At 45.4% G+C, this 144,179-nt stretch overlaps 8 protein-coding genes across 8 annotated transcripts in view; 5 read left to right on the forward strand and 3 right to left on the reverse strand.

The window, feature by feature from the left end:
- Positions 1 to 22,343: 22,343 nt before the first annotated feature.
- On the reverse strand, positions 22,344 to 96,575 carry LOC131280984 (E3 ubiquitin-protein ligase TRIM9). Its single transcript, XM_058310236.1, has 10 exons — positions 95,709 to 96,575; positions 43,077 to 43,172; positions 42,581 to 42,712; positions 42,174 to 42,275; positions 36,590 to 36,749; positions 35,698 to 35,730; positions 32,206 to 32,345; positions 27,747 to 27,885; positions 22,727 to 22,960; positions 22,344 to 22,633 (listed from the first exon to the last, which is right to left on the reverse strand). The coding sequence occupies exons 1-10, from the start codon at positions 96,573 to 96,575 to the stop codon at positions 22,344 to 22,346; spliced, it is 2,193 nt and encodes a 730-aa protein (XP_058166219.1).
- Positions 96,576 to 100,525: 3,950 nt separating this feature from the next.
- LOC131285151 (neurogenic locus notch homolog protein 1-like) lies at positions 100,526 to 104,716 on the forward strand. The gene has a single exon (XM_058314042.1). It carries the CDS (start codon positions 100,526 to 100,528, stop codon positions 104,714 to 104,716), a length of 4,191 nt encoding a protein of 1,396 aa, XP_058170025.1.
- A 709-nt stretch (positions 104,717 to 105,425) lies between these two features.
- Positions 105,426 to 106,150, forward strand: LOC131291494 (barrier-to-autointegration factor). The gene is made up of 2 exons (XM_058320715.1): positions 105,426 to 105,563; positions 105,639 to 106,150. Exon 2 carries the CDS (start codon positions 105,662 to 105,664, stop codon positions 105,932 to 105,934), a length of 273 nt encoding a protein of 90 aa, XP_058176698.1. The 5' UTR covers positions 105,426 to 105,563; positions 105,639 to 105,661; the 3' UTR covers positions 105,935 to 106,150.
- Positions 106,151 to 106,855: 705 nt separating this feature from the next.
- Positions 106,856 to 128,448, forward strand: LOC131282361 (striatin-4). Its single transcript, XM_058311799.1, has 7 exons — positions 106,856 to 106,984; positions 109,010 to 110,145; positions 124,944 to 125,145; positions 125,234 to 125,461; positions 125,555 to 125,773; positions 125,931 to 125,984; positions 126,864 to 128,448. The coding sequence occupies exons 2-7, from the start codon at positions 109,810 to 109,812 to the stop codon at positions 128,009 to 128,011; spliced, it is 2,187 nt and encodes a 728-aa protein (XP_058167782.1). The 5' UTR covers positions 106,856 to 106,984; positions 109,010 to 109,809; the 3' UTR covers positions 128,012 to 128,448.
- Positions 128,449 to 134,082: 5,634 nt separating this feature from the next.
- LOC131282537 (syntaxin-5) lies at positions 134,083 to 136,161 on the reverse strand. Its single transcript, XM_058312037.1, has 3 exons — positions 135,397 to 136,161; positions 135,053 to 135,333; positions 134,083 to 134,984 (listed from the first exon to the last, which is right to left on the reverse strand). The coding sequence occupies exons 1-3, from the start codon at positions 135,986 to 135,988 to the stop codon at positions 134,508 to 134,510; spliced, it is 1,350 nt and encodes a 449-aa protein (XP_058168020.1). The 5' UTR covers positions 135,989 to 136,161; the 3' UTR covers positions 134,083 to 134,507.
- Positions 136,162 to 136,582: 421 nt separating this feature from the next.
- Positions 136,583 to 137,666, forward strand: LOC131280970 (BOS complex subunit TMEM147). Its single transcript, XM_058310220.1, has 3 exons — positions 136,583 to 136,721; positions 136,815 to 136,956; positions 137,019 to 137,666. Exons 1-3 carry the CDS (start codon positions 136,645 to 136,647, stop codon positions 137,487 to 137,489), a joined length of 690 nt encoding a protein of 229 aa, XP_058166203.1. The 5' UTR covers positions 136,583 to 136,644; the 3' UTR covers positions 137,490 to 137,666.
- Positions 137,667 to 140,648: 2,982 nt separating this feature from the next.
- Positions 140,649 to 142,836, forward strand: LOC131285571 (glutamate receptor-like). Its single transcript, XM_058314466.1, has 5 exons — positions 140,649 to 141,302; positions 141,353 to 141,479; positions 141,575 to 141,683; positions 141,747 to 142,548; positions 142,612 to 142,836. The coding sequence occupies exons 1-5, from the start codon at positions 140,658 to 140,660 to the stop codon at positions 142,834 to 142,836; spliced, it is 1,908 nt and encodes a 635-aa protein (XP_058170449.1). The 5' UTR covers positions 140,649 to 140,657.
- A 158-nt stretch (positions 142,837 to 142,994) lies between these two features.
- Positions 142,995 to 144,179, reverse strand: part of LOC131284104 (pre-mRNA-splicing factor CWC25 homolog) — a 2,041-nt gene continuing 856 nt past the window's right edge. The window contains exon 2 of the mRNA XM_058312963.1: positions 142,995 to 144,179. This exon is cut by the window's right edge and continues 701 nt beyond it. Within this exon, the coding sequence (XP_058168946.1) occupies positions 143,054 to 144,179 (1,126 nt within the window). The 3' untranslated portion in view covers positions 142,995 to 143,053.

Consider the following 144,179-nt stretch of genomic DNA (forward strand, 5'->3'; position numbering starts at 1 on the left):
CGGTGCTGGTGCTGGAATGTGTTTTACATTGTTTATCAAACTTTCCCTGTCATCATTATGCTGTTCCTGTTCGGGTGCCGATGTACGCAGACTATTTGGAGCAGATGTCGCAGCTGGTGAAATATGGCGCATTCTGTTCCGATCGGCAAACCCCACCGACGGTAGTTTCCGGGGGGTGGGAACCATTTTGGAAGAATTAAATGGTAAATTCAACATAGAGTACGTAAGAAACGTACACAAACTATACTCTGGTTTCATTAAACAAATGTAAACAAATGAAACAAAAGTGGTATAGGCGTGCATCAGAAACAACACAAAAGAACGGAAACAATATATGAAAGATTTTTTTTTAATTTTAAATATTTCTTTGCAAAATGTGTTTCCTAACCGAAAAGAGGCTCGAATGAATCGTGAACGGTACAACTTCCCCGAAGAAATGCGTCGAAACATTCCTTCACCCTTCGCCAGGCCGCGTTGAAGAATGCACCACACTTTAGTTAAATGCAACGACGCAGAAAGGATCGACAGTGTTTGCAAAAGGCTCCGGAATACGCCCGTTGCATTTCAGTCTCACCACTCCCTCCCTCCTTTCCCACAACTCATCTGCTCATCCTCTTCAACGCCGGAACAACGCATACGGTTTGCCGAATGTTCGACATCGGCCTGGAAAAGTCTGTGAACATGATCTGTTCTGGGGGGGAGAGAAAAAACATATAGAAATGATTCTTCCCTCAGGCATGGGTAGACTCTCTTCCGTGGATGCACATTACCGATTCGGCTCCATGTGGGAGATGTTTCTTGCTCCCGTTTCCAACCTTCCGAAAGTTGAATCTTCTGTAGGTGGCAGACTCGAAGCAACCCAACGACCCACCAAGCCGAGACAAGGTGGCTTTTATCTCCCCGCGCGCCTTTGAACCGGCATTACACGTCGGATTTTTTGGGTACATTTTTCGCATTTGTTTCCTCTTTTTACTGAAAATCGCTTAGGGATGCATTCAAAATTCAACAGGAGTCTGTCGTGGGGAAGCATAAGAGTTGGGTGATCCTACTTTCTTCGAGGAACAAACTGTAAGTGTTGCCACATGCGGCGTGATGCATTTGGAAAAAGTAACATTCAATTCCTTCAAAAACATTTAATGAACCGTGAAAAGTTTGAGAACTGAACAGATTGTTTTGCGAAAGTTTTTTCCAAACAACTCTTCGTGAAGATAGCCAATTGAAAGAACAAAAAGTGATTGGATCCGTTGCATAGCAACAGCCGCAACGTTCTCTAGAAGCCATCGGGAAATTCTTCAAGCCTCTCTAAGGATGCATTGCACCATTTTCCCTTTTTCACCCCCTTAGGCAGGACGGGATGATACAACATGAAATATGTTCCGGTGCATTCTGTGTGCCCTGGAATAATTTATTGCGTCTCGGCGACGTCTGGGAAAAGGGAACTCGTCATCGACGCGGTGGGTGGTGGGAAGGTGTGTGGTTGCTTTCGAAAGAAACCTCCTTCCTCTTTCCCCTCCCCGGGGGTGTCGGCCGACTCAAAGGGAAAATCAATGATACCACTTTTTTGCTCGGCATTCCGGGAGTACAACACAGCCCGGTGCAGCAGTTTGAAAGGTGTGTATGAAGATATATTGAAGTGCCAGGCTGAAGAAGGAATAGTTGCATAACGCATGACTAAGCAAACCGTCACGTACGGTTTCTTTTGAAGCATACCAGTGCAAATATGGAACGCTTCAGCAGGCGCTCAAATTGGGTACGCTTGAACGGAATAATGGTGAATCTATCAACCCATTCGTTGTTTAAAGGAAAAATACTATGAACAACTGCTTGATTTAACATATAGAAATTGTCTTTAAATAACCAGGCGCCTCCATCGCTCGAATATGTGCAAAACTGATCTGCTCCGATTTTTTTTATATTTGTTGTATTCAGTAAAATTGTTAAGAAATAAAATAAATGGTTTAGAAACTATATTGCGTGACTCTAATTAAGGTGTAAAGAATTTCCAAAGAGATACCCTGATGTCCAATCACAATCTTATACAGATTGAAATAATTTGTCAACAACCAGTTGATCATGGCTGTAAATATAAAACTGTATGTTTTTATGTTTAGTGGGTTGTGATTTATTTTCCATTTACTTACATTCAAAACCCCATTGCAGTAAATTTACAAATTAAACGGCTATATTACACCTCAGGCTCGACCTCGTACAACGCTCCCCGTGTGTGGGTGTGTGTGTGTGTGTGTCGAAAGCAACATGTAGCTAAAATAGCAAAACTGCTGAATGCTAACGAGTGTGCAACCGATGGCGCTCGGTGGCGAATGAAAATGAAACCATCCTCCCGGGGTCGTTCGGTTTTATGGAAATCCTGGCACTTGTTGTGCCGCTGGCACAATCAAATCGAGCGAATTCAATTGCAAAAGTTAACCGAATGCCAGCGGAAAACGCGACGTAGCTCCCGTTGGCAAAAGCGGTTGGCCAGGCCAGGTCGAGGTTTTGTGCGCCATTTTACGGTGAAAGTTAGCACGCAGCGTTGCACAACCGATGGCCCTTGGGTGGGTAAATGTAAAACGCACTCATCTAGCAATTTCAGTTAGCCATTTTTTCCCTCCCGAGATCCGGAGGGAAAACCCATCAGGATTTAGCGTTCGTTGAATGAGAATGAATTTACAGCACTTGTCACAAAGTAATAGGAAAATCAATGCGAATACCGGCTGGTTCGCACATTTTCCAAAAGTACCGGGAGTGACATCGGATGCTGGGAAAACTATTACTCCCATTTCCACCCGATCGGCGCCACAAGCGAGGGTAGAAAATTGGCCAAACGGTTCGAAAGTCAAACATAAAACTTAAATCTGACTCCAATGCTAGCGGAGGTAAGCGAGATGGAAATGGAAAAATTCGGCACTTTTTGGGACGAATGTTGAAAAAAAAACGTTCTCCTATCCTCATCCACAAAACACCGCGTCATTGCAGCGTGTCCCCAGCTGAAATAGAAGACCCCGCGGTGGGTGCGAAATTCCGTTTTCTCGATTGACACTGGAGCACATGGCATTTGAAACTTTCACCATCCCGAAAACGCTATCAGTGTCCCAGAAGATCTGTCCCCCAAAAGCGCCGCGAGGGGCGAGGGAAAGGGGCAAGCGCGCGGGGCAATTGCCATTGACATTTTTGGGATTCCTTCTCGTGGTGTTCTGTATCATTCAGTTCACACCGGATTTCGTTGGGCATTGGCGTTGGGCACTTGAAATTGGGAAAAGTTTTGCAGTCGCTTCGAAGCAAAACCGACATTTTCCCGGCCGAGGGAATGAATTTTTTCGTCCAATGAATCGCTAGTTTACGCTGAGTCGGCATTTTGCTTCATTTCCCAGAACCTGTTTTCCAGTTTGGAAATAGTTGACCGGGCGTCTTTTGGGCAGCAACCACTTGTAACAGAGAAATAATGAGGTTAGTTGGACATTTTGCTTCTGAAAATTGGGTTTCAAATAAAATCCAGCGCCAATCTCATGGTTTTTTTCATTCTTATGGAAAATTTAAAATCGTCTGCAAACTAATTTCACTCCCTCAATCAAGCAAATCATACCAAATGCAATCACGCGGAATATGGGAGGACTTCAAGTTAATAGAATATTTTACCACCAACGGAAAGTCCGAGTGACGAACCCGGTTTAATCCCGGAACCAACGCGTTTCCCTTTGATGTTGGCCGTCTAACTTTAATTTAACTTTTCACTGACGTCAAACCGCTCCGTACGGTGAGCTTTTCGTCGGGCTTTCCATAGAACCACCCCGTTGACCACGAAGCGATGGGCGAATGGAAGAATATTAAAATTTCTCCGGCAGCCCGAGTTCCGCCTTTCCACTCTTTCCCCGCCGGGGTGGTACCGCGAATTCATGATGGGCAATTGGCATAAATTCAATATTCCTTCACCGAATGATTCCGCTTTCCGGTCGGTGGAAAATTTATTCACTCCGCCAGCGCCATGAATCGTAATCCGGACCCGAGCAGACCGAAATGGCGGAAATCACAATCAACCCTCAAACATATTGCGCGCGATTGTGGGAGAATGGACCGTTCTATCATTTGCTGGCCAGCCCAGACCACACAGGACGTAGGGCAGGTTCATCGATCAGGAAAGGTATTTTATTGGACCACTTCCCAACATTTGTAAGTACTTTTGCCAACCGTTTTATTAGACTTCTGGTTCGCCGCTTTGCTGGTATCCGGTGGGATGGAGTTGATGTTCCTTCTCCTTATGCTGATTTCCTGGACGTGAAAGTATTTAATTTATTTCATAAAGTTGATCCAAGTTTCGGTAATGATGAGAAATTGGAGCCTTTCTGAGGAATGATAAACAAAATCAGTTTTATGTCGCGTGGTGCAAACTCCGCATCGTCACACAATCAAGTTTAGGTCTGAAAAACAACGCACAAAATCGGCGGCCCAATCATTCTAACTTCATTTCGACAAAACCCTAGAATCCAATCGGTTTGTATCCATTTATATTTGAAAACATCACTCGCAGATTGCGTGCGCGTTGCGGGTTCGCTTTTCACGCAGTCATTTCATCTGTTGTTTGTTGTTTGTGCGGGTTGAAGGTAAAAAAAATCGCTTCTCCCCGGGTAGGCAGCTTCCACGAAAACATTTGCCTGCGGCACGTACCAGAAAGCCACACACGCAGCCAGGTGACGGGAGTTTGCAGCAGCAGCCCCCAAAAAGTTACGCCATCGTCAAAGCCACAAAAACCGATTGGAAAACATCGTCGGTGGAACGTCGAATGGCGCCCGGGAGCGGCCCGATTCGCTCTTGATTCGATCGGGAATAGGAAGAAAAGTCATTTACGGTATCGTTCCGGCCAGCCTGCGGGAAATTCCGTTGCTCGTCAAGCGTATCGTTTCGGTTGCGAAAAGACAAAAATAAAATGAGGAACTCACTGGCCCACAGCTTCCGTCGTTCTAAATTGTGTGTAGTATTGCAATTCCGTCCACACATGGGGACGGGAGGCATGTCCATTTGCAGGTAGTCTAGTTTAGCAGCAGTGGACAACACTTGCCGCACTGATTGATGACAAACGCACGTATCGGGAAGAGAACTAAAGTGAATTTGGTTTGCAAAATAAATAAATTGGAAAACACGAAATCCATCTCGACAACATATCCATAAAAGGGTAAATTGTATTGAAAAACTTGTTGAGAAGCAATTTTGTTGAATGCATATTTTTCAAATCATTTTAAAATATCATTTACGTCAAAAACAACTAATTTTCATATCGATTGTAATTATTGAAAAATATTGGTTTTTAGATGCATGTAAAACAGCGGAGAAATTTTGCATAAAACATTTACACGCACAAAAGCACACAATTATGTTCAACGTCATCGCTTTTCCAGCTTCCCAGCTTCCCAAACTTTTGAACATCCTGCCCAGACTGACGTCGTGGTTCAATTGTTTTATTTTGTTGTTCTACCAGGGAGCTTGCATAGGTTCAACAGATCGTACAAGAAGGAAGAGGAGCTGATTTTCCACTCCATACAACATCGAACACTTTCAACAGCAACAACCGTTGGGTAAAATTTCCATAGCCCCGCTTTTCACAGTGGGGTGGGTTTTAACTTTTTGTTTTCACCCATTTGTGCCACCGTTTGAACCTCCAAACTTTCACATTCGATCAGCTCGGATCGCCTTTCAAAATGGCTAACCAATACCGATTGGCCCCCCGAGGTCCAGCAAGAGCGGGGGGGCTCGCAAGGCTCGCGTGGAAGCAGGTATAACTAATTCATTTCCTTCCCGTTAATCAACCGGAAAAGTTTTCCGGTATGCCCCGTAGTGCGCTTTTCCTCCAGCGGATGCAAAACGCAAGGAGCGAAGGGAATGTTGTTGTAATTGATTTTATTAAAAAGTTTCCCCTCGGAACGGAACGGTGGCCAAAAGTGCGCCGGATCTAAGTGGAAAAAGAATAATAAAGTGCGCGTCGAACAATGGCCGGGCAGAGTGTGCTTAACATAAAATCAATTACATTATTCGTTCTCGGGAGCAGCTCAGCTTTTCAACAAAACCACTAACCGGTTAGGGTTTAGGGTAATGGTACATGCTTCCGGTAGATGGTAAAATGATGAGCTTCCAGTAGCAAGAAGTAGTTAAACGTAATAATGGCGTCCGAAATAGTTTAAAATGTTCACCCGGGATTACAAAAAACAACATCGACTCGTGGAAAATCCACCCTATTCGGAAGGATCATCCTGCGCAGCCCGAAGTTGGCTAGTTGGGAAACTCTCTGCCACTGCCTACTTCACCAAAGCGCCTGCTTCGATCCTCGCGAAGGACCATCACCAACACACGCATCAGCGGAGTCCGAAACACGATAAATGGTTGGCGAAATTTTAATGGAATATGCAAATTGATTATGGAGTAAACTAGATTCAACTATCGCTTGTTGTTGTTTTACTCGGCTCTGCACACTTTCCGTGAAAACCGCATTTAGCATTTTCCCACACACACACAAACACACACATAGAGATGAATCTCTCGCGCCACCGAAAAGGGTTTTCCATTGTTTCTTGCACTTTAATGAACCGGCTGCGTCCGATCCGACGCAAGAGATGACGACCATGGTGATGATGATGATGATGATGATGTTGCCGTTGGTGATGGAGATTGAGTGGAGGTTGCTGTGTGTGTGTGTGAATGTGCACTCAGTGTTTTGGCGCTGTGTTTCGCAAATTGTAAAGGTTAACCGCACAAAAGCAAGCTTTCGCACGCCCGAGTGCTTTTTGGACTATTTAGCTTGCACTCTTTTTTTTCTCCTTCTCGCTACTGCTCGCTAGCGCACAACTTTTCCAGGGTTTTCCGCACCTACCTAAATACGAGTGGTTATCAAAATGCAAATTTGATACTGCCAACAATGGGTGCACTAATTGGAAAGCCGGGCCTGAGCCAAAAATGTTGACGGGCACGACTTCAATGGGCGGGTTTTAATCAAACTTTACTCCCGCTCATACCCTCCCTCGCGGGGGGTGGTAGTGTGAGGAGTTTTCCGGAGCATGGCTTTAAAGGACTTTATTTTTCAATTCGTTTAAACAACCCCGGGAGGAGAATTCGTTTTTAAGTAAGTGTTGCTTGCCAACCGTGAAATGCGTTCTCTCGAAGGACACGAAATAAAACCAACCGTTTCTAGCCTTTGTTTGTGACGGAGTCTGTCTGGGAACAGCAAAAAAAAAATCCTCGAATCGTAAACTTACAGCCAGATTCTCAACAAGTCAGCATTAAATCGGCCCCTGGCTGGAGGGCAGCGTTTGCAGTTTCCTTTACGGTAAGACGAAGAAACGGCTTCGGAGTGTTAGCAATTTCTATAATGCATCGTGCGATCTGTTCGACGATAAATTATTCAATTTGTTGCAGTTCTGGTGGGAAAACACTTCCCCTCTCGTTCCTGCTGCCTTGGGACTGCACGAAAGACTGAAGACTGAAAAAGTGGGCACATTGTCTCGAGTCTAGACGCAAAAACAATCCTTCCATTCGGTTTGAAGTGATTTAATGTGCTGTAAGTTGAAGCTGACAGCATCATTTTCCACAAAGGATATAAACTTCGAAACAACAATTTAATATGATGATTTTATTTTAAAACAAATCTATAACTTCTTGATTTTGTAATTTTTAATGCATAACAAATTGATAATAAAAAGGCTTATCCAAAACATCATCATGAGAATGTATTTAATAACACAAAATACGAAAACAGGACTATGTTTCAATTTACCATATGAATGCAGTTCCAAATTAATCCCATCTCAAACCGGATAATACACAAAGCCCTGGATTGTTTCAATTTCCTATAACCGTAAACCGAACGCCTTTCCCCCGGAACTGTACAAACACTCTCGAGATTGATATTTGATGCAACAGCACATGGTTTAGTGCAATCAAATTAGTTCGTAATCCCGATCCCTGTGAGTGCTTCACTTTGATTACTAATACCTTTGCCACGTAGCAAAATGTAGTTGGCATGAGGCTTGATTGGGTGCAAATTAATGCACCGATCGTAACCATTGAATATCCTCACCGTAAGCAAACGAGTGTTGGTATATTGAACGGTTGTGAGACTGATAATTTCATCCACAAAACACTCAAATGCGAAGGTCGGTTAGGTTCAGTTCGAAGGAAAGACTGTGATTTTATTTTTCCCCCCAAATAAATCATTATTGGTATGGTATATCAAAGTCAATGAGGACCGATTTCCAGGACATCGAAATGAAAAATCGGGAAAATACCGGACAATTTAATCTGCTAGCAATTTCGGAATGGCGTCGGAAAAGCGAAACGTATACTGACACCTGATGCAGGTGTTGTTGCATCCTGGTGCGCAGAAAATGGGGACCCCATTTGGAGAACCCCTCGTTGAGCCAAATTGATAACGGTCCTTCTTCTGCAGCTGGCAGACTGGCTAGGATGTGTTCCCATTCCCCGTTTTCCGCAGTCACAGCAAGCCATGATTCGAACGATTCGCGTACTCGGACGAACCTACCAGAAGAAGTTGGCGTCTGTCAGGATTAATAGTTGCACAATTAAATCTCCATTTGTCATTTCGACGGAAACCCCAAACCCCCACCCCCTGGTGCTCCCCGTCCGTCCGTGGCGACTGTCGGGCAATTAGGGACAGCAGTATCAACCTGCCCCAAAGGCCGCCGGTTACGGGCGAGAGGCTGGATTAAAATATCTGCCATTTCGCCTGCGAGCGACATCGTTATTTATTTGGATTAAAGTGATTTTCCTTTGGACCCAGCCCAGTGGTGGAAAAATTGCGTCGAAAGGGAATTTATCAAAGCGCCATCCCGCATCCCGACGGTCCCGGCATGTCTGGCCGTCAAACTTCTCGGAATTGTGTGTGTCGTCTGCTGGCATTGAAACGTATGCTAAACACCCAAAACAACTGTCACATGCAGCTCACCTTAGCTGAAAGCAAACAAAATGTTCCTTGTATTAGTCTCGTCCTTTTGGGAGCATCATTGCGATGATTAATGGAACTCCCGAAGGTGTCAAGCGTTGGAAGAACCGCCCAGTTCCACATGCAACAGTTTCATCTTATCGCAGCCTGAGTTCTGAGCGTCTTCTTCAGCAACGTCTTCCTCGAATGGAAAGTTATTAAATTATGTACTGCCTTTAATCGCATCCGTGCGTCCTTGATTCGGGATTTTTCCACCATTTGAAAATCCTCTCCGGAACGATTTAAAAAGTAAGTCCCAGTGCCCGGGATTTTGAATCAATATTTGATTCATCGCCATTTGCTCGCACAACTAATCCACCTTATTTTCTCCTTCTGCATCGCTTGCAATCGGATTGCGAGCCGCAGACGCGAATCGGAAAGATAAGCCCTCGCCGTTGCGATATTCGTGCTTTATCGCCATTCGTTGTTGTTTGCTCGTTCTTTGGCATGTCCACCGTGTGATGTTGCCCCGTGTCAGCACAATCTCCACCACTTCCCTCCGCCGGAACTGGCGAAGGATAAATCGATGTCGTGATAGCGCGAAGTAATTAATTTCTGGATAATTTATGATCTAGACTACATCCCCCCACCCCGTTGGTGGGTTCTGCCGACTGACTGGTTTTTAAATGATGAAACCGAAAAATTGATAAATCCCTCTTCAGTGCCGGCCCAACCACCAACCGGTGTCGGAAGGGAACCACGGATCTCTACACCGACTCTTAATCTCCGAATGTACATAAATTTTAATCCAATCCATCATTCGTCGGCGCGTCCAGTAGGATGCACGCAAGGCCTCCCATTGAACCAACCCCAGTGAAATGGTTGTGGTATGCGAAGGGTGGTTGCTCAGGGTTTTTCCCCCTACCGTTCGGCCGGGAGGATTTATTCCCTTCTTGTTTTTCCGGGCCAGTACCCAACGGCTAAAAACCGTTCCATCGCGCCGGATTGTTCGGAATCGAATTTTCACGAAGGGATTCAAATGGGAAACATCTGAAAAATGGTGTTCATGAAATTCATATTCATAAGCTAATCATAATAAATAAAATCTAAACAAACGAGGGACGCCCGAGGATGAGATATTCGAAGGCTATTTTCAGCTCAGTTTTCACTCCCTAGAAACATCCTTTATGGTAAGTCAGACAGGATACCATATAACTTGAAGTCAGCGTTTCCATAGATACGTTTTCCAACATAAAAGCAGGTGTTTGCATTAAAATTGTAATATTTTCCATTTGAACTGTAGAAGGCTTTGAGAAAGCAGGCAAAAGTGCTACAAAATGCGTTCCTCCCTGCGGAACTAAAGACTTACCACTGGTCGTTATCGGTTTATTTGTCGTGTTTTGGACAGACCACACTTCAGGAAAACCGCCGCAACCGAGCGTCGCGTGGCTCGGACGCCAAAGTGGCTCATTAGCCCATCACTCATCGGCATCGGCAGCAGATTAATGGCATAAACTTGGCGCGCAAGTGGGTGGAAAAGTTCACCTTTTCCACCGGCGAAACAACCACTCGGCGATCGATAGCGTTTGAGGCTTAGCTGAGGGTTCTTTTGCAGCACTTTGTCCTGCATTTAAAGGTGGTCGGTTTCTTTAATCTTTCGACGAGGAGTAACTTTTCCAAAGGTCTTTTTTAAGGCGCGCTCGCGTAACTTTAATTGAAAATTCAAAACTCATTACGCGTTGATAATGGTGGTCACGTGTCGCCCGTACTGTCGGCTTTAAAAACGGAAACTCGTCGGCAAAAAGGGGGCGCGTTTTCGTCCCGGCCGAAGGGGGAGGGAATTCCAGCGAATGAAAAGCCAGCGAGGAAAGAATGCTGCAACGAGCTGGTTCAAATCAGGGTGGTCTTTTAGCCGACATCAATCAAAATGAAGTTATTTTCTTTGATGCTTAGATTTCACTAATGTTCGACACGAATTGTAGGGTTTTGTGTTTTACGCAGCGCAACGATTAAACAGTGTTATCGCTTGCATGTTTTACATAATCATTTAATTTAAAACTGATGTTGGAGTGGAAACCTAAATTGTATCTATTTTGGTACAAGTAAATATTTAAATTTTCTTTTCAAATAATACAACCTTGGGGGCTAGAAAGGACTCTATCATTCTGTCACAGAACGTTCGAAAACATGTACATACGGTAAACCATCAGGCGGGTTCTCGTGCCAGCGCGAGCTAAAAAGCATCATCAAATGACACGATGAAAGATTAATGCCACCCTGGTGACCAATTTACGACAAGTGTTGCATTTTCTCCGTGTTTGGGGCACCGCGAAAACGCTGGTGTAACGGTGCAAGCAACAGTGTGTGGTTTTCCCAAACAAGTATTTATTATTCAGTACACTCCCTTGTTCGTTCGAAGCGCCACGTTTACGTCTACGAAGATTTATGATGGCATTTCCGGGGAGTGCGGAGAAAATCGATGGAAACGTACTCCGGATGAAGGTGCTATTTTGCTGCAAATGTTCATATTTAGTAGAAGGAAATGAAAATCACGTGTCCGAGAAGGTAAACACACTTTCCTTCTTCCTAATTCTATTTACATCATAAAGATCCCTTCTTATGCTTTAGATTTCACCCAAAAGCTACCAACCACAATGACGTGATAAGCTTCGAAATAAGCCAAAATAGAAAACCAAAAACACCAATCCGAATTATTCCTTCTTAAGACATAAAGTGCCATTTTTTTCGGTATGTCCTGCTGGAAAATGCTTCTCCAACGCAGGCGGATTAGCAAGGCCAACCAACCGGCAAGTCCACCAAAGTGTATGATTTATTTGCACCATTAAACTTATCTTCGCCGGTGATTGCTGGCGATGGAAATCTCGCCCGACTGGGGATACCTTATCGCTTTTCTTTCCTAACGGCCACAAAAAAAAGGAAGAAGCGGCTTCATTTTGAATGTGTTTTTTAATTTGCCAAATATATATATAAATATAACCATTCCGGGTGTACTGTTTGGGTGAGGAAATTGAAATTTAAAGCACCTGCGATGGCAAGCAACAATGGCGTCCCGGGGTTGAACTGGAGAAGACACAATAAATTTGAACTAATTACGAATGCAAACAAGAATGGCTCGAACTCCTTTCCGTCTTCCATACACACACAACACAGACCTACACATACCTCCTGTTTGCTTGGCAGAAAAAGTGCGAAGAAAGTTTTTATTTTCCCCAACCAGGGGAAAAAAAAGTTCTAAAGAATGGAAACACTCAAGACCTTCCGAAAAAAGGAAAAAAAAGGCTGAAAGACAGCAAGAACGGGGAAAAGACTCCCCCGGGTGGGATGCAGAGAGAAGGTGCCGCTGATGAAAGATATGGTCCCAAAACAAGGGAGAGTTGGGAAATGATGAAAAATTGCCTTCATAAAAACCCTGGGCAAAAGTTTTGCAACGGGGGAAAACGTGAAGGCAAAGGACAGGGCTAGCACACACACACACACACCAACATACATACCCTTAGCGGAGATAACGAGAGAAGTAAAGAATCGTCATTGGCCAGGTGGAAAAGTCTGTGTTGGGAAATCAAAAAAGCACTAAACTAAAAGCGCAGAGATATCTTTCGGAAGCTCAAAGAGAAAAGAAAACAATCATCTTTTCCGTTTGATCGTTTGGCACTTTGGGGGTGGGGGTGGAAGAAAAAGTGAAGAAATCTAATTTCAGGAACAATTTATCAGTCAAGAACTCTTTAAAGATAAAAAGAAACCGGTGCATCGTTCCGGGTGATGGTGTGCGTCAAAGGGATGCCGTTTAGGATGCTTATTGAATCGGTGTCATATTGTGAATGATTTGTTGATTGCACGAACTTCAGTAATTTTCTTCGATTCGTTTGTGCACCTATTTCGTTTTTCACCACCTGCCGGCCCTATAATTACAATCTTCGCATTGACCTCTTTTTCCCGTGCCGGTCAAATGGCTTCCTTTTTTTTCGCTTATCCCCCAGAACGCACAAACCACACAAGCCCGCACCAGCGTTGGCCTCACACCGGTTAGCCACTTAATTAATACTTCACTAAATTATATCTCGCTGTGACAAATTAATGGAAACGATAAATTTCCCGACGACTTTCGCGCAGGTCTCTTGCACCTTGCACGCGCTTGGGTGACTGCGGGGAGGGATAACGGGGGGGTTGAAGATTTATGCTAACCCTGCCACCCATTTACGGGTGGAATCCGGGGGAAATCGTTTCACCCGAGGAAAACCCGTCGACCTCGGTGGCGTGGCGCAACCGGGAGTGAATAGAAAAGCAGACGTTGTTTGTTCAATTTACTACTTGCTTGTTCCTTCGCATGCACTTTCCCAACCCAATGGGGGGAGAATTGGTGTCGAGCTCGGTGTCGAGACATTACGCTGCAAGTCACTCGGTGCAGCGATCTGCAGGACAGGAAGTGGGGGAAGAGGAGAGACGAAGGTACCACGGGGAAACGGTAGTGTGCCATAAGGTTCCGATAAGGCTTATGATTTAGTAAGTGTAAATGGCAATTCATCCTAGCATATTTGCATCTGCCTGGCCAGAGGGAAATGGGTTTTTTCCCGTTGCATTTGCATACATGTTTACCATTGTTTTGCGAAATTCGTATGTTGAGTTCGTAATGAAGAACTGGCTCGTCCCCTTGTGTTGGAAGTCAACTTTGTTGTGGTGGTGGTAAAGGCCGGTTGATTTAATGGCTTTCTGTCGGCCACTCATAAAAGAGTTATTATTTCGTTGATTAAACGAACAAAGCATTGGACGCGGTAAATTTTAGGATTTAGTTCAAAAACTAGTTAATGTTTTCAAATGTTTGAAAATGTAGCTTAGTGTTGTAAAACATAACTTTCATAAAAATTAACACTTTGACAACTTTAAAAACCTAATTATTTCTAGACGTAACTCTAAACTATTTTTGATGATATTCAACTTTTCTTGAAACATTTTCAACTAGGTTACAATCACACCTTCAGTTAAGGATTTTGAAAAATATATCCGGGAAACCTGATCCCCTCAGCGAGACACCTCAGGATGGCTTGAGCTAACTTTTCCTACACCAATGTCAGCGGCTATTATCAGGTAACCATTTATCCGAAGACCACAACCAGCCCTCCCTGGACCTGGAGAAAATTCTACCTGTGGTTTCGCACGGAGAAGAAAATTATACGTAAAAAGAAGAAAATGGCAGAAACTGCCACTTCTATACGGTGTGCGAGTTACACGAACCCCCATCGTACCTGTCGGCCATGTTTGCTCGCCGGTAGTTTCCTTTCCTTTGCACCGTTGCTAGAGTGCATTCGCCGGAACCCGGAAGTGGAAGTTTTCCCCTTCGTTGCAACGTCGGCGAGGAGGTTTTCCCGTCAGGAGCTCGAACAGTTTGACCGAAAGTTGACTGCAGTTGACTGTTTTTTCCGCAGGGCGTAAACTTTTGACAGAAAACCCACCTCCGACCGGGGGGGTTTTCCCGGGTAAAGGCTACAACATCGATACACCAACCGACGAACCAGGACGGGTATTTAATTTTCACTTCCAGTCAAAAACTTTTCCCACCGCCCAGCTCGTTTGCAAGCGAGTGTGGTGTTTTCTTTTGCCGAACAAAAAAAAAAGGAAACCATGGCTAGGTTTACAGCACACACAGCACACTGTGATTCCATGGAAAATGTGCAGCAACGCATCGTTTATTTTTCCTGAAAAAGCATGGCCTTCGTGGTTCTAGCTTTTTGCAGACTTACAGAAAGCAAAATTAATGCTTGACAAAATTTACCGCACGAATATTATCTCGACAAAATAATAGTCTCTAGAGGAAAACCACCCGGAGTGTTTCAAATTGAGATAAAGAACAGATATTCACGCACATCCACCATCTGCGAGAAACATGGAAAAGCTTTCCCACCTTTCATGGTGGAGAAGTATTTTCCCTTGCAAGAAAGTTCTGCATTCCTTCTGCAAAAAAAAGTTGGCAGTAAACTAGGCAATGATATGGCTGAACGGTGAAAGCGATGAACAACGAAAGATAATCGCAACGGCAAGAAAATGCAAGCTCTCAAGTGGAAAATTCACTCCCCCAAAAGCTCCCCTTATGTTTCCCGAGTCGAACCAGCCACCTTTTAAAGTGTTCCGGTTTTCGATAGGCACGTTTTTCCCGAAACGCTCAAGAAAGGAAGCGACGACGCGGAACGGGAGTTGAAATTAGTGACAAGTGCTGATTTGGAACCGCTTTTCCAGCCATTAGCGACACAGGTGGGTTCGCCCCCTTTCGTTTTCCCCGCACCCACCCGCCACAGTAAGCACCGTTGGCGCGTTATCGAAACCGAAACCTGGGTAGCTGGAGCTTTTCCTGACATTTTTACACCGCTTGATTGCAGTCCCACTCCCGTTCTCCTGGTTTGGCGGTTTTATGCCTTCTATTTTTCGTGGCACTTTTTCCCCAAATCTTTTGCCACTTCAGTGGCGCCGGGTTGGCAAAGGATGCGGGTTAGGAAAAGCAACATTTCCCCGACGTTGGAGTCGTTAGAAAATCGTGTAACATTTAATTGAAACATGGTGTGTCTTGTTGGGATCCTTGTGTTACATAACACGTACACACGCACACACACTTCTGCTGTTACACCACACGTGCCAGGTGTTACCTCAAGCACGTGGGGTTGTGCTTTTCGGGATGTGGAGAAAATTACTTAAAATTTGGAAATTTAAACACCCCACATTTTCCCGACGACACGACGAACGTTAAGGTGAAGTTTTCGGAAAGCGCCATTGGGGCTCAATTTCAATCCTACATCTTCGCGATGGATGCGGGAAAAAAAATTTAATCACTTTCCCGCACACAAGTGATACCATAAAATGGGAAAATAAAACAGAATGCTCCCGCCCGATACGGAAGATTATGTTTCCCTTCATCATTGGGGGTGGATTATTTGTTTTATGCTTTGCGGTAGGCAAGGGTTTTCCCTGAGTCGATTATCATATCGACACCACGCTGTTGCCATACACTCTTGTGGGTTTCTTTTTTTTCCCGGGAACGTCATGATGAGGAACAGTGTTTATTATCGCGTACGTACACGGTTGGAAAACTTTCCTTTTATGGCAGTTGCTTTCCGATGGTTGAGGAAAACATTTGCTGCCTAATTGCAACCGCGCTTTTCCACGCAAGAATGAGGGGGGTTTCTTTAAAGTGTAATTTTGTGTAATATTAAAACTCATGATCAATTTAAAGATGTTGCTACTGGTTCCAACTTGCCTCAGTTTGGATGGTTTTAAACAAGTTGTTTATTGCGGAGTTGATCAAATAATGGTGACGTTTAATCTAATGGAAATATTTGAAACCTATCGCTTTTACCGTTTGCTAATCGCATCGAACAATCGTCCGTTCTTATCCCTTTTCTAATGTTTTAAAAATGAAAAACCTTGGCTGCCATCAAACCAGCAATTGGCGATAATTATTCCCCTCCGAACGGTCATAAATGCCAAAACTGCATTCATACATCATCTGCGGGTGACGTGTGACAATTCGTAAATGTAATTATCCCCTCCCCCCTTCTCAAACTCACCCTTCGGATGCCCCCCCGGAACAATGCGCTTTTCCGGCAAACCGGTAAGCCGGCTTTATCGCTGAGGTTTCGAGTGGGAGATTTACCAAAAATTACGACTCGTAACCCCGGCAAAGGGACACCGCAGCGGTTGTAAAGGATGGTATCTCTCTGATAAACCACCAGCACCGACAACCCATCGAACGAAACGCATCTGCGCACCGGATCTGCCTCCACACCCCGCCGTTCGGAAAACCGCTCCCGGGCCGATGCTTTTGATTTATAATTTAATCATAATTACATCTCACGGTGGGGGAGAAAAAATCCAATCCTCTTCCATTAGTCGAAAATCTACTCGACGCATCCTTGGCCATGAGTTTCCGCAACCCCCCCAGCATTTGGGAGAGAAATACATTCCAGGGCTGGGGACGGTTTGCGGATGGACAAATTGTCCAATAAATTTCCCCACCCTCTCTCTCGGCTTGGCCAGTCCGTTTCGAACCCTTGCCGTCCGCACGCTTCCGCATCGATATAGTTTTAATGTTGATGGCCCGGGCAGTTTGACGGGTTTGGGTCGGGGTTTATCTTCCCAATTTCGGACATTAATGTGTTGTGTCCTTGCGTTTTGTGGTTGCAAAGGACCTTTCGTTGGGTGAAGCAAAAGGGAAAACAATGGAACAGGAAAGGCGTTGTTTAAAGCAGTTAAAAGTGTTTCCGAATGGAAGATAAAACCTGTGAATTAGTACAATTAAATAAATAGCATGATTTTTTTTCGGTCGTATAAAATGTTCCATCGTTCCACGAACCTTTGAAATGGACGTACTTTTTCTTTTTGACTTCTCAAATATCTGTTCTACCGCAAAACCGGCCAACACATGTTTTTCCGCAAATTTACCACCATTACGTGCGCCTTATTCAACTTTATTCAACCGGAACGGAATTTTTCCAGCGTCCTACACACTCGACTCGCTTGTTTATCTCCGTGGCGAAGAAAAGCTCCGAAGAAAGTACACCGAAACACATTCCAAAGAAGGTTTACCATCGGGTAAGATTGTTCCCGGAAAAAAAGGGAAAAGTCAATCTCCCGCCGCTGGCAAACCTTTCCCCGTTTGCGGGGTGGATTATTAAACGGCATCACTTCAGCTGAAAAGGACACCGACGAAGAGGCTTGCTTGGCCAGCCAATGGGTGACCAATGGAAACCGAAGGCAGTGGGCTAAATAACAAGATTGGAGCCGGCACACATGTAGAAATTAAGGGTTTTCCGAAGGCCTGTGGAACGGTTTTTGGGGACGGGAAAATGAAAGGTTAATGGAAAAATGTCGCCTAACCATATTTAATCCCGTGTTCTCATAATTGGATTACAAACGGGATTTTTCCCTCTCCTGTCCTTGAAGAAGTTGGATGTGAGTTTCATCGTGTGTTTCCCGTCTTATTTTCCCTTGTCTTGAAGAAACCGAGGTCAAAGTCTGGGACCAGCGAATGGCGTTTTTCAATTCCAACGAAAACATGCCCACGAAAATCGACCAAGGATTCCACGGAGGTGGGGCATGTTCCGGCTTTAATGTGACTTTTGGAAATCTTTTGAGGTCGGAAAAGAAGGATAAAATAAAAAAAAAACGCCAAGCTCCAAGGAAGGTCTGCATGAGCTTCGTCAGAGAAAGGCACCGAGGTGGGGGTTGGTGAGTGGGAGGCAATGTGCCATCGTACATAACCAGAAGGCTCCAGAGGACGCCAAAAGCCAAATGGCCAAAAGAGTCCTTCCATAATGATGGGCGAACGCGATAAGGCTGGTGGAAGTGACAGGAAACGGGCCGAATTCGTCCGTGGGTCCTTTTTACTGAGTTTTCCCGGCCGGCCTAAAGGTCAATGTTATTACAAAATTTCAACCTTCTTCTCCCTTAGACGAACGAAATTGCGGGTTTTTGGTGGGCACATTTGTTCATTTGCGCCCGGAGTGCGGCGAGCGGCATTTGGCGAGAGCCATCCAATTCCATCCGATGTCCTTTCGGATATGTTGCGCCAATCCGGCGAAGGATTAGTGTAGATTTGGACACACGAAAAACTGACCACCGGAAAGAGAGAAAAAAATGCCAACGAAAGCAAAAAAGGATAGGTCTTTGAAGGGCATGTGTACATGCGATAAACTGGCTGGGTTTGAAGGGAAAGAGCAAAAGCACAAAACAAAAATGAAAATGGCTTGGAAAATAAGGTGAACAGCCCCGTATAATCACCAGACCCCGGCCGGGTGAGGGAAAAAAAAGTAATTTCGTGCCAGCAGATGAAATGAAATGTTTCCGCCCAACTGCCCTTCAACATTATCTCATCTGTTGCTGCCGGAGGATGCGGTCCACGGTATTACGTTAGGCTTAACATTGGCCTCTGAAGGACCCATTTACAGGAAATGAGTTCAGGTTGCGAACCGATTATACTTAACAGCAAATGCTACAACCAGAAAATATGTTACCCATAGCAAAAACAAAAAACCACTGCGTTATCGAAACCAAAAACCACGTGCCATTATTTTTCACATGTTTTATTTCCGTTTTTAATAATGTTACCAAATGGTTACTGAATGCTGTCATTACGCTGCTAGGATGATAGTGTGGTTGTCTTGTGTTTTTTCTTATTTTCACCTTTACCCCCGACCCTTGTGCCGGGTAAATGCTATCAGTAATATTGTTGACGAATTGGGAACGTTTTACCACTTTTTTGTTGCCACTATCGGATTCTACATCTTCCAGGTGTTGTCGAATGTTTGGCTCATTCAATGTTTTGTTTTGTTTCGCAATGCGCTAGCTCCTTCGTTGGATACTACTTTCTATTTCTATTTGGTTTTCTGACAAATTCTCTTCCCATTTTGTTTATGTTTTACATGTTGTGATTCTACGGATTTTACAAATACTTTCAGTTTTTTTAAATGTGTCTTCTCTATTCGTAAAATCTGTTTCGTTTAGTGTTTGCTTAGCTTTACTTTTTTCTTGTTATCAGAAGCTCATACATTTTCCTCACGGAAGTGATACACATTTCGGGGTCTTTCGGGGGTTATGATTCAATAAAAATGTTACTACACATCATCTTGTACGTGAGTGAAGATGATCGATTTTTCGGTTTTGTTGGGATGTTTTTGTTTATATTGGGAATAGTACACTTATATCTTTCAGCATCATTGTTTGCATGGTTTGCACATCAAACTTTTCGATTCAAATGTGCGATTTTTCGCTTTTTGTCTAGCGCTCGGATAAATTCTAGCTTGTGCTTTAGCGATAAAATTACTTATAGTAATGATTTACGAATAGTCTAATATACATTTTGTACAAAACGATGGCAATACGGTGCTCATGCTGGAGAAATCGCTTTCCCATACAAGCTACTCAAGCATTTCGATACGATAACTGGAGATTCAGGTTTAAACTATTTCACTAGCGGCCCGAAATTCAGAGCAAATATGTGTTTCGTTTTAGTTGCGTATGAGTATTTGGATCGTTTGTTTCTAATCGTATCAATTGATTTAAAGCGAATTTAGATAGCTCGATTTACTGTTCGTCTTTCTCGATTCTAGTTCGATTTTTGTTACGGATAATCAGCTTTGTTTTTTTTTGTGCTCGTGATCGGTCTTTGTATGAATGATGATTGAAGATACTATTTACAAGGAGTCGTTTTCCGTACGATTTTATTAATACTCTATCAAATTTCGAAATTTAAATTATTTTCTCTACAATTGTTCGTTTGATGTTTCACAAAATGGAATAATAATTTAGTACTTTGTCGTTCTATACACATTACCGCATGAAGTATAAATTAAATTAAAATCTCTTTTTACAATTTTCTTCGCAGTCATAATAGGATGTTTTGCTTTAAAATATGTTACATTTAGTCTCCCATTCTATAAACTTTTCATTCGAATCGAATCGAGGTACCTAGAAAAAATTACACATCGGTCACAATTATCTCTCGGTCACCGATTTTTCTGGTAAGGAGTGCGCTAATTAGCCACACAATAATCGAGAACCGTATCAACCCTAAGGTTATACGAAATTAATGAGTGCGTCGTCGTCGGTGACTGTCGCAAATTGTCCACAGTTGCACCACGGAAGCGGAGCACAACCGTTGATGGTATCAACAATTGGATATAGTTCGATTTCTTTCTTTTTTTATAACAAAGAGATTCTACCAAAAAGGACTCCTTTAGGATATGCTGCATATTTGCGATCAATTCTCGCTTGCACCGATGATGCATGTCGATAGTTTAAAATATGTTTCTCATTCGTTGATTTCTGCACCGATTTTTACTATTTGTTTGCGCCATTTTGTGTGCCGCTTTTCCAGCTGTTTTTCTACGGTACCGTTATTTTTCCCCCCTCGCCATAAGGAACCTCATTAATCGGTTTCGAATCGATATCGGGCCGTTTGTTGCCAGCAGCTTGATGCGTTTGTTTTTCCTCCACGTTTGCTGAGCGCGATTAATAATGACTTTGATCGAGCAGGGGGAAAAAACAAACAAATGCCTGCAGCAAAAAAACTTCAACCACTCTGCATTTCCTCTCTCTCTACTGTTTCTGTTCACTAGTACATCAAAGTGCTGCATTTATCATGAGCGACCAATAAATCCGTGGCGGTGGCAAAAAAAAAGAATCCACACGTTTGACCCGGATTGATTGTGCCAGTCCATATTTTCCGGCGGATGTGAAAAATCGTACAAAGTCATTAAAATTAATCATGAATTGGAATTGATTTTAAATTATTTATTCTGGCTGGATGGAACACGGGTATTGCACACATGTAACGGGTTCAATTTACAATGTATCAATAAAGCACTATTTTGTAAAGTGGGTAGGGAAATAAAAACTGAACACGAATTTAATAATTTACCCGTCTGGAAAAAAAGCTTCGTCACATAGAAAAATACATTAAACAGGAATGTAGTAAGCGTAACATTTCCATACGATGTATGCACTCCGTTCGCATGCAAATGAAACAAATTAGGTGAACTTTCACTTTGATCATGGCGAAAGATTCCATCGATTTGTTTTACGTTCCCTTCGGTTGTGTTCGGCCCTACTGAACTATTGACCTCGTAAAATGGCAAGGTAAAGGAAAATACCGACAGGGACGATACTATATTGCCCTTTGCCAGCTAAATGATCCACCAGCGCGAGAGTGCAAAAATGCAAAACACATCGCGAAGTCTCGGTTGGAAGCGAGTGTATCGGATGTAAAGGATCTTTCCGGGTAATGGGAAAGCACAAACCCCCGGGACGCTGCGAGCTACATTTCTATTAGCATTTTTCTCGCCGAACAGCATCGAGTCGCGTTCGAAAAGCACCGGATCCGAACGGGAATTGAAAAGTCGTGGGCAACGATTGCAACCCGGCGATAAGGGTAGTGCAGCAGTACGCTCGATGCTCGGAACGTGGGACTTTGTGGTTCAGTCGGGGCCACACGACACCAAGCAAAAACCGACAATTTAATATGTGACATTCTGTTGTTCACCGTGCGTTTGCAACTGATGTGTTCGATAAGCAATAGCGTGTGCCATTTGTCAAAAGCAATGTCTGGACGCAGAAGAAGGAGTGTTTTGTACGCCACACCGTAAATAAAATAGACCAATACTAGAGCACTCTGGTTTCCATGAAACAACTTCTGAAATGCAACTCTGAACATAAAGGAAAACTAATTCCCTACTTGAGGTGGATTTCTCCAAACTCGCCGAGTTTTTGATAACTATGCAGTAGTAAGACTACTTTGATGTACACAGCATCTTTATGCTTAATGAATAGACGCGATAAGGGCTGCACACTTTACTTGACTACTTGGGTCGCCGAAGGGGCAAGCGGGCTGATCCACCCGACAGCCTTACCCCTTGGCGTGCCCCTAGTGATAGTCCATCCGGGGGGCATCGAGCCCGGTGTGCAGCGTCAAGGTAACACCCCGATTGACACTGACGGCCGGATAAAAGACGCCGTACAGATCGCGGAACGCCACCGAACCCTGCGGCATCTCGTTGACGATGAAGTGCAGCGTGTGGCGCTCCAGGTCCAGCAGCACGCCGACGGTGCTGCCCGTCGAAATACCACCCTCGACGCGCCGCTCGTGGACACTGTTGTGCTGGAACCAGGACCGCTGCCGATCGATGTACATCGCGAACCCTTTGTCGTCTTTGCCTGGAGCGAAGGGAGCGAGAAGTTGAAATTGCAGGCTCAAGGAAAGGTTGGAAAGAAAAGAAAGCAAAGGCCTGGGGGGAAAACGAGACTTACCGAGCATCTTATCGCGGGCCACATCTAGACGCGCGACCCCGAACGCCGGGTCCGTGTCGGCGGTGTACTTATCGATGGTGAACTCCCAGTAGTGGACGCCACGCGAAAACCCGACCGAACCGAGCGCCACCCGATGCTCCCAGCCGTCCGCCGATACGGTCTGGTTATCGTTGGAGAAGTTCAGCCCGGAGCACGGTCCGCCGCTGAGGACCGAGTCAAACATGAACCACGCCACTGGAAGGAAACGAAAGTGGAAGAGCATTAGCAATGTAGTTAGTTTATATAATTTGTTTCACGCAGAAGTTTATAGATCCGTGTTGGAAGATACTTGCAAAAATGTATTCCACTGCGATTTAAATAAAATCTAATATTTTGCTTTCAACCAAGGATCCTTAAAACCTCCCACTAAATTACGAAAAGTTCCACACGCTTCCTGGATTCAACGCGAACAGTAAGCAAATTTCATCCTGCTGCCATTAACGAAATGAAATTTTCCCAGCCGCAGGGCTTTTCCCGACCCCCTGATTTACTGCGACGCGAATCCGCCTCTTCGCAGGTGTATTTGGCTCGACCACATTTCGCCAAACTTCAGGCGCAGCCAAACGTTTCGCAATTTAATTTAAATCCACTCGAATCCTTAAGCCAACGAATGCCCTTCTGAAGGGGGGGCTGCTATCTGCTATCGACAGCACAAGCAAAGACTTCGCGTCGCGGTTGGCGTACGCGACTCACCATGGAAAGGGTTACCCGTTTGAAAATAGCGCCATCATAGCCACACGGTCAGCGAGACGGAAAGAAGTTACATTAACCGAAACGGTGAGACACGTATGTTCCGACGGTTCAACACCTAGCGCGCAACGTCCGAATAAAAGTTCGTTCCTGTGTCCGTCCCTTCGCCGGAAGCGCGTTTGCGGTGGTGGAAACGTTTTGCGCCAGCGAGCAGCCGTACCGGTGCGAGCAATTTTCCGGTTCGTTTTACGCATCGTCACATTCGGTAAATACATCATCGATTGCGGTGAGGAACGGGAATGGAGAGTGGAGTGCGCTCGGATGTGGACGTACCGCGAGCTTCTGATCTAAGCAACGAACTCATGAAGGACGGGGTTCTAGAACATCCGATCTTTATGTCCGGATGATTTTATGTAGGTTGTTACAATCTACCAAAGTCATACAATTCTTACGAACAGATACAGGATGTGAATGTTTTATTCGAGCACAATCCAATCAACCATAATTTCGCCAAACATTTTTTTTTTAAATCAACATCTAGTCTAAAAATAGTAAAACGTTAAACGACTATTTCAAACGGTATCTTCAATGACTATCGACTTGGTTTCTTCACATTATCCATCCATCTAATTGACCGGTGTCTGAAAGAAGTGCAACAAAGTAGAAACCGAACGTGACAATGTTTTCCCAACGGATGCAATCGATGTCGACCCACCGCCCTCCCTTTTTACCTTTGCCCAGCCGAACTTGGCGCCATCTGCCGATTATCATCGGGACATACCGAGCGGGTTCTGTGCAACGACACAGGAGGTTGCTTTAGATGGCCGATGTCATAGGAAAGGCGATTGTCATCTTCTTCGTCGAGATCGGCAATGATGCCGGCATGCTGGACCAGCTGCTGGCGGTGGTTGGAGCGATCCATCAGCTCCATGTTCATCATGACCCGAGCATCGGTAATGACCTGCCAGCACTTGGTCATGCTGTTGGCGAGCACGGTCACGTTACGGCCGAGGATAGCGTTCCGTCTCGTGATGGCGCCGCATATCTCCTGCAGCAACACGTACAACTCCGCCACGAGCAGTCCCTCGAGGCCCTCTTCTGCAATCTTGAGCGCTATCCGCTGGATGCACTCGCAGTCCCGAGAGGGACCCCGCATCCCTGGCGAGCATTTGCCACCCACAAGCGAGCTTCTCCTGGCCGAATTTTGCTCGAAGCTCGCTGCCTGCTTCATGTCGTATGCCAAGCCTTCCAGCTTCTCCATGGATTCGCTCATCCTGGCCTGTGGATTCGAATCGTTTTTCTCCGACTCGTCGTCCACCGGATCGTGCTTGATTTCGGCCGTTTCCTTTTCTTCCTCATTGTCCCCAAGCTGCTCTTTCGGTGACAGTGGTTCCAAGTGATCCGAACTGACGATGGTGGACCTAACCGACACTTCTCGAGAGCGCCTACCATCGCCGCCGGATTCAAACGCCTCCAAACGAGCACGCAGCTCGACGAGTTCCTCGCGACACGCACGTTCGTCTGGAGCTGATGTTGCGACAACGTCCTCCAACGCATCGAGCTTCTGGAGGAGCTGTTCAATCGTTTTGTCCTTCTTCGTCAACACCTCCCTCAGCGAGCTCAATTGGTCGTCTGGGACAGTTTTGCTGGCTTCTAGCTCCCGTTGCAGGGAAGCAATCGTCTGCTGCAACGATGCATTTTCCTCCCTTAATCCAACTAGCCCACCGAGGATAGACGATTTCCGGTCGGCTGCCGGGACATCCTGCAGCTCGGAAATAACCAGTTCCAGCTCGGTAATTTTGTTTTCCTTTTGTACACAACAATCTGCCGGTTCGACCGGAACCGATGTTGCTACATTTTGTAAGCTTTCCTCGAGCTGTTTGATTCGATTCTGTGCATTTGCTAATTCGGTTTGGAGATTTTCCTTTTCGCTCTGTAACGCTTGTACTTTTTCGTTTGATTCTATCAACTCCACTTGATCAACTGCTCCGACCACTTGGGCACCGTTAGTCATTTGCTCGAGTTGTAGCTTCAGTCGACCGAGCTCCTGACAATCTGCCAAAGAAGTTTCCCGAAGAGCGGTGTACTTTTCTGTTGCTTCCTCCAGTTGCCGTCTGCAATCGACAAGATCTCTTCGAAGGTCCTCAATTTGTTGATGAAGAACGGTTTCGTTCGAACCACTCCGATCCAAAGTAGCTTCCCTTGCCTCATAGTTGGTTAATTCCTGCTGCAAGAAATCTACCTGCTCCTTCAGTTCTTCCATGTGCCGGAGGTTATCCGAACAGTTTTGACAAGTTGTCGGTTCCATCGAGTCGCGGGCATGTTCATTAGCCTCTGTTTGCGAACTACTCTCACTGAGTGTAATTTTGGATTCATTACTAGCATCCGTGGACTCAAAACGACGTCCTTCAGGTCCTCGAGTGTAAACCCTCAGTTGATTCTTCAAGTGATGTAATTCTGCCGCTTGCTGGTCGTACATAGTCTAAAACCGGACTCCAAGAAAGATGTTACCTTCGTGTTCGACTATCCAATCGAATGACAAACCTACCACCAACATCTCGATCTGCTCCTCCAACAACTCCCGACGGCGTTCCTCCTCCTGAAGGCCCTTTTCCAACTCAACCGCGCGGGCCCGATATGGATGGGTTCGCTTTATCTCCAGCGCCAACTCACGCTTTTGTTGCGTGAGACTCTCGCACTCGGCCTTGAAAAGAATTAACTCATTCTCCAACCGATCGTAGTCTTGTGCTTTAAATTTGAGAAAGCTATTTTCCGCCTCCAAGTCCAACCGGCCGACATGATCTACTCCGGTTGAGAATTCGGTTGCCTCCGCTTCTAGCGCCTCGTTCCGCGCTCGTAGGTCGATTATCATCTGACTTATTTCGGCCAGCTCTTGTTCATCGAACTGGATAGCTTCCCTTTGACGTTCCTGTTGTTTGATGATGCCGTCGATTTCTTCCTCAAGCTGCCGGTTTGTTTCGTCTAGTGAGCGTAGGTTTTCGTTAAGCAGCTTCGTTTCATCCGCGAGTTTCTTCTTTTCCTCTTGTAGCTCATCGATGGTGACATTCTTTTGCCTTACCTCCTCCCGCAAACTGAGCGTATAGTCGGCCAAATTGCCCGCATCAAGGCGTACGAGCATATCTTTCGTTAGTTCAGCTCCGGAAAAAGACTTTAAAACCAGTAAGTGTCTATTGAATTAATGAAAAACTAACTTCATACATGAAGGGGAACTTTTCTCGCTTCAGTCCAGCGCCGAATCGCCACATCGCCGAGAAACTGTGATTGCTTCACCGCATCCAACGACCAGGCTCGCGTGTCGGTACATGATTCGTATGACTTAAGAACCGCGTCGCTGCGTTTTTTATCAGGAAGTTTTCTTGTCTCGTTTGCAAATGCAATGTTCAGGAACTGACGCTGAGTAGCGAACGCCATTGCTTACGTTTGAAGGACGTTGAGCACTACTTTTGATGCAGATGTTTTTTGCAAGGAGCAAACGTTGTGCGCTCGAGTAGCTCCGTTTCACAGACTACTGTGTTGTCCATAGCAAACTTTAAGAACCAAACTCAAGAATTGATCGAAAGAAAAATGTTTTCACCGCCTACTACTGTTAGATGCTTCGTGCCTACTTTACTCATTGAGGAATGGCCACTAGCTACAAAAAGTATGCATCTGTATTACACACTGTTTCTCGTGCAACCTCAGAAGAGCCAAACAGACAGCAAGATGACGAAAAGTGACGCTAATGCAGAACAACATCATTATGTCCTTGTGACAAAATCCTTCTTGTGCGGTTTGTACGTATTCCGTCATTATATCGTCCTCCTTCACCATTCACTTATTCATTGCACGGGGAAAAATAAAACCACCACTCCAACCTCCCATCCTTCGTCCGAGAGCCCAACATTGCTGACAAAACACACAGTGACACGTGTTGTTGAGGGTTTGCATGCTCCAATCCAGAAGAAGTGCTTAATCCTTGTTTGCAAAACACGCTCACCGATACACGACTGTTTGCGGGATATTGTGTTTTTTTACTACCCGTCGTCCCACTACCGGTAAAAGTACCCAAAGTATGTACTTCGCTAGTGGCATCCATTTTCTTCACCAAGTCCTGGGCGAAGGAGACAAAACAAAAAAAACGGGAAAGGAAAGGAACATCCCCGTACATCCTTTCTCGCGCAGTGGATTTTATCCTTCTAGTTCTCGGTCCCCCTTTCTGCGATTCACTTTATTTCAATCAACCACCGTCACGGGATGAAAACCAAATACATTTTGCCGGAGCCAGACTTACCTTCTGCCGTCTGTAATCCAATAAGCTCGGAGTATTCGCCCTCGCCGGTATTGTTGAAGGCTTTAACACGTGCGTTGTACATCGAGTTGAAGTGCAGTCCATCGACGGTGCAGATTGTCTCCTTGCCGCAGTACACCTCCTGAGGGAGCGAATAAAAACCAGAAGGAAATGAATAAGATGTACTAAGATTGTTTTATGTCCATCAACCGTTAAATAAAATGCAAACATACAACTCTGTTATATTTATGTACTTTGTAATGTCAATACATATAAATAAAGTTAAAGAATCAATTCATTAATAACAATCGAATTTATCCAACAAATCTCATGTTCAAAGCAGATAAAATTGTTAACTGAAATAAACCGCAGGCGGGTCGGTCAACACGTTTTCCATGGAATGAATATTTATGTACTTGTCGGTAACACTGAAGGACTTCAGCTCTGCGATACCAGAAGGTCCTGAATCGACCGGTAGCAGACGAAGATGCAGTCCCGGTAGGGCAAACACAACGCGCTGTGAATTTTTAATTTTCACCACTCTTTCACAGTCCGTAGTGAACCCGTCGGTAGTCACCTTTTTGGTCGACATTCTCTGATGTGTTCCTTGCAATTGACTTTCCGCGCGTTGGGACATATTTATTTATCCAACAGTATAAAAAAGGAAGCCGCTTTCATAAGGATACCTACAGACACATCTACAGGCTTTAGAAAGCGTGGGGCGTATAAAAATAACAACCCCAGACACAACGCCCATCCAATGCAATGACTCATGTAAATTTTATCGAATCGAAAAACTGCACGTCCTCCCGACGGGGGAATTACGAACGGTTTTTTGAGTGTACACCTTAAGCCCTCGCTGGAGGCAACGTCAGCGACAAGGATACTTTTGCTTTTTTGAGTTTTAATGATATGACATTCAATGGTGCATTCAATGGAATGTGGAATGAGTTTGAAGGAAAGTTTCGGTAGCTCTGAAGTACACAAGGGATACGAGAAAGTTAAACAACCCAGTACCATCCTCGAGATGTTGCAATAACGTTCATATTTCTCTGTGCGACAAGGGTTCTTATTTAGTAAAACCTTCATATGTGAAGCCTTCTTCAGTACTCGTGAACCAACATTTATGTAACATTTTTAATTGTATGGTATTGAGAAATTGTTTTAGATGGAAACCAATAACTTTTCTCTTCTTTGACTAGGTGAGATTAAATTCCAGAAATTCCCTGTATCTACATGAGTACAGTTTGCAAATTTATATGCGCATATAAGTTTAAGATTACATTAACAATGCTAGAACAATATCAACTCCGAATACAGCGAATAAGACTTCAGGCGAAAGGCATTCAGACCAGTACGGACATGCGTTGCAAAATTTCAATGAAGTGCTGGCGTCAAAAAACCCGTACATGAAACATGTATCAAACATGCACCAGAGCACCTGCAACCAGGGAAAAAGGATAAGTTCCTGAAAAAATACCCCGTCACATGATGTGATACGGTGCACAGCCCGAAGCAGTTCATGGGAAAGTTCTAGTTCCTATCGCACAAAATATTACACCGTGAGTCTAATGCTTCCATCACCGAGGATAAAAGGGGGTGAAGAGAAGGAACGGGGTGGGATACAATCATAGGGAAAGTGGCATGGCATTCCAGAAGATATGAATATCGCTTCTTTGCGGTCTGCCATGACGAGTTTTGTGTAGGAGGGGAAAGGCCGAACGGCTGCCGACTGAAGCCGAGGGTGTGACGTGTGATATGACACGATATCAGACAATGCTGCCGTTTTCTTTTTGCCTCTCCAACAGCTTCCACTGTGCCGGAGTGTATTAGAAGCACCCAACACGCCAGCGGTTATGTGCAACACTTTTTTGTCGACGTTCCTCTTCTGCTGGCCACAATTGTGAAGACGGAAGAGCAGACTAGCGCCAGAACAAAGCGAAAGCTGGCACCACCATCGGACCGGACACCATGAAAAAGCTACAGGATATTCCCACCCCCGAGACCAGGGCAAAGTCTCTTCATACGCCACGGAAGAATGTGATATTATTCACGCAAAATAAAGTCACTCTAGTTGGTGACAAAACGAGGACAGGAAGCGCCTTTTCCGGTGGAGGCACAATGGATGGTACACATGGAAAAAAACCTAGTTTATACTCCAATATCTACGGTGATAAGTTCATCGTTTGACCGGTGATATATAAACCTTAAGTTTTAAAGCTGCGTTTCAATCTTTTGCTCGAGGATATATTTAAATTAAGCTTTAAAAATATTCCACATTGTGTCCTGATATTTTTTTAGGGAAAAATAAAACTACCCAACGTACATATAACGTTAGACATCCTTCACAAAACTACAGCGCAAAACAAGAACATACTTTTCGTGGTGATATTACGTGGCCCTCTAGTATGATGGCGACAATTGACCGTAGAGTAGTAAATCCCTTTCCCTTACGGTGGCTAGAACACTCCCAAGGGAGCTCGACCATATCTAACACTATTGCAGCGCAGCACACACATTACCACCCAGCATAATAATCCACCGGAAGTGGCTACGGCTACTTACGAAATAGGGGGCTTTTTGTGACGTTGATGGAGCTGTAGCATGAGGAGCGTAGGAAAGGGGTGAGAGTAATTCAAATAGTGACCAACGCGGAGTAGAAAAACGAAAACAAGGAGTGCTGCTAATTTGCCACCGTACAAACCCGGGGGCATGCCATGGAAAGCCATTACCGAAAGCACAACTATGTAACGAAGAAGGGACCACATTTGCCTCGCTGTGCTCTGTAATCCCTTTGCACAGGAGTTGGGCCCTCGCAACACGGAAGCAGCTATCTTCCTAGACTATTTTACCTCCCACGGAATTGTTCGGTCCCAAAAAAAATAAAACACCACCCCGGGTGACATGCGACTAGACGATGATGGTGCACCATTAGTTTCCACCACCAAAGGCTTGTGGCTCGGTGGAATAAGGGGCGTTTTCCCGAGAGACCACTCCCGCAGCACTCACAGTTTCGACCCATTGCTGTGGGTTCCGGAGAAGTAAGCGGGACAATTTATGTACATTTTCCTCCGCTTAATGATACGCACACCACGGCGGAGCTGCGTCGACGGCCGGCAAAAGGTCAATCCTCCGACCGACGGTTGTGTCCTCCTTCGTGGGTGGACAGAGGAGCGCTCCCGGGAGAACGTCGATGATGTAGTTAACGGCGGGATGCCTTACATGCAGGAAGGCTTCGGCATGTTCCCTGGGCTGCAACGAAAACACGCCGGGAATGTCCACCGAGCGCCTCAACCGGATCCACCTGACGTCACTTTCAAGCTGGAACGGAGCGAAAGGATTCCAACGTATGCCCCCTCAGGCGCCCATCTATCGTCCTTGTCGTCGAGACAATCTCGGGAAGCCCACAACCCCCATTGGCTCCCGGATGACCGAATGGTTTCAAAGGGCATTTCAAACTTTACGACGCGCACCATAATGGAATTCATTCCGGGGGTCTTGGAAAATGTTGTGCGGGGGGGAATATTTCGCCCACCCAGTGTCAACGGTTTTATGGGTCACAGGGAGGGGGGAAGGAGAGAACGTCGCAACCGGACGGCGGAAGAACTTAAAGGTTTTAGGGCACACATTTTATTACGCAACGGGCAGCCATTGAGGCTTTCCAGTGATTTAAGGAATCCTCTATGCTGATGCTCCACATAATTGAGCGATTGCGGATGTTTGGATTTCTTGGACAAGAGAGAGAGAGAGAGAGAAGAAAGGCTCATCTCTCTCTGTTTCGTACGAGTTTTGATGGTTGCCCTTAAGGCAGTCCTAGGAAGCCCAAAGATTAGAGTGCATTATTTGAGATCTATCGTAATCTTATAATTTGCCGCTTGACTACAACGCAATAAATGTTGCCTAGAGCTTTGCTTTGGTATTTATTCCGATACGCTGCGGACTTTAACGAGTCATTTGGATTGTTCTAGTTTCTAGAATTCCATTTCAAGTCAATTTGAGGTTGTTCTCTTTTGAATGATACAACGAAAACGATTGAATTGAGCTTGCCATTGATTTGCTTTACAATTCTCAAATTTATGTTGAGCGAAATACTATTTAATTCCGTCGATCCTTCTTTTACTATAAATAGACATATTTTCGTTTTCTAAAGGATTCAAATTCAAAGAATTGTAATTTCATCCAAATTCCGCACAGGATTAGAAACTTCTTTGAAGTATTTTCTGTATAGGAGAATTCATGATTCTCGGTATTCAATAAAGTGTTTCGTGCTAGCAAGCAGCATTTCCCGGAAACGGAATAAAACATGCTAAATCCGGAAGACACCACACGTGTCTACCACATACTCAGATCCTGCTGCTTCCTCGACAGCCCAACCAAAAGCTCCCGCTGCTACATTGTGATGTGGTTTTGGCACTTTGTTTCACGCGCCCCCCACTGCTGTGGGAATGGTGGGAAAACTTACCCGAAACTCGCCACCGCTGCCGTCGTCCAGCTCGAGCACGTATCCCTGCACGAACGAATGGCTCGGCGCCTGCCACGCAACAGTTACGGAATTGTTCTCCGCCGAGCAGTCCTCCGGAATGATGACGGGCGCCAGGGGCACTGAAAGGAGGCCGGGGCCGGGGCCAGGGATGAGCAAAGAGGAAACAATGGAAGAACATTAGCATCACATGAGCGAGTGAGAAAATCGGGGTGCGTAGGAAAAGGAAAGAGAGAAAGAACGAAATGAATTATTTAAATTATTAATGGTATTGAGCATATTTCCACCGCTGCCGTCGGTGCAGCTGAGGAAGAGGAGATAATGGGAAATGGGTGCGCCTGGAACGAAAATGAAAATGCACTGTGGTATGTGCAAGCTCGGAAAATCCGATGGGAAAACGTCGGGGAACAACAAAACGAAAACGAGACAAGGCATGAAGGAAGTAAATGAGACAATTAAAATTTAACGTAATCATAAATACTTTGAAACTACGTCCAGGGTCAGAAAATACGACGACGGACTGCTTTCATCTCGGGAGCGAATCACGACGAAGATGATGCAGTTTCTATTTGCTGTTTTAGAAAAAGAAATGGGAAACTGAAGCAAAACACAAAAATCAAGTGAAATAATACCACGAACTAAACACAAGTTTATTTTTTTCTTTTAAAAAGACAAATTATTTGATCGTGATTTTAATGAACCATTTATAAGAAATATAAAATGGAACTATAGGCATGAACTTAAGGGTACTTTATTTAACTTCGTTTAGCAGAAAACATATTCTTATGCAAATCCTTTCAACATACGACCGGTATTACCGCATCAAAGTCCTACGTTGTGACTACATTTTAAACCTCCGCATTGCAACATAGTTCTCCATATTCAAACCCGACTCTAATTTTCCACCAACCTCCTCGGACCTTGGAGGAAAAACAAAAAATCAAATTCATTTTTCCTGTCCCAACAAACAAAAGAAAAAGGTCATAAACGAGCGTACGATACGATTCAATAATGACCGAGTCCCATAAATCACTGCAACTAGGCACCGAAACGTGCGAAACGGATAACACCCCACATACGGGAGGAAAAAAGATTGAAAGGAAGAAGTGAAAATACCGTCGTAATGTAGCACTGGCAAAAAAGTAACACTTTTACATGAAATACAGTTTCCGTCGATGGCGCTTGCTGTACAACATCATCCACTGCAGCCGAGTGCAGTTGATGGCTCATAATACGCACCCGTGTTACCGGACCAGTGTGTGTGTGTCGAGTGTGGAACGGAACGCAACAATGTCGTGTAGTTTCACACTTTATCACACCGGTGGTCAACAGCCCGCGTGGCAACGGGATAGGGGCTATCTAGGGGCTGAGGTCGAAGCATAAAGCATTGCTTCACCTTTCGGGCCATTTTGCGAACGGGACGATGTGCACGCTGTTATCGGTCGATGGGCGCTGCACCAACCACCCCGTTTAAGCCCGAACTTTAGCCCGAAGCTGCGCAGGATGCAATTTAGTTACGAAACGCCGCTGGGCAGCACTCGGTTTTGGTCGGTCACAAAAAAAAAAGGCGTGAGATTCGGTCACGGTACCCGGCTCGTATCCGGGTGTGGGCTCGTTAAAGCGATACAGATTAGAACCTACGACCACTGTGCGGCACACGCGTGAGTAGCGAGGAGACTGATCCTGCTTTTCCGATTTTCCGAAACACGCAACAAACTAACAACAAATCGCCCAAAAAGAGGCCACCCCGATGTTTCCACCCTTGATGGAAAAAAAGGCTATATGTTGAAGGATTTATGTGGTGGGACTCTTTTTTGTTACTAAGTTCCCAAAACTGCACCGGCCAGATAGGACGACCGGTTAATCGAACACCTCACGTTGTTCAGCTAACGAATCTTTCATTGCGTTGTGGGTTGGAAAAAGTTGCAAAAAAAAGCTGGCAGAATTTTCCGGCTTCCCAGAAATGGGTCTGGCCACAATCTCGGTGGTCGCTCAGGGTTACTTTGTGGGCTTTGTTTGGGGGGTAGTTTTGCTTGTTAGTTATACGACGGGGATCTGCCGATAGGCGCTACCGGAGAAAAACTGGTTGTTCAGTAACTAACGGAATACAAAACATTACACTGTGTGTGTGTTTTTTTTTTCAAAAGCACACTAGGAATGGATTCTGAGAATAAAACTGCTGTGCATCAAAGCTAATTGGAATATTGGAAACGAAAAACATTCTCCGTTCTTTTTCTCGATTAGACAAGCCCGTAAATGACGAACCCTGAAAAAGAAATACAATGCGCTTAAAATACCTCCGCGTACGAACCGGATTTTTGCAAACAAAATCCAATTTAAATCGATCTAATTTTCTTTTCCGGTCCACCCAACCGGGCAGCATCAACCGGGAGGCCCCCGAACCTCGTTGTGTTTGCACACTGGGTTGTGCTAATGTTGACACTGATCGAACGTTGACGAGACAAGTGGCACTGGATTGGATGGGCGGGCCACTCTCGACGCCGACGAGGTCCCCGGGTGTCAAGTGGGTGTTTATGTACACACGGTGACATTCTCGACAAGCCTGCGCCTCATCAGCGGCGTCTGCTGCGCTCGAGTGGTCCACCGTCCACCATCCAAGGGGGAGGGGAGGGTAGTCACGTACAAGTGGACGGGAGCTACGCGGGCGTTGTGTAAAAGAACACGTTTTCCAACCACCCAATCATATACACTGGCGCGGCACAAAAACAACGAGGCTGGGAAAACCGACTATGCACACAATGTACCGAAAAAACACTCACATGAAGGATGTTTTTGCGTACACCACTTCTTAAGTGGAGCGCCTATGGATGAGGATACCCCGGGGACTCACATCGGCGTCGTTGATTTAGTGCATCCGATAATACCGCTCTCCAAGGGGCCAGAAAGGGTTTTAGATGTTTTTGTCCCCACGAATAACTAATTTTAACGAAGTTTCAATGATGTTCGCTATGTGTTGCGGAACACATTCACGAAAGGAAACCTTAATTAAATGAACATAAACTTGAGAGCCTCTAGCGTACTTGTTTCGATTTAGTTCATCTATTAGATTCGTTCCCAATCACGTTCCATTGGAAAATGCGAAAGAAAGTATCAAAAATATACTCGTTATTATAAGAAATGTTTTCAAAAATGTATAAAAATTAACATGAATTAGAAAATGTCATCCCAAATAAAGTAACATCCAACACACATAACACCCAAACGTGTAACCATTCGTAGAAAATTAAAAAAAAAACGAACAGTATCATTAAAAACAAAATGAAAAGAATTATAATCAAGGCTAACTTTTTAAACTAACAAAGAACAAGTAACAATTTCAGTCTGCACTGAAAACAAATCCATCAAAAATGAAATAAAACACTGGTTCTTAAGAACACAACACCGGGAAAAAACCGGAGGGTAAAACCGAAAAGACGATTGCAAATGATGATGAGTTTCGTATTTGTTTCTCACCTGCCGGTAGCCGTTCCTCGCCCTCCTTGGCGGCTGCATTTGCGCGTGTGTGTGTGTGTTTGGAAAAGGGATGAGAAAAACGTTAACTTTCTTATTACCATATACACTTGGACGAAAGGGCGGCGTTTAGTGTTAGAGGCGCGAAAAAGCATTAAAACATCGTTTGGCTAGCGCCCGGAAGGCTCTTCACCCAAGGCTTTCGCTTCCAATCGGCATAAGCGGCACACGACGGTGTGCAATTAACGCATTGGGGTTTGGTTGTTGTTGTTTCAAGCCTTTTTTTCCCGCACCCTTTTCACCACAATGCGTGGGGCTTGTGGCAAAAGAGGGAGAGAGAATCGACAACATGTCGTCCGCTGTAGAAGTCGCGTTTCGCGGGTCACGAATGTTTCACGAGTTAATTAAAATTCAACTGCCGTTGGCATTACCACAAATTACCGGCTAGTGGCCACGTACCGGGGCCGGTCGACGAGTGCGAAACAAGTTACTTCGCTTTTGGATCCCGGGCGGTACACAGGCGGACAGTACATTATTAATAGTACATTTCACGAACGGGTCGGGAATAATTAATGCCACACATTTCTCACCTTCTCGCTACCGGGGTTTTCGTTGACGAAGGTTCCAATTGTTACAATTTACCAACGAGCCCTTTCGGTGAATTGCTAGTTCTTGGGGCCCGGGCCCTTTTGCATTCTCCAAACCAACCGCCGTGAGAACCTGCGCCATCTTTAATTGAGCACGAAGCAACCGCGCGCCGTCGTGCATCGATTCTGGCGCCGGTAGAGACTTGCATAAATTAATGCCACCCTTCGACGGTGAAAGTCATCCCCGGCGCATTAACATACACCCTCCGCAGCCACCCACAACCCCAGCACACCCCGGCGACACTTACGTTTCATCTGGATGAAGTTGAGATTATCGATGGCGCGAATCACTGACGAGTCGTCGAGCGTGAGATCGATAATTGGCGATACGCGAGGTGCCGCATTCGTGACCTCCTGGTGCCAGGTCATGTCCGTGTTGGCGACGCGGTTAATTAACATCGAACCAACCTGTGAAAGATAGGATAAAGAGAGAGAGAGAGAGAGAGTGAGTAAGTGGAAAGATAAACAGATGAAAATCATTAACATTTCGCACGAACTGCATCGGTAAAATGCATCGTAGACGCTCGACGCCCGAGATGCAGGTTGATTGGCGCGAGTCGGTTTTATTTTCTACGCGAGTCGGGTTTTTAATGAGCTCATAGAGGCCTCCAAACGAACCCAACTCCGGCCAGCATGTCTAACATCACGATTACGGGCGCGTGTTACGCAAACGAAGGCTTGACCTGTCGGGTCTGTCTCCCAGATACTGGAGGATTGAGGTTTGTTGCTGAAATGTACGAAAGTCAAAAGGTGCCGTTCTGTTTCACTTGAACATTTGACACGAATTTTAACGCTACAACACCGGGGCTTAAAGGGCTTTTGCTGGTTTGGTTCGGTTGTTTTCTATTTTGTTCCGTCTTTGTTTGATTTATTTCTTGACCTTTTCAACCAATAACCTTCCCCGCACTTAAGACGTTTGGATGACCGAATACCGTGGTTTTGCCCCCCGTCACCCTCGGTCTTGGATATGGATCTAGGTAATCTACTAACGGTCCGGCGAGGGAATGGCAGGGTAAATGAAGTGGACCATCGTGAAGTCGTCGTTGCGGCAAGTCCATATTTGGATGAGGCGTTGAAAAATACCTGTCAAACTTTGGACTGGGGCTTGGAAGGGGTGGCGTTGGAACGGTACACGTTTGTTCAGATATCACGAAGAAGGTTTTTCGTCGTCTTCTAACGAAACGCCACCTAACCGCACGTGCTTTGTGGGTCAGACCAACCTCAAAAATGTTACCCCCTTGGTACTCCCAAATGCCGCGCGGGAGAGACAACGACAATAGAATATTTAAACACGTTTAAAATATGCGAACGTTGCTTTGGGAGGTCAAAATAAATAATAATGAACTCTTGTTGAATGCACGAATTTAGGAGAAAAACATTCCACTTTATCGCTTTTTACATTCATGTTGACCTAAAACTATGACTTTCACATACAATGGCTCTGTGAAGGAAATTTATTTATAAATTTTCCCATTTTGTCTTTCTTTTCATGTTTGTTTTCCCAGAACCATGCTTTCCAACAGCACATTTTTAAATTAATTTTCCATCAATAGCCATTCAATTTCAGCGATGGTAAACACATAAATACGTGGGGGGACCCAAAAGTAACGGGAATCGGGTTATAGGGAGAAGAGGGGAAAAAGGGGATCGGGTACAATATTTTTTTTAAAAAGCTTAACATGTTCTTGATCAGTATGCAAAGTTTAGTTTCTGTAAGTGCATCCGCTAGTCTTTGAGAATTTTTTCAGTTTAATGGTTTTAGTGTTTTCGGCGATTTTGTGAGATGGGCAAGTGAAACTGAGGTCAACCTCGTTCTGGGCTCCCCACAGCTTCAAAAGCGGACGAAAATGTTTCAAAAATGAACAACCTTGTTCAGAATGTGTTCTTCCAGGATGGAAAAATCGGTATCATGCCATTTTCGGTCAAAAACTGCCTCACGGACAGCGCTTTGTGGGCAGGTGCGTTGTCGTGGGCTCAGTTCCGTGGAAGAACCAGTCTCGCCACGGATCCGTCGTTTTCTTCCAGCTGTTTCCCCTAAACATCTTCAAATCTGCCTGGTGGATTTTTTAGTTTATCCTCCATCCTGGATAAACAATTGCTAAACAGGATTGTTGATTTTTGAAACATTTTCGTCCGTTTTTTAAGCTGTGGGGAGCCCAGAACGAGGTTGACCTCAGTTTCACTTGCCCATCTCACAAAATCGCCGAAAACACTAAAACCGTTACACTGAAAAAATTCTCAAAGACTAGCGGATGCACTTACAGAAACTAAAGTTTGCATACTGATCAAGAACATGTTAAGCTTTTTAAAAAAAATATTGTATCCGATCCCCTTTTTCCCCTCTTCTCCCTACAACCCGATTCCCGTTACTTTTGGGTCCCCCCACGTAGCTTTCCACAGTTCGAGGAATTGGCGGCGTAATGAAAGCTTTGTTCAAAGTTGGCCTAACCTGGTTAGCGTTTGTGGGCGCTTTTCTAGGTTCCCCGGAAGGCATTGAACTCTACTTGTGGCTTGGCAAATAGAGCGCGTCCATGCGACTCTCGGGATCTCGATGTGCGAGTCAATTGTTGCTGATTGCATCATGCTTTCCCACAAATCAATGGCTTCGACGGGGACTGATCACGGGGGGGATTGAAGGGTCAACACCGCAATGCAAAGGATATTGAAAGCGGCATAATCAGTTGAACTAAATTCGCTGAATTGATCAATCGATCTGCCGGGAAGGGGATTGAAAGTGAATAAATTAATTTGATTTGCAATATCATGGCCGATGTTTGTTTGCTGATGTTTGTTATCGCTTATCAAAACATAGATAGTCAACATGGATGGCATTCATGTTAGAGTTCCTTTTTTAATTTTCATTTTGTTACACGCATGTGCAACGTAAGCCAATGTCTAAAATTCTTATGAAAACAAACCGCTCGGATAAAAGAAAATAAGTTCCATTTGACCAACACATGTATTGGAATCCTTTCACACCCGCAGACGCAACCAACATCAAATGCCCATAGGCAGGCGATTCATTTTTGTACAATGTTTGGTTCAGATGTTTATGGGCACGTTTATGGCCACCTGACCCCACTGCATCCCCCCCTCATCCACCGAAAACGACAGGTTTTTGGCCAATGCTCCAAGCGGAAAGCGAGGCCGCAGATGGAATGGAGGAAAGCTGCTTTGCGGTCGACCACGAAAATCGATTGGCAGTTCAAAGGGCGGCACTCCAAACACCCGATGCCCATTAGCCATTCGGGTGACTGATTAGGCGACCGTGACTTGCGGTGGCCGATGCCAAACGGGGCCAAACATAAACGCCTCCGGCACGAAAATGGTCACTTTGAGCGGGGTGGCAAAAAGGGGGGAGGAGGGTTTACTCCCGTGAATTAACTCTAATGGGAAAACTGCCCCGTTTTGTTGCCAGCTCCTGTGACAGCCCTTCGGAGCACCTTCATATGAAACGAACCAGCAATTTCCCTGACCATCCCAAAGGGAACATAAAATGGCATGTGCATTATTGGAGTCCCGTTTCGTACGAACGACTGTCTTCTCTTTCACTTTCATTTCCTGCCATCGTATTGATTCGTACGTTTTATTGAAACAGCTATAATAATTTAACATTTATGGACATTTATATGTTTCCTCTAATAAATCTAACATGCCTTGCATGTAAATATTTTAACTTGCACCAAAAATACGTTCACTATCATTGACAAAACAAAAACCACCAACACCCATTGTTTAGAAACCCACGGTTGTGGTTTTCACACCTCATAAATCTTCCTATCACATCATTATTGCACTCGTTTACGCTTCTTTTCACCCTTTCAGCCTTAGTGCAACGTGCATCGGGTTGTGCGTTCGTGTGAAATGATCCGTTCACAAATCGAAAGTGAACAGCAAAAACGGGTCCCCTACCGTATCCTCAATCTGTTTCCAGCTGAACGCATCGAGCGGTACGATAAGGGATTAAAAAACGCATTTTAATTAGTCGCGTTGAGCTCCGTACTTTACCGATCAATATTTTGGCTGGGGGTAGAGTGTGAAAAGAACGAGTAATGATGTGTGGTTGAGAACGTACATTCGAGACCGGGGGATCAAAATACAGCTGATGATGTAATTCATTACCAAATCCACCACAAACGCGGATTTATCATACCGTTAATTTGTAAACCGTAACTGGGTTGGGTTGCGGCAGTTTATGCTGATTGTTGTAATAAACTTTCTCCTCAATCGATTTCAATTGGTTAATGATCGATGGAAAAAATGTATTTGATACAAAGAAAAAATTGCCAATAGACAATGCACAACCAATACTGTAAATAAACTTACGCAATGTTTTGTAACAACCTCAGTGGTTCGTTACGAATCCGTTCAATTCAGGAAGCAATTATTAAACCCCGTTCCTCAGTTCAGTTATTGAAAGCATTCCTTTTTTTATCTACAAAGCCCACGCGTAATGGACACAACAGTCATAGTCCCCGGGGGCAGAGTGTTTTCCGAAACGAAAAGTACATCCCCTCGGTCGATTTTTCACCACCAATAAATGGCCATAGCGGATCGGAATGGAAACCGGGGCAGGTTAAAAACGAACATCGAGAGCTTGAAATGTGTTTCACTTGAATATCGTTCAATATCCACACGACGGTTTGTATGGAGATTTAGCAGTTCAAACTGACCATAACACTGGTTTACCATCTTCCTTCTCGTCCCCCAAAAGCCAACTTAATGGTCGCCAGCCACAGTGCTTCCACGGGAAGTATAACCGTATTTAACCGGATAAATTTCCCGAGCGAATTCACATTTCCGCCGAATGTTTTATCTGCTTGGACCGTTTTTCCACCATCCGAGGTATCGCGAGCCGGTGGAAATGGCCGCTAGTCGACGGGTTCGCTTTGATGTTTGCTAGATGGCATCGAATTCAGATTCAGTAGCGAACACAAAGAAACCCATGTGGGATCATATCCTTTTTTCCCGGGGTGCAACGGAACCGAAGCGAAACCGTGGCGTAGTTCTGCCTTCTGTGGTCAAGCGAAGGTCTTGTTTTTATTTCACGTAACCATATGGACCGGGGGCCAGTTTGGTTTGGCAAATGTTCCGCTACATATATACCGAATGAAACACTTGCGCAACGGGCGGATCTCGGTAGCATTCCGGGATGGGTTTCCGGGTGTTTTTCACGTTTCTTTTTCTGCTCCCGCCGTCACGGGAAACCTTTTTGTCCCGCATTCACACCACAGCATACGCGCTACGCAAAACTTTGGCTTTTTTTCCATCCCACTCCGGGAAACCCATCAGTTGTTTTAACTTATTTTCGCGCGGGTGGAAAAACAAAACTAAACTGCCCACGAGCGTATAGTACCTACGGAAAGTACCACTGGAAAGAGCGGTCCAACAATCCGATCGGAAACTTTTATTTTTTGGAACTGCTTTGCGGATACAAACGGACAAAAAAGGGAAAACAAACCATTCAATTGGGAGCAGCAAAAAATACATTTCCCCCAAACTTTACAAACTTTTCTTAATGCTTAGTTTCCTTTGAGTTCAGCCTAACACAAATTTTATAACGAAAAGACCTACCAGTGAAACAATAGTTACTCTTTTCGTAACATTATCAAACAAACATACAATTCTCTTTGATCTTTAACATACTTAATGTAAAAAATATAACAGAAGAAACAAATTAAAACCCAAGGATATACAAGATAATTACATACTTTTAACATTAAATAAAATGCGTTGATAATTGACAGCAAGTTGAGTATTTATCGTTTTAATTTGATCCTTTTTTCGTTTCTTAAAGTCTATAAACATACGCTGCTCTCTACCGAAACTCACCTGCAGGAAAGCTGCGCTGTCCGTCTCTTTGAGTGCTTCAATGCAGAACTGGATCAGGCCTGTGGTTTGCTGGAGTTTCCCCGTACAGCTGGCCTGCTGGTCCTGTCGGGAAGCAAAAGTCGTGTAGTAGTAGCAAGGAAATTCGCTCGAGAGATCGTTAGACGATAATTTTACGGCGGTATAATTTTATACCACTCCCGATAAGCTCGAAAACTTTGAGTACACATACGATATGGCACGGAGGCAACCTAACCTCAATGTTAATCGAACCGTGCTTGTCCCCGGATGGGTGACGCGAGAAGCACCCAAATCGAGCAATCGGGATCGCGATAGCACGCAGCCACAAATCAAGTACTTGCGGCTCCAACTCGTACCGGGCCCCGATCGATAACCAAATCAATCCTTACCTTTAGCGTGCGTATTTTGGCTTCCTTATCGCTTCGTATTACATCGAGCAGGACGTCCCTTCGGGCGTTAATGGCCGCTATCAGCGCTTCGCACTGAGCCGTAACGAGGCGCTCGAACTCGATACATGAATCCTGCGGGAGACGGGACGAGATAATGGCGTTGAGATTAGACGGGAGTACAAGCTAAACTCTGGGTCCATTGGAATAGCGAATCATTTTAAGTAAAAATCCATTAACGCATCAAAGAACAAAGGCCCGGATGGGTCGGACGGTGGGCCCTGGTATCAGCGTGTGCAATCGGATATCCTTTTGGAAGCTGCAGCAAATAAACGACCACCGAATAGTGTGCCCTTTTTCCCGTCGGACACAATAAAGCTAAATTACAATCGACGCCACAAGTTCGCTCGTTTTCCGACGGGAAGTCCTTGCCGCAAATCCAGTCTTTTTCGATGGCTGACTTCTGGCATTCGTATAAACAAACATATATAATGCTTACCGTCACTTTGTCGCTCATTCCCTTCAGTCTTTGGATGAATTCCGTTGTGGAACGCGCCTTTTCCGAGAGCTGCTGCAGGTTGTGGGAGAGTTCAGTCTGTGGAAAGGAAGCCAGAACAGAAAAGGTAAACACGAATTAGTGAACTGTTTGGAGAAATTATTCAAAATTTCATGGGTTGATTAGCATTTGGGATGTTTAAATTTAAGGTTAGAAAATCGAAGTCAAGCCGAATTGTCGGTTATTCGAGGAGAAACCCTTGCCGAGGCTCGTGTCATGCTCGCATATGCTTGTCATATGCACACTTTGGGGAGACAGATTTCCCGCTCCAGAAAACATTTCCCTTTTTGAGACGCTGTTGATGGAACGACAAGAGAGTCGAGTAATTAAGGTGCCAGACAGCATCAATAAAATAAAGCCGGGCACAACAACGACCCCACAGAACTCCCCACGGGCTTTGATGGGAGGGAAAAGTGAGCTCCTTGCGCTCCACATTTCCCCCAGCGAACGGAACTCAACCGGGCCGCCGTTACAGTCTGCATACATTTGCAGACATTAATTTGAAATTACACATGCAACACCGGTCCCTGTTGAGGGGCAGTTTTCCGGGACCCAAGAGAAACTTCAATACACGACTACAGCGGTGCCATCAACATCAGAACAAGCTGTTGCAAGTGGGAGACACACCGCTCGAGTCAAACTGTTGGCAACAAACAGTTCCCGCTCTTGTTCAAACCGATGCTACGACAATGCGTTCATGTTGGTTTTCACTGATTTTGGAAAATTTGCATCCCTTAACGATTCACGGCGAAACACATACGGATTCACCTTCGACCGCAGACGTCTGATGGAAAACACTGGCACATTCCTCGAACGGCTCGGCGGTTCGTAAACAACACATCCCAAAGCAGACGATTGTGGACTAAACAGAGTGAAAAAAAAATGCTCAAGGAAAAACCAACACAGGATCCATCGAACCATGATGAAGTAGACGGATATAGTACGCAGTACGCAGAAATAAGTACGCGCCACCGGTTTAAAAAAAAAAGTCAAATGACATTTTAACGGTCTAGATTTGTTCCACTGGTTACGCCACTCACCTCTCGCCCTCGTCAACCCTGCATCGACGTAGTACACAGCTTCCAAAACGGCTGTCTATATATGCGGAGATTTATTTTTCGCTCTCCTTGACACTGTTCTTTGCCTCAAACGCCCGCCGTAAACATATCGCGGGCGAAGGAAGGAAAAAACATTTGGTCACGGTCGCTGGCTGGCGCTGGCGGAAAAGTCACAAACAAAAATGTCGCTTTAGGACCATGTGGACCTATAGTATATACGTATTATTTGGGATCATCTATTAGAAGTTAGATGGTTACTATGGTTACTAACCAGCATACTACAAGCAGCAAACATCATTATGCCAATACAACCGTTCACTACCTTTATCAAAATGCAACGCTTATGACCAACTGTCAACAGGTCTTTGTTTTAAACGAGCCCGAATATTTCCACGCAAAATCAAGGGGGTAGCCATTTTTGAGGTACCGTTGTTCACCAAACGTTGGGAATTGGAGCAAAATTTGAAACGAATAGGCTCCCTTATCTCGTGGGAAACCATAAACACACCAACGGCTTAAGCTAGTAAATGTTCCAGATGGAATCTAGTTTTAAACGGGCCATTAAATAATGTTGTGTTAAGAAGGAAGAGAAATTAGCAACTTTAAAAATGTAGCACAAAGAAAACTAGCGCATTAATTATCCCATCGTAGACGAACTAGGTGAAATAGTCAACTGCACTGGAATTGATAAAGCAAGCATGAAACAATGGTACCATAAATACGTGTCAGTGTTTAGCTTCATTAGCAATGTTTGCAAGGTTGACCCAAACTGTTAACATCGTTTCGCGTTTTGCATGGTAATTTTGGATGCTGCGAAAGTGGAACATTATGTAGATTTACGAGTCTTCAAAGATGTTTTTCATCCCATGTATCAGCAAGCAAGTATGTCCGGGAACATCTGTGTCGATGCTGTAGTTTACCCAACTGGTGCCATTTTTGTACATTTGATCACATGTCTGAAACTTTTAGCATAGCACGGGGAGGCAGGAAAACAACCCGAAAACACCGGTTGAGAGTGTCATCGAGAGATTGTTAACCAATTTTACTCGTTTGACTAATACAATAGTGGAGAATGATGAATTCTACATGACGAGTTTTGAATCCCGACCAATTCGTTAACATTGTGGAATTCAGAGTAGTAAATGTGTGTTATGCAAAACAAAAACAAGAACAAATTCCCACCAATCTCGGCACCAACCATTTTGGTGTACACCGCACCGTCGACGCCACCACGCACGCGAGCCATATTTTAGCTAAGTTCTGTTTGCGCAGATGTTAAGCCGTCTGATAGCTACCCTGAGACTTATAAAATTCTACCCCACGCGTTTGTGGGGCACGAAGCGTATTCGCTCAGTTACGTTTCAGCCTTCATCATGGCAAGGATATCGCTGTCCCTACTTCTACTTGGCTGCACGCTGCTGCAGGTAAGTCAACGTGGCACTCACTAGTAGCTGATCCGAGATGTAGAAGTTAACGACGGCCTGCCTATTGTTTTAGTATACACTGGCCGAGTTCGGTTCGACCGGCACCGTCCAATCAAGCCAAACGATTAGAGATGCGGCCATCTCTGCCACGGGCAAGTTCGATTTACTGGACGCTAAGAACGGGTACGTGGTAGTTACCATGTACACCCTGTTCACCACGGTGCTACCGAAAATGGAGTCACTCGGTACGCACTTCAAGACTAGGGGCAAGGCGCTTACCGAGAGCATCAGCAACGCGGTGCCAAACACTAGCCGCGACTACAACGCCGTCTTCGACCCAATTCTGAACGCAGCGACGGCGTTGATTGCGTTGATCGACGGTGAGCAAGCCACGACACGGAGCGAGCTTACCACCCTCCTAGGCACGGACGACATCGACCACCTTTTTGGGGATGTGTTTGGCAACATGCGTCTCGCCACCGAACGCGTCCATACTGCCTTCACGCAGCTTAAGAACGGTGTTAGAACGGCCCCTGTTGTAGGTGGCCGGTCGCGCGTATCATTCAGTGTCGTCACGTCAGCTGTGCTCTCGGTAAATCTGCTGATGGCGACGATTCCTGCGGTGGAGTATACCATTCAGGTTACGATTGAGCATATCGAATATGGCGACCAGTTCCTGAACAGCTTGGAACTGATGAACACAGATATGATCAATAATCTGCAGACTTATTTGAGTGACTTCCGAGAAGCTCTGCTAGAGGTAGGTGGGGCAATAGCGGACGCAAAAGACTTTGACGAAAGCGATTGGTCGGCGATAGTAGCTGGAGTTGATCCGGTCACCTCCAACCTAGCAACGCTTCCCGGGTATGCCACATTCAGCGGTGCTCTGACATCGTTAAGCACGAGCTACGATTCGCTGCTCGGCATCGATGACAACGTGGTGTCAGTGTTTACCACGTACCTCAGCGCTGCAAGCGAATATCTGGACCAGTTCCAGGAGATTCTAGTTCCGCGCGACTACCTTGCTATTACCTACTTACTGGAAGTGGTTGTTGCCGGCGGAGCACATGGCGAATTTTGCTTCTTCAAGTTTGGTCCCCGTCTAGTCAACTATTACCTGAGGTTGACAAGCGATGTTGAGAACTGCTTTGGTAGCGAAATACAAAAACTAACTAATCTGTACGACATAGCTTTAGCAATTCTCGACATGATAATGTTCGATCTAGAGGACCTCCTTGATAATCTGGAAGTCTGCGACTCAAGTGCAACTCCCGGAGCCTGCATTGATGCGGTAAAGTGCCACAACTTAGTAGCATTAAATTATTTCTCAACTAACATTTCTCTCTCCGTTCCACAGATTGGACCGCTCTATGTGGCGCTGTTTGCCGAAACGGACTTCAAGGTTAACTATTTCCTGGATTTGACCACCGCTGAGGCGTCGGCTAGCATCAGCCGATTGGGCGCCTGCATGTACGCAAAGAAGATTGCCAACATGCAGAAACTGTTATCCGCCAAAACTGACATTGAACATTGCCGTGCCGATGGTCCTGATGCTCCGGATCTGGGAGAGTAAAAAAATACCATACGCTCGCCTTGCTGCAGAAGTGAAGTGATGTTCAGTATGGCTAACGGATAAGAAACCACGACTAAACTTTGGTGGAAAAAACAACGTTTGTTTCATACGTTACAAAAGCAAAAGACAAAGATGTTTTGTTGCAAATAAAAAGCAAATCAACCATGTCCATTCGTCAGTATGAATGCATAAGAAAAGTGAACCCACAGGATGTACTATGACTTCGTTCATGTTTTAAATATATTTCTGAGGCTTCACTCTTTTTTTTTAATTGGATGAAGCGAAAATGATCCAAAATAGGTATTCGCCCTTGAAATTGCTCTAAATCTGACAAACCCGTCAAGACCAGCTGTGTCATTATTTGGCAATTGTTGTACTCTGTCGTATACTGGAGCGTTTAACATGACACATCCCTACATAATCTAAGATAGTCTTTGTTTCTACTCTAGTTGTATCATGCAAAAGAAGGGAACATATTCAAACAGTTACTTCATCTATACATTCAAATACAGAAGAATAAAATGAACAATTGTGATGTTCTCGTAGGCAGTTCCATCAGTAACTAGGTCACATCCTCGACGGGCAGAAGCGTTTCGAGCATGCGCTTTGCAAAACACCCAAGGCCCAGAAAGGACGGATACTTTCCCATCGACCCCTTGCAGGACTAATAAATACTTGCGAATGGAGTGGGAAATATATGGCCGTAATGGGATAAATGGCTCATTCTCGTTACGAAAATGTGTGCCCTAGGAGTATCATTAGCGTAAGAGCATATGGTTTATGGAACCGATATTCATCGAACCCAAAGTGATCATTGGTATCGAATTCTAAGCATAATCTTTACTCTCTTTGTAGGTCACCCCGAAGACAACCCGACACTGATTATTTTGGAACTTTGTCCTTAGGCATATCGAAGGTTTCTTATTCACGCTGTAAAGTTACCAAAGATTCATGTCACATGATATTTATTATTAGACCAGTGGAGGTTACCTACATGTGCTAAATCAAGGTTCAAGGCATCGTTCAACTTCGTAAATGACAGTCTTTAAATTACAACAAAAAAAGGATGAGCACAATATTCCGGATCACGGTTAGCTTCAACTACGCGAAAGCATAAGTATTTACGTAAGAAAAGGTTTTCGTTCGCGTCGCTCATTCATCGCATGAATGAATCCCGTCATGCTTCGCCTAACCTTGCTTTATGATGCGCTTACGGAATGTATGCGTTGACGTATTATGAGGCGTATAATTCACGGGTTGTCTGTCGAGAAAAGATGAGTGAGCAAAGATCATTGACCTTTACTAGGTTTTTAAACATGGTTCTATGGTTTTGTGCTGAGAAAATAATATTCACCATGTATACAGAGTTATCATAACTAGAGGTTGAATATTGGTAAAGAAAAGTTTGCACACATAAAACAGTGCTAAAAAGTATCATAAAGCATCATTATATATTCTGAAGACCCTTTTTCCACGATCGATGTCAGCTGTCCGAACACGGGAGCGGCTCATGTTAACTGCTCGAACTTTACCCATTTGGCAAATTTGACCCGCAAAAGCGTTACGCTAAATCTCGACATCGAATATAAAGGTTAAACATTACGGTCAACCCGCCGGAAGGGCAGCGAGAAAAGAGAGTTTGACCATTAAAAACTTTGCCTACCACGACGTCAACGGGTGGGATGGATGTTGTTCCGATGGTCCATTTGGGGGAAAGTTTGGAGTGATCGTTAGGATATGTTTTACACGAAAAAGGGTGAAAATGCTGAACGACGACAACAGGTTGTTGGAATCAGAAATAAGGGAAATTAATTGTGAATGCGTTGCGCTTCACACAAATACAAAGTACACTTACGAATTGTGCTATAAAATTTATCGTAACTATTTTTCCCAAGTTATCAGCAGTGAAAATCGCACAAATGGTAACATATGTCTGTGAAGGTAGAATTTGTTTGAACGACCGTCTCGACATTTCCTTTCTGGCACAGGTTCTGCATTTTGGTCAGCATTATAGGCGAAATGAATTGAAATAGCCGTTTCCGTTTCCCCCCCAGAGCAAATGGCCATAAAAAACAGGACCAGTGGACCAATAAAACGTCCTCCAAAACATACAAAACATTCTCCAGTGGCCACCCAGCGGTACGGACTCATATTTTTGACATCTCTTTCACTCTTTCTCTAACTCCTTCTCCAACGCCTCAAAGGTAAACATTCAAAGGTCATAAAATCGACGCGTCACTTTACGGCTGACTAGCAGCTTTTTTTTTCCTCCGTTTATGTGTCTTGAGTGTTTAGGTTTGCGTATTATTTCTTTGTTTTTATCCAATCCCACCAGCCAAAAAAGGGAAGAGGGAAAAATAAACTTACCCACCATAAAGAATAATTCTGCACACATTTTTTTTTCTTTTATGTGAAACACCTTCCGATCACCACCCTCGCGGGGAGTGGGGCTTGTCGGGAGCTGAGCGCGGGAGGATTCCCATGTTTTATGCTCACTTCGCCGAACCGAACCGAACCGAATCTCTTGTGGATCGTCTCTTTGTTTCACCTCAACCAGGCAAAGGAAGGGACAAGGGCGTGTTATGCAGTTCGTATTGGAATCGTAAATTAAATTTTCATATTTTATTTCTCAATTTCCCCCGAGGAAAAGTACCACACACCCTCGAGAGCCGGCTCGAAAGCTTAGAGGCTCGAACATGCGACGCCTTTCTCAAACGCTGTCGTTTCGGAAGTTTCTGAAAGCACACACCCACAAAATACAAATCGCAAGATCTTGTGGAACGCATTCCGATTTTATCATAAAAGGCCGAAGCCACAAACGGGCACCAAAAAACAGGTAAGAACGCCGAAGGCCAACGGAGCTTTTCCTGGCGCTGCGAGCAAGTTTTCCCTCCAGCGAAGCTACAAAACCAAAAACCACAAACAACACACACAGTTGATGCGATAAGCTAGAATGTTGGAAAATTTCCATTTCCATGCTCCATGATATTTACAAAGCCATGGTGCTGCGACTGCTTTTCAGAATCGCAAATATTACGAACATCGTTGCGCGCGAGGGAAAAACTTTCCACCGGGAACGCACTTTCCGGACGTGACGCGGGGCTCAAGTGCGACCAACAAAAACGTTATGTCGTTCACATTTTGCCTGTTTTTGTTTCTTTAGGGAGTTTTTTTTATGTCCATGATAAAATTATGCTACCGATGACGGCGCTGTAACGTGCTGCCGCGCGCTTCGTGACAGCCAGTCATAAACGTTAAAAGGTGTATAATTTTTCTTTCGGAACATTATTTCTGTTCAACTCCCCCCCAGCAGCAGAACTTATCAAATGGACTTGCGTAGATGACTGATAATTTTTTGTCTTGTGCTTCCATTCAGTTAATGTATCCCAGGGTTTTGTTTTTCGTTGCACTTTTTGGATTAAAAGATGTATTTAAACTAATGGAAGGCAATTTCTTCGTAAAGGAAAAAAACAACAGCCTTCTCCTGGTCATCATCATTTACAATCGACAAACATCAACGGCGACGATTCAAATCAACGAGACACAACGATCGAGACCCAATTGAAATCGTGAGCATCAATCAGCATAATTAAAATTACATAAATCGAGCAGCAATAATAAAACCGGGACCAATCGGAATCGGAAGGGACTCGCTGCATCGAACCCCGCGCTCCAAAAGAAGGCAACCACCCGAAGCAATCATAATTCATATCACGGTTTTTGCCCATGCCTTGGGAACGAGAAGGGAGGGCGTAGAGGAAATACAAGGGCGGCTCGAATGAAAACGAATTGACGCTGCATGTAGATTACACACGGACGGGCCCTTCGATCGAGCCTTCCGTTGACCGGTGGTGGTGGTGGTGGTGGTGAAAAACCCTGCCAGAAGCTCGGGAGAGAAGGAAAAAACCAATCGATTCCGTTCCCGGAGGGAGCCGGGAAGACCGTTTGTCTTGGGAGTGGCATGGTTTCTCGATTGTGGTCGTATTCATTTTATTACCTTACCCTCCGCCCCCCTTCCAGTCAGCCTACCAAGAACGTTGATCGGACAGCTTTTTTCCCTTTTTTTGTTTTCTCAGTCGTTCACCCGAAAAGTAAATCACGCGACAAACGCCAATCGGAACGGTATGGAGAATAATATCGCCTCCTTTTTTTCCTTCGCTTCTTTATCGTAAGAAACAAGCGAAGGGCCTCCTCCATCCTCGCGCTCGTTTCGTGACGGGAAGCACGAACTGTGCGGCGGGGCTTTACGGCCGAAACCACGATCGAACGCGATTACTCGCCCCGTCCCGAAAAAAGAGCAGAAGAAAAGGCACAAGGCGCCATCAGCGTTCCAAGCGACGAAAACAAATTCCACGGCAAGGAATGGGCCTTCGTTTTTCCCTGTGAGGACTCAGCGTGCAGGACCACGTGCGACCAGGGACCCCGAATGTAATAATGTAAATCAAATAAAGCATAATCGATCCCGTGTGATATTGTTACGGAAAAGTAGCGTGGCGCTTATCGGCGCTCGTTTCCGTCTTCCTCCTTCTCCGTTCTGCTGTTCGTTCTGCCCTTTGGCGGGATTCCGAAAACGTCACCATCGGCATTGGGGAACCCCCCTCCCCCCCTCCCACCCTTTCCACTTCCAGGCCGAAACATATATAGCTCGCCCGTGTTTCGTGGGACGATGGAATAAATTGGAATCGTGAGCAAATTTATGCCCTTAACCGTCACCCGCGCCGAATGCATTCCGCTTGGCGTCCATCACGCCGCTTTCCCGCTTCTTATCCATTCCCTCGCGCTTCTACCCTTAATAAAAACTCGACATATTTTCTTCCACCGCTCCCAGCATAATATATCTTCTAGTTCGCCGGACCTCGCGCGATAGCGTGCGCTGGTGTGATTTGAAGGCATTTTTCGATAAGTTCTGTTTTTCCATTCGTTTCTATACGTGTTTTATTGTGGTTAGGCCTTTTGCCTCGCCATTCGATGGAATTGTTAGAATTAAAGAAAACTTTCCTTCGGTGTGCTAATCTTTTTACCACTTTGTCGAATAGGTTTCGGTATCAAAACGCGTTCGCCCTCGTGTGTTCGTTTGTTGTAGGGAGAAATGTTACAGTTCAGAAGGTTTTTTTTTTCTGATAGTACAAGTGACTAAAAGATTCTATTAAGGAAATAATGTTGATAACTGATGATGGTTAGAGAATTGTTGTATAAATGATTGTTGGTAACTAAATTGTTTTCCTTTTGTGTTCTCATGAACGCTTCATAGCTAAATTTAGTATTTTTATAAGCCAAGATTAACGTTCTATTCGTACAATTTACAGACTTGTCACCTTCAATTTCGTCAAAATAAATCGCTACATTTTCTTATCATCTCCACCTTGTTCTTCGTCATGCAAGTGCCAACGTTTTATGTGCGATGAATATTCAATCCATTTTTGTTAGTTATTTTTATGAAGGATTGGCTCCACACCATTCCGGTGTTATGACACTCTGGGGCGACAAATCAAACGTACCCGGGCATACAGCACCGAATTTAAATAAATTTAACTCCCGACAAACTCAAATTGCTCGAATACCGCGCCAAACGGAACGAAACACTGTAGGCTACAATAATAAAAAGGTCCACCGATCATAAAAGAAGTTTATGGCGTTCGGTCGTAAAAACCTTCGGGCTCAGTAGCAGCAGCACCTTCGGCTCACTTTGCAATTTGCCCGTGGACGAAAGTGACCGAGAACGGGACAAGTAATGCTGGTTTTGGTGATACCTTCCAAACCTGGGAGGACATTAGACACAGTTCGTTTCAAGCCGTCCTTCGCGCTGAATCGGCTCAAAATGATGTGTAAATACGTCGTGATGCTTTTATGAGCGATGGAAATTATGCCTCGCGGGGAATTGCCATAAAAAAACCCTATAACCATATTTACGTCATTAACTTCCTTTCGGTTAGGCATTGTACACACAGCGTCGAACTTGTCGCTTATTGAATCAAATATTAAATTGACCTGCCCATTTCTAGGCTCGGACGGGCCCGTGGGAAAACCGATGGATTATTTCCAACGGATAAAAGGGCTCCACTCAACACTCACTACAATTGCACTAACGTCCGATTAGGCGCGGTTCGTTTGCGGTTCTGAAGCGTTGGCCTCGCCGGATCGGTCATCGTTCGTTAGGGATCGTTACGATCGAACAAAAATCATCCTCGACTCACCAAAAGAAGTCCATGTGTTTCGTTTGAGTAGAGAAAACGTTAAACTCCCCCTTCAGAATCCGGATTCCATCACTTCCCGGCTTGTCGCTTAAGATTTAGAATATTATTCATTTAAACCCAGCCGCTCGTAAACCTTCAACCTGTGACAGTTATGAAAAACTCCAGCGACTCTTGAGGATTTTTTCGGCTTGGGGTTGTATGGAAGGAGAAGAGCGCAACCGAAATTCTCTCCCAGCGTTATTAATCCCTTCGTCGCGTCGTGGTTTTTCAAAGTGGAACGCAACGTTAATGACTCGACCGAAAGTAAAACACAAACCAGACCAACCAGAGCCGGTGGCGAAGGAGGCGCACACGGTTGGAGAAAATGATGGCCTACCGTTCCCTCACCCCCATTCCCCACTTCACCCTACCACCGCGACATGCCCGACGAGTCGCGTGCCGTTCCTTCGGGCGCACGAGCGTTATTATTATTCATGGTTCGCCTGACATCTTCATCGACTTCAGCCAACTGACAGACCGACTGCGTGCCGGAGATCTCTACTCCTTTCGGAACCAACCGTGTTTTTTCTTCTTTTTGTTTGCGACCCGCGACGGCCGTGGAACAAATGTACGACAACGCTCCTGATAAATCTTCCCGCGCGGTATTAACACGCCACGACCTGTCGGTTTGGGAAATGCGCGCTGGGAAAAACAGCTCCGTTAAGCTGTTAAAAGCCCTCCCCCGTGGCATGGTCGCGGAGGTCGCGTAGGTTACCTTTTTTTTGTCGGTATCGTTCAGTTCCGGTCGTTTAGATATGTATTTTCTGCTCTTTAAATATTTTCCACCGAGAAGAGCCGTGAGTAGTCCTTACCACAAGAAGAAAAAAAAACCCTCCGACACTAATCTTTACGTCTGTTTTCCTTTGCCCTAAAACCACCATGTGATAGCAATTAGGCACCGAATGTACTTTACGGCCCTACCAGAAAACACACACCCCATCGAAGCGCCATCGATCGCGCCGTGAAAATGTGGTTCGTTCTTGGGTTGGAAATTGGGTTTACGGAGAATTACTTTAACCCGGATGGAGTCGCAGATCATTTACTTGGGAGAGTTGTGATGGAAAAACATTCCCCCCGGACTTTGGGGTCCGAATTTCAATCGTTATCAAGCAAATTGGCGTGCTGATGCGACGACCTGCTTGATATATCCAGCTTAATCACGCGAAGGTAATAAAAAAGGTGGAAAGGGAAAACCACGCAAAAGGTCATTCACACGTGTTTTATGAAACTATTTTATCCGCCTTGGTTATTTTTGTGACTGTTTTAACGCATTTAAAATCATTTAGTGCAGATATACTTTTAACAAAAGTTCGTCAAAGACAACAACACACACACACACACACACAAATACAAACTCGAAAGTATTTCGTTTCGTTTGAAGCTCATTAAATCGGGGGAAACAAATCTCTCGGTATCGCGTCGACTTTATTAAGAAATTACGCCTGGCTCAATGGCTCTATTTTCCACTCGTGTTTTACGAGCACCGAAACGACACACGGAGCCTGAAGTATCACATTTCCCATCTGAATGCCCCGACCCCGTTCCGCTCTCTGCCCCATACCAATACCGACCGGCTTTTCATTTCATAACCTGTCCGGTTGGTGCTTCGGTGAAAGAGTTACACAACAAGGTCCCACGGGGAAATCGATCCCCTTCGGTTTTGCTCGCCACCGCCGAACGGCGGCGGGATGGACGGGCAGCTTAAAAAGAGCTAAAATCCGGCAACGGCCAGCCTGAAGAGATGCCGCACAAGCGGTGGAAAGGGGGGAACGGGCCAAAACATAAGGGGTGCAGTGGACGCGTCGCAAGAAACAAACGACCGAGGGTTTTAGCCGTGCCGTCATCGCGCTCCAGAAAGTGGGAACGCGTTCGGTGCATGGTGGTGGCCATAAATATGAAAAATATGTAATAAGATGTAAACAGTCGGCGCGGACACAAGAGGCCGATGGGTGGATGGAGGCGTTCTCCGGCGACCATGTTCTTTCTCCTCCCGACACCATCTTCTTTCCAGCCGTAACCTCTGATACCGACCGGTGCTGGAGTGAAAGGCGTTCGGATAGCTTCCACGTGCGACCACGGCACGTGCTGTCGAAGATGCTCTGAGGCGGCCAGCATCGAGTAGCATAATAATTGGCGGCGGTGGCGATGGTGGCGACGCAAGCGGTTTCCTCAGGCGACGTCGGGTCACCCCGAGCCAAGCGGGAAGGTATTTCTAGATGAAACTTCACATTGCTTTCCTTTTTTCTTCACATCTTTCTCTTGTTTCGCTCGTGGATATGATTTTTCATATCCCTCCCATCAGGCTACGCCGTGGAGTGGGTGGAAGTATCCCACACACGTCATAAGGCACTTGATCGCGACGCTTCTGCTTGATTGAAGCAAACTCCACGCGAGATAGGCTGGGACGTTTGTGCCGGCCAGTATTTACATTGAGGGTGAAATGATGCTTACTTGTTTCAATCCACGATTCCGGCCTATAAATAGGAGAATTCATAACGTGCGTTGACAGCAATATGTAAATAGAATGGGAAAAAAACTCCCTAGACACTTTGCACAGTTCTAGAAACAAGCGGTGACTGGCAGACAAAGACTGTTTGCAAAAGTGCCACTCAACGACATTGCAAATATTAAACGAAACATGTAAGTCTCATGTTTAAACAATTTGTAAAAATAGCGACAACGTGCATTAATCGATCGAATCGCCATTACTGCAGATAAACAAACAACAGCAAAAAGGGAAAAGCAAACCACCGCAAACCAAAGCCGCACTTAATTTGTGTTGACGGTTGAGTGACCTTATCGGAACGAACTATCAGACAAGCGTTTGTCATTAAAGCTATAAAATCATTTGCACCGCGTTGGAACAGGTTTGAGGCAAAATCAACACTTGGCAAATCGTCACTTTGGACAACACTGCGGGAGGCCGGTCCATCGACACACGGCCTTGAGATCCCGTGTTTAAGCGTTGTTTACCGTAAGATGATGGCTTCCGATCAGATCGACACCGATAACGTCAGTCGCAACATTTAAGTGCTTCAGTTGACAGTTCGAGTTGCCATTAATGGTTGATTAAGTTGATATCGTTCACCACTTTTCGTTGATTCATGCAGAGATTACGATTCAAATGGATGTGGTCTGTTCGTTTATGAAAAGTCCTAGTTTGTACTAATAAATCAATTAGATGAGAATTACTTGAACAACCATGAAAGGGTTTTGTGTGATGTTTGGATACATTAACTACTGCTGCCTTCGGTACCGTACCTGAGGAAAAAAAGAGAACAACAAATATCTGATTAGTAATTCTGTTTAATTTGCGTACTTGCTACATCGTCTACAAGCACACTGGAAATACAATTATCCAAATGGTTACAAGCGAGTTCCATCTTAGATCCCCGAGACTGTGGCGCACCAAGAAAATCCCTCCACAGCAGCGAAATGTGTATCAATAAATGTAATTAACAAACAGGATTGGCGTAACTCGTGCAACAGCTACGCTACACGTCGCTGAAGTGCATAATTGACTGCTTGACTCCTGGGAAAAAGTAAACCAATCGGGTCGTCCTTTGATGCAGAATTGGGTGGCAAGAAAAAGGAAGCAACGTTCACACGAATAAGAAATCTTGAGAAAAGCAGAAACTCTCCATCGGGCGGCAACAAAAGAAAAGTCCATTAGGGTAATTAAATTCCATGCAAATATTACAACCATTGGCAATGTTTTTCCCAACCCTCAGCCCCCTCGCTGTATCCACCCCCCATGAGTGCTCTCCGATGTTGATTGCCATGTTTGGGAGTAGGACTTCGGAGAAGGGTTTTTCCATTCGCTTATGCTTGAGTGTTGTAAGTGCTGCCGCCATTCCGATAGTTCATGCTGATGATGATGATGATGATGATGATGATGTTGGTGATCATTGCTGCTGCTGCTGCTGCGGCACAATCAGGCCATAACTCACTTTATTCGCCCGGACTTAGTGCTGCTCACTACGCCGAAGCGGGCAGACAGAAGCACTCTTCTTGGGACTCTCCGGCACTGGCCATTCAAATATGAACCCTTCTGCTTCCACACCACTTTTGCTGCGGGCTGACTGAGTTTTCGGTCGCCAAGTGCGCTTAGCGAGCCATTTGCTAACTAGCTACCAAGCATCGGGCGGCCACAGCGGACGATCGGCCATCCTCTCTAGTAGGTCGATAGTTAGCCAGCAAGCTCGGTTTGATTTATGGAGCTCTCTCAGGAGGCCAGGCGGCCATGAACTGAATTTCAACACACACTTTCAATACACATCGCGCAGAGATCGTGCCATCGCGCGGTGGGTCCCTCTGTTATTGTCATTAAGCTTGCCCCCTTTGCCGACTTATGCCGTGAACCTTTGCGGTAAGAAGTCATGAAAAATATGTTTCTTAGAGCGCAACATTGCTTTGCGGCTTCTATATGCCTAGCATAGGGTTCTTGGGAGGCACTCGGTCGACACAAGAGTGTCTTAACTTTCCACCGAAACCAAACAAAACGATTCCCCGCCAGCTAATTGCTTCCTCAAAAATGAGTTTCTTTAGATTGCGAAACATTTTCGCAAAAGAAAAACCAACCCCAAGGGAACCATAATATGCACCCTCCCCCCACCTCCCACCTCCCAGAGAAATGCACGCCTAGAAAACCAACAGAGCAGATCTAATCATACAGTATGAAAAATAAAACTTTGCCAAGAAGCAGCATCTTTCAGGCGAAACTTTGCCACTTTTGATTTTTCGACGGTTGGCCATAAAACCTTCGCCCTCGGCGGAACTTGCGGTGCCGAAAAATGTTGGTTGCCCTTTTATGGAACACCGTGTATGTGTGTATTCTTGTCTATATGCTTTGCAATTCACAGCACGAAAAGCACTTTCCACACTTCTATTAGAAGAATGAATCATTAAAGCTAATGTCGTTTTGTCCGGGGGGGGAGGGTCAAAAGTAGACACTAAATGTTATGAACCGGGCCCCGGGACGATGATGATACTAAAGTAAAGTGCAGAACGTGGTAACGATTCATTTGCATCACGACTAAGACGCCGAGGCGCGCGATTGCATTACTGACCGTTTGGCGAACAAACACTTATCGTTTGGAGAAGCTTAGGTTTGCCCATTTCATAGCGAGAAATTTGCGTAAAAGTGGCATAAAAAGGGTAATGGAAAAGCAGGCAACAATTTTCTAATTACTTAACAATCGTATGTCGACAGCTAAGCATATTGTTCCGGCTCGAGTAATAACTTTATTAATGCAATGCTGTTTTGATTTCTGCTCAAAAACAAATAGCAAAACGCTCAGTGTCAGTGAACACAGATCGCCAGATAGTGCGTCGAATCGGCCGACATCCGTCGTGGAACGGAAAACCCACATGGAAAACGCAACGGAGAGACGCTTCTAGGTTTTCGACTTCGGCTACCGCAGCTTCCTGGCCACACTCGGGCCCGCACAAAGACGGAACGGTAATAATAATTTTATCTCCTCTCCAGGAAATGTAAATAAAATTATGCATTTGAAATCAGTGTAAATATTATGATTTCCGAGCAGCAGCAGCAGCACAATCCGACGAAGGTTGCTTTCCGTCTGCCTTTTCGGTCTTCCTGCGTCTCGAGACCGACGCGAGCGGGTGGCCTAATGGCAGCATAAATCCCACCAGCCTGCCGACTCCTTATTACTCTCCCACTTCTCTTCATCCCACATCAAACCACCAGCAACTCTATCATCGTCTTGTGTGTTGATCGATCTCCGGGAGTGTGCGTTTAAACAAGCGAAAATTTGCCTGGCCCTCGGAAGGCAAAACACCGCAGGGAGAAGATTCAAATGCAAATTCAACATCGCTGCATCGTTGCACACCGAAACGTAGCTCCCATCGGCAATATTCAATCCGGAAAGCGGAAAGCGGAAACGGACAAAGTGAGCCGCGAAAACACTGCACAGTAAGATTGGCCAATCGCACAAATATTGATTTTCAATTCGACTGCGATTGATTCAAACGCGGCTTGCGGACAAATACCGGGGATGAAACGCACCATGCATTTTTGCACCACTGTGGCTTAACTGTTCCTTTTCTTCCTTCCCTTCCCGGATCACAGCGAACGTTTTTATTGCGTTTGCATCGTTTTATGATTTATTTCTGTTTCGCGAAAGCCACAGTTCGCAATGCATCTGTTGCAAAAAAAAGTCCACCTGGTGAGTGGTCACTAAAATGGATCAATTTAACTGACTGCCGACAGCAACAGATTTGAATTTGTGAGAGATTAATACTCTACGGTGGAATATACCCAGCACAATAAAAAAGCATCGTGTCATAAAACATAAATAGCATTTTAATTTGGAAAGTCTGCTTCCATTAAAACAACAAAACAGTGAATAAAGAATGTGAAAAGTCGATGGAGTCGAAGCGGAAAAAAGAAAGGAAACAAATGATCACTGTATCGGAAGGATACCCTCATTGGATTGGAGAAAATCTCATTTCAAACATAAATAGAATCCAACCGGCATCACCCGGCCCTGACACTTTCGTCCATCCCCCCTCCCCCACCATCCAAGTCGGGAGCCGCCGACGCAAATCGAATAAACATCATTATCCAGCGAGGTCTAAACAAACCATCAAAATATGTCAATTCGCTTCATCCACTCTTCGGGTGGAAGGCGCAGCAAAGTTCGAGCGAATCGGCAACGAATCTGATGACATTCCCCGTGGGGGATGGATTTGATCGTTGAACTTTTGCGTCCGCGTCAATCGTATTATGTAATTCCAGTCATCCGTGCAGTGTTGCCCCGGAGATCCGAGCAGGCGTTGTCCCCGGGTTGGTTGCAATTTCTCAATTTCCGCCCAGCCAAAGTTCGCCAACCGTCAAGCAGGCGTGGAGTTTTTCGAGGACGAACAACCGGGACGTCGACCAAAATTGACATGGAGAGATGTCAAATAAAAATTGGCAGAAGCATTACCGAAAAGGACACCCGCTTCTCTTCTCCCTTGGAGCAACAGCAGAAACGAAAAGGGTTAGAAAGATGGAAGAACCCAGGAATCTGTGGCGAATCTTATTTCGCTGTATAAACCAGGATATAATAATATCAACCCGTCATCAATGCCGGTGACCGAAACATCAGAAAACCTTCCTACCCCTTCCGGCTTCGACCGAACGGTTCGGAACCCTTTTGTGCAATTCTTTCCGTGACAAAGATGCTGACAAAACGTGACGGGATAATAAGAAAGCTGTTCGAATGCTTGCAGCAGCACGTTCGTGCAGCATCTCGAAGATCATCCCCGTTGGCGGTTATATCCCTTTTCCTTCGAGGACATGCTGTTCTATTTTGTGATCCTTTTTTCGTGATTTGTTGGGAACCTTTTTATAGAACGCATCAATGGAATGAATCAATACCTTGCGCCCTGAGCGCTTCGAGGGATGAAACATGGAGCAAAATATTTACTTTATAAATTCTATCTTCCACAAACCGGGAGTTGCCAAAGGTGAGGAGTGGCGTTTTAAGGAACTGCTTGGCCCGGGAATGCGATGAACCACCGAGAATGGAACCATGAATCTCAATCATGAGGTTGAGTGCAGTTGGATAAAATATGAGTGTCATTTGTTAGATCCATCTCCTTCATATAACAAAATAATAACATCTTTATTCTAAAATATATGCCCTCGATTGTCTGGTGGGGGGAATGCAAATGCACAGTTTATGACCAGCTTCATTCACCAAAGATAATCTCGGCCCAGACGGCAACACTCCATCGGAACCTGCCCGACATTCCCGACGAAGACGTCAGGTCGTCTTGACAACACACACAATACTCTTGTCTTCCCTTTGATGCAGTTTTCAAGTGCCTCGCTGGCCATCCATCCCGTCGGTTGACCGGGTCGTCGTGCACATGCATAAAGATTATCATTTAATCTATCCCGGCCCCGGTATTGTCCGCCTCCATAATTCTCTTCCGAGATTTCATTATTATGCGCACCGTTGACTCTTCGGCGAATGGGGGAGGAGGGAGCTGGCAAAGGCCATACGGTTCTCGTTGTGTTGCTTGTCCATGTCTGACATCGATGCAATGCATCCGCGTGTGTGCGATGATGGTGTGAGCGATATCTGCACTTTATGTCCTTCGATGACGCCATCCAAATCAACGATGGTTCCTCCCCCGAGGGAACGGAGATTCTAGGAATGGATTAATTTCTCCTTGTGCCGATGGGCTTACGGGCCGGAACGAAATCATTGGCGCCTTTCGGGTCACAGAAGATGTATGGCATGACTCCGGTAAGGTGTTTTATCAGATCCCAGCTAAACTTATGACAAATCGCTCTTATCCAGCTAATGGAAGACACAGAACGGGGGATTTTACCAAGAAGGCGGATAAATCCAAAGACTAAACTACTGATCGAGGGCATGAATTCATATGGGATATGTCCGTTCAAGCAAAACATTGTCCAATTTGAATTTTATCACACTATTAAAGTCATATTATTCAAGTATTGGTAATGTACAATCACGATGAAACTTAAAACACGTCAAGCAAAGCAATCATTGCAATATTTTACAATAATTCCTCGGGCGAATAAAATGTCCGATTTATCTCAACCCTTGCCAACCGAGTACGCCCTAGTCTGAAGGACGTCCGAACAAAGAGAAGCTCGCACCGCCTGCTTGCGTAAGAAAAGTAACCCACCTGCGTATCCAATGTCTGCGCTGAGGTATCGTATGACAGAGACAAGTTTTTCTACGGAGAAAGATTGATCGGTCCCATGAGTCAATCAATTACGGAATATAATTGTGCCTGAGAGGAGTGACACAAAGGGACCACCAAGTAGCTTGGACTGTGACATTCAGACCGTTCCACAAACGCTTTAGATGAGAGCTTGATGAAATCCAATTCCAAATGGTTTTTAAAGCCAGATGTTTAAATTGCATACCAAAACTGTGGGGTATTTAAAAATATGAACGTACCGACGAAAGCGACCAATTAGATGTTAAGCTGTAAGTTATCTCTTCGGCAACAGCAACACAAATCTAAAGTCCTTCTTCAACTTCTCGAACTTCCACTCATCACCGTTCCATTTGTTTTTCTTTTGTCGTTCACCCGATTGACGGTCGTTAACGTCAATTCATCGAAAGACATCTTAATTCTCTCATCATCTTACGTCCTTTCCCCCCAGTGATACCTTCCTGGTGCCCATTTGTTATCCCAACAACAGCCGGGGCGAAACGTTGAAGGCAAGCATTAGGTTTCTTGTTTTTTTTATTTATTTTCATTCATCCGAAATTTTGGCGAACGACCTTACCGTTCGTCCGGCTCTTGCCCATTTTGGGGCCGGCTTAGAAGCGATTACGCCACCTCGCACGGCACACATTAGCGTCCCGCCTGGTGCCACGCTAACTGACATTGTTTTAAAGCAGTCAGTCTTCGTAGACACGTTCGACCAACTCACTTGAAGTCCGACATTCCAGCGCGAATAATACTGCCAAGGTGCTACGAAGATTGAGGTGTGATTTTTCCTCCTCGTTATCGCCAATGGAGAGGAGAATCGAACCAAAAAAAAAAACTGGATTACAGTTCCAAGTGACCACTTCTCCTGAAGCACGTCGAGTGCCGGAGGCGGACTGGTAAAGACTTTCGGACGCTTCTCGGACCCGAAATTGGCTAGCGTTCCACGAAACCGAGCACTTCACAACCGCTGCGGTGCAATATGTTCACATTTTTGGGGGGGGCCCGGTTGTGGTCCTATTGCCAATTTCGGCACACTCCGGGTCACTCACGGTTGGATTCCCTTTTAACAACGCCTCATATTTGGAGAGTTTTGCCAATGGTTCGTTCAACCAAAACCGAAAGAAGTTAACCTTCGACGTGGTTTCTGAATGATTATATTCGATCGGACTCAAACGCCAACATCAAACATCGAGTGTGCGTGTGTGGTTTGTGTGTTTGCGAAAGTAGGCTCCCTAAAGCTGGCTAATCTAATTGCTAATTACTTTAAAATATAAAAACGACATCTGTTTTTCGAAGAGCGCCCTTTTATCGTCATGGCAAACGGCACAAATGGTACGCCCGGGGAACATTTTAATCGCCCATTTCCTGCCTCATAAAGATAGTAAATTTAGATAGCCATTAAAAATGACATTGCCCCTCCATCGTGTGAGTGTAATTTGCATACGTGTCCCTTGTTTTTGTTGGCAGATGCTCCGGGCACAGAGTTCCTTTTGGGAATCCTTACAAAGAACAAATTTGAGAAAATTCTTCTGAAAATCTTCTCTCCAAAACCCACCCTTCATAAAGATGAGTGAGGTTAGCAGACAATCCCCTGGTTCAGAATACGATTCTCACCCTTTTTGCGGAACCGGCTTCGAGACGTCGGTGGCGCGTGTCAATTTCTTCAGCTCATTAAAATGCCGTTTAAACGACACTAATTAACTTTAGCTTCAGTGCGAGCAAAAGCGTTCGGGTGAAAAACCTCCGAAGCGATCGCTATTTTCCAAGCGGACCACCAGCCGCCCACGCAGAACCGTTGGACGGGGTGGGTATCACTAGCAAGCAAAAACCGATGGCAGGGCAAAGTGTTTAGCATCGCGACGCAGCCGTTGACGACTTAATTCAATTAGCCGCCATCACATTTTGATGACGAAATTAATTGCAAATTGCGCGCTTTCCATCAGGTGGCCCGAGAACGTGGCCATTGTCGGAATGGCGGAAAACCAATCTCCCGAGCTGGAATCCGGTTTGGAGGGTTCCGGAAACCTAACCAGCAGGACAGGAGCGTTCATGATTGAATGCTTCGAAATGTTGTCGGAAAGGATCTCCCCGGGTTCCATTGTAGGTTTCTAAAGGCCGGTCGCTAGAGGAGAGGTTCCAAAATTTCCCCAAAATGGGGAAGCGCGGGAGGGGCAAAAATTGACTGTGAAGTGAAACTTCAATTTCCGCCCATAATTACGTTTTTCGCCAGGTGCCTTGGGTGGCCTCGGTTCACTCGCACTTCACACGCCGGGACCGATGTGGGAAAATGTGTTGGGGAAAAAAATGGAAAATTGTGAAATAAAATAAATCTAACCGGGCGGAAGCAGCCCAAGTGTCGGGCCGTAATTGGAAAGCGATTGGCTCCGGGCACCGAAGGACTTTTACCGCAGCTTCCGTTCGCCTCCGGTGGTTGCTTCTGGTGTTGACCAATTTTCGGCACAACCTTTGGCCGATCGCTCCAAACATCGGTAAGCTCGTTACGGGTTATGTAAATATAACTTAATTTCATACCGTGAGCTGGTTTACGTAGTTTTTTTTTTCTTTTACTGGGTGTAAGTGGTTTTCCAAAATCAATTCATTGATCCTACCGTTGATTAAATATTGGGAAAAGACGACGTGAATAATAATTAAATTATTACTCTGGGGCACGTTAGTTGTTTTCAATCTTATCATCTTTCGAAAAGCGATTCTCTTCTCTATTGGTATACAACATAAATTAATTTCATTACGTTTTAAAGAACACGAATTCCAACGAATTAAAGAAGTTCTCACTGTTTGAAAACGGTGCATAACAGTACAGCTTAAACACGACCCGACTCTGCAAAGAGTCCACTCAGTTAGTCGACCGCAAAACGTCCACCTATTTCCCTCACCGCCACCCCCTTGGTTGCATTGGTCAATATTTGCAGTGATGCATCAAATGCACCGACCGGTTTGCGCCAACGGTGGCCGGTAATAACACCGTCCCGATGGCCACAATTCACGTGTCCTGCGAGCCCTCGCAAACGCATCCTTCTCTGCTGCACCACAAATCCCGCGAGTGCCAGGAGTCAATGCAAGTGTCCCACCATCCGTGAAACCCCATCCACCCACCCCAACCCCAACATCGGAGGCGGATGTTGTCGTCGTCTAATTACGGTCGAGCTCAAACGGCTTGTAAAGCGGCACTCAACTCTCGGATGACGACGCGGCCTGACGACGGCGATGTGTTTTCCGATGGATTTTCCGGATCGGCGTGTGCACTGACGCATAATGGCGCGTCGGGGTCACACACATTCGCATGTTGCAGCAACAGCAGCGGCAGCATCATCATCATCGAGCATCGTCCGGTCGTTCCGTAATGAGGTGAAATTGCATTTATATCAACCCCTTTTCCCCCAAATGACAATTGCACCACGGTGAAAACGTTTTCCCGGGCGAGGTATGAGAGATGGGGAGACTAAATGTCCTAGCAAACCAGGTTCTTTCCGACCGCGCTGGGGCCCTTTTCGCTGCCCAACTGCAACATAATCAATAGCTAAGTGATGTCAATCGGTCCTCGGAGCGGTTCTGGCCGGCGGTGCTGGAACAAATGTGTAATTAATGAGCCGGATTATGGGTTTTGATGGGCGTTATTTAATTACTGGATTTAATGTTTGCTCCGTGCTCCGATGCCAGCAAGTGAGATATTTTGGGGTAGAGAGAGAGGAAACAGTCTCGGTAAATTAGATTAAGTGATCACTTTATCGGAATAAAAAGGACCAACAACATAAACAAATGCAAAAACAAGAGCTTATTGAATAAAAACACATAAAAAGTACGATATACACTTGCAATTTCTCGAGATACACTTTGCGAGATTTAAAAGAGACAAGGTCAATGGCAGACGTCAAACCGGAATGCAGTATGCGCTCGATGAAGAAAGCATTCACTTCGTAAAGAGTGCCATAATACTCCACACGCCGCACTGGAAAGGCAAAACGCCATCAACGGCTTATCCATGTTATCCAATGGTTTATCATGAAAAAAAACCTTTACACTCCGTTTTGCCAGCCACACACACACGTACCGTCGTCGTTCACTTCATCCATTTTCTTTCGATCTCCTTTCGATAAATCCCATGTGGAGCAAAGCCACCACACCCTCCCCACACCGAAATGGTTATCGCATTAGTTTTGCTGCGCTTTTCTTCTCTTTTTCCATCTTCGTTTATCGTCCGCTCGGTTTCGACGTTGGCGCGCACGCGAGTCCTGTAGCAACTCGTCGATGGCGCGGCTAATCCCTTGTTGAAACGATAATAATCAATATTCACCATGGCATTGGAGCTGTCAAGAAGATATCAAGTTTCGACACGCGGCCACACCGGTTTTCCAAACTCCCGGGAGAGTAAAGCCACCACTGTATCGTACCTTCACTTCATGTTGCTACAGTTCATGCGCTCCTTTCGCCTTCTAGATCACCTTTTTTCCAGCAGATATATACTGGAATGGAATCTGTCACTTTGTTCACAGATTTACTAGCGCAGTTTGACAGGTTGCAGTTTTTTGTTGTATGTTTACTGCTCCTTTTCCATTCGTTTTTCCCACAGTCGAAGAAGAGGTTTACTCTCGTAAACTTTAATCGGATTAATGTAATTGCATCCAAAAAGTTTACAAGAAAATGAAGAGAATTCTTCATCATGCCATTGGATAGGAGTGGTATTAAGTTTAGTGAATTGAAAATAATGCGTTTGTAAAGTTTTCTTAAAACAACAGCTCAGGGATGACTTTTGACCCTTGCGTGGGCACATTTCATCTCACATTGAGTGTTTTGGACGCTGTAGTTTGAATTCTGAATGATGTTGAATATATTTTGGCAAAAAAGCCCCAACACCAGATGGTGTCCAACCCACACGCAACTATTACACCACACGTTCACGAGTACATTACATTGCCAAATGCTTCCCCGCTGGGGTTTTCCCCCGAACATTACATCTGAACAGAACATTCGAAACGCCCACCCAATCCGGGGGCGGAACGAGCTTTCATGTTTTAACGGTAGGCGCAAAAACCCCCCGAACCATTTCAAACGCCATTTCCCGTCCCCAAACGGACGATGGAGGTGGACTTCACCGCCCGCATCTTGATGACCAATTTTCCGAACTCCGAAAAGCTCCAACGGTCGGTGGGAGTTTGTGGCTGGTGGACCGCACCGAGAAGTGATATTTTAAAGTGTCCTAAAATATTCATGATGTGAATACTGTTGAGAGGGAACAGAGAAAAAAAAACCGGCGGCGGCAGAGAGAAATGGGTAAAAAAAACGGACCATATTCTGCACCATCAATTTCCGGTTCCGTTTTCCGGAAGCCCAATTCGTTTTCCATTCCATTTACCCGCGTGAAAACCATCAAGTGGAAGAGAAATTGGGGTCAAACAAGGGTTTACAACAGCGTCGGTTTGGTAGGTGTGCCTTTTTTACCCCCGGGACCGCTGCTTGTCTTTGCAGATAGAATTCTCCGGTGGATGCAGAGCGAAAGTAATATTGTCGCTATATCCCACCACCACCACCACCGAGGCATCCCTGCGGCAACCGGTGATGAAATGGAACAAATAGTTATCACCTCCACGGAACGCAAAACCCTTTAAGTGATACGGACGACCGAAGTCAGCATCCCCGTCCGTTCCCGGGACGAAGGAAGCGCGAAGTTAAAATATCAACAGTTTTAAGCCCGACCCAGAAAACAAAAAGAAAAACCAGAAGAAACGAAAAAGGATATGAAAACACTCCGCCCAAAAAGGATAAACGACTCTCTTGCGTCCAGAAGACAGAACACACGCCAATGGTCTCGAAGGAAACCGAAAAAGAGAGAGAGGAAAACAGGATGCGCTCTTGTGGAGTGTGAGTCCTGTGCAAGCAACAGTGACGTGTACGGTGGTGATGCGAACCACACGAACATATCTTGAGCGCGCTGGCAGCTACATCCGTTGTTTCTACACTTTCACCAAAGTGCCGGGGAATTTTAAATAGCCCAATCGAGGAGAGGACGAGCGCCGGTGCTGGAACGTACCGGGTGGAAAGTAAGATAAATGAGATCATAAAAGAAAGTACGGCTCCTGTCCCGGAAGCTGTTAACATACTGTCCTGGCGTGAGTTTGACTTGCGACGTGCTTGCGTAAGACAAGACAGGATCGCTTTGTCTTCCCGGAAGCCGGAAGCCACGACTGAAGCCAAAACATGTTTGAAGCAGTGTGCAAGCGGATGCATTTGGGAAGCTACAGCGTTGCTTAATGTTATAAACACTCATTTTGAAAGTTATAATGGACTTTATGCAGCTACAAGTACGTCTCATTTAAAATAATTTAGTAGTAATTCTTAAGACACACAATACACTTTTCGAGATATTCAAATGTTGTACTTTTCTCACATATTTTCTTTGAAAGAAGAAGCAATTTGATTGCAGAGGATGTTCTTGCAACATCTTTTAACTTCCTTGCTTCAATAAACATTCATTGGAGTCCAAATGAAATCGTTTGTGCAAACTTTTGACTCTCCATCCTTGTTGTAATAAAATAGATGATGGCTTTTTTCCTTCCTCCCGGCGCTACCATATAAAACCAGATGCTGTTTCGCGCACAGGATCCGGTGTCTTCTTGTAATTAGATTCGTTTCAAGACCGTCAAACTAGCGAACAGCGAAACAACAAGGCAGCCGGTATATGATGAAATAGCGAATGAAGAAAGCGTAACAAGCAAAAATTACAAACTTCCGTCGTCCGGCGTCCGCTCGAAGGATCGCTCATTTTTGCAATCCTTGCTGCCATCCTTGCCGAACGGCTCCCTCCCCAGGAGGATAAACGGATTTGTCTGCCCCTTCGTCTGTTGGCGAATCCTAGTGCTTCCTAGTCGTCGTTGCCGGAAGAGATGCAGATGGAATTTCAAATGGTACAACTTCAATGCACAGGACCATGACCAAACTCGGCTGCTCGTTCCGTACCCGGCGAGAGGCAATCCGGTGGATGTAATTTATCATTTCGCTGTGGAATTAATAAAACGTTGCTTCTTCGCCTGCCCTCCATTCCATCGTGGGTGGTGGTGGGTGGGCGAGCTTTTCCTGGTGGAAACTACTGTGTTGCTTTAATTTCTTTTTCCCAGGAGGGATTCCCGGGCGCCCGTGAAACGATGCTGCTTTCTGCCCCCGGATGGTTGGCGCATACTCTTCGCCTCATTCGTGTAATCTTCTTCTTTTTCGAGGAATTTTCGCGCGAAAAGCCGGAGCTCACAAGCGCGCCACTGAGAGAGCAGCGTACCACGCGTTTTACTACATTGATGGAATTTTAATAAACATAAGAAACGAAACATCACGTCCCGCATTTCCACCGGGCAGAACGATGTGAGAATTTCATTTTCCACGTCAACGGCAACGGGGATGCAGTGCAACCGGCGAGCGCAAATGCAATGAAATTATCTGCATATTAGCATAAGTAAATGGTTTCACTATTTGCACTTTCCAGTTGAATACACCGTGATACTTTTGAACCTTTTATCCGCGCTTGGGTAATGAAATCAATGATGAGCATTTCATGGAAAATTTTTCAAGACGAGGAAAAACGTTTGCTTATCCGATTAGTGCATGATAATCAGTTTAATTATTACAATTTACAATATTAGTTATTTGAATATACTTGTTAGCAATATATTTCTCTCCTCAAACTGCAACGTATGATATTACCTGAAACGAAACAAAAAAACAAATCGAAGGTTAATACAACTATTTTTATCCAAAAGAATGCAATTTTTGGTCATGAAAATAATTTCAAACCGAATCCAGCTATGGTCATGCCCTATGATAAAGGAAAGCAAGTTACGTGTCGAGTACCAACTAATCTGGATTTGATTCGCTTTCGTTGATCAATCTTAAGATAAAAGAAACCGGGAAAAAACTAGATCACAGAATGCAACCGAGTTGATGGAAGATTTAGAAATGCAACACTGGTGTGGCGCTCTTTTATTTCCAGTAGATTGAAATGGGAACCAATCGTGAGCAGAAACATCAATTTTCAGCCATTGAAAAAGGATAAACTAGGGACAGCAGAAGTAGAGAAAAAAAGCAGCGAGAACTGACAAAACCGTCGAACTTGGTTACTTGGATAATCTGCAACTGAATGCAGCAAACAACGAACAAAAAAGTCAACACATCCTAACGGGATAACGAAAAGAACTGAAAGTTTCCTGTTTCGCACTTTCGCTTCGGGAAGTGTCCTTTTGCCGTGGCAAGAGCGCGTGTTGGACAAAAGGATGGCGTTTACGATCGACGTTAGGTAAGGCGTGGAGGCATCGAAGAAAAAGCATTTGCTTGTGCAAATGCAAATGACAGTTTTCGATTTGAGAATCCTTTCTGATTGAAATAAAAAGATTTTTTTGCTCTAACAGATTGGCTTCTTCGGGGGAAAAAATCAATAATACCTCCTTAAATTAATGAAACCTTGAAAAAGCTGTATGAATTGGATATTGCTCTCTAATATTAATGGTGTATCTAAATTAATTTTTAATATCTATTGATATACTTTTTCAGATTTCTTTACAGTATTTTACTTTCTACAAAAAAGAAGCGCCAAATAGCATAATTTAACAATTTTCTCATAAAAACTGATCACTCTTTTATATCCCTCTAAATAGTATAGGTGACTCAGAAATAAATAACATCGTTAATTTAGTGTCCACCGAGGGAAAAGTGACAAATAGAGTTACGAAAAAAGTAGTGTACATTTCGGGTGCGCCTTCGTCGTCGTCGGTGGCATTAAATCACGCTAAACTATCCCGAAACCATAAATCTATTAAGATCAATCACTCGGCAATAAATCTTTCAAACTACCTCATTCGAGTACGGCGGTTCGGGGAAAAACCGACGGCTTCCGAAAACCCCAGACCAGGGGGATATTTTTCGGGAAAAATAAATATCGCTCGCCGTTCAATTACGCGTCGAAGTGCCAAGAAATGCAATCTCGCCTCCCCCGCCACCTCAAAACAAGCCCGATCTTGGCCGACCGGAAAACTCAAACACACACATACACAGGGCCCGCCCCAGCAGTCGGTCTCCATTTGCAGCATAGTTTGAATTCTTTCTCCCTAAGCCAACCCCACGGCGGAGACGGTGCTCGAACGACATTGGCATAACCAACACTCGATACGTCAAGCGGTATCTGTTTTTTTACGTCTTTCCTTTCCCAGTTTCCCAACATGCCGGCAAGATTTGCGTACACGCTCGGTCGGTCGGTCTTCCGGTAAACACGGTATCCGGATCCGGGCGGCAAAACGAACGAAATTGGATACGTTCCCAAACGGTTTTTCACGCGCGTTTCGAGTCGAAAGGATCGTCGATGGGGTGTTTTCATGATCTCTCGAACGATGTATGCGTCGATTTGGGAAACCTTTTTTTCGTTTCGTAGACGATCTCGAACTCGCCCCGACCGGGTACCTTTTTTGGTGGAATTTGGTGAGAGCTTCACATTCCAAAACATTCAATTTAGAAAATAAATTCAATTCGCAATTTCATCGTTGTCTAAATCATATTATGTTGTTTTCCTTTTTTTCCTAGTATAGCAATGCATTTTCACAATATCTAGTTGTTTATGAAAGCCAAGAGAGCGTTTAATCCTTTATTTATGCATTCAACACGCACCTTTTTCTCGAACCTCCTAAGCACCCCTAACCGTCGGCAAAATGCCAAGAACTTTCTCCGTGCAACTACCGACAAGTGATTTCCCCCCCCAAAACAACAAGCAGGAAAAACGGCACGATCATGTTCGAAATGTCACGCAGAGACACACGTGGTGTGGTGTTTCCTTGCCGGTCGGTTTGGTATAATGATTTTTCATGTCGTTTTGTCTTTCGCTATGCCATCGATTATGTTGTAAAGCCCCGAATACTGCCGCAACAGAAAAAAAAATCCCACCTTGGCGAGGAAAAGCAAAAGAATCGCATCCCCAAAAGCGGAAGCAAATGGGAAAACGTTGTTGGGGTTAGGAAAACAATAAATAAGCCGATCCACCAAACACATCGCCTCTTCCCCCCGCGCGGCCACATACGGACTCTCGTCGAAAGGTTTCGTTGTAAGAAAATTGGAAATTCGATCAAACAACGACTACACGCTGGGAGAAACAGAACCAAATACCAAAAAAAAACCCGCGCGCCTCCCATCATGATGTATCGGAAAAGTCATAGGTTTGGTGTTATTTGCTTTTGGCCAACAAAAACTACTGTGTGGTGTGGTGTAGAACATGCGCGCCTTAATGGACAGGAACTGGCGTGCGGGTTGGAAGCTAAATGGTTGTGTACCATGGAAAAACATTTTCTTCTATGAACCATCACTCAAACCATGCGCATTTTTTTGTTGGTGGATTGCAATGGATTCACGTTTAACGATCGGCATAAATAACGGACGTACAACACACGGACGATTAATATCCTTCACTAAACAATGAGGCTACTAAATCAATCCAATATTATACCAGCCGAAGAAATTGTACTGTTTATAAAGCAATTGAAGGAAATTACGATGAGAAATGACGTCGGAACACTGTGTTACTAAATGGAAATTATTCAATTGGGCTTGACATTTCGATGGAATCAACAATATATTTACATCTTCCATCAAATCGAAAGAACTAAAACACTTTCTATTTATAAATGGCATAAATGATTGAAAGAGCAAACAATTCATTGCTTCATTTATTGAACCTTATAAATTATGATTTATGTCCTGCCATATTTTTCGCACGATGACCAGATTTCCATTCATGACCGCGTCGGATCTCGCAGAACCATATCAAAAACTACTTTCATTTGGGATGCCCAAGAGCTCACTCCCTCGCCTTCCATACCCTCCCACACCTTCCTTCCTGCAGCGACAAAAGTCACTTGCTCAGCAGAAGGGCCTTTTCTTTTGCTCCCATTCTCATCCATAATGGAGGATGATCGAAAAAAATGATCCACCATTAGAGTGCATCAACGGACGAGCAACAGCATCCGTCCATCGGGACCATTGTTTACCTTTTCTTGTAGGTTGTGTGTGGATGCGTGTAATACGCGACGACGAGGGCGCGCATCAATCATCGTTACTAGAGTCGAGCATCGGTCAGAAGACGGTGGTTGGCTCCAAAGGTGGCCGGCTGATGAGTTGGTACAGCTGGACGAATGGACATTGAGTATCTCGCGACTCCAAAAAGGTATCCACAAAGCCAATGTGGAGTGAACTGGTTACAATCCATCCATCGTACAATACTGCTTCCATGTGGTGATTACGATTTGTCGAACACTTTCGCTAAACTTCAGGGCAATATTGTGCTGGTTTTAAGTACTTTCCAGGGGAGGGAAAGAAGATCCCGATCCGATCAGTGGAGCGATGGGTCGCTTCCGCTATCTCGAACCAAAGTACGAAGCATTGATGCTGCATGATATCGTCGCTTGATTTAACTTCAGCCCCAAGGCTGAACGAGAGCACACCGTGTAGTTATTTATTTTTCCTAAGATTTATAAATAATACACCCGGAGCCCGGAGCAGTCGGGTACCGATCGAACATCGGTTCCCGCACATCTGCTTCCGCAAGCAGACTTACTTCTTCCTTCCGATCCGGTGCGGGAAATCAGGATAAAATGGAAAGTCCCGTGTCCGTGACAAATCGCCGGTAACCATAACCCGCAGTTTCATCATATTTCACCAATCCATCCTTTACTTCATCGTGGAGCACGCAAGAAATTCCCCTAGCCGGGATTTATATCTAGAAGCGCCGGTACCTGACGTGAGTAAGCAAACAGTGCAGGAAACAACTTCCCTCAGGGTTAACGTGGAAATATTGCAAACAAAAAACGAAAGATTTATATCAAATCCAAAATGGGGGAGTTATCTCCCAGCGAAAGGTTGCGTATGCCCACGATGGGATGCTGAAGTAAAACAATCGAAATAGATAATGTAAAACCATCTTCGGGGAACACGATAATGATGCCGATGATGATTATGATGAAGCCGAAGATGATGATGATGATGATGATGATGAATAAGGATGTTGATAGGCAATCGGTTGCTATGCTCGAGAAAATACACGAGCCGCCTTTTATCAAACCTTCGCCGTTTTTGTTAAACTTTCCGCCGAAGTGGAAAACACTAGCCCCGTGGAGAATTCCACGAACTCGGCGGCCCACCCCCCCACCCAAAAAATATGCCGGTGCTCTATCGGAGGGCCGCTCGAGGGGCCGTTATGATGATGTATATGCTATCACGTTGGAGAATTATGTATCCGGCTATCACACGTTCACCGTCAAATAAATCCCCACCCACTTCTGAGCGCCCACGCTCGCATCCCGGATCATCTTGAGTACCACGTGTGCGTCTCGTCGTGCGCTAGCTTCCGAACGCTGACAAATGGCCACATCCGGCCGGCCCTTTTATCCAGCACTTGCCTACACTTGGAACGGCGAGAAGAGAAAGTGAAAGTAGCCCGAGAGTCACACACAACCGGGCGTTATTAAGTTCAAATATTGGATAAGTCCCACTGGGGGATCTCGCTGAAGGACATCGTCTATAGCAAGAGGATTTTCTCAATGAGATTCTGCCGTCCCGGCCGCCAATCGATCGATAACTCACACGTCTGTGTGTGTTTCATAAGCAAGCAATTTTTGGCAACATTCCAGCCTCGGCACAAGCAAACACTTCTGTGGGCGATGCCCTTGACATCGACATACGAGTATAATAATTTCCTAGAACCTCGCTCACTTGCCATTAGAGATATTAGATCGAACTGCCCAATCGTTCCGGTGCCAACGCGGGTGAGACGCATCAGTTATGCAACCTTCAGTACGCCTTCCTTTTTCGGCCAAGTTTGCCAAGAACGGAAAACTGGAAATCTCTCATAAAAAGGCCCATCCTCCTCGTTGGTTGTTTATCGAACGCAAAAATATCGATTACCGTATCACCGTTCACAGAACATTGCCGGATGAATATTCCAACCAAAGGTCTCCACTCGATTTCTTTGGAAATGCTTCGGTACCAAGTGGACCGTGGATCGACCGGGGTATTAATAATTCACTACCATTTAGACCCCAAAGGAGCTAACCTTTCTTTAGGATACATTTTAAACGATTCGGAAGAATCAGAAAGGCAAACCGAATGCCGTATCATAAATTTTGGGTGGAAATACTACTGAATATGTATGCAGAGTTACGCTTCGGAAGACATAAGTCATCAAATGTTCGGTGCAATTGACACAGAATTTGAGAATTATAATGGAAGCATAATTTAACAGGAATGTTTAATCAAAACATATGACAATCACACCTTGCAGAGAGTCCCGGGTTGTTTGAGTAATTGAATCGCTCCGATATCAATCCACGCTTGCACTTCTGATGTGTTTTTTCTCACCTCTGTAGGCCTCTGTTCCAACACAAATACAACACCATCAACGTCAGCCAATCTCCAACCAATCAATCTTCATACTCCCGCGGTCCCGGTACCTTCCGGGAAGGGAGCTCAAGAAGCCACTCAACCGTCGACCCGGCACGCTTCTACCGCATAAATCTTTGACCACGGCCCAGCAGCCATATTGCCCTCCGAGCGCGCCGATCGCATGGTTGATTTTAATCAATCAATCCCGGCCCGCGAACGAACCGACACTTTCCATGTTGTTGATATCAAACACCAAACACTCAGCACTTCAACTCCCATTACCACGACCGCCCCTCCCCATGTCATCTGACCCTGCGAAAGTGAGACCCACTAGGATCCAATACGCGGGTATAAATATCACACAGCTCTCTCGTGAACCGCATGTAAACCGACTCCCGGAGCTCCAAATCGCGACCCGCAGCAATATTCCCCGCGAGCGACAATGGACGTCGCCGTAATAAATCATCGCCGATCAATCACTGCTGATTGGCCTCGAACGGTACTTCGCTCCGCGCTGGCGAAGTGGAATCGCAAGCCGGTCACTTAGAGCTACACAAGCTCTCACTTCCACACGGCCCCCCGGTCATTTACAGGCCGATGTGGTCATACGATCCATTGCGTGCCCAGAAGTGTTACATCGAGGCCGGGAAAATCAATAACCGATGATCTTTCACTCCGCGCTACAAGAGCACTTTAATGATGGTTGAAAGGGACTTGTAATGGATAAAAATCGACGTCTCTACGATTGTTAATGCCTGCAAATTGCTTGTTTAGAGGCGAGTATTTATGATCAATGTGAATTCGGTTTAATGAATACGAAGGCATCGCGTAATTATATGGAATTTGTTGTGCAGAACTCCTAAAACAGGACTTCTCATGGCTTGCGAATGTCAAGAATTGTATTCTAGATATCCAATTCACACCAGGGAATAGTTGGAGAACGTTCAACATTGTCGTTCTGGTTTCAATTCTTCCCAGTTCTGACAAGTTTACCCCATGCTCGGACAGGTTCGGACCAAAAGAACGGAATTCTTTCCAGCTGGGATGTCTGAATATTCCAAAGTCTGATACCTAGGGATCACTTTCCCGTTTTGAGCCCACCAACCAAGGTTTTCCTACATGGAACGGTAAATTGGTTCAATTTTCGTGCAAACCCCCCTCCTCCCCGGCGAGTCTTCCCCGAGCCCCCGATATCGAGCCGTTGGGAACAAGAGCTCGGAACCGAACCGGAGGACCTGCGCGGACCATAAAAGGCATCCTTAGCCGGTCAACGCTACCGACTCACGATATGGTCGGGCACGATCGAGAGAGAGCTCCATCAGGATGGGATGATAAATATCACCGTCCGTGGGACAGGCACTAGAAGGACAGCCAGCGCCGATCCGATCCGAGGCTCTCCAGGACGACAAAATCGGTGCTTAATGAGTGCATTGTGGTCGAGAGTGCTGCCGATGTCGTGTGCAGTGATTGGGTTGCCTCTTATTTTTTTCCCCGTCCGAACATGTCCTTCTTTTTCCGCCTTCTGCTCCGAAACTTGAATCCTTTCCAATTCTCCCCCCGGCATTCTATGGGCCCACAGGGGGAGACCTCGCGGTTGTGATGCATAAAACACACTCACCGGGACTCGGGGCCGACGACGACGACGTTCACAATCGCTGGCTTTCCCGCGGCTCGATAATGATGCGCCAAAGAACGCGCGCCCCATCCGCCCTCTATCCTATGTTCCGTCTATCGGACGGACGGGGAACGGCGCTCTATATGGGCAAGAAGCACGGTGCAATGAAAAACGGGCAGCAAATTATCGATCACATGTCCGCCGGCCGACGCCGCGCGGAACGCCACGGGAGCCTTTTTCCTCGAGCTCGTTCGTTCGTTCGCTCGCGCGGCACGCAACCAACGGTGTGCGCGACCCTTTTACCTCCGAGGCCGTGTGTTCTGGACAGGAATGTCCAAAGCCGGCGGCCGGTGAACGTGAGCCGTTCTTTCCCGTTGGCTGACTAAAGGCAAACTAATCATTGTCCGGTAGCTGAGTCATGCTCTAATTTGTAGTCCCGAACAATGGGTTCTAAACGACCGAACCGGACGGAAACTCGGTTATGAAATAAGGAAGCTCCATCCAATCGTAGACATGCAATATTCAACTTTTATTGGTAGACAAATTAATTGCAAACGGGTGGATAGGGATCTTATGAACACGTCCGAACACTTGAGGATAGTTTTCATACAATGATTTTATAAACAGTCTGTTCAGTAACATGAAACGATCTCAAAAACAAATATGATGTTCATAAAACTATAATATTTAAAATCTTCCAATACAGACTTTCCCTGAAAAATATGACCCGGCTTCTGATGCGTCACTCTCAACTGTGCATTATGTTTCAAAAGGAAATCCTTTTTGTAAATCGAAAGCACAATGCTTGCTTCGATCACGTCGTACACGTCAAACTTAATTGCAGAGCAGGATGCACATTTCAGTCTAACTAAGGCCGCTACAAAAAGTCCACTCCTATTGCACACCAGAAGGATCGTTACATGTTTTTCACTCTACAGTTAGACGATTCCGACAATGACGACATTCTTTGCAGCGAAATAACACATCACCTCCGTTTAAGGACGTTCCCATCACGTTCCTTGTGAAATTCCAACGACAAAAACTGTCACTAATTGTAGTTTGGAGCTGACAATCTAACGAGAAATTCAAGTCTTCAATGCTTGCGCTTGATGAAGGACGATTTTCTTTTGGGACGTGCGACGCTTGTACACATCCGGTCACAGAATGCTTTTGACGGATAAAAACCCCAATGGAGAATAAGGCTCTTAGAATGCAATCTGTCTGCCCCATCGGTCCTTTAATTCTGGGACAACAATTTGTACGTTGATATATTATCCAAACTGAACCGCCAAAGGTAGAGAGCTTTAGACATAAGTACCGAGAAAAAAAGTGTATTTGAGGATTTAAAAATTGAGGCTCTTAAAGATAAACAACACTTCCAGCTGTAGTTCCCTTTTTCTTACGAACCGACATTACTCTAAGCTCATTGTTCTTAGCCAAACGGCCGGAAAGCGAAATTCGGCCGTCGGATTTAGAGCACGCCGTCTTTTGTGTTCATCTCTTTATCGGAACTAAGATCCGCGGCCCCATGTCGAGCAACGTCGATGGGCCGAAAGATCCTATCCGGATGAGGCGGGCCGGAGATGTTTTTGTCAACCGCCATAAGTTTCGGTTCCCACGGTGTACCGGCCGCGGGGACAACTCCTAATCCTTGGATGCCAAAGGCACTCGAAGCCGCATTGTGGTACAGCGAAGCGTTAAGAGAAAGGATGATGTCGGGTATCCATCGATCTCGCACATACACACCTTGCAGCCATTGGTCTCATTTCACTCCCAGTGCCATGGATGATAGTTCCACATTCGTGTGTGTGATGTGGAGGAAGTAAAAACAGTTTAACTCCTGCCCACTTGCTGGCAACAGCTTGCGGTCAGGTATAGAACTGCTCCTAAAGTCTCCCATCCTACTGCTGCTGTGAGTGGAAGCTCAATCCGCCCACATGCAGTTCATCAGAAATGTACATATCAAATGAGAGACTATCGTCAACCGGTGATCGGACCCGGGTCCCGGACTGAAGCCTCGGTAAGTCCTCAGGCTATCCACAGATGGCGCACCGGGCACCAGGCAGTAGCTCACGTGCGCCTTTTTCCAACTCCGGGAGGCTGTCGGAGGGAGGCATGTTGCGATGTTTTACCTCCGCCCCAACTTTCACCAAACGGTTTTTCGACATCACGCCGTCCCGCAGGCCTTAGTTCTCCGCACGGCACGTTGCGTTCCACCAACTAACTCTCCCCATGGAGGCTCCATAAAGGCTGGTCATCCTATGCTGGGTGGGGAGATAGATATCGATTTACTTTCCGCTGATTAAAATGTTAACATGCGAAAATTCTCCAATAAACTCAATTCCACCTCCCTTACCCCTCGATTCTTCGCTCGCTGCTGGATCGCTATCTCCTGGTGGTTAATTAACGTCGTTCGCTCATGCGGTGCTGATCTATCACTAAAACCATCCCCCGCCGTGTGCGAATTGGTTTGCGTTAAACCGAACCATTTGCTTCTCACGACCGAGAAAAACGATCGGATAAAGGGACAGGTTGATGGGCGTTTGGTTTTAATTATTCTGCGGTTAGAAAACGCCCGCGATGTGAAGCGATGATGCATTATGGAGTAAAGAATGCGAACGCCGAATTTGTTTGGCCCAGCACGTGATTGGATTCGGGTACCGGCACTCGAAAAGGACCGTTTTTGAAGAGGGACACCACTATTTTGCTTATTCCCAACTGGCCATTTTGCTAATTAATTGGGAAATGTTGCTGTTCGCATACACAATCTAATTCACATTCACCAAATACCATAACACTTAGCGTACGTTGTCCAGGTCTTTCGAAAAACATGTTTCAATTAATTGGGCTACATAAAAATAACTGTTAAATATACTGCCGTTTCCCTTGAAACATGCTTGTTAATTTAATGAAAACAGAAAAAAAGAATATTTTATTAAAATATTCAACCCCCGAACAGACGTTCCCTCAACCAACGGCTGGTTTCGCAATAATTAACGCATTTTTGCATCGAACCCACACGTTCCTGCACGGTGGGCGTTAATGCAACGCGTAGGATGCAACCGTTGCGAATGCAGAAAAGTGTTTTTGTGTTCACTTTCGAGGGTACGACGGGTTCGATTGTAAAAATATAGCCCGAAAAATAATGAAATTGTTTATGGTTTTTGTTTCATCTCATTAAATGCATGTTTTGTAGGAAATAAATTTCCATACACCAACGGCCACCACCACCCACGGAAGGGATAGTAGACAAATAAAAGTTAAAGTGAAAAATAATAAATTGAAGCTAAACTACCCGGAATTAATTTTTCCCAATATCCAATAATTGAAAAAGGAATATCTATGTTGCGAAAAACACATTGATCATCCTGATGAAACCTTAATTAAAAACCTTATCCCAATTTGTATCCTTGTGTGTAGGATAAAATGATTCAAATGTGTTTCCGTATTCAATAGTTATTCAAAACCTGTCACTATAATCCAATGGTTTCAACAAATCGACCGATTTACATAAAATAACATATCATAGAAACATGGTTAGGCAGAAGATATTATGGAAACCCTAATGATGATTGCGTACCCTGTAGCGCTAAACGTGTTAATGAATATTCGATTCATTTAATTTATTACCTGTTTATGGCACAGAAACAATGCTGCGCGATAGCTTATTCAACAGGTGAATCCCTAATTTACAATCTGATCTGCATAAAACAATATACACACTTGATTACCATTCATTCATAATGCGGAAAGAGGAAAACAATATTGAAAAATCATTATCCCATTCGAAACAGAGGTAAATTTGGTTTGAAACAATACCAAATGTTTTCACTCGAATGTAGACAGCTGCCAAAAACTGCAATTGAAAGGTATTATGACAAATGGAAAAAAGCCATCACTGGAAGAAATTAAAGCAAAGGCGATGCAATAAAGCTGCACCGAGGGTGGTAGGCGCCTCGGAAAAGCAGCTCCCGAGTCCGAACCTTGTACGTTATGCTGGCGAATGTTTGCAATTATACAAGCGAACGAGAACGAAAGAAAATCCATGGACCCTTCTAATGCAGTCAGCTGTCCGTTTACGGTTCGTTTAATTTTGGTGCCCCGGTGCAATGATTGTGCGATGGAAGTGCATCTCCGAGTGTGTGTGTGTGTGAGTGTATGGTGTGCACACTACGGGTGGATAATAATCTCCCGAAATGCATATGGCTCGTGTCGTGCTGGGAAAAGCCAAAAAGGGAAATGAAGAATCCGTGCATCCGATTCGAAACAAGGTACAACAGCGGGGGCATAATTGAAAACAGGAATAAAGATCCCTTTCTTTTCGTGCCATTCTATCCCTACTCTCGACCGTAGTAGAGGTATGCACCATATGCGCCGTATGCTTCAGTTTCAGCATCCTCTGGCTTTATTTTCCTTCGGATTTGGCTTCTCTTTCCCTTTCCCTTCGTTCGCCACGAACCAATATATATCGGCGCGTGCCCGTCTGAGTCGAGGGCAAGGGCTGCATCCGGGTTGTACCGCGGCCAGCTGCAACTGTGTAGGCCTCACTCGGTTGTGACTTTTAGCGCGTTCATCGGCGCGTAGGAGCCGAATGGTGGCCACCGAGAACCAGTTGCATTTTTTCGGTAGTCCTCTCTTTTCGTTCCATTTCACGACTTGGGCCCCCAAAAATCGGTGTCCACAAAACCCATAACGTTAGATGACATGCGCTTTAACATCAAAGCCAAACCTTTCCACTGCCCGAAACCGCGTCGGTTTAAAACATTTGTGTCGTAAAAATATTGATTGGATTATATTTGGTCGAATTGATTTCATCTCTACGTCGTCACTGGCGGCCCTCGGCCGGTGCCATTTCCACTCGGAACCAATAAAATGTCTCACTACGAACCAATTTTTGAGATTTCAGTTTTACGACACTCCCCCTCCCCTCCATCCACACGTTTTTGGTCGAACACATCCGATCGATTCGAACAAAGTGCAATAAATCTTCGAATTAAGAGGTTGAAAAGCTCAATGCCCACAGTTTTAGCGAGAGTTTTGGAGGAGAAAAAAAACTACCAGAACCAAAACAAAACCGAAAACCCTCTACCTTCACTCCGGCTGGTTTTAAGGTTTTCACATTCGATGCGATTAAAACCGTTAATATGACATCATTTATAGCCCTGGCGTCCGAGCGGCCATGTGGCTGCCAGTGTCCGAAAAAACACAACACATGGGATATTAAATCACGATCTCCGGGCAGCAATGTGTCCCAAACATGAATTATTGCCACGGGTCCGATTGCTGTAGTTAACAAAAAAAAACACTAGAGAACAATAAATCATCCAAAAACTGGTAAAGATAACTTGTATAAGCATGATGATGGTCACGATATGAACCGATAAGAGTACTAATTGAATTTTTGTTTTATAGTTATCAAATTTGAGAGTGGAATGCAGTAAAAGTATTACAGGCGATTTGAATTGGTTAAAGAAGTGAAAATATATGAAGACAAACCATTTAAGAATTGACGCATTAAATGTCATCTCTATACAAGCGTTCATGAAATTGGTTTTCGGTTTTCATTGGTACTAGGAAACAAGAGATAATAAAACCTGTTTGCTATCCAACGAAAAGTCAATAGAGTATTAAATCGAAAACATCAATATTGTTCGAAGAGTAATAAGTAGGTTGACCGAAATCTTCTTATAAGATATTATTCTTCCTACTTGTACAAAGTACTACAAAAACAACTCGGGAGGAAAACAAAATAATCATTCCATAAATCACATAATTCATAAATCGGAACCGGGAAACACGATGTTGGAGAGTCCTGGCGCTAGGAGGATGTTTCGATCCATCGAAGAAGAAGAGAAACTTTCGCAACAACAAAATAACAATAAATACACGTCGTGTTGGAATGACTTCCACCGAGCGGGAGAGAAAAAGGCGAAACACAAAAATGTCCTTGCCAACGCAATCATCTTACACCATCCACATCTTATCACTGTCACCGAAGGAACGGGACGCCGGGGATGAACAACTTTAGAGCAAAACACAAGACACGTTCGTCGGACGATGTTTTCAGTTTCGAGGAAGAAAACAAATAAATTACATCCACTCGATGAGGTGGACGGGGGAGGGGGAAAGCCGTCGGGCAGATTCCCACCGCTTAGTGAAAATATTGCCGAACGCTGCTCGGAAGATGCTGAAGGTGTCGCAAATCAGCAAACGGTACGTGACATCTTAGCCAACGAACGAAACTTTTGAAATGACTTACCACGTGGATGGGTATGATTTGATAACAATAAATGGTGAAAAGAAGAACGTAGAAGATGTTGTTATTTATTCGTCCACCATCGATCAACATCTTTTTCACCGCGTCGAGGACCACCAAAGATGGGACGAAAATTTAGCCAAACCAAACAAACAAACCTCGCAGATCATTAGTTTTATTTCCGGGAAGAGCAATCGATCCAGTGGAACCTACTGATTCCAATTCCAGCCGGCTTGTTGGGCCATTTTCTTTGGCAGCTAACCAAATTACGTACTCGATGCTCCTGTTCTGGAGCTTCCGGTCGCATCTTTTCCGCTTCACTTATCTCTCAGCACACCACACGGCCGTAAGCCGTCCTCTTGCCATCATCATTAGGACCTTTCATCAGGATCATTACCGGATCTGGCCCAGTAAGACCACCTACGACCGACGCTTCTAGATGATTACGCCTATGGGGTTGTTTTTTTTGTCTTCTGCCCTCCTACTACACCAAGAAGGAAGAAAAAACAGCATCCAGCAAAGCGGGAGAGCTTTCAGCAGATGACCTAGATTCCATCATCAGCTCAATATCGGCCGGATGTGGGAAGGTCGACGAAACGCTACCAGGAGAAGTGGAAGACACAAGTTGCTCACGCTCGAGCAAACAATAGTCTTCTTCGGCAAAGCGGATTGTTCCGGCGGGCCGTGAGTAATTGATTAGTGAGCACTGCCACAAGGCAAGAGCGCCAGGATCATTATTAAGCAATTATCGTTGATTAATGCTTGCAGATTATTCTGTCTATTTTGATTTTTCACCCGGGCCCGTTTTTCTTTTTTCTTTCGCGCGATGGAGAGTAAATCAATAGCGAACCGACGCAGCCAAAGGATAATGAATCAATTTGAGGATTTTTTTTTGCTGTATCCCTGGCGATAGGAATATATTAGTGTTGTGCTTATTGAATCTTTTGGCGAGATTCATTCATATGAATCTTTCAACTAAGATTCATTCAGATGGATTCATGAACTCGGATTCAGGTTCGGATCTTCAAAGCTTAATAAATCTTTCGAAACCCTAATGAATCTTCATGAATCTTTCATGGATCTGTCACGATTCTCCCCGACTCTTTCATAGGCGTGGACAATGCGACCAAAAAACAGAAGGAGTCCCTCAACCCATTTTTGGCGGGTGACTTTTCATCAGTTGGTGTGTCTGTAGGATTCATGAATCTCTCAACAAAAGATTCATGAATCTCTCATAAGGCAGAGATTCATTCCGATTCATGAATCACAACTCTAGAATATATTCTATTTGAGGTATTCAGCGATGATTTTGAGAAAAAGTTTTGAATTAAATACAGAGAATTTAATTGTGGAATTTCTACAGTAGTCAACATTATTCGTATGGAATATCGGAATTGAAAGCAACTCACATAGTTTGATTACAGACATGAAAGAAAACGGTGGAGTTCATTAAAAAATATTCACCCATCGCTCAACGACGTCATAGTGGAACTTTCCTCAAATCAAACACCTCCATGGACTTCTGTCCCCTTCGGAAAAACTGCCTTCATACATTCATGTAAGAGACTACGAACGAAAAATTCCTTCCATCGGCCTGGAATCGAAAAACAGCATGTCCATCTCCTCCTCCCAAACACAGCGTGGCATCCCTTTGAAGAAGGATAAAGCAATCATTCGTCCTATCGAACACAAACAATTTATGTTCCACGAATAATCACCCTCAAGTGTTTCGGCAAACGCTCCCGCGCTTCGAATGTCGACAACGCTTTTTGCTTCTTTCGCTAGCATTTGTTGTGTGCGTTTTTTTTTTTTTGTCGTCGTTGTTTCCTCCTTCCAACACAGGATTGGCTCAAATTCCTGGCCCGCAGCAACCGTATCGAAGCATCCGTCGTGCGCCTTCGTCCTTTTGTTGCTCACGTTACATCAGCGCGCAAGTGTGGTCGTGGCAAACGCTGCTGCTGCAGCAGTAAAAGACACCTTTTCCAAAACCACTTACGACCTAAATTTTCCCTCCGTGCACAGGGATGACGCACACTTGCCGGGCGTGCGGTGCCTTTTTCCGGTCGGTCGCCGGGGGTCGGGAAAAATCAGACGCCATCCCCGCGACCCGTCACACACCGGGGTTTTCCCGAGCTAGCTGGATTCCTCCCACCGTTCGGGTGGAAATATATCGTACCGAAACGCGGCAGCAGATGTTGTCGGTGAGTTACGAATTTTCATCGTGTTCCGGGAACGTTGGTAAAATTTCACGATTCTTCGGTTCACAAAACGGAACGACGATATGGTCCATGCAAAATACGGATGGGATGATGCTGTTTCAAACCAATACCTTCGATATCGATTTTCCACAGAAAGAAACATCCAGTATTCATAGATCATCAACATGTTTAATTTTAGAAAAAAAATCCCTCTAAAACATAACCTCAAAATCAAAACAAACAAAATAACCTTCATTTAAAGAAACTTTCTTCGTTACCAAATCGTTTCTGACCATTTTCCACCAGCATTTCCACCGGCAAGCGATGGGAAAAGCCTCCATAATTCCACCGCGACATTCGGGCACATCCAAATAGCGCTCGCAGATTCGAGAACAAATTCGAGATCATTGACCCCATTACCGGTCGCTCGCTCCCGGCCAACCCAGCTGTGTAATTCCAGCTGGGTAATAAAATCGTCCCGCGGCACACTTTTCCGGCCCGAAAAAGGCTACCATCCATCTTACACGTACGGCCCTGTAACGGGAAAATGGCTCTCGTTGCGATCGATCCTACCTCGAATCGAACCGAATTTTCCACCCTTGTGCACCGTACACGCTGCTGGCGGGGTTTTTAAGGCCCATCACCTCCCTTTCCTCGCCTCAAACCTCCCGCGTGCGAGGACAACGCGAAGCCTCAGGACGAAACGAACGGTAGAGAACAGATTTTCCTATCGCTTCCCTGCACATTCGACTCTAACTTTCCTTTTTCCCACTTCCCAAAACACATGCCACACACAAAAACCGGGACCGGATCCTGGCCCTCTTCCACTGCTCACGCCGAATAAAGGACCCTTTTCAAAACCGACCCTTTCCGCAATTCCCCACGGAACGCTACCTCTTCGACGGCAAGTAGCTGTAGGGAACCGCCTCCCTAACCATCCCCGGACATCTCCGTGGAACACACGTTTGCAGTTCCTTGTTGCCGCATGTAATACGTGTTGCCCACAGACGGTGATGTTGCTGCAAATAGTTGCTGAAAGCAAAACATTCATCGCCTTTTTTCCCCCGGAACCTTCGGGATGTAGTATGGCCTTTTTCCCATTTCCTCGTAGAGCTGTTGCTTTGCCAAGGACAAGGATTGATTTTAGTTTTATCACTACACACAGCACTCTTTAGAATTGTTGTTTTTCTTTTCGTAAAAGGTCTTCGGGGACTCGTTGTCCATTGTTTCGATTCTCCTCTGGTTCTTGATCATATGCTCGACCTGTTTTTCGTTTTCTTTCGGCAGGATTTAGGATTTCACCTGTCACTTTGGGGGATCCATTTTAAAGCCCTTTACGGATGGGATTGGATGGATTATCTTTCTAGAACAGTTGTTGCCGTTTTTTTGGGAGAGTTTTCACTTTGCTTCACTTCCTTAATTATTCAACAGCAAAACATGAAGAAGACTAATAAATATCTTTGATAAAAGCAAATCCCTTTTTAAAAGGTCAAGTTACTAAATTTTCCATTCGGGTGAATCACGGACTCGAAACTCTTCTGCAAGTGCAAAGGCCGCACAGATGAACTCATTAACACTTTCGATCAATAAAACCGTAAAACCAACCTTCCTGATTGCCTCCTCATCCGCCCACCCCGTTTGGACGGTTCCAAAGCGAGTAAACGAAATCATTAGGTACTTCAGTGAAGTTGTTTTCTCGACGTTAACCCAAGAAAAACGCACCACCCCACCTCACCACCCACCCACTCCCCGAGCCTCTACGACTTTTGGCAACGTCGGTTTGCTTCGTCCAATTTCCTCCATCGTCCGTCGAAATGGAAAACTCAATCAGACACTCTAATCCAATTATTGGGAAAAAGCCTCCCTTCCCGAAGGTGACGACTCCTGCACCCCCCGAGGGAAGGTCCCTCTAACTAACACTCTATTTCCGGTCAGGCTGCTGCTGCCGAATCAGCACAATTCCCCCTGACTGGCGCACAAAACTATCAATCCGACAGCGAGTGATTCGATGAGTTGGGCTCGGAAAAATTACAGCCTCAACTGAAAGGACTTGGATAAGACGATGGTTCTGAAATGAAACGGAAAAGAGATGACTGGTACTCGTCGTCCGGCAAAAGATACCGATTTTATGGACCTGTTTACGGTGGGATGGAAACCCCCCTCCCCCCTCCCCTGTTTTCTTACAATTTCCCAATACGAACTCTTTCTCAACGGAAGAACAATCAAAACTGTTGTCACATTTCGTACAATGTGCATTAGTTGCCCGGGAAAAGTGAAAAGCGTCGGAATCGAAGCCCTCCGGTTCCACATTGTTGAAAATTAAGACGACACTCTTTGTGTGGCCGGAAGACGCTCACCTCGTTTAAGCCGGAAGTCGAAAGGAAATCCGCAGTCTGGCAAATGAAATGTCATTCCACTTCATTTTCTGTTTGGCTACAGAGTCGAGCCAAAAACATGTATTTGCAACGGTGCAGAGACATAACGAACTGCAGTCTCAGTCCAAATCAACGTCTTCCATCGTTGGTTCAGCGTCTTGGAAGGATGGAAAATGTACAATTTCCTTATGCCTTCATTCCCGTGCCGTTGCAGACATTGGCTTTCCCCGGTCGTGACATTGTAACCCGAGGGCACCCGAATGGAGGACAATGAGATGTAAAAAAGGGATGATGGAAAATCAGCATGTAACGGAGCAGCACCAGGACCAATGTGTGCCAAAAAAGGAAATCCTTTTCCGCCACCGTTCTCCGGAAGCGCTACAAAACGTAATTTCTTTTATTGATTCGGTTTAATTTCCGTCTACTCATCGCGAAGAAGCGACGAGAGTTTGCTTTCGTTTAAAACGCATACACAAGAGGATTCGAATATAAAGAGACCCTTGTTTTGTCTCTGTTTCACGTTAGCGAACGGGTAAATTGGGAACCTTGTAAGTGGAAAACATTAAACATGGGAGTGGTGTTTTATGGCGCCAAGGGTAAGGGAAGGAAGGACCTGCTCCTGAAGCAGTCTGCTAATTTTTGGAAGAACTCAATTTTCCCTACCATACGCTCAAGCGGTTCGAGCGTTCGAGACCACTTACGTGGGGTGCATTCATTATGAATTTTTGCATTTTCCTTTTTGGGAACACTTACACACACACACACACACGAGTAAAGGGCCAATTTATTTCGCATTTTGAATTTGCGCAAACGGAAGTTATGCTGTTGGAGGTAGGAAAACATCCATCTTTGGTGAGTGAGGTGAGTAAAACATTGAAGTCCTCTTGAAAGCACTTCAATGGTGCACCTCATGCCCAAATGCCCAACGGAGGTTTAGCTAAACTTAACCTTAGGAATATTCATTCATTGGGCACTTAAACTTAATTGCTACATTTAGTAGAAACAACGAACCGAACACTTCAGAGTTTTTTCCACAATAAACCTAGTGAAGTGTGTAAGTAATTTGTAAAGTAGTTTTCCGCCGTACAGTTCATGAAGGAACTAGAAAATGTACCCAAATGTTTCTACCGTAAATTACTTTATGGCGGTCAAATTGCGTTTTATTACCCGAGTTAAAAATCAATCCTTTCAATTACATTCAATTATGAAACAATTAACACAAAGATGCTTAAATCGCTACAAGCGTTCAACACTTGCTGGTGACAATTGGCCCTGGTTGACGATGGTACCTACTTATAAAACGCCTCACACAACATCGTCATCATCCTCTCAATCAACATCAACTGTTTCCGTAACTTAGAACATAGTCTTCCCTTATTAAATCTTCCCTAGACAATGTGGGTTACGACCGGAGTTTAAACGCTCAAAAATAGCCTCTTATTATCCGCTCCATGAAGCCAATATTTTATGAACCTCAAAAGACCCTGCCACAAAGGAAGCCACTTTTCTTCGTCCTCGTCCACTCCGGTCGTTCTGGTTTGAAAAATGAGTAAAAAAAAAGAAGGAAAACCCCGCCATCCCACTTTCGTGCTACAGCTCTTTTCTACATTAACTTTATTAACTCATATCCGCGTGCAGTGTCGTTTCTGGTGAGGCTTTTCGCCGGAAAGAAAATGGCTCTCCATCGACCACATGCTACCACTGCTCTGTGCCGGGCTTTTCCCGGGCATTTGTTTTACTTACTCTCAGAACTTGCAATCGTAACAACTTGACTTCTGTACACATACACACATACAGACCAGCGAAAACCCGGCGCGACTTAATCAAACAGCTTGCATCCGTCTCACTGCGGAAGGGTAAATAAAAAGGCTATTCTGGAGGCGGAAGCGGCGAGCGAGAGCGCCAGAGCCGGAAGTGTGACCTGCCAAACGCCCGAACGGTGGTTTTTCCCCGCAGCGGGTACGAAAAAAGGGGGGTTTTCCGTAAGGCGCAAGGAAGCAAGTGAACTCGGGCTTTTCCGAAAACGCAGACGAAAACCATACGCCCCGGTGGTGGTGGTGGTCCCATGTGTCACAGTGGTGGGGGTGATGGGGCTGGATAGGCAGGAAAAACAACGACTAAAAGTCTCGAAACAGGATTCCACTTGAGCTGCGGGTTGAAGGAAGAACGGGAGGAAAACCCGGGGTGGGGAAGAAAAATTTATATTCAAAAGAAAACTTTAGGCGTATTATTCTACCCTGCCTCCGCGTTCATTGCCAGCTTCGTCAAGGTTTATCCTGGTTCTGAAAGGCTTTAGTAGAGGCAGGGAAAATGAAGCAGAAACCGTTAGGGACGTACGGAAAAACAGCGAGAGCGAGAGAGAGAGAAAGAGAGGATATAAAACACCCCGAAGTGGCTTTGAAACCAACGACGTGAATGGAACGGAATGTAACTTCCGCTTGAGGTTGGAAAATTGCCAACAGTTTTCCAAGCGATCACAAGAAACAGACACCGAGACACCCGGGAACGCAGACGAAAAGCCAACGGAACATCCGCCCCGATGCGGATACGCGATAAAGCGCGTGGAGCAGCCGAAAGTCCGCAGCGAAAGACAGGAATGCCGCCAACGGGGGGTGACGGGAAACTCGGCAAGGATGGCCCACAGCCGGAATAAGGCAGCATTCCCCATGCGGTCGGCCCCGAAATTCGTCTTCGAATCGTCTTCCAGGACCGCAAGGAGTTATCCGAACCAGGAAGGAAAACCGCGCCGGAAGGACCATCAACCTCCCGACGAACGCGCACGTCACGAATTTTATCTACATCCAAACAGTCGGTCGAGGGGGGGTTGAAAAATCGAATCCATCTTGAAAAAGCGGCAAACGAGTCGAAGAGAGGAAAATTCGGTCTGGCCCTGGGCCTTTGCGTGCTGCGACGTGAAAAGCCTATATTTTATTTTTACACCATTAGATCACATCCGGCAGGGCCGAAATTGTCCACCGGCAAGTGGCCGAAGAAAACGCGACCGGAGTGCAAAAGCGAAACAACACAGCAACTTTTTCCTCCCAGACCGAGAAACCCCAACGTCGGATGAAGATTCGCTTCTTTGGCCAGCCAGGGGTTTTCCTTGCCACCTCGGAGAAACAAAACCGAAGCCGCTTCCAGCAAACGGACGGGATTTGCGTCTTACGCGGACATCGAAACCATGCCCGGCTCCGGAACCTTTATCTTTTAGCGGCTCGTTGTTATCCGTGATTCATAATTTACATAATTTCGGTTCACTTTTCTCTGCCTTCCTTTCGTTCCTTTTCCCTCGTTCTCTTTCTCCGTTTCGCGAGCCCAATTTGATATTCTACTCGCTTAATCCGTACTCCCTGCCCAAAAGCCGTTCCAACGCATCAACGTCGGGTTGTGTGCTTTTAAATAACAACGAAAAAAAACTCCCCAACGTTCCCATTGCGCTTCCGGCAGTTTCGGGGAAGGAAGGATAAAATTAAGAATATCGTACACGGTTCCGAAGCGAAACCAAATGCAAATCAGCAGGTACCAGCCATCGCGACGGGTGGAATGTAATGGCGACCCAATTTCTCCAAGCAAAAATGTAACATTGGCAAACACACACACACACGCACATAAAGCCCCCCACAAAAACAACATGGTTTCCGATTGTGTTTGGTTATGGTTCCTTTTTTATTGTGTTTAATTTTTTACGCGGGAGAGGGGGGTCCGTCCGATTATGCAAATATTTATGCTGGCAAAAGACAAATTGAATCCGCACGGTTTTGGCCGACCAGTGCGCCCCGAAGCCAGTGTCCGGGCGCGACGACGACGCACTCGCCAACATGGCCAACCGATGTTACATATCAATTTGCTGCAAAAGGCTATCATTTTCTGTTCGGAAAGCGGAACGGGGGAAAGAAAAGCTGGCATGGAAAATTATGTTTTATAAAATTGGACCATTTATCGTTGACTTTGTTGTAAAAACATATGGAAAGTAAAAGTGGAATTAAATTTATATTAAATTATATCTCTCAGGAAAGGTATGATGTGTGGAAAATTATTAAATTTATTTAATAAAACCACGTATCCTCAACAACTCCTTTACTAACTCCATCGGATTGTTGTCCATTACCTCAATGCATAATTTCTCCGTTTCGAGCATTTTCCCATTTCCCATGAAAGTCAGCACATCATCAACGGCAACAATGGATGTCAGAGGATTGACTTCCGTTTCAGTGGAATGGAACCACCAACCGAAGTCCGTGCATCCTAACCAAACACCCTTTGCAAGTTCCACCCTGTTTTGACACACTCCACCTTCGAGACGCAATATTTCAGCTAAAACCCCAACTGACAAAAATCAATGTCCATGAATTTTATGACACCCTGCTATGAAATTTATAGAACGTCAACGGCACACCAGCAGAAGAAAAGCGGAGTGCAAAAGCATCGTCGTGAGCATCTTGCGTGAGCTGTGAATAAATACATAAATTATAGACCCAAACACGATTCACGCGAACCGGAGAAAGATTTGAACAAAAAACGAACGGTCATAGATTTTCCGCGCGAAGAAACATAAATCAAGCTCTCGTCTCGTGGTGGTTGGTTCGCCAAAAAAAAAAAAAAGGAGTGAAAAAGGAAAGGCCCCCGATTTACTACGAGGGGGGCATAAAATTCGAAACCAATCACTTCGGTGGAAAGTGTTTTGCAAAATGTGTGGGAAAGTGGGGACTGTTCTAACGTTTACATTTTCACACACGCAATTTACGATGAAACAGAAGTGACAGTTGTTGTTGTTGCTCACATGAGAACCATAAAAATTTTCCTCATTTCGATTTTTCATGATCTCACTTACACTTGAAGCTTATGAAAGTGAAATTCGTTCGATTTTATTGCTGCACCTACCGAGTTGTTCAACCTAGTCCAATTTTTTTACATTCTTTACATAAAACCATCACTTCAAGCAGCTTTCCCAAGTGTCTCCCTTTTACTCACCATCACGTGTCACCCGGTTACTCAGCGCCATAATTACATCGCCTCAATAATTGCTTAATTCAATGCGAACCCGTTTTTACACAACTCCCTCCCCCCCCAAAGCGGGGCCGGAAAATGTGTTAAACAATCGACCATAAATAAATTCTACCATACCCACTTTCATTACCTCCCCCGCACTAACCCCCGTTGTTTGATGCGGAAACAATTGTCTCCCTGCACCGTTCAAGACGTTTCTCAACGTGAAAGGAAAACTTCTCCCATCCCTTCGGAAGGCCGTAACCGAAACGGGGGGAGAAGTTCGCACTCGTTAGGGGAACCACCACTGGGACTGACCACACCCCCGAGCGGGTTCCAACAACGGCATTTCGGCTTGAATGATTGCTGCATATCGCCGGAAGAAAAAAGGGATAGGGCCATTGTGGTGGTTGCTTGGATCGAAATGGAATCGCGATCGTGCACTTTCCCACGGAATTACGCTCCCCGAAAAACCGACGAAAGTTCGGTTCCGCCGTTGGCCGAGATGAAGATAAAACGATAGTGCCTCGAGCTAACCCACACCCTCCCCCCCCCCTACTCCGTCGCCGTTCGATGCCCTAAGGGCCGAGCCGTAATTAAACTGTCATGAGCGATCAGCTCGGACGGGATGCTCAACCAGTTGTGACAGCCGGAAAGGTGTTAAGATGTCAGCTATATTGGCTGGCGTGCGGACACAAACATACCGGCGTGGCGTCTAGCCGGTCTTGGGAGGTTTGAATGGAGCTAATCGCAGGGCGGACAAGGGTCGGAGGAGGAGGAGTCTGGCTTTCTTAGCGGGCGACAGTAATTGTGACAAATGTATTCCATAATAATACGAACAGACAGCAAACGCCGGTGGAGAAAGCTGCGTTTACATAAGTAAGTTATCGGATTTCTTCGAAACGAAATCTGCTCCTACATCTTCCTTTTATTTTTCGGTATTTTTCATTCAAGCAACGAAGCTAAGTGAATTGTTAAATGAACCATTGCGGATAGCGTCTTATCGTTTTTCACGTTTCTGATAACGCAATAAGTTTTTCGAAATATTTTTGTAAACATCTTTGACCATAGCTAATATTTCAGTTAAGTTGCAAGTCATGCCTGAATGGGAAAACTCAACGACCGTGTTTTGGCGACTGACGAAATCATATCCATAGAAACGCCGGCAGTGTTTACTGATAACAAACAAGTTCAAAAGCAACTGTGTAAATTCAAATACTTCTGCCTTTGCTGCACTTTGCGTCACACTGGCCCCCTTTACTGGATGCAATATTTTATTTTTTCTTGTGCCTTACCCCTTGTCACATGTGTTTTTAACTGACGCTTTTGTACGTTACTTCGACTGGCTGACGTAACCTGTCAAGATAAACAACGAATTTACCTTCACGGAAAGAAACGTAATTTTCTTACAACTCGTTCTTTAGGCTTTCCTTTTTTTGATTGTACACGACAGGAGTTCGTTATTATTTTTTTTACTTAAGTAAAAGTGCCATCTAACAAACAGTCCGTATGCCAAACATTTTATGCACCACACACTTGACAAGGGTGGAAGAGCGTCGAACTTGTGGAAAAACGGGGCATCGAAATGGCGCTCTGTGCAGCGATAATTACTCGAATTCCGAATTCGAGACCCTTGGCTGGGGATGGGGAAGAAAAACCGGTTCCTGACGGTTTACCGCACACATTTTACGATGTTTTTATGCAGGACTTTTTTTCCTCTCTTGCTGAAATCCATTTGCTCCCTTTTGTCGGGATGGATAAGATTTTTACTTCACCTTCCCGTGCCCGTTTCCCGTGGCTCTTCCATCCCGATGTGGATTTATCCTTTCCTTTGCTTTCTTCCGTTCGCGTTCTTTCGCGTATAATATCTGTGCCATTACGATCCGGTGCATCTTCTCACGGATCTCACGTGGCCGTACCACGGGAATGTGAAGGAAAAAAAACCGGCTCTTACTATCATCATCGCGACGATGACGGATCAGGTAGAAAAAAGGGTTGTTTTTTACGACGGAGTTAGAGGAACAGGAAGCAGTTAGGAGCAAACCGAAATACTCCCAATGACTCATCAGGAAACTTGGGGCAGTTAGGTATGTTTTTTCTCCCTTCTTTACAACGGTTGCACAAATATTTACTTCAAACAGGTTAATTTGATGATAACCTTTTCTTCTCCGGTGGAGGCAGTCTCATTAGCTGAGTTAGCACCAATCATGATACCCTTAAATGGAAGAATCATGTTGTTTTTTTTTTTGTATCAACCCTCAAACCGAATGGCTTTCGGTGAAGATCATTAAGTTATCTTTTGTTTCGCAAAGGTTTGTTAAATTGATCGTCAGTATTAGTTAACTGCTGATGCGTTGATGCGTTTTTCAAGATTTGTTTCGTTCTCTTTGTTTATTAATTTTTAACTGGGATTTTCAGGAACAACACAATAAGGCATTTCAAAACGTTCTGCATTAAAATAAAAAAAGGAGCAAACAATTTAAAACAACCTGCTTGAAGTAAAACAACCGTTCATTTAATTCCCAGACAAATCTTGACAAATCGTCATGATAATTCCATTGTGGAATGTTTGTCCCTGAAGGAATGTTTCGTACGGTGACGAGCGAGTAGGTCTGGTTCGAAAGCGGGTGAAAAGAATTTGGAAGACAAGCATCTGACGAACCCCATCGGATTGGCTTGGAATGCGATAGAGAGCATGATGTATGTGTGTTTTCCCCGAACTCCGAACGTACCTTCTGCGCCTTGCACATGCCCGTGATGGACTGCAGGTCGTGCGACTGATGGCGATTGTCGCCGATGCACTGGTTGCAGATCGGCAGCTTGCAGCTGATGCAGTACATGGTGAGCGGTTCCGTGTGCTCGCCGCAGATCGACTCCCGCAGCTGGCAGGCGCCCCGAGGCTTCGTGAGACTATGCTTGGCCAGCGGGCCGCGCGCCGGATGACACAGTTCGCGGCAGGCGTCACAGTACCGGATTTCGCACTGCTCGCAGATGACGGTCGCCACCTTGGGCGGCTCGGTTTCGCACATCTGACAGCGGAGGGCCTCGCGCTCGCAGAACCGGTCCACGATCGACTCCATCGCCCGGTAGAGCGGCAGATTGCGGGCGCCAAGCTCGTCGAAGAACACCAGCTTCCGGCAGACGGGGCAGGCGAGCGAGTAGACGGAACCGCCGGCGCCGGACGGCGGAAATAGCAGCCCCTGGAGGTTGGGTGTGCCGGCGTACGAGCCGGGCCGCGACGTGCAGCAGATGACGCCCGAGTCCGCCTCGCTGAGGATGCTGACCTTGTCCGCCTGGTCCTGGTCGGAGGAGACGCTCTCGGTGGCGCTCGAGCTGCCGGTGCTGACGGACGACGACGACGACTGGGAGTGTTGCTGGTGCAGGTGGGCGGCGACGGAGACCGAGCCGGCAGCCGCCGGATGACCGCCGACTCCGATGTGCTGGCCGCCCGTGCTGGCCGGACCGTGCCCGCCCGAGGCCGAACCGGAAGCGGTCTGAATGTCCAGGGCGCAGGCCAGACAGAGGGCGTGGTAGCAGGGCAGCAGAACCGGACTCGAGTAGAGCTGCTTGCACACCGGGCAGCGAAGTTCCTCCTCCATGCCTACGGTTCCTGCTGCGGACAGCTCGCCGAACTCAACCTTGACAATTCGCACCGTCTACAACCGGAGGACGCGAACGGTTACAACCATTCACCGACTTCCACCAGTACTTCCTCGACCGGGAATGCAAATTTTCCACCCCTGGCCCGACCTTCCACACACAATTTCTAACAACACACTTTCACACCAAACACACCGGAGCAGGTTCGAAAAAAAAACAACCAAACGAAACACAACGTAACAGAGGCACTTTTCCTCCGGACAAGGACCTTAAACTCCTTGGCGCACACCTCGCTGGTGCTGCGATGTTGTACGATCAATTTATATGCAAATCTTCTTCCACCGCCCTTTTTACCTTGTTATCACACGCGAGCACACAATCAAGCACACACACACACACTGACAAACAAAAGAACACAATCAAGAACACCTCACGTTGTCGCCGGTAGTAGGCGTAAGGATTCACAGGTTCACCTCCTTTTTTCAAGCACAAGCACTCGAGACGAAGCTTTTCCACGCACGGTTGGTTTTTTCTGCAAACCTTATCAAAGTATGCTTTTCCGTTACAAGCCCTTCCGTTTGTATGCCTTTTTTATCATCTCACACCAAGCCAAGAAGGGCCAATTTTTTCGGTTTCTAGGTCAGGATGCCGAATTTATCCTTGTTTGCACAATTCGGTTCTGTGATGTTTGTTTAACTTGGCACGGTTATCCACCGAATCGAATTTATTTGGAGCTTTTCAAATTGATGTTGTTGTTTTACTTCTTTTCCTCTTCCTTTCTTTCATCAAATCATTCGAATGTGTGTCAGGTATGCATCAATCAATCTCTTAGTCGTGGTCTTTCCTGGATACCTTCTTATCGCATTGTGGTTCCATATGATGTACACCGATGACCGTTGGAAAATCAAAAGGACGACTTATTTGAATGCACCTTTCGCCCAGAAACCATCTGACAACAATCAACCTTCCATGAGACCGGAGAATGCTGTTTCGCAGGTGCAATTTGTGAATGCACTCCTTCTGCTCCTGCCGCAATCGGTCGGCAACACACACAAACTTGCGCCTACCCGGGTACACACATCACCATGGCAAGGATATAATATGGGCTCATTTTTTATATATTTTTTTCTCCTCACTCCTGCTTCCTTTTGCACAATAGAACCAAGCGCACGCGCGCACCACCCGTTGCTCGAAGCTGCCACACACCGGAACGAATCGATTCGACGCTCACTCACTCTGTCCGCGATTGACCGTTTGACAAGCGTTATGGCGCAGCGGTAATATCCATCCGTCCGACGGCGTGTCTCTCGTAGCACTGCGCGTCATCGGCCGTTTGCAGCGCGGTTCAACCTCGGCCCGCTGAGATGCATCTTGGCGAACGTGGTGGCCAGAACGGGTCGGTAGTATCTGCCCTTCTTTTGCCGCCCTGCAGCGGCCTTTGGCACGACCGTACGTTCGGGTTTTACAACATTTCACGCACACCTCCGTACGACAACCGTGAACCCCTAGCGGTGCTAGTCGAGGTTTCCTTAATTTTGAATGGCAAGTTACCGAAACTTGACTTTCCACGGTTTCGTTTTCAGCATATTTCATGAAAAATAAACATTTCCCAAATTATTACAACCACTTGGTGCTTAATCTAAATCGCTTTTACGAAATCATAGCAAGCATGGTAATACTTTTTCCACGCAACCTTTGCCAACAGTAACAAAAACATCCTTGCAGTAGCAAGAGCAAGACTTCCGAAAAGCCGCGCAAATACCTTCTATCGAAGGATGCATCTGGCAAAGAAAGTTGGCTCGCCGGTTTTCACAAGTTAGAAAAGTTGTCTAGAAGTAATATTAAAAATAAGAAAATGTTAGTTTGTTAAATTGTTTCACAAATGATTGAAGAAATTTAGAAAAAGAGTTGAAAGAATGTATCACATTAGTGAAAATAAAGTTATTTTCTGTTACTGTTGTCTCATATTATGTATTGGTTGCTTGTGCTACTTTGTTATTTTTTCTATACTATTTTATATGCTTAGTTGTTCGGGTTTGTTTAGCCTTATTGCCGTTTTTATAATGAACTGATTCGCGTGCATTATGCTTCGCTTCAATCCAGCTCGCTTCTGAACAAGTTCATCGACCCATGCTCTACTATAAATGATTATGCTTTACCGTCATGAAACAATAGCGCCCTCGGATTGCTTCGTACAAAAAAAAAGATAAAAAATTGTGTTTTTCATTTGGTACACCTTTTCCAACGCCAAGTCCACCATAAGACGAAAGAGTCATTTAAAATTATGCTCTCTACCGCACACCTTCACCTGGCTGGGGCGCCCTCACCTAAAGTACAACATAAACCTTAGGAGCGGTTTCGTTTCATACCACTTCACCGTTTGCATAAAAAGCCAATAACCGATAAAAATCTGCCCCGTCTAATGAACATATTGTTCACCACGGAGCGGCGGCTGCTGCACAACGAGATCACGAGCGGCCACGGCCACGTTTGGTGTTTGTTGCATTCGGAAGCCAAGGGTGCGTTCAACAGTCTCCGGTTTCTCGCGGGACGACAATCTGATTCGAGATTTTGCGGCACCAGATAAGGCGGGCAGGCGCAGAGGGTGCCCGCGTCTCTTACAAGAAATGCGACATTCGGCCTGCGCATAAACCGTAGATCACCCAGGTTTCGTTCGGGTAGATGCGTCACATTATTAATGGCTCCGGAGCACCATTTAAGGTGAAATGTCATCATCAGCAGGCACGGGAACGGGATCGGTGCGCGTGGTCAACGTGTTGTACGCGCGCCGGGACGGGATATAAGTCATTTATAATGGCTATATCGTTTGACAGAAACTTGCATCTTGAATGATCTTCCCAAAACACACCCAATGCCAGACACTAGCCCGACAGGTACGCAAAAATTGGCCATTAAAACCAACCCGTTCTCTTCTCAATACTGTTTGACTTGGCTGCAGTATGTTAATTTGTGTGGAAAATATATTATTTTAAGTTGAGAGCTCCATCGAATGGAGAGATCATCACGAACAACATAATCTCTAACATTGAACTTCATTGTATTTAAATAAGATCAACCAATCAATGACTCAATTGGTCAGCAAATACCCTTATCACACGCATTTGTACTTGCACTTGCACTCGATGCACACTCTTTGACTCACCCTATCTCTCAACTTTCCCCTAGAAGTTAGTTACCGATAAGATGCGTCGATTACATGCATCAACAACGCGTAGGTTTCGTCCTTCGGCTGCGGCAACAATGTATTTTATTTATTTACTTCGCTCATCAATGATCTTCAGCTAATATTTACTATACACATCGGCTAATCATCACGCGATCTATTCCTATCTCCCTAGAAGATGTGTTGCATTGATTGGTTTGATCTGCAAAAAATACTTTACAACAACGATCGTCTTTATTTAATTGTTGTATGATCCCCAAATAAATCGAATTTGTAGGTCATAAACAAACTCGATTGCCAAAACATGCAAGACGATTTTTATTTTACATTAATTAGTTAAAGAAAACTCGCCAAATGTTTGAATGCCAATATCTTACTTGTTTGTATAATTTTATCGTTAAGGAAGTTCACAAATATAAGTTAAATCGAAAAAAAAACATATTTGCCTAAAATAGAACAAAATTGAAAGATAACTCTTCAAAACGAGTTAACAAAATTAAATTTATCAAAAATTCAATAAAATAGTTTGCGAATCTACGAACACATGACGAATCTTGCAAATAACAATTAAAGTTATACTTACAATGTTGCGAATCCAACGCCGTTGTTTGATGACTGGAACAATTATTATAATCTCTCTGTCGAGCTGGCGATCGCATCAGTCGTCCGGTGGTCCTCGGAGTTACAGGACAATTGTATTTCTGCTGCTGAACAGCTTGATGGTGTTTCCTGCGGACAATCCTAGTGAATTTTGGGTGACAAAAAATGGGACCGCTGCTTGGATCTAGTCCCTTTTCCCGGTGGTTGATCATAGGAAGCCTCCTACTGGCCACTGTTGGCCTCCTCTGCTCGGTGGACGCATCTCCAGAGTCTTCGAAAGGGAACGTAAGGAAAAGAGTCCTCCTCGATCGGACGCCAGTCCTCCCGGATAAGGTGCGGCTGTTAGCAGAGTGTGGAAGCGGACAGAACTGCACCCGTACCTGCCCGGAGAACTACGCCCTAGACAGTCGGCAACAATACTGTCGTTCAAAGCGACAAGGAAGTTGCCCACCGGGTTATGTACAACGTGCGGTTGGTGGCGGATGTATATTGGAGGACATCCAGTGTCCACCGGGAAGTACCCGCGAAGGTTCCCGATGCGTTATTCGTAGCTACAGCTGCCCGCCCGGCTATGTTTCGAAGGGAACCAGCTGTGTCCGGGAATCGATCTGCCAGCCCGGGTATCGTTGGGAGAATGGACTTTGCTTTCCGGCTGGGGCGCGTATCTTCTGCCCACCGGGTTACACCGAGCAACGTAGCGGGAACTGTGCACCGGCTGCCTGTGCCGATTGTTGTGATTGTCAGGACGAAACGGTGGCCACCATTTGTCCACCAGGGTACAGCAACCATTGGGGCCGTTGCGTGCGGCTGCTGCAAGCCTCACCGGACCTACGGATCAGTTCGGTGATGTACCGGTTACCAGTGGAGTGTCGTGCCACGGGAGAAACGTTCAACGAAGGCCGGTGTGAAGCGTGGAGTGTGGTCGGAAGACCGGCCTGTCGCTCGGGGCATTTCTACAATGGATCCTGCGTGGAAGTCGCCCGGTGTCAGCGAGGTACTCTCAACAACGTGTGCTCGTGTGAGTTTGAACAACACTTGGCGGCCACTTGCCCGGTTGGAAAACTCCAGGAACAAGTGCCAGGAAGTTGCATCGTCTCCAAAGCACACTGTAGGCCACCGGGCCGCTTGCGCAACGGGGTTTGTGTGCGGGAAAGCAAAGCACGATCGACCTGTCCCGAGGGTGTCCCTTTCCAGCGAGAGTACTGCGCGATTGATGTGCCACGGTGCCCTCGAGGCTTCACGCTGGACGATCATGGCCTCTGCAAGAAGACGACCCCTTGCCGGATGGATTGTGGACCGTATCAGAAGCACGGAAGTTGGTGTGGACTGACCGCCTCCTGTCCGGAAGGGTACATCCTCAACGACCACGGATACTGCGTGCGGGAAACGGTCCATCCGGCCTACAGTTGCCCGCCGGGGACGAACGAGCACGGACCGGAATGCATCAGCGAGACACCACTGTGTCGCTCCAACTATCACTACAATCCGAACGTTAATCTGTGTGTCCGATGTGACGAACAAGCGATCCAGTGTCCTCGCGGGAACCTCACGGGTGGTAGATGTGAGTGGAATGAGCCGGCATGCCCGTCCGGTTACCAGTGGTCGGAGGGAATGTGCATAAAGAGTGGTGACGATTACCGTAAGTATCGCTGCCGGAAGGGTTACGAGTACGAGAACCTGTGCGTCCACGGAGAGCTAGCCTGTCCGAGTGGACACGAGCTACTGGGTGAGAGTTGCACCGTTAAGGAGGACGTTCACTGTCCAGATGGGTCCTATCCACTCGACGGTCGGTGTTCGGTGGCCAAGGAGTGTCCGGAACATTTCCAGGCTGGGTCGGACGCCTGTATACGTGAGGTACGTCGACTCATCAATGCCACACGACTCGTTTGCCCTGGCGGGTTCGAGTACGACGGGGAAGTGTGCATAAGTCGGACGACAGTGGAGGCGTCGATCACCCACCGGGATGTCATATGTCCGGAGGGTTACGAACGAAGGTCGGGCGATTGCGTGAGGACAATCCAAACGTTTGCCGTGTGCCCACCGCGCACAATCTACACGGACCGCAACGATCGATGCTACTGTGAGGTGGACCTTATGTGTCCTCAAGGTTACGAACGCACCGGGGCGGACTGTACCTTCCGATCCGCGGGGTACACTCCATTCGTGAACTTCCTTAATCCATGCTACGGTGCCTTTTGCGCCAACCTGTACTGTCTCAGTCAATGTCTTGCTCCACCGTGTCCTTTTGAACCGTGTGCTGATCACCTGGGACCTTCGCCTGTTTCCTCTCTGCCACGTCCTCCTGCATATGGTCCGGCGAGCTGTCTAACGGGCGGTCAACAGGATTGTCCCCCGCAGGAGGTGATAGGGCTTGTGTGTCCTCCCGGTTACGAGCGGGTCAATAGTTCCTGCTTCGCTTACTACGATAAGCGCTGTCCGGAAGGGTACGAGGCGATCGGTGGAAGCTCAGGAGTGGGCTGTTCCAGAGACGTCATCCTCCATCCCATCTGTCCACCCGGATACACCCGTGATGGAGAAAGCTGCTTCCAGGCGTCCTGCCCTAACGGGTTCAAACTGCAGGGAACGACATGTGAGAAGCGGGAGCTCCGATCGCCGAAACCTTGCCCACCAGGTTCGGATCTGTTCAAGGGTGCCTGTTACCGGAGATCTCTCTGCCGAAACGGAACCATCGATGGGTCGTATTGTGTGGAGCGTGAGTTCACCCGTCCCACCTGCCCGGAAGGATTCGTTCAGCGTTCGGAGGACTGCGCGATCGAGGGTTCTTGTAGCGCCGATTCGATCTACATCGATGGCGCATGTGTCCGCTTTACCGAACCAGCGACCTGCCCTGGTGGGACGTACCGGTTGGGCCGGCTTTGTGTCTATCCCGATCCTCCCGAGTGCGACGACACACCGTTTGTTGCCACCGACTGTACCTCGGAGGTTGACGCTCGTGGACGCTGTTGGCGCAGCACGATCCCAGTGTGTTCCAAGGGCTATCAACTGTTGGACGATCGTTGCGTTAGCTGCCAGACGGAGCAACCGAATTGCCCGCCTCACATGACCATCCAGAGAAGAGAAGTCTGCGTGGCGGATCGAGTGGTTTGCGGTGAGGGTTACTTCCTGCGTGCCGGCCAATGCGTGAAGCTGCACGTCGCAAGACCTCGTTGTCCCTCGGAAGAATACGGTCTATGTGGAGGCTTCTGTATCGTATCGCACACGCACGAGTGCAAGGAGTCGGAGTACGCGGCACCGGTGTGCGCGAAAGGTTTTCAGCTTCAGGGTAAGTGTGTCCAGCTTGGCCGATGCGATGCAGAATACACGCTTGTACATGGGGAATGTTATCTGCGAACCTTTGCTGATCCATCGTGCCATGGAAAGGGCACCCGGGTGGGTTCTTTGTGCGTCGGTGGAACACCCCAGTGTCCGTCAAACTACGCCCTCATGGGTGGACAATGTTACAGCGGTCTGATAGAGAACGCACACTGCGCCAGTGGTGCCACGTGCTCGGAGAGCTTCTGCCAGCTAGAAGCACCACGGTGTACCACTTCCGGAGCGATCTTCGATGGGCAAGTATGCCGACAGCTGACCTCCAATAAGCCTTCATGCCCCGCTGGTACCAGCCCGGATCGGTACGACACAAACTTCTGTCAACTGAAGACCGAGAAAGCCATCTACAACTGCCCCGAGGAATACCACTACCACAACGGCGTCTGTCTGAAGAAACTCTACAAAACCCCGGCATGTCCAGAAGGCTATAAACTACGGCACGGAGTTTGCTACAAACGTGTCTGCACACGGATGTCCTCGGGTTCCAGCTGTACCGATGGTTTGCCGATGCATCCCGCTATCACCTGCACGCAATGTCTCAATGGAACCACAAGCTCCATGCCAAGTAATGATGACACGGCAGCTACGCAAGGTACGGTCGATCTGTGCTGTTCGGTGTTCTCGCCAAGAATTTGCCAGGCATCGGGTGTTTGCCACCACGAGCGTGAAACCATCTGCGGGTCGTTCTGTTTCACGGAGGATGACAATATCTATCTCACCGTGGCGCACTCAATACAGATCGGATCAAGATGGTACTTGGCCCCACGGCGGGTCATTGATGATGAGGACGACGAAGGATCAGGTGATACTGGCAATAATATTGATATTCATGTGATCTACAATACACCTTCTAACAGAAATAGTTTGGAATGCTCACGTTGCATTGTTCAGCCAGATAATTGTCCGAAGCATTGCAACACTTACGATTGCCAAGCGGCGGAAGAGGAATGCAATTTTACCGATGCATCCACGTTCTGTGCACAGTATCGAGGAGGAAAAATATGCGAAAATATGCGTCTAGGGTAGTTCGATGGCCTCGCTATTTGTCTTTGTGTTTTGAAGAACGTGTTGTATGACAAAATAAATAAATTGTACACATATCCTTTCGATTTTTGGAAAAATAAATTAAACCTTTTCGACAATTCATCAAACGTGTCCAACGTGTAATTCGAACAACAATTCAAACATGATGTGGCCGTTTCGAAAATGGTCATGCTGTTTCATCTTTGTGCTAGAACAGGACAACTAGCTGTACGTTAATCGAAAAAGGAAATTTAAAATTTAACTGACAATAATGTCAGCTGCATTCAAAGTGACTGCCATTGGCTAAAGGTTGCTTCATACGCAATACAAATCTATCAAATTTAGGATGGAGAACTGTTTTACATATTGTGCTATTATTAATCTTTGTTCAATAAAACTTCCTCATTGAAAATTCATGCACTATTTAGCGTAGTCATTCCATGGGTAGACATCGTTGTTTCGTTTACCCCGCGTCCACACGGCATAGTAGCGTAGGGATTTTGACACTCCGTCGTAGTGTAAATGTTGGTCGAGAGCCCTTAGCCACGGCCATAAAAAATAGTTGACACTACGACGGAGTGTCAAAATCGCTACGCTACGATGCCGTGTGGACGCGGCCTTACATGTGGACAGAAATTTAATTCTAGACCTTCTACCTAGATTGACTTTGACTAGAAGCCGTTGGCAACTGTCATAAGTTGAATATCTGTCATTTGTGTTTCTCAAAAAGCATCATCACCTTGCATCGCATCGAAAGCGGGGAAACGCAAATTGTGTAGAAGTTAAGCAAACAAATATCCAAAACACTGGTCATCTAGATTTTCTACTTCAATTCATATTCGTTTGATTTGTAAGTACTCTTTAAGCAACAGAAACAGTGTGTATCAAGGATGCATCATGACTCACAACCGCGCTCTTGTTACAGCTGACCACCGAAAGACCAGCACGATGTCGAGTACTTCGCAGAAACATAGAAATTTTGTCGCCGAGCCGATGGGAGAAAAGCCCGTCACAGATCTCGCCGGTGTTGGGGATGTGTTGGGAAAGCGTTTGGAAGCCGCAGGATTCGACAGAGCATACACGGTCCTCGGTCAGTACCTCATCCTCAAGAAGGACGCGGAACTGTTTAAGGAATGGATGAAGGACACATGCGGAGCAAACTCGAAACAGGCGGCCGATTGTTACCAGTGTTTGAGTGATTGGTGTGACGAATTCCTGTAAATAGTTGTAGAGCAATTTTACCACCCTCTCAAACTTCCGCTACCATGTACAACTAAATGGCTTTTAAGAGATAAATATTTGATCGACGGTAAGGTTACAATTGGCCGCACAAACCGAACCTCTCGTCATGGATTGAGGTTTGGGGCGTTCAAATAACATTTAAAATACGGACGAATGCATTATTTTGTATCATTATTAAAGTTAAAGTTTCCACAAACTAAGATCAAGCGATTGGTTGTCTTCATATTTGTATCCGAAATAGAAGATTTCGTCATTTCTGGTTGGAGCACGAATATGACGCTTGAGTGCGCATTTGGGAAGGGGAAGTTAGGAATGATATGTGGTCAGTTCTTGTATTATCGCCCGGATGACACTTTTATACATAAGTTTCGCAAAATATTTGCTCCGAAAAGCCGGTTAATATTTTACTACCAAGTTTCCGTATGCTTTGAGCATAATAATTTATTGTGAAAGGGAATATTATCAGGAAATATAGAAATTAATTTCACGAATCTATTTCAGTATTCGCTCGAACTTTTCGCAGCCTTTCAAACTTCAAAAAACGGGCGAAAACTTCGTGTTTAGCCATCTCGGTCTATCAAATGCCTTCAACAACTGCCATCCTACTCTTTCGTGGCTCCGCAGCTGATGACCTTCAATTACCGATTCATTGACCGTCAAAATTCATTTTGTTCCAAAATAATCGTCATTTACCGATTCCAGAACGGTAATTACCGCTTATTACAGCCAATCACAGCGCTCCGTTTCATCTGTCACGATTGAGCTCACATGCACGTCGGGAAATTATTGTTGTGAGTCGTAAACTGGTCTTTTGTGAGTGCCAAAAACCAGTTCGACTTGACTAGGCGATTCATTTTCGCCCGTTTCGCCCGTCGGCCATTTTCGCCACACAATGTTCCCAACAAAAGCAAAAAAGAAGTACGACGAGGTGCACAGTCGAATGGAACAGGGAAATTTGTACGGAAAAGAAGTGTCTCTCGATCGTGCAGTGTCGTGCAAAGCAATCGAACAAGAAGTCTGATAAAACAGGTCGGTCGAATGTCGAAGAGTGCGAATAATAATCCCCAGTGCACGGATTATGGGGTAGCTTCTAAAGGGAGAGGCTTTGTGAAAACGATGTGGCGTTTTTTTCCTACTTCATTCAAGTTTCTCCACTCCCTTTTCCCCGTGGCGCTGATGCTGACGGGTTTAGTAAGGGTCGTGAAATCGAAACGGTGGGCGCTGTGGAGAAAGGAAAATTATGAAAGGACGGAAATGTCGGCGACAAAATCGTCGTTCGGAGCTTCAACGGAGTCAAGTAGGGAGAAGCGCGGAGCGATGGATAAGCGCTGGCACAAGATTCTCCACAAGAACAAGTTCTTCTTCCGTGTGCCGCAGCAGCAGTAGCAGCGACGATGAAAAGTCGACCGTGTGCCATCGTCGTGGTGGTGTGTCGTGTTGGATTTAATCGATCACAAAACGGCGAAAATGGTGTGTGGTGTGAACGCAGCAAAATCCCCTGCGAGATGAAATGCTAGGCGACGGTTCTATTCGGAAGCATTCTAGCTGCACATAACCCGGGGAGACGGCAGCATACTTACACCATTCCCGAGGAACCGGGCGCAGAAGTGGTTCTGCACCAACACCATCGTCAGCGGGCTAGCTGGTTTTTCATCCCTCTTTACATTCCTCCGCGCTTGCATAGTTCATGGGGGGTGTCTCCGTGGCGCTGCTTAAATGGCCCCACCGATATTATGCTCCGTTGCGAATTAAGTTTGTGGAAAAACGACCCCAAAAAAGCGGCCGTGTGTGGTTGTATATGCGCCGATGCGTGAATCGAGTGTGCTTTTCACTCCGGGGGAAGGCACACCGCTGTTTTTTTTGTTTGCTGCCTTGTGTGAGATTTCGGAAAATTCATTGAAAGAAAAACCTGGCAATTTCCCTTACGCCAGTGTTAGTAGCACCATGATAGGCCATGATCTATGATGTTTATGGTGGCACCACCGTTCATTGACGACGGTCCATTTTGCGCTGGTTTTTCGTGCGAGGATGGAAAATGTTTCCACTCGTCTCTGTTATGGTCGTACCGATCATTAAATTAAATTGCACTTTTCTTTATGGAATTTATCAACAATATCATTTCCCAATCGGAGATACACCACCGCCTCTTGAACCGTGACCGCGACGGGGCATTGTGTAATCAAAGGAAACAGCAAACAGCGGTCCAGAGGGGGAGTGCGTTTTTTCCTATCGCAGTTTGCTTACGTGTGTGCGTGTGTGTGTGTGTAGAAGATGTGCTGCGCGCTTGAAGTATTCGCAAAATTCACAACTCACGGGATGGTCGCCGCCCTTGAAGTAGTAAAATGTTCGAACTTATAAAATATGTCTTATGGTACTAGAAATGGCTTAGAAAATTATCCACTGTACGCCAACGGGTTGCTGTCCCATCCTTCCCCATTGAAGCAGCAAGCCATGGACTACCCTTTTTAGGATTTTTCTGGGGAGAAGAAAGTTGTCGTGTACCGGATTTGTAAAACCTGATCAAACATCGTAGGATGCTTATGATGTGGCGAGCACCACTCGTACGAACATCGAAAGCGACATCGACAATTTTTGAACTCTTTTCACGCTCGGAAACCCTCGGCTGAACTGCACCTTTGTCATTTGTGGTATAATCAATATTGATCGGTGCACTTGTTATGAGTTTTCCCACTGTCGTTCGTCCCATTCGCTGCTTGAAGGGAATCTTCATTCCGTTCATGTTTTCATGTTCTGTGGCATCGTCAGTGCATTTACTATATTTTTTCCGGGTATTTTTGCCATAGAAACCGTGACGAGAGAAAGAGCACGCGGTCCGATGCGCGTGAGAGCGAGCGAGAAAAAAAGGTTGTGGCGATTGTATTTGGACGTCAAAATGGGACAGGATTATGAATGGTTGTCAAAATATGCGTAACCACCGCAGGCGCGGATCGGAAATCGATTCGCTACGATAATTGTTCCTCAGAACATGTCGGGTAATCCTTTTAAATGGGTAATTTAATAAAACAGAAAACTCCATCTCATCTATCATTGCAGTGTGCGTTTGTGCGTGTGTGCGAGTGAAGCAATAATCGTGGACCATATTGGGTGGGCGGAAGAACCGTGTACAAAGTGCGGGTGTACGATGACGGAAGCTGTTGCTGTTTGAAGTTGGAAAGATTATAAAAATCAATCAATCCTTCGTCTAATGCAAGTGGCGAGCAGTTCATCCCAATCAGCTCTCGCTAGCAAAGCGCATCAGGAGGGAGTCCCAGTTTACTACGTGTGAGAAATCGAAGACCTGCTACGACTGCTACGAATTATCTCCTGCTGTTCCGCTCCTCCTGGACGATGGTGGTGCTGTAAAAGTGTGTGCACGACCGCCTGTACGTGTACCCCAGCAGTGTACGGTCGTCGTCGTCGTCACCGTCGTGTGATCCGCGACGATTGCCGGCTTGGAGCAACATTAAAAACTGCCAGTGTGTGCCGTAGTGAGCATAGAAGGTGCGAGCGTGAGCATAGTATGCTCTGAGAAGTTTACACCGTGCTGCTGCTGCTGCTGCTGGGTGGTTCCTTCCCCCAAAACGAACGGGGCAAAATTCGCCGAGAATACACTACCAGCTCCCGTGCACTGTGCAAAAATTTAAAAGTAGTTTGGTTCGCCCCATAAACCCCAGGGAAGGTGTGTGACGGGAAGAAAGCAAGCGCGTGTGTGTGTGCAAAAAAAAGGGATAGTCAAAAAGCGGGCAAGAAAGCTCTCCATCTTAAAAGGTGGTTTGTATTGCTTCCTCCTCCCGTTCCGGCTGCTGCTTGTGTGTTTCGACGATTTTCTTTCTTCGCCTTTTTCATGAAATGTCATGAGAATAAACCGAATCGAAGATAGAATGGATGACAACAGTTCGCTCGGTCACCAGAACGGTGGCGGTAGTGGCGTTGGCCAGCTGAGCGGAATCGGCGGAGCGGGGAGCGGCCAGGGCGGCGGCGGTATCGGCGACATGGCCAACAGTGGCGGTGCCGGCAGTGGGCTGGGTGGCAAGGGTGGTGCCGGCGGAGGCGGCGGCAACTGCGACGATCAGAACAACAAAGCGCCGTCCCAGTACTCGATTCCCGGCATACTGCACTTCATCCAGCACGAGTGGGCCCGTTTCGAGCTCGAACGATCGCAGTGGGACGTGGACCGGGCAGAGCTGCAGGTGAGCATAACTAATGGACCATAATCTTTCCTTCTTTTGTCTCCGATGCTTAAAACCATGAACGTACTAGATATCGTCTGATGTGGGCATGCAAACGCAAGACACAGCACGTTGATGTTTCGAATGCATTTTCTCGATTTCTCAACCTATTATCCTAAGCATACGATTAATATATTTGGAAGTCACCAGTAAAGGTGCAGTTGACTCACGAACAAATGCCATAACTGATGGGAATATTATAAGCACAAAAGTAGGCCATGAAAATATGTTATATTCAGATAGTGAAATCTGTGAAAAGTAACACGATTTGCGCATAACAAATGGTAGCAAGCATAAAAAACTAATATTCGATTATATTTCTCAACAGCTGCTGCTTTGGCAAAGCCTTTAAATCAAGCCCCTCGAATGCTGCACGGTACCCAAAATGCAAAAAAGTAGCTTACGCCTCCGAGGAGCAACGCACAGCAATCCACTTGCCAGTTGCAAAACCATAGGATTGCTAGCAAATGGAGCGAAACCGAAGAAAGCCAGACGCTGCAACGGTCAGGCATGGGGAGCAAAACACAAAACGCTAGACAGACGATTCCACTGCATCAGCACTGATTGGGTGGAGATGGGGGCGGTTACGCGGTGCATTACTAGACGCATCCGTCTTGCACGCACACACACACTCACAACCAAACGCACTCTTCGAAGCTGCGTTTTTGAACCTTGTTTAAGTGAGGGATCGCACGAACCAGACCAGAGCCCGATGGTGATGTGGACCTTTGTTTCTGTCCTGTGGTGGAACAAAACTAAAAGTAAAGCAACGGAGATGAGGCCTGGAAGTTCATGGCACGACCGTGGCATTAATGTCGGCCCGCTGGGCGTTTGCTCCTTTGCGCGAGATCCACGGGGCACCATCGGTTGGAAATTAAACTTTTATTCCGGAAGTTTTTTCCACGCGGACGAGGGCCACGAGAGGATGCTCCAGGGAGTGCGGGATCAAACGAACGGAAGGGACCGGCCGTACTTCCGCTATTGTACTACCGGTGCCCTTGGGCGTAACCAACCCTTTGTGTATATGGTCCTCCTTGGAAGAGATTCTTGTGGCCGTTTGGTTGAACGGCATAACGAATGACATTTTTCCTTTCGTGACGTTATTGACAGCCGAAGTTGTTTGAACCGTCCTTTAATCGATCACATCGACCGGCCACACTTTGCAGTGTGATGGTAACCGTCCCCCCGGATAAGACTTTTATGCAAACGCGCTCCCGGAGCCGCCGGGCCAAACGCGTCACAAAGTTCGGTACGTGATGTAATTAAATGTCCATTCTCACCAAGAAGTTACGCAACAAGTTCGATAAGCGGCGAGCCAACCTCGGAAACGGTAGGAGAGACTTTCCACTCTACATTCTATTTGCTTTTAGCTTGGAGAGGCACTTTCCCCACGTCCCTCTGGTACGTCCTTTTTCGTCCAATCATCCAACCGGCAACCTGTTTCACAACGAACGAACGAATTCGCTCGGAACAACAAAACGGCCGAGTGTTGCAGGTGGATTTCTTCCTACTCCGGTGTTCGGTCGCCATAACTTTGAGACGTTTTAAGTATGCTCACCAGGAGGATGGGGCGGCAAGTGTATGGTTTTATATGCTCCCCCCGGCGGGTTGGTGGCGAAAAGCGGAGCTGGAAAGCGTCAAGAAATCAGGCACCATATCGCGTAACCGGTTTTATGACTTCTCGCTGAATTTCGGTGCGCTCCATCCGTGACCCATTCATGAGTTTGGAGCTTGCTGTGGAGAAGGAACCGTCAAAGGTCGCAAAGGCCGCACGGTGGTTCGGTATTTTTAACACCCACCCAGCCCAAAGTCTCCGGTGCGCGTTTGTTGCCATTTTTAATTAGCTTTACGCTGCTACGATCCAACGGACCGAGAGAGATTATCCTGGTATGATGCCCGACTGTTCCCCGTGAGCCATCATAATCGTATATTCCCGAAGGGGCAACATTTTCATATCCGTTTGTGGCAAATTGATTAAACATTGTAGATTGATGCAAATTGGGGATGAAAGTGACATTTGCCTACGCCTGGGTTTTTAGCACTCAAACCGATTGCTTTGATTGCCATTTTTTTCTATGGATCTCACCAGTACCGACTAAAAACGTGGTAGTATGATGCAAATTTATGCTGCGTTGGCGAAAGGTTTTAGAGCAGAGTGTCCCGTTGTTTCAACGATCGGATGACCTCAAAGGAGATAAGATTGAAAGCATATTTGGCGAACAACCGGTAACATCGGCTTTGGAGTGTGTGTATGTGTCTGTTTGCAGACGAGTTTATTGAGGATTCCCACCAACGGGTGTGCAAAAAGTACATCATTCCTATGGAAAAGGCACATTTTTCCTTCCACCCCCGGGAGTATCATATGTCGAGGGTAATTTGTTTACTGCCTGCAGAGGGGGCCACCTTCTATCCTTGGCCCCAAACGAAACGTGTGTCCGATCGATAATCCTCGATAAGCTGTCAGCTTTTCTTCCGCCTCTCCACCCTCCCCCCCAATCGCAGGGAAGATACCAGTTCGGAATCCCCGTTTCGTGCCCATGCAGCCACACACACCCTTATCGTCCCGAACAGCAGGAATAGGTGTATTTCCCATTAGCTAACAGTTTACTCACTGTTGCCTCGCGTGTTTTCTTTTTGCCTACGCACCCCTCTTGTTTCTCTAGCTGCGTGTACACCTCCCAGAAGGGGTGTAGGGTGATTTTTTTCCACACAGGGTGACCCGTTACCACCCGATAGCAGCCCCACCACTCCCAGAGAGGGAGTGCGGCGATACGCCAAAGCTCGCAAGGTCATTCAAGGCTGTGAAGTGGCTGGTGGCCTGTGAATGTGTCGATGCTGCGTTGCGGTGTGTGGGGTTGCTTGGGAAATTAAAGGGCTTTAGCGTAGTTCGCCGTAGTGTGTAGGTACTCGCACAGACACACGTCTTGCGAGGGCAGGGGCGGAAGTCCGATGCGCTGGACTATCATCGCCTTATCAGCGAATGGCCCGCGACTGCCTGTCACGTAATGGGCAACATGTTGTTCAAACATTACCTCGCCAAACCGATCCTCAAGGGAAGGCATGACTTCATTCGTTTAACTGTTTGACTCTGAACGCGGGCGTATTTGCTGACGGGCCGGGCTTTAGGTAGAATGAGTTGCGTGTGTCTATTTCATTCGGTTTCGAGCAAAGTATTATTTTACTTTTCTGTTCTGTTTTGAACGTAAAAATTAAAGAAGTAGTTGACAAACATACGTAACAAATTGTTCTTACAGAATACACACAATTTTATTCGAATTAGTAAGAATTGCTTTCCTTTAATTACTAATTAGATAAGTTAGTAACTAAACTATATCAAATTCGTGGAACACGTCATATGCAGCATCGTTAATCTCGTTATGCAGAATTAATTTCATGCTCAAAGCAAACATTCCCTTTACCACACATCAGTCGATCCATAAACCAACGGCAACGTAACTAAATAGCTAACCGAACCGCACAGAATTATTTCAAAACAAACCGTCATAAAATAACGATTAGTACAAACCCTCACAAACGCACACATTCCTCCCCTTGTCTCTCTTGATCGCTGTGATGCAAATATTTACATCACATCTCCACCCAACCTTGGTGGAAGTGGGAAGAAGGTACCTCGGAAGAAGGGGCGGGGTGGGAGGGATGCGGTAATAACGCGCGCGCCTGGGTCTATAATAGCCAACCCGCCCCGGACGGGACCAACACAGACCGACACACACAGTCACACACACGGGGAGGGAGGATGTTGACAGGATTGGATTAAATTTATTAATTTAAACAATCATCCCCCGACGCGACGAAGTTCGCGATGCAACGCAGCTCAGGAAGAGACTTTTGCGAGAGATGATGGCCAACTCAACTGCACCAAACCAATCGTCCCTGTCAACGTGACATGGGCAGCGAAGGACATCGGTAGAGTGGAGAGATAGTTTGTTTATCGTTTTTTATTTGCGGTTGCCAATGTCTACGAACAATTTCTCCATTACTGGGTTTCGATTCATGCAATGGAATGTTTCAAAAGGTAGAGAGAACATTTTAAAAGCATAGTGGATATTTTCAACCGGTTGAGAGAACTTTGCAATCATATAGGGGAATGTTTCACTTCAGCTAGGGGAATTTTGAAGATTTGAAATGTTCCCTCTATCTATTGTAACATTCCATTATATGGATCAAAACCCTGTAAGGTCTTATGAGAAGCAATAATTCTTTTATTTAGGTCTGGACAAAATTAACACAAGCTCCTTGCTTCGAATATACTAATTAGTTGCTTTGGTAAGAGGTTCGTTCCCTTTCCAATAGAATATGCATCAGGTGAAAATAAATACCATCACTCGTCGATGCAAATTATTAATTGGCACGTATCCTGCCTGTGACCTAGTTACTGGATGCTATTGCTAGCACCCAATTAAAATGTGCCGTTCGATTTAGATCCTGCCGTGTTTCAAAGGAAGGTGTCAGGTGATATGTATCCTCTCCACGAAGGGAAAAACCAGGTGTCCCCTTTTGCCTGTATGATGTCGTGTACTGTTGTTGTTTGTTGTAGATATAAATCTAGTTAAGTTTCTTGCCACCGGATGGAGGGCCTTTTTGTCGACGGCTTCCGGTTTCGGGCGACCGCTTGGGAGAGCCCTTCTTGGGTTTGGATTTTCCCCCCACCCTTTTCCTTCGCCGATCGGCCAACCGAAGAAAGTAACACATCTCTCGAGAACTCCTTAAAATAGCTCTCGCTACTAACCACCCTGCCTTCCTTCCCCTTGTCCGAAAGGCGGTTCTCGATACCCATTCCGTCGTTCTCTTTCTCGTCGTTATTGGTTGGGAACGAAAATCTCATTAGCGTGTTTGTGCTAATAACACCTCGTCCACCGTCCACCGAGCTAAACCGGCTCCTTACGTGTGCCGTGTTCCCATTTATGGCCGCCGGGGAACCCTTTTCGAGAGCACTGTTCCTTTCAACTTGGCGTTGGCAGAGACTGCGGTTCAAATGACCTACTCTGAGTATAGCAGCCGGAACCCAGTTTCCATTTGGTGGCCATTCTGTGGGGGGAAAATGGTTGTTGGAACACAGTCACAGCAGGGAAAGTGTGCCCGGAAAAAAGTAGTGGCCAGCCAGCCATTCTAAACATTCACCACGTCGTTTTTTGTCGTGTTCGTTTTGGGGTGCAACAAACATGTTTCTGTTTTCCCCGGAGCAAACTGCATCCGATGTTCTCTTCTCCTCCTTCGAGGAAGAATCATTGATCGGTGGAGTTTTGTATCAATGGGAATGGTGAATACCGAAACGCAAGGGAAAAAATCGATTCTCCGAAACACACACCACGGACCTTGAAAGTAAAACAACAAGCAGCTAACTCCCGGAGGACTGGTGGCTTCTTGTGTGTGTGGGTCGCTCTGGAATGGATGACGGAATTGTGCACGATTTCCGGCCGATAAAATCTCAACGGGTGAAAAGAGGTGGGTTGTTTTTCTCTTCGGTTTGCACATCGGAATTTTCCCAAGTGTAGAAACACCACCATGTGTTGGCTTCCATCCTTCCATCCGGTGGGAAAATCGTAGAATTAGTGCTCCGGCACCTGATGATGACGGTGGTTGTTTTGCGGCAAACATTAATCGATTGGCACGTTAATGTAGTATTTCTGACGAATCATCGACCTGTAACGAAAAACCCCCTCGGTGAGGCTATTTCCATGCGCGCGGTTCGTGATATAAATAGTACACGAGGTGGTGATACGCGGTGGACGCTGGAGAATAACATCATGAGTTTTCCTTTCTTTCCACCACTTGGGCGAGTGTAATAGCATGTACTTATTTGGGATGTTTGTTCCAAGCAATCCTTAGTTATTTTGCTTACACGAGTGAATCACATAACTTGGCCAATACATTTCTAGTAGAAGGAGTAGTAGGCAACATTTCGATTTTGGAATTTTAGGGGTTCAGAAATCCGATTCCATAAACTTAGCAGTGAATCGAATCTCTTAGTAGCTCCTTTGTGATTTGACATGAGCGAAAAGATTCATCAATCACGAAAGAAATATCAGTCTTAAAAAGCGATTAAAGTTACTATAGTTAGCGGTTGAATGTTTGTAGTATAGACGACCAGTTGAAAGGTACAGGATAAGGTAGGCTATGATCGCTTTTTCGCATCAGAAAACGAGCGCGAATCACAACAGTCCTCGCAAAAGTATTTTTTCGACCGGAAAGCGATTTTCCCCTACTTTTACCACTTGGTAATTCTGGTCTCTGGTAGATCCTAGTAAGTGATGAATTGTCTACTTACCCGTTTGTGTTGCCATTTGGAGGTTTGACGATTCAACATCAAATACTTTACAGTAGGCTGGCATTCTTGATGTTTTGCGTACACTGCCGGGGTTGCTAGGTGAGGTGTAAAACGCTGTAAGGAATGAGTAATTAAAAGAGGTCCACAATGACCTAAATACTAATGAGGGATCTGAATCCCAACGAGGGATCTTTTAAATCTATGTCGAAACCCTCCATTTGGAGATCAAATTTCTGGTGGAGATTTAAGTCGCAAAAGTGTTACGAAAACTGTCCGTAATGATTTGAATCTTTCAATTCATTAGTAAGATTCTATCCACTCATGCATTCTTACTCATGCCCACAACATTTATGTTCTCCTTTAACAACAACAGAGTGCAAAGAAGAAAGCGACCTTTCCAACGGAATCCTTGCAATGTTCTATAAAAACTTTACCACCCTGTGCACGTTGTGTTGCTTGATCTCTCATCTGGCATTTATGTTAGTCCTTTAGGCTTATCCGACCACTGTTTTCTCGTTCGTTTGGAAGACGCACAGCTGGAGATAATACTAACAAGCCTTTTTACCTTCGCGCACAGACAGGTGCTTGGATTTGGATGAACATTTTGTACCGGAGCGAAAAAATCCACCTCGTGCGTAACAACAAACTTTTCCCTTCTGTGGACCCACCCCTCACCCACACATTTCGTTGTCCTCAGCCGGACGCTCGCCTGCATACCAAAGAGAGTCCTATGTGTCGTGCACGAGGAAAAGTTACAAGCACGTTTTCCGTCGAGAAGTGGAAAAGTTTAGCTTTCATTCGCCTAAGCGTATGGCCCGGCAACGCGGTCTACAACGTCCTCTCCACACTCGGGAACCCGGTACAGATGACAGACGGAAGCCTTAGTCCTCGGGTTCTTGGGGGATGGTGCTCCGGAGTAGGGGGAGCACATAAATCTGTGGACGTGGCAAGTGAAACGAAACAGGTGCACAGCCCTGTTTACAGGAGGATGGAAATTTGTGTTTGTACTACATTAACAAGATTCGTGTGCGCTCCACGTGATGATGCCGGAAACCGGGTGGAAAGCGGTCGCGAGGGGGGGGTTTTCAAGTCTTCGCCCGGAGTGTTTACAATACGCCCTGCACTACTCCGGGATTGTTTTTGAAGCTTATTCGTTAAGGCTTCCTCGGTCGCTCACAAAAGATAGTGCAGCTAGCGGAGGAAACTTCTTGAACCAATGTCCAGAATGAAGAAATCTGCAAATGACTTAATAACTTTTACCCGGTTTTTGGCAGCAGTATAGAGAACTTACCTTACCTCTCCCTCCAAGATGGATGAGCCGCGTTTATTTAGTTCATTAAAATGAAAGATGATCGAGAATCGGTGGTGCGAAGAGAAAAGAGCAAAGGGTCCTCATGGTGGCGGCAATCTTACGGCGTTCGGGCGGTCGTAAATTTAGATCAGCTCCACCAGAACACGGTCTAGGGGCGGTCTCGTGTGTGTGAAAGTAGACCCGGGGGTCGTATGTCATTTTTGCGCTTCCACCACCACAAGGAGGAGGAGGACCACCTGTGCGCGTACTTATAATTATGACACGGGCCTTGGATGTGACCGGCATGTGCCGGATTGAAACGGGTTAGCATATGGTTTCAGGTGTCCATGTTTAGCTTTTTGTTTGTTTTGCGGTCTTGGCTACTTCTTTTGATTCTGAACCAAAGTACTGGAAATTCTTCTCGTAGGTTTCTCCAAACATTCCGATGAATTGTTTATTCGTCTGCCTTTTTTGCATAAACAACATTCCGTTGAACTTTTCGAAGAATGTTTCCAGTGAATGTGTACAAAAATTCGCCCTTTGCGTGTTGTGTTCTTTGATTCTGGCTCTCGAATACCGATTCGCCCCAAGGTGGGGGGAGACAAGGACTATGTAAACCATTACGTTTATCATGGTTTGCTCGAAGTCACTCTTCGGGGTTCTTGTGACCTTTAACACTGGTTCGATGATAGATGGTCGTATATTTCTAAGCCCATCTGTGGCCGCCACCGTGTTTCCGTTCTGTCAAGATCAAACGGCCGGATTTCAATTGAATTGAATTTGTTCGTCGTGAATGTTATTGGACGGGGTGTAGTTGTTTCTCAAGCATGACAAACAGTTTAATGTTTATTCTAGTATTTCCGATGCCCGAAAGGTCGAGAGTGTCGATTGGGATGGAATCATGGGTATGTTTTACTGAGTATGTTCATGAACCAGATCAAATAATGCAAATGGGAAGAAGCATACTCTCGTCCGTTGAAGCATGGAAATGTCTTTTACAACGTGCCGTAACGGTTTAACAATTGTTACTGCCTCATACATTAGCCTCCTCCAGTGAACAACTACCGCCGCCTGGTTGTTCGATTAAAGAGCTCGTCTTTCTCCCCACTTTCGCCAAAGTGTTCCACAGATGTTCGCGGCTGCCAACGTGTGCGCCACCAAATAGTAAACAAAGTTTGCTCAAAACCTACACTCGTACACGATCAGTGCATACCACCACCGCGCATATCATCAGCATCGAAACTCGCGTTCAAAGGAAAGGAAAACTCCCCAGAGCTGATGTAGCATTAGAAACGCACCCCTGTCTCTCTGTCCGTGTATGTGTATGTGAGGGGGGGGGGGGGGGTAAAATAAATCGGCATTGGGGGGGATGTGGATCGCAAAGATCGTCCCTTCCTTTCGTGTGGCACGTCGTGGAGAAACGGATTGATTTGTTTATTCTCCCTCTATTTCTGGCCTAATGAACACACAACTTTCCGGAATGGACCTAATTTACCCTGGGGGGCGGTCGGGATGGGGTGGAAGGAGAAAGGGGGCAGTGTGTGGCGCATGCATTCCTTGTCGATGGTCGTTAAATGGTCGATGCAAAAATTGTCAAACAAATAAACGGATATTATTTATGATCGTAATTTATACCACAAATAATCATCACCCGTAATTTGATGTTGGATGGAAGGATGAAGTATTCACAGATAAATTGGTTGTTTATTTACGATAATTATATTGATACTTATTTTATAGTCCATAATATTGCTGGAGTTCTAGTTGTGTGTGAGTCTCAATTTTGCTTTCTCTCGCTCTGATTAGAATTTCCAGGACATAAGCTTTTACCTTCCATGCTAGGGAGCAATCCTGCCGCCCCCTCGTAAACCTCCCGGTTTCGCCCACACAGGAGAAATGTGTCATTTCCGCATTTTCGATACGCCCACCACCGCGACACACAACTCGCAAGGAAACGAGACTCGAGTCGAGTTTCCATTTGTTTTTGTCGGGTGGAAGTTAATTTTGAACCGCAGTTGTGGAAGAAGCGCACAAAAACCCTCCGTGTGCTGCATCTTCGCAAATGGGCAGCGCCAACATGAGTTGGGGAAGCAGTGTAGATTATTTATTTTTATCTCGCCAACACCCCCCGAATGGTGGTGGTGTGGGATGGCGTCCTCTTCCGGCGCCTTTGCGCGCGATTGTGTCTAAAATTATAGACTACACTCTCACCATCGACGAGCCCGCCGTGTTCTTGTGTGCGCGGCAAAGACGGGAACTTGCGCGAGGAACCGTCGGTGACTTCGGAGTGGAAGAAGGTGTTAAGGGTGTCTATGTTCGATGGGTCTCTGTTTCGTTTTTGTTTCATGCTTGCCTCCCCCACCACCGTGCGGATCAAATCTGCATCCACGCCTGGTGCGAGAAAAGAGAAAGGAAGGGCAACATAAAACCCCCCCCACCGGCAAGGAAGAAGGGATGTGGCTGTAGGACAAGTTCGTACACTTTTCAATATCACGGTCATGACGCTCGCCTTCTCCTCCGATGTTGGGGATGCTAATTCACCCCCTCCCCCTTAGTGAGGTGGAGGCAACCAGTCAAATGTCATCCCATCGACCTGGTGATGCTGCTGGACGGTGGAGATGCTTTTTGAGCGAATTGTGTCCTCGTCGACTCGATGAAAGCAGCATACATGGAGCTGTCGAGAATGAAAGGGAGGATGTAGGACAGGTTTTGATCGAGTCCAACAAAAAGGCAGTGATTGTCGTGAGACTGGAAATGATTTACGGCAGAAGGAATTAGCTGTACATCATGTACGGCAAAAATGTTGGCCAAAGGGCCTCACATAACCAGTATTTACTATTTGGTGTCTCTTAACCGATAACTCTCAAATGAAAAGGATTTTTTTATAATACAGAAACATAATCAAATATGGTTAGGAATTGGAATTGGAATAATTACAAATACTGTCCGTGATGGTCAATTCATTATTCTGATTCTAATCACTTATTCATTTGTACAAAGATCAGTTTACAAAATATAATATATAACTATGGGTATAAAACCTTTCTAACAGAATAAGTTTGCATTTTTAAAATATTTTTATCTCTATTAAAAAATAGCTCATCTTCTATTTCTTTTGCTCGCAATATTATTTTAAAAAAGATCTTGACGATTTACTAATACCAAAAAGGTTTTTTTTCAAAGGGAGGAATTTTTTAAACTATTCGAAACCAACGAACGTAATCGTTTTACAATTCCGCCAATCAATTTCACAATGATATCTCGTTGATCTTTTCACCTTCACCTTGCGGCTTGTGTGAGATTTCGCGTTTTCACATCGCAACGAAAGTGAACCCAGTGAAAAAAAGGTAACGGGAAAGCCAGCCGCCGTTCGGTGAAAAGTTTTCACCAAAAATCACCTCCCACGCTCACCGAGCCACCCTTCAATATTGGGGTTGGGGTGTTGGAATACCTTATCATCATTCGTTTAATCATCCCACAATCAACGCATCATTAGATAGCGATATGAGCGGGTGAAATGGGGGAGTGGAGAAAAACGGGTGGGGTGGTGTTTAAGAAACACCGAACCAAACCACTACCGTGCATTTTGATTCGAACGCAGCTGATGAAAAACTGAAAGTGAACCTCGGAAAAGAGGGGAGTCTTGATCGGCTGGACATTGGCGTCCCCGCGCGGGAAATTGATCGAGGAAGATTATCGCTTACGCAAATTTCCTTTCTCACCACCTATAGACGCTTTTCTTTGCCTTCACCATGCACCATCGGCGTAATCATCATCATCATCATCATCATCATCATCATCACCAATATCGATTGGCTTTGGAGGTTTTTACGGTGTACCGATAAGGATCGATCCGTCATTAAATCCGCTGCCGACGCTGGCCGTAATCTGACCGGATTTACTCTACCCCCTCTCCCACACACTACCCCCTGCTCCATGTCCCTCGCACGCACCATCGAACGCATAGTGTTTTACGGATTAAGTAAGTTACGCATGCAACACGAATGAGGCAAATTGTCGGTTCGTTTGCGAACGGCTTTAGCGTCGTGTGGTGTGTTATCTCTAATGAAGTCGTGCGCATTATTTTATGGACGACGAAAGGAAACGAAAGAAATCCCATTTGTGTTTGCTTATTCGAATCCGTTGGAAGAGAGAAGGAAACAGTTTCGCGAAAGAGATTAGTCCACAATGGAACTATTAATTTGCGTAATTTCGTTTAGTGTTTCGCACATTCTCAAAAAGTGGCAATAAAAACGACCTTAATCGTTCGCCTGAATGTATTTCTATATCTGGACTGCTCTTATCAACGAACAAAAAAAAATTAAAATAAGCGCTCAACTGACCGAGATCCGGTTTTATTTAAGCTTATTACTCATTTCATCAAAGAGAAACAATTAAGGTTCCAGAAATGGTTTTAGTAGCTATGGAACATTTGGTGGTTGGACAATTAAAATCTAACCTATTTTCATTGGAAAAACCTACCGGTGTAGCTCCTGGCCGTGACCCGTTGTTGACTGACAAGTCCTGCGATAAGGAACATCCTTGACCGTCCAGAGAGAAGAGAATCCTATCCCACGCGATAAAAGTTTCACATACAAGTTGACAACGCCATGCTGTCAGGTACAGTTCCGACCGCATGTTGACACTCTGCTACAAGCATACAAGAGAACTAGGAAAATGCTTCCCTGCGATTGTTGTTGTGAGAAAAAAAAGGAAACAGAAAACAATACTCTCAACCACAAGGAAGCGACTTGGCGTGAGGAGATGATGCGAGGGAAAGGCAAGGAAGACGCTGGACAACGCAATAGGCGAAAGTGGTTCCGCGGACACATCATACCACCCCCTGCTCTCCCACTCGTATATTCGCGAATGATCATGATGGTGATGATGATGATGATGAGTGGCTTATGTTTATTCAATGTTCCACTGCCAAAAGCTTTCTGTTTCTGTAGTGGTGGTGGTGGTGGTGGTGGGCGGTGGCCTCCTCCCTGTTGTGTGTTTGTTGCCGTTGTTCCCTGCCCCCCCTTTCCCACCCACACGGGCGTTGTGTTTGTGTTGTGTGTGTGGAAAACTGGGCCTAGTCTTTTGTTAGTGCCTCGGTGCAACAATCCGGGCAGGCGTTGTTGTTTTCCGTTGTGTGCTTTTCACGTCGTCGAACACAACACTGTGTTTCTTCTGCACGGTGGCCCCAGAGTGAACACGCGTCACGGGGTAAGAGAGAAGCGATTTTCCGGCGTGTTAGGTTTCCCACCGTGACAACAACTCTACTCCACGTGAACAGAAGGAACCACATTTCACGTGTAAGATACAAATTTTCCTTTCATTTCTGTTTGTGCGTGTGTGTCCTTTTTTTTTCGCGTGTCCTTCCGGACGATGTCGAATGTCGTTCTTGTGAATGTATATTCGGACTTGTGCCCCTCTGCCTGCGGTTGATGAATGACGTGTTTAGTTGAGTGTGTAACACCAACATCACAACTGTGTGTCTTGGTAGTTAGTTGACTTCCTGTGTCATGGACACACTCGCCGGACGCCCCCACATCGAGCGATAACGGAAGGTAATGTGAACCGTCAGCGTCGTAACCGTATCCTAAACCATTAACCATTTGTGGCCCAAATCGTAAATACGCAAATATGATCGATCGCGAAAGCTTAGAACAAGAAAGCACAGAAGCGTGGAATGGTGTGAAAATTGAACGCCACCACCCCCTCTTTTGGTGGACTTTGTCGTAACATATAGAATATCGTAGAAGATCGATAGAGTCGCCAGTTTTGTGTTTGGCTTATTCGTTTGAAACCCGGTATTTTCAATCTTCATCAATCATGTTCGCTCAATCTATGAAAGTATCTTAATTTAGGTGCAAAATAACATGTAACTGGGAAATTGAAATTTCCCTCGTAGGCAGCAAAAAAAAAAAACAAAACGGAAACATACAAAACATGTGTCAACGTCACTCTCCACCAGGCAGTCCTTTTTTTCAAAAGCTTCGTTCCTTCTCGCTACCGGGAACTGAAATTTAATTATCGTAATAAAAAGATACATTGCCCGTTCCACCGTGATAGGAAAATAAAGAAGAAAGAACAAAAAAAACACACAGACCGCAACCAAAATAACTCCTACGCCACGAGAGAGTGCCCATAGCCTTGGGACAACAAGCGGAAAAGCTTTCTTTGGCGGCGCGCGTTTTCTTGAGCGTGTCCGGTTCGTTGTCGTGTTGGGTGTTTGGAATGAGGTTGAGGTTTTATTTTCTTCTACCCAAACATTCTGAACAACCACCCTGTTTAGTAACGCCTTTTTTCCCGAGAGAACGTTGTAGTGCTAAAGATAAAACGAAGAAAAACAACACGAGGCGAGGTTGTTCAAATCGATGGAAAACGTTACCCCGTGACACAAACCCCGGCAAAAAGGCAATAATCGCGCCAGAACGGGATCGATCGGACTCCTCTTGAGGCGAGAGGTTCGACCATGTGTGCTGGTGGGGGCAGGTGGGGTAAGGATCAAGTGTCACGCAGGAGCGTTTTTCGCAGTGGTTATTAAATTTGAGTTGATGGAAAGATGAACCGATAGCACGCTCGTCCTTTTATCGGAAGCAAAGAGGACGGGGATTATTATATTTTGTTTGTTTTCATGCTTGCACTTCGTAGCACTTGTGGTAAATTAATATCCCATTCGAGAGGGTTTTATCCTTTTCCATTAAAACGAAATAAACTTGTGACTGAGGCGAAAGATTAAAGGAAAATATTATCTGTCCGAAACTATTTTCGGTATGAGTGGTTTTAAAAATTGTGTGACAGATCGCTTTGCACAGCAAGCGATTCAATCTAGTTGCCATAGATGAAGTAAAAAGTTCAGTTTTCAGTCATCTAAGTAAACCTTTGGAAAGAAGACGTTGTATTTCAAATTCACTCTTGAAACAATGGGGTGGTTTTATTTTCTAAACTTTAAAAAAGGGTACGAAGATGAAGATGTGCACGTTCCACCACCCAGCAATGTGTGGCCCTAATTGCAACAAAACACGCTCGTGACAGTTTCACCATCGCGTTTCGCGTGAGATGGGGCTTTCCAATTAAAATCAGCGCGCCCCAACTCCCCAAGATGGGAAGAGGGAAAAATTTCACATTCTTTCTTGTTTCGATTGTTGCTTATCTTTTCCGTTTTTTTTCTCTCGTCTCTCTTTGTAGGCTAAAATCGCTGTACTGGTGGGCGAACGTAAGGGTCAGGAATCCCTCAAGTCCGACCTGATCCGGCGCATTAAGATGCTAGAGTATGCTCTCAAACAGGAACGAGCCAAATTCCATCGGTTAAAGTACGGCGTCGATCCGCCGATGAACGACATTAAACCGCCGACCGACGAGCCAGGAATTGGAACAGAAGTAGCTCCCGGTGAGTAGAGAGCCTGGAGATGTGATTCACGGCCATCGTGCGTTTGCTAAATGTTTCCCTCTTTATTATACCCCCCTTCATCGACCAGATCCGGAGGTACCGTACAGTTCCGTGTCGAACATAACTTGGCGGCAGGGCCGGCTGCTGCTGCGTCAGTATTTGCAAGAGATCGGCTACACCGACACAATCATCGACATCCGCTCGAACCGGGTGCGCTCGCTGCTCGGGCTGAACAACAACAGCGAGCAGGAGGAGAACCTCAGCCCGAACGTCAACGGTGGCACGGAGTCGAACAAGCGTGCCAGCGAGTCTCAAGGTGAGCCTTCGGGGGGGGGGAAACAAATCAATTGGTAATTGGGTTGGCCTAATGCCTACTCTCAAACTCTCCAATCCTATCGCCTCCTTCCAGGACGCCGAACGCCGGCCAAAAAACCATCGTCCGTAACCGAAGCAATGATACTGGACTCGGAGGCGGCGGTCATCGCCAACTTTGAGTTTCTGGCCCGGGAGGACGTGGAGATGTCTGACGATGACGATGTCTCGGACGAGATCGACGTGGTCGGCGACAGCGAGGATACGGACATGAAGACGACAAAACGGAAAGCCAAAGGAAGCACTTTGAACGACGGTAAGCAACACCACCCCCAAAGAAACATCGATTTAAATGTATACGTTGGGGCGGACAATGTTATCCTTCAAATTGTTAACATGGGGTTTTCTGTTCGTTCTCGTTTCCCGCTCACCTTCCGGAACACACACACCCCTCGTTGCTTTCTGGACACCAGATATCGACGCCGAAACTGATGAAGTAATCAATGAGTTAAATCCACTAACAGAAGGTGAGGATGTTATTATGGAAGACAGTAACAAAATCGGCTCTGGAGATGATCTGTATGTTGGTGAGTGATGGACAATTTCCTTCCCGCGATGCGTCGGTTCTGGAATCGTTCAAACCGATGCGGATTTCGCTTAGAACGGAAGCGTGTAATCCTTCCATTTCCATCCGCTTACGGTGCACCTGCATTTCGCTTTGCAAGAAGCGGCTTTGTTAGTTCGAAAGTCGTCTTTGTTTCAGTATTTCACCATTAAATTATTCTTAGTGTCCAATGGTTGGCAACGGGACATCATAGTTACGTTTAGCGCACTTCTGAATGAAACATTTTCTCGAGTCAACATCTGAACCGGAACAACAGAAGCAAATGTTTACTAGATAGGTTAATAAAATTTGTTTTCCGGTTAGAAATTTTACCATTATTATATTATTACAAACGTTTCGATTGTTCTACGATGAAAATTTAAGCCATGTTTATACTCGAATTGTGCCATCGTCTTTGATTGGCTTGATCATCCGTTCTCGTGCATGAATATTTTATTTTTTGGAACAAAAAATACACTTGAACAGGACGTGAACTAACCAAAGTACATACATAAAAACGATTCCCGACGACAGTGTATTCGTTTCTCCTTCACCGCAGCATCCGATCATCTTCCATCCGTCGTGGCACTTTGTGTTTATACAATCGGGTTTTTGTTGATACATCACACCACGCAGGGTGGGGCGGGTGGTTGCTTTCGCATTTTTCGGGATGACCGGGGAGGGGATGAAAAGTGCCTTGTTGAATATTACGCTGTGTGCTAATTTTTTCTTTCCTATTTGTTTTTCGTTTCATGGGTTTGTTTCTTCGTGTGGTTTCGGTACCGTTTTTTTCTCTTTGTAGGATACAACAAAACTGGAATGCCGCGTCATCCAACGATACCTGGCATCGGAAATGACGAGGAGGTGGATTCGTCCCTCGGCGAGCTGGCCCAGCTGACGGTGAACAATGAGACCGAGTCGCCGTACGACGTGTCCAACTCGAAGGAGCCATACCGCAAAACGTGGAACGCCAAGTACACGCTCCGCTCGCACTTCGACGGCGTGCGGGCGCTGGCGTTCCACCCGCAGGAACCGGTCCTGATCACTGCCTCCGAGGACCACACGCTCAAGCTGTGGAATCTGCAGAAAACTGTGCCAGCGAAGAAGTCTGCTAGTCTCGACGTGGAACCTCTGTACACGTTCCGCTCGCATAACGGCCCGGTGCTGTGTCTCGCCATGTCGGCCACCGGCGAGCAGTGCTACTCGGGCGGGCTGGACGGTGCAATCAACTGCTGGAACCTGCCGAGCTCCAACATTGACCCGTACGACAGCTACGACCCGGAGGTGATGCGCTGCACGATCGACGGCCATACCGATGCCGTCTGGGGCCTGTCGGTGAACCACGCCAAGAACACGCTCGTCTCGTGCTCGGCGGACGGCACGGTGAAGCTGTGGTCGCCATCCGGCAAGATACCGACCAACAGCACCACCTTCACGTCCGAGACGGAGGGCATCCCGACGTCGGTCGACTTCGTGAAGGACCAGATCGACCGCATCGTGGTCGCGTACAGCAGCACCCACTGCATCATCTACGACACCGAGACCGGCAAGCAGGTGGTGAAGCTCGAGGCAAGCAACGAGATGTCCGGCAACCTCGGGAAGCACATCAACAAGGTGATCAGCCATCCGACGCTGCCGCTCACGATCACGGCGCACGAGGATCGCCACATCCGCTTCTGGGACAACGCCAGCGGTTCGCTGGTGCACTCGATGGTCGCCCATCTGGACGCGGTCACCAGCCTGGCGATCGATGCGCACGGACTCTACCTGCTGTCCGGTTCGCACGACTGCTCGATCCGCCTCTGGCATATGGACAACAAGACGTGCGTCCAGGAGATTACCGCGCATCGGAAAAAGTTCGACGAAAGCATACTGGACGTCGCCTTTCATCCCTCGAAACCGTTCATCGCCAGTGCTGGCGCTGACGCAATCGCAAAGGTGTTCGTTTAAAGGGGCAAATGGAATGGGAAAAAAGCAAACACACGCGAGAAAGCCGAGCGCAACGGCGGTGAGTGTAAACGCCCCCGATAGGAAAAAGGACACTTGGTGGTGGTCGCTTAAACGGGAAACGGAGCGCCCCCGGACATCGTTGTTTCAATGTCGCGCACCTGCTCTGGCTTCATTTGAGGGCTTCACTATACCTTTTTTTTTAATTTCACTCTGATCCTATCCATACCAACCATCCGGTGCCACACGGATCACTGCTGGAACTGCTATGCTTGCTTGTTTCCACCTGCATAGGTACACTTTAAATGGTTTCCCAACCTCCCCCATTTCACACACACACACACCTAAGGCCGATGATGATGGTATGACGGAAGTGTTGTTATTCCTAGGGAAAAAGTGCGCGCTGACGATGAGATTTTTACCGTGTCATTACCGCAAGTCAAAGCAGATCATCATAGAAAGGGTCGTCGCGTAGGTTACAACTTCCGTTGCGAGAAAGAGAGAGAAAGAGAGATACATACCCGTGCGGGAAAGTATGCGGATTAAATTAGACACGCGGTAAACACAAATGAAGATAAGCGAATCGAGTAAGTTTAGTAAAATATATTATTAATAATTCACACCTAAACTCACTGACACACACAAGAAAAACAAACACAATGTGCGGACAACACACCAAATGCGAAAAGAGATGGCCGTCCCAGCGGCTATACTTGGTAACGAGTTTGCGGGGGCACTTCTTTGTAATTTGTCCCTGTTTTCCCATTCAGCGTACTGTTATTAGTATGGCGGAGAATTGGGTGAAAAATGGAGCGAGTTGAAAAATTTAGTTTTTCCACACCATCACTTTTTTGGCCACCGATAAGCTAGAAAAACGGCGTCACTTGGATCACATGGGTGGGTTGGGTTAGAAATTGTTCAGTTCCACGGAGTTGGGTTTTTAACGTGTGTTTCCTCGTTGATTATTATGATGTGCAAATGTGCGTATATTCAAATGTATGTCAATGTAAAAAACAAAACTATATTTAAATCATAATTAGGTCCGGTAGCGCACGTTGGGAGTGAGTGATTTCGTTTAAAATAGTTACATTGATTTTGCTTCCCATCAAATTGAATAAACTTGACGACTTGAGATCTTTAAATTAGCGAAGAGATGCATTCGACAACTACGTATAATAGATCATTTTTCGAATGGTTAAATGTGTTTACTAACCAACGTCGTGATTCGAGAGCACGGAATATTTCTGTCAAATCCTTGAAATGGTTTGGCATCACATTTTACTTTAATCTGGGCCATCCTTGGAACCGATCGGCATTCAGTCGGAATGACAGGAAAGCAAGTGAACAAATACAATGCAAGAGCAAGATGATAAATCAACAACAGGAAATGGTTCGATTTGTAACTGAAATGGGGAGAGTGGCTAGTAAAAGTCAACAGCGTTTTGTGAGTTTTACATCCCTGAGATACGATGGCCCTACCTCTCGTGCTGCCACGGAAAATCCACAAACACACCACCCGCACCTGTTGCTAATGAAGAGATTGAAAATAAATTTTAAGATTCACTTTCAAGCAGCGCTGCTCGTTCTGTGTGTCGGAAAGAGTTTTCTGTGCAAATGAACGGTGGCGATTCGAGTCACCCCGATAACTCCGCGTTATGTGTGTTCGAACATTATGGTGAGCTTTCATTTTCAGCCCCCTTTTTTTCTCCGTTGGCTGATACACTCTGTCTGCTCTGTCTGTACCAGCTAAATAAACAAAAAAAGGAAACATTCGTCCTTACTCTGGCCCTCACCGTTCACAAGTACGAAGATAGGGAAACGACAAATGGTGCCGATAGGTGTAGGTAGGGGGCAGGAAAGGCAGGAAAACTGGGCACAAGAAGAAAATCACCATCACCGCGAGCATTATTTGCTTCGGTACCAGGGGGGAAGCAAATTAAATTATGGAAGGAAGCAGCATATGACGAAGGCGAACAATAGATACGCAAGTCCTAAGAGATGTAATCTTATATTTAGGCAAAGTATGAAATGAATCAAACGGACGAGGGATGATAAGGAAGGGGGAAGTGACCATAGGAAACAGGTAAATCATACTAAGATATTGACGCGTAATGCCACCGGAAGAAGTGCATACTAGAATTATTGAGCCCCCGATGCCTGCAAATCCCAGCCTGCTCTACTATTATTGACTACACAACACTACTTCTACTACTTACACACGCCTTGGCTGGCCCCGTCCATCCCGCTGGATGTCCAACCTGTTCGGTGGACCTCGCAAAACGGGAGGGAAAATCAGGGTGTGGAGAATGTAATCGTCTGACCCTGTAAAATTGCCTCGAACGTTTACCCGGAGCAAGCGAAGGTGTTGATGACGCAAGGAAGATTAAAAACTCCGTTCGGACGTGCTCCATGCGCAATGCGTGGCGGTCAAAGGTAGGCATAACGTAAAACAAACGATTCATAACAAGAGGAAGAAGGAAAAAGGGATTGACGGAACAGAATTTCCCTAAATAGTGAAGTAGTAGAACAACAGTGTAGTGTTGCGGAACAAAACAAAAAAAAAATGATATATGAAAATTGTATTTATTTTACTCAACTCTCATCAAAGAAAAACGAAAAATATGTTGTTAAAGATTTTGATTTATTAATAAAGTGTAGAGTAATTATGATTTCAACTGATTTGTTGTCATTTTCTGCTTGGAGTTTTTGGTTCGTTTCGTTTCGTTTCGTCTTCTTTTGTGCTTTCCACAGACTGCAATTGTGGGGGTTGGATTTTCATTTAATTTTCAAATTTTGTGTTTTGATAAAAACAATTTTTGTATTTTTATTTCTTTCGTAGGGGCTACAATTTCGACGCTGGTCGTTGAAATATGCTAATCGTGTCTTTGCACCAGAATCCTAACAAAAAAAAAAAACGCACAACAGCTTAGTCCTTTCATTGTGGTAGCAAAAGGGGATGGAAGAGATTCCGATGCCAAGTGGCTCTTAATGTTAGTGGAAACAGAAAACTTAAAAACCGGTCGATTACGTCGCTGGCTGTTCGTGGTGGGATTGGGTATGGAAAAAAGTTTAGAAAACTGTCCACAATCCCACGCGGACAGATCCTAGCACCGGGCGGGCAGGTAACAAAAACATGAAAATAGCAATACAATTTTATACAATCGCAACAAACGGGGGAAATGGAAATGACATGGCAAGCGAAGCGAAGTTGAGCACCAAGTAAAAATGTCTAGGGGGATGTTTTCCGTAGGAAATTAAGCCACTAGCCACAACTACGAAATATCACGACCGAATATTGTACCTACGAGGTGTTAATGTTTCCGTTGCTCCGGACAGCTCTGGGGGAGTTTTGGCGAAAAATCATGGTTTCCACCGTCACCAACCATACACAACAATCTGTTTTACGACATAATGAAAAAAAATTTAAAGAGCTTATGTTAATCTTACAATCGATCGCCATGGCAACGCTTTCGTTTACATTTGAAACATATATTTTACAACTGCCATCAGTCAAGCACGTGGGATGTACCGCCTTTGAATCGGCTGACGACGCAGATGATAATGATGCGACGATGCTGTATGCTTCTTCTTCACAATAGCACGTGAACAAAACGAATGTTTCGTTATGCGTGTTTCGATAAAAATTAGCGAGTCTTTGTGCAATCACTGTCGCGCCTAGGGAATGTAACACTATTGTGAGGAGAATGAATTTAAAATCTGCCATGTTTCCATGGATGCTTCCGCTGTGTTTGTAGATATTGGAAATTATGAAGAAAAAAAAAGCAAACAACAAACAACCAAGTTAGTTGAAGTGCAAGAGCCAGGCAAACAAATAACTAAAACATATAGAAACTCGTACTCGAAATGTAGTATTGCAAGCGTAGTGTAACATTGTAACCGACACCTGATCATAGCAAAATGACTCAAATAAGAATATTCTCAACAAAACCAAACGAAACAAAAACTCATAACTAAACACCGTTATAGCAGAAACAGACTCGATTTTTCTGTTTTGTGTTGTCCTCCCAAACTTATTATGTTCTTTTTTTTTTGCTAAAAATGTCCATTACTACAGAAGCAATAGAATATGTTTTATTTGATGTTTTCTTTCAATTTCGATTCAAATCCGTATGGCGTACCGTACGCATCAAACTATGGCAGATAGAAAGACTTACTTCTGAAATACAGCTAACCATGAAACGTGGGAAAAATAACAAAAAATATGACATTTATAAGGCTCTGTAGTAACCATAATAGATACACGATTTACAAAATGAGAATCTTGTCGCAAAAAAAAAAAAAAAAATGCAAAGTAAAAGCATTTCGAAGGACAAACGGAGTCAAGTGGACGACTTGTCACGACGAGTAGAAAAGGTTAGATGAATACAAGAAACACACAAAAAGTCGTTACGATAATAAATAGTTATAAACTTTGATATGAATAAAATTCAATGCATTGCAGAATTGTAGTTTATTTTAAAATATATACCTTACACGAGAGGTAAGGACATATTGTACGGGCGGAAAGTTGAAAACCGGTGGGCAGAGCGACAAAATCCTATGGAATTCACTAACCAACAACAACAGCAATCTAATTCCACAGAAAGCTACATGTTGCCTCCAGTGAAACGTAACATGCAAAAGGAGATAAAAATCCCTTTTAACAAAAACATAAAAAAGATGAACAAAACATAATTCTACCGCCGGAAAGATTAACAAATTTCGTAAAACCAGAAAGATTAACAAACAATAAATTTCAACTGAAACGCGTTGGACAGTGGACCAGAATTGACTTTCGTATCGTTCCGGCATAGTAGGCCATTGGAAAGGTGGCTAGCAAAGAAGCCATTTGGAAATCTCATGTTCGTTAGACTTTAAACAAAACAAAGGATCTGGAAACACGCAAACACGTGTGCCGGGTGGGTCCTTCCGGTCGAAAACGGATTGAAGCGAGTCCAAATTCACCATAACCGCGCACTCCTTATCGGTGCGTGAAACTAGCATGCAAAATAGGACACTATTATATTTCACATTCACTTCAACATACACCATATATTGCAAAACACTGTAGCAAATATCTGCAAACCATTACCCGTCGAAGGATAATAACCGCAAACTTGCATCAACCGCCCAGCAAACATCTTTCTCAAGAGACAAACTAATAAGTATCATCGCGCCGTTGTTATGCATCCTGGCCCGACACAAGATATAAATATTACGATGTAAGTCCGCATAATGAGCCATCAGCAATCATTGCGTGAAAGCTCGAAAAGTAGAAAACGATCGATTGAACGATGATGATGAAAGCAGTTCGCTAAAAATAAAAAGGATCGGCAATGATAATAACGTGATCAATGCCGAGAGCCGAACGCGCATGGAGGGAAACATTCACAAAACATACCGTAACGGATAATTGTGTTTTACCTGTAATATATTGTATCTAAATGAGACATGTACTAATAATTGCTAAATGATAAACGTATGAGAAAAAAAACAACAAACAGAACAAAGAATGTAGAGGAACATAGTTATTAATCTAAAATTAAAAATTAGAAAAAACAACCGAAGGAAAAATGGACGAGGTAGGCAACATCTTATAAATAACCAACTACGGGAAAACTAGGACGTGGTGGAAGTAGTTAACGGAAAAGAACGGATGGTAATCTAGAGACAAAACCATTACAACATTAACGACCCATCGGTTCACCGAAACTAAAGCACATTAAGCAGTTCTGAACCATCATAAGTCAAAGGAAAAACAGCACAATACACTCTACGAACCAAAAACGACACAAGAGAATACACCTAAACACAATAGAAGAGATACTTGTCGGCGAAGCACTGGGAAAGATGCTATGCAACGGAACATACAACACGAGAACAGCAAGATAGCAAAGGGATAAGCATGAAAGGAACGTGGTCGGACGTACGACTGAAGAAGGCGAGTTGTTGAAAAAAGCTTACAAGCAAAGAAAACAATACAAAACGAAGATCATAGACGGAAGTAGGAAGTGGCGAAAGTTCTCTTCGTGTTACGAACGAAGCAAAAAAAACATGCAGCTGAAAAGGGAAAATGCTGATAATGACATTAAATTTATTAAAGTTTAAATAAATGGACTAAAATCAAACCCAAACCGTTGGTGTGTTTTGATTCAAGCCAAGGCCGTGACTTTTAAAATTCTCGTATAGGCATATATTTTTGCTCCCGTGGGACAATGTTCTATGGGTTCAATGTGTTATATACAAACAATTAATACAATCCTTTTCCCCCTTCCAGACCTATCCTTCGCAAGCTGCTGTTACCCATCTTAAATTGCTAAGCAAAGCCTACCTAGATGTTTTCCTAGACGATACACAACGGAGTTTGGTTGAGAGGGAAAGGTACGAAACAGGAAAATAAAATCATACCAAGCCAACGCTGCCTACGCGACTGAGCCGGTTGGTGGTGAAATGAGAAAGATCGCAGTACGCAAAGAAGCTTCGAGTTCGGAACGGTCTCCTACGCCAGGAAAATGACGAAGAAGATGAAAAATAGTATCAAAACGCCAAAGATTTTGATCATCAGCCAGCGGTTTTTCGTGACGGACTGGAAGTATTTCAGGATTTCCCCGTGCGCGGCTTCAACATTTAATTCGACATCCTGCAGGTTGCTATCGATCCGCTCGACCATCTCTTCCTGCTCCTTCACCATGTGCGCGAGCTGCTGAAAGATTCCTCCAAGCTCGACGATCGTACTCTCGATGTTTTGCATAGTTTCCGCTCGCTCCTGCACGTAACTGTCCGATTCGTCGTACAGCACCAGTTGCTGCTGTTGCTGCAATAGGGGAACCCGCTCGGATCCGGGACCACCCGATGCCGACCCGGAACCCATGTCGATGCAGACCTGATCTTGCTGTTCCTGCAACAAGAGACTTCCTTGTGTTGACCCTCGCATCGTCGACGGAGGCAGTCCACCGGTCATCGGACCTTGGCTGAACTGGGAAGTGGAAAAAAAAGACAAGTGTCAATTTCCCTTCGCTTCGGCCCTCTCTGTCGCATAGTTACCTGATCACGGCGTGTTTTTTGCTGCTTCAAATTTTCCGTTCGCACCTCCAGCACCTGCTTGAAGTCGGAACTCATGTTGGCCAGCTTGGCTTGCAGCGCAACGACCATGTTGGAGGAATGTGACAGCAAATGTTTGCCGTTGGTGGACTTTCGTTGCGATTTCGACACTTCCTGTAGGCGGGCAATCTGTTGGTTGAGTGAGTTCAGGTCACCTTTGATGATGTACGTTAGTTCCTGAATTTCCGCCGGTCGATCGTCGAAAAGGGTCTTTTTCTTTGCCACTGAAAAACAAAACAAATATGTTTGACAAACATTCCCACGTCTGGTACAATTGTCTTACTTACACAAAGTCAATTTCTCTAATTTTGTATACGTGCTGGCAATGTTCTTGCCAATGTGCTTGGCAATCATCATAAACTCGGCATAGCTCTGCATGTGTTTCGCTTTCCGCGGGTCTTTCAAGTTCACTGCCCGTTGAATGTTCCGGCCTTGCAGCGAGCGGATCGCACTTGCGAACTCGCCGGATCGATCGCGCGCCGTCATCGTGAATTCCGGCACTAGGTTTTCCTTGCTGAAAAGATCGTCGTCTTCGTCGTAGGGCGCAGCAGCAGCGTCGCCGTTGTTGGAATGTCCCCAAAATCCACCGCCTTGATGATTGTTGCCGACCGCCTTCTGCTGTGGATCGTTCCAGGCGTTACGCGGTTCGGGTTTCGTCGGAGTCGGTGCAACGGAGGCAAAGATCCGCTGCGATATCGAAGGCAACCAGCTGGTCGCTGCACTCGGTGGTGGATACTTGGGCTTTTCTGGCAGATCCTCTTCCTTGCGCTGATGGCCACCGTTGTTTGTCGCAACCTGCCCGTCGGCACCGATCGTTATTACAGCAAATGAGTCACCCGTATCGTCAGCACCGTAACGACGTCTTGCCCTTGATTGCATCGCATAATAATCGCACCTTCGCTACGCCACCGATCAAAACACCCATCAATTTTTTCTACAGTCCTCTCGAACGATCGATTCTCTGCTGGCCCGAACGCACTGGTTACAATTTTCACGACTTCACAGTTTGCACATCCTTAAGCGGAAAGCTGTGACCGTACAGTTCTTTAATTCACGGAAAAGAAGTCCCTTTAAAACGCCAAATTAAATGAAATCTATTGTTTTACAACTTTTCTCTAACCAAAATGACGTGGAATGAAGAACCTTGCAGTTTTTGTTGTTTTTGCCCAATTTGACAGCTGATGATGATTTTTATTTCTTATTTCTCACCCATCGGCTAGTAAACGTACAAAGCTGAAGTGATAATAAAACTGTGTGTTTCATTGAACATACTAAATTGAATTCCTAAGAAATAACAACAGGAATTTACTATAATTTTATTTAAATTGCAACCCTTTGGGTAGCATTCGTTCTATTTAGACAGCATTGGGTCGAACGTGCTAGCTGAAGGGATTTGTTTAGTCATGCTTATTTGAACATCTTGTTTTGAGCAACCTTGTGCTGCTGTCAACTATTTTACATTCACCTGGTCGCTCATCCGGAATTAATTGTGGATATTCGGTCGAGATTAGAAATATTAAGTTTTGTAACAGAAAATGACCCTTTACCACTTCGGTAACTGCGTAGCGCTGGTCTATGTACCGTACTACTTCACGTACAAGTATTCCGGACTGTAAGTATGGTGTTGTGTGGCATAGGGAAAACGGGGGTCTCGCGGTGCCGCTTTAATTAAATTATCATTAACCAAAACTACTCTTCCCGGTAGATCTGATTATGGGGCATTCTGGAAATGCGTTCAAGCTGGCGGAATATACGTCTTTACGCAGCTCTGTAAGATGCTGGTTCTCGCTACGTTCTTCCCTGATACCGATACCTTCAGCGAGGGTGCTCCCTTCAATTTCATTGCCGTGAGTTATGATTCCCTCCCTTGGAGTTCTTTCGTGTTCTAGCATCTATTTTTCTTTCGTAGGAATTCCTCCGGTGCAGTGTAGATCTGGTGGACTTACTCGGCCTCGCGTTCGTACTGTCGAGGATCCCTGGCAAAGGTCACAGCAAGCTTATCACCGCCGGTTTGGGCTGGGCGACCGCCGAAGTGGTGCTATCGCGCGGCCTGATGCTTTGGGTTGGAGCGCGAGGCGCCGAATTTTCGTGGATTTACATCCTCAAGTGTCTCGAATCGAACGTTCTGCTCGTCCAGCATCTTTCGACCGCCACGCTGCTGTGGTTGTTCTCCCGTCACGATCTGGATAAAAGGTATGCTCCCTTGGTGGTGGTGCTGCTGGTGGCCACTTCATACCGTGGCGTATGGCTTGAGGGTGCCCTACATGCGATCTCCGCTGGCCCATGGCTAAGCCTTGCCTTGAAAGCCTTCATAACTAGCTGCATAGGAGTTGTTTCGTTGCACATCTATTCTGGACTGGCACAGTTAATTGGACTGTAAAGCTGGGGCCGCATTTGATAGTTTTTGTTTCTTTCTGTACTCACTACTGCCCAAAAACTATGGTTAGCAATGTCTGCAATAAATAAATGTTTGTGCAACATAAATTTAGGAAAAATCAGGCTTATTTATTCAAAACTCCAGTTCGGCCCCTTAATAAAACTTTTTGGTGCTCCATTATCATCTTTTACCACTCCTATTATTTGCTTGGCACAGAAATCTGAAATAGAGAAATGTGCGATTCACTATGTTAAAAGAAAATTGATTTGAAATGTAGTTGTTGAGTTTTACCCAGCTGATGCATAAAAACAGACGCCGCCATTCTTCGGTTTTTTATATGAACGTCAATCATTTGAACCGGCACTTCATTGGGCACCTCGGTCCAAAGGTGTTGCAGAAGGCCGAGAACTTCCTCTTCGGAAACGTAGCTTTGCTTATCCTGTACATTATTTTCGGAAAAGAAGGTGGTTTCTTGAGCAGCATGGTCGGGTACAGGATCAACATGTGCTATCTCGTTTGTGGGCCTGTTGCATGGAACATCGTTAACCAACGTTGTTGGTTCTTGCACTATGTTGTCCGTGGTAGGTTCGACAGCTGGTTCGCTTTCCTGTTGCTTACGGGATCGTTTGGATTGCATTCCAAACTCTTTGAGTAACAGTTCATGATTTTCTTTGATTTGGGGTCGTTTGATTTTAGGAAACCGTGCAAACAAAACGCTTTTAATACAGTAGCGTAATGGCTTGCAATGCAATTGCTCGGCGTTGTAGGTGGTAATGAATTGTTGTAATTCGTCTCTTGGCTAAAAGAGAAATAATACGTTTTTTTTTTAAATAAGTTGTACCTAGCAACAACAGTTGTATTTTATTACTTACACGTTTGCGTTGATATTTCCAATAATTTTCGAATGACTGTTCCATACACGTGACGCTTAGCTTTGTAGAACGATAAGACACGGTTTTCCTGGCAGATACAACAACGCTGTCGTGCTCGGCTTTCGTAAGATTGGCACTAGGAGAAAGCATATTAATTTGTATGTCTGTTTATTTTGAAATTAAATGTAGAATATAAGTTTATTACCTCTCATTACAAACACTTTGTTGCACCAATTCGATTTCCTCACAGATGGGATTACAAACACTTTGTTGCCCCAATTCGTTTTCCTCACAGATCGGATTGTTGGATAGCCCAGGAATTGGTGGTTTCGCTACAATGATGTTCTCGTGTTCGGCTTCCGCTAGATTTGCACTGCAATGGAGAAAATAAAGTGGTGCAAATGGGTGATTTAAAACTAAGCGTCGTTTGATTTGTGCTTACCTTTCATTTGGAACACTTAGCTGCTCTAATTCTATTTCCTCGCACATGTGAAAGTTTTCCTCGGGAATGGGAGGCAGGATATTGCAGCTGTTCCTTAAAAAAAAAAACAAAACAATTTTATCACTGAATTTAAACATTTAACTAAGATAGAGTAAATCTTACTCATTTGTGCTCGCATACGGTTCGGGAATTGCAGAATCATGCAACGTGAGATCGTTCGAAACCCATTCGTCCGACATTCTCTTCTGCTCGAAATCCAGAAAAAACATATTGTCGATTTCGGCTTCACCCGGTTGGCCAAAATCATCATCCTCGAAGATAGAGTATTTTCTTTTCAACGGTGCCTCGCGGATTGTTATATCTTCTATGTTTCGAACGCTCGTTTGGTCTTTGTTGCTGAGTAATCTTTCAATAAAACGGTCCTCCAACACGATATCATTGTCGGGGTCCCATGGAACCGCATCGAAAGTAAGTTTTTTACTTTTATTTTTAATAGTTACTTCAATTTCATTGCTGTAGAAAAAAAAGGATTAAAATATTGTGCCATAGTGTTTGATTTGTAGCGAGAATACGTACACTTCTTTCCTTTTGAAACTAATTCTACAGTGGTCTTTGAATGTTAGTGTTCCTGAAACAATATAAAAATTATGAACATTTATTTAATGAGATGTAAATTGATTTACATGTTTTCCGATACTTACTTTTTAACGATTGTACATTGAAGCGATAAATCTCTATAAGACCGTTAACGAATTTCATACAAATATCAACAGGCACATGTTCATCTTCAACAACATTTGTCACAGACAGGCTATAAAAAAAAAGTGTTAAAATCAGGATTGCTCAACAATTTTTTTACTCTTAAGCTATAGTTTACCAGATCTCCAATATGTTGATTTTTTTACGCTCCGCGTTTTGCTGAAACTGCTTTCGATTCGTTGCCGCTAATAAAGCAACCGAAAGTCGCCAATCACGGCAAAGTACAAGTACATTAACACTTTTTTCTGCAGTCATGGCTCTTCGTTCACGTTCCACTTTTTACTCTAATTAGTATCACAAAAATCAAACGAATAGAGGTCTCACCAAACGACGCTTGTTTTAATAAATTGATTGCAAATAATCTAATCACAGGTACGTTGAGATGCGTTGCCTGCCCGAGTTCGAATGTAACTGCACTGACTCTTTTAAGGGCCGCTCTTCACTGAAGCGTGGTTACCAAGGGCAACGTGATGGATTGCTTTTCTAAAATGTTCAGTCCTCGTATCACTCTAATCTTGTCCTTCGAATCTGCTTATAATATGGTTTGGATTTGCCACAGCAATGATATCCTTTATACGGCAGAATTTTGCTCTGCAAGGTTTAATTTATTTTAACCTTTCAAACGACCGTTTTCTACTACTCACATGAAAACTAATATCGACTAAATTCCACTTGCCTCATCAATACCGTCTAGATGGCCATGGGCAATGACTTGTCACTTTTGTTAGTAACGAAAACCGGCCTACTAAGCACGGAAAAAACAGTGGACATTTCAAGATGAAAAGATTTTGTATTCCTCCTTTGTAATGAAGCCGTCGAGTTTCCTATGAGCTGATTTAGCTTCGCTTTACATTTAGTTTTCAAATAAAGCCTAACAGTAACTCAATATTAGCTTTCTCAAGATAAATTTTTAAACAGAGTTGAGAAACTAAACCCAAAGTTGTTTGTACACTATTATGTACACTCTCTAAGTCTACAGGTCTGATGTAACAGAGCACATATTTGTGGAAAATTCGAAATTCATGAACACATGGTTGTCCGTACGGCGGGATTGGGTATAAAAGGCGTACGGTGAGTGTGGCTTTCGAAGTGACCGTGATGGATTCTCTACTCAGCTCTTTGGAATTCACCAGTGCTCTGCAACTACTGTTGAACACATTCTTAGTTACTCACCTTTCAGAACACCACAGCGTTTGCGTTATCCGGGGACATCAGGATGACATCCGATTGAATTTTTCCAGACCAACGGTGAACCTGCTGGTGGACGCCTCGAGCTCCTTGGACACCTTCAGTTATCATCTGGTTCAGGCGATCGACGTCGGTTGTGAGGGCTTCGTGCTAACGGAAAGCACGTTGTTTCCGTTTCTGGACACATTTCGCTCGGCCCACGAGGCAGCATCATTTCGGGCGTCCAACAAGCGTATCATTGCCGTGACCCCACTGGAACCAACCGAGCGTCATCGATTGATAAACCATGAAACGATGGGCGTGATCTATAATATCCTGTTTCTCGTGACGAATGCAACCGAACGTACGATCGAGTTGTATTCAACCGAGATCTTTTTCGCCGAACCGAAAGCCACACTGGTGGAGCTAGTCCGTTTGGATTCATTCATAATCGAGGAATCCTTTTCACCACCCAATGTGTCCGGCTATTCCCCCGTTAAATCAACTAACCTTCGAGGTCAGCGTTTGCGGCTGTCTACCTTACCGTATCCACCGTTTTCCGTCGTCAAGGAAGTGGTAATTCTCAGTGATTTAAAAATCTTAAAATAATTACATTTTTCCTTTAGCCTTTAGGTACCGGCAATGCACGTAGCGTTAGGCCTTCCAACTACTCGTATCAGGCCGACGGTACGGAGCTGCTTATGTTCCTTGAGTTTTGCTATCGCTACAACTGTACACTGGAGATTGAAGTTTGTAAATTATGTTCCTTTTAGAATCTTACCCCGGTTGTAGGGGATTTAGGGGTTTCACAATTCGCTAAGATATTTTCTATATTTTTCTACTTTAAGTTCCCGAAGGTGCTTGGGGTTCGGTGTATCCAAACGGTTCTACGGATGGTTTGGTAGGGTCCATCATTGATCGACAGGCGGATGTTACTGTTGCTGCAGTATATCGATGGTAGGCACGAATAGAGTAGAAGTATATTAGAACAACATATTTAAAGTACTTCTTTTATAATAGGTACAATTGGTACAATCATGTTTGGCACTCTGCGTACACTGGCCGGTCGAAAGTTTCCTTGTTCGTACCCAGACCTCGATTGTTGCCGCACTGGCAAACTCCATTCCTTGCGTTTCCGCTGAGTCTCTGGTTCATGGTTTGTGTTTCGTTTTGCGCCGGCACAACGGCCGTATTCATCACCGAGCGATTTCGGCAGCGGATACGCCATCCGGACGGATCGCGCCAACGATATCGCCTTTTGGATGCCATCTTCTTCATGGTCAGTCTGTACGTGGAACAATCGGCCCCACTGCACAACGACCTGATTGCGGGAACGATCCTCTTGTCTTTCCTGCTGTTTGGAGGCTTTATGGTTGGTAACAGCTACGCGGGTGCGCTGTCCAGTGTCATGACCGTGCCGAGGTATGAAAAGTCCATCGATACCCGGGCGGACTTCCTGGCGGCCGGGATGAAGTTTATCGGCTCGACGCCCGTTTGGATCTATACCCTTTCGCTCTCGGTACAACCGGAGATCGTGAAGCTACGGAACAGCTATGAGGTGTACGACATTCAAACGATATCAAAGTTTGTACATACCCGGCACGATTTGGGCTACATTCACGAGCGAATGCAGTATGGTAGCTTTTGCTTGGAATCGTTTATCGACCTTTACGGTTCTCGCCATCTGCAGCCCCTTAAGCAGGAAGTCTTCTGGGAGATTAGTATAACGGCGTGCAGTAAAACATGGCCAATGATAGCCCTATACGATGATTTGGTTCTGAGAGTACAACAGACGGGTATTTTTCGATACTGGGAGCAAGGTGTAAGTAACGATCCTTTGAGGCCATTAGAACCTGCTTTTGAATACTGGTTTATACTTCCGCAGAGTACATTCCGTACGATGGGCCAGGAAATACAACGGAATTTAGCGGATGCACGAGTGCATGACTTTGACAACGACCCGGTCAAGCTGGAGATGGCCCATTTCCTGGGAGTGTTTTTTATTCTCTTCGTGGGACAAATACTCGCAACTATCATATTTATCGTAGAACTTCTAGTTTACCGTAGGCAGCGTAACCGCGAAAACAAGCTTCTCAAATTGACTAAATAATTCTAAACCTAGCAGGCCGTTTCTTTCAATATAGATTTGTGGTTCATCATAGTAGACGTTTTATTCACGAAACGATAGGTTTGGTATTTAAGTTTTATACAATTAGATTCACTAAAGGACAGGAAAACCAATCATCTGTGTCATTCTTAAAATGGATGTTTCATCTATTGAACTATTCGAAACATTCGTATTTTAACAGCAGCTTATCAACGGTGTCTCAACGTTTTGCAAAGTTCCTATCCATGGCACCGTTAGACCGTTGAATATTGTTCCGATTCGAACGAATACGCGATTCGACCGTTTCACTTGCGGCCGCCCGTTTGAACTGCTTGGTCAGAAACTCTTTGTCATAGTTTCGACCGGTGGATGATGACTCCTCGCGATGATCTTCTTCATGGTAGCGTCTCACGTTGGTTTCCCGATCTTTCTCACGCCACTGTGCATTACTCATCATGGCCAGGCGTTTCTCTTCCATTTCTTGCTCCGTCAAAGGACGTTTCGTGGCGGTTGGCTTTGTCCACGATGGTTTCTGCTTCGACTGTTCCGCTCGGATCTCTTCCGGTTTGTACAGCCGAACCCCGGAGTGTGCCGATTTGAGTTCTATCTTTTCTCCGGAAGCCGACACAAGTCCGAAATTTCTAACTTTCTTGATCCTCCTTTCGTCATCGGAGTCTTGTGCTGTCGGGCGCACCGGGGACGATCCAGCGGAAGTATCTGAGCCGGATGATGAAGTGGAAGGTTTCCTGCTTTGTCTTACTTTCTCCTTCGTTTCCGTAGTAGGGGCTTTTCTCTGGGGACTTCGCGAACGGGAGCTTCGTTTCTTGTCACGTGCCGTGTGTCTTGCTGGGGACCTTGAACGGGAACGACTTCGATCACGCTTGTCTTTCATTGAGCGGTCTTGGCGTGCTGGCGAACGGCGGCTTGCATAGTTGGGCGATTTGTTTCTATACTTGTCTCGACTTCTTGAGCGACTTCTTTCTCGTCCGGATGCATTTTGTCTGGATCGACCTCCCACGTGTTCATTGCGGCGTGCTTCGTTGAAATCACCCTTGCGCCTTTTCATCTCTTGCGAGCTACTTCTTCTCCTCTCGTTGTTTTTTCTTTGTCGTTCTGCTTGTTTTGGAGATCTTCTACGATCTTCTCGACGGACGTCACTCCTTCTCCTCGATTCTCTATCTGAGTCTGATGCAGAACTGTTGCTAGGCTCACGGTGATGTTTTTTCTTCTTAGAGTTGCTGCTTCCCATCATATCCAATTCCTTGGATAGTTTTTGATACTTCATCGTCAGCAGCTTATCGAAAGGTACGCCGTCCTGGGACTCGCCTGCAACTTTTTTATACTTT

The sequence above is a fragment of the Anopheles ziemanni genome, chromosome 2, assembly GCF_943734765.1.
Source record: "Anopheles ziemanni chromosome 2, idAnoZiCoDA_A2_x.2, whole genome shotgun sequence".
Lineage (NCBI taxonomy): Eukaryota > Metazoa > Arthropoda > Insecta > Diptera > Culicidae > Anopheles > Anopheles ziemanni.

Bases quoted from the DNA above. Each gene is read 5' to 3' on its own strand.
- LOC131280984 (XM_058310236.1), bottom strand. From the start codon at position 96,575: ATGGAGGAGGAACTTCGCTGCCCGGTGTGCAAGCAGCTCTACTCGAGT. The intron at 32,346-35,697 runs GTGAGAAACAAA...GCCTCCTTTCAG, and splicing joins CGAGGAACGGCTACCGGCAG to TGCCCCTGGCGCCCGTCATC. The intron at 27,886-32,205 runs GTAAGTTTTCCC...TCGCTCCCTCAG, and splicing joins GCAGCGGTGGCGAGTTTCGG to GAGGTGTACTGCGGCAAGGA.
- LOC131285151 (XM_058314042.1), top strand. From the start codon at position 100,526: ATGGGACCGCTGCTTGGATCTAGTCCCTTTTCCCGGTGGTTGATCATA.
- LOC131291494 (XM_058320715.1), top strand. From the start codon at position 105,662: ATGTCGAGTACTTCGCAGAAACATAGAAATTTTGTCGCCGAGCCGATG.
- LOC131282361 (XM_058311799.1), top strand. From the start codon at position 109,810: ATGAGAATAAACCGAATCGAAGATAGAATGGATGACAACAGTTCGCTC. The intron at 125,462-125,554 runs GTGAGCCTTCGG...GCCTCCTTCCAG, and splicing joins GCGTGCCAGCGAGTCTCAAG to GACGCCGAACGCCGGCCAAA. The intron at 125,774-125,930 runs GTAAGCAACACC...TCTGGACACCAG, and splicing joins AGGAAGCACTTTGAACGACG to ATATCGACGCCGAAACTGAT.
- LOC131282537 (XM_058312037.1), bottom strand. From the start codon at position 135,988: ATGCAATCAAGGGCAAGACGTCGTTACGGTGCTGACGATACGGGTGAC. The intron at 135,334-135,396 runs GTAAGTAAGACA...TTTGTTTTTCAG, and splicing joins ATTAGAGAAATTGACTTTGT to TGGCAAAGAAAAAGACCCTT. The intron at 134,985-135,052 runs GTAACTATGCGA...TCCACTTCCCAG, and splicing joins AAAAAACACGCCGTGATCAG to TTCAGCCAAGGTCCGATGAC.
- LOC131280970 (XM_058310220.1), top strand. From the start codon at position 136,645: ATGACCCTTTACCACTTCGGTAACTGCGTAGCGCTGGTCTATGTACCG. The intron at 136,722-136,814 runs GTAAGTATGGTG...TCTTCCCGGTAG, and splicing joins ACGTACAAGTATTCCGGACT to ATCTGATTATGGGGCATTCT. The intron at 136,957-137,018 runs GTGAGTTATGAT...TTTCTTTCGTAG, and splicing joins CTCCCTTCAATTTCATTGCC to GAATTCCTCCGGTGCAGTGT.
- LOC131285571 (XM_058314466.1), top strand. From the start codon at position 140,658: ATGGATTCTCTACTCAGCTCTTTGGAATTCACCAGTGCTCTGCAACTA. The intron at 141,303-141,352 runs GTAATTCTCAGT...TTTTTCCTTTAG, and splicing joins TTTCCGTCGTCAAGGAAGTG to CCTTTAGGTACCGGCAATGC. The intron at 141,480-141,574 runs GTAAATTATGTT...TTCTACTTTAAG, and splicing joins TACACTGGAGATTGAAGTTT to TTCCCGAAGGTGCTTGGGGT.